Source organism: Sus scrofa, chromosome 16 (genome assembly GCF_000003025.6).
Source record: "Sus scrofa isolate TJ Tabasco breed Duroc chromosome 16, Sscrofa11.1, whole genome shotgun sequence".
Classification (NCBI taxonomy): Eukaryota; Metazoa; Chordata; class Mammalia; order Artiodactyla; family Suidae; genus Sus; species Sus scrofa.
Window position 1 is genome coordinate 79,100,506 of NC_010458.4, and position 134,770 is coordinate 79,235,275.

A 134,770-nucleotide genomic window follows, 5' to 3' on the forward strand; every position below is an offset into this window, starting at 1 on the left:
CTCGGAAGAAGGGCAGGTGGCTTAGATCTGTGTGACAGTCTTGTCTAGAAATTCCGTCTTCTGCATTGCAGTGTTTTAGTCAAGAATAGAAAGGAAAACTGCTCACTGGATCTCAGCCCGAAGGCGCTGGGACGGGGGGGTCTGTAAACCACTCTGCCGGGGGAGCCCCCAGGGAAGGTCCCTGCACAGCTGGCAGGCGTCCTGTCGCAGGCGGGGGGACCTGGTCAGCTCAAGGGCCAGGGCCCGGGGTCAGGGGCGGCCCAGCCCTGCCGCCACCACGGGTCAGGTGCGCCCCCTCCTCTGCTCTGCGCACACCTGCTGGCCTGGCCTGCCTCCCACTGGTCAAGACCCCCACGAAGCTCATGCGTGAACTCCTGGCATGGAGGCGGGTCTGGGGTCTGGACGCTGTGGGGCAGAACTGACCCAGGGGCAGGGGCAGGGGCCTGGGGTCAGGCCAGCAGGAGGCCCCAGCTTCCTGGTGTCACAGGAGCTGTGGGGGCAGGGGGTTCCCGGTGACAGGCTGATGGGCTGGGCGTCACCCCAGTCCCAGGCTCAGAGACAGGCAAACGGAAGAGCCTCTGGGGTCACTCCCTGGAGACAAGTGGCCCCTGCAGAGACCCAGGGGATGGGGGCGGGTGAGGCGGGTGCCCGCCTGGGGACCAGGGGGCTGTGGCGAGGGGCCCACCACAGCCTTCTTCCATCTTCGTTCCTCGTTCTACAATGAAGGTGCTTGATTTGTGCCGTGAAAAGCGTCCAGACCCACGGGTTTTCCGACCTCACTGCCCCACGAGGCCCGGGGGAGAGGGGGGCCTGTCTCCACCCCGCCTGATCTGTCCGGGCTTTGCCTGGGGTAGTGGGAGGGGCTCCCTGGCTGGGAGGCTGGGCGGTGCTCTCTCTAAATTACTGGAGACAGCAGTCGGCCTGTGGCCACCTCTGACTCACACCTGCAGCCGAGTCCACGCTGTCCTGACGGGTTAGTGTCACAGGCCGGGGGCACAGCGGGTTGATGGGATCAGAGCAGCAGGCCCACGTCGAGGAGGAAAAGGCCGAAAGGGGGAGAGTGAAAAAGCCCGGAGGAGAGCAAAGGAGTTGGAGAGCGAGGCCACCCACCCAGGAGCCGCAGCCGCCCAGGAGCTCGGAGGCCCTGGCTCCTAGGCAAGCTTGAGCCCAAGGGCAGGCCAGGTGGGGCGGTGGGCGGGTGGGGCCCGCCTCCGGGAGCAGGACTACGAAGCGGGGCTCCGGCAGCTTTCTCTCTGGTGGCATCAGCTCTCGACATCACCATTGCTGCTCAGAGGAGCAGGACACTGACTCACACAGCCACTCAGCCCCATCGGCCACATCAGGTCACCTGCTGGGGCCCACCTCCCCGGCTGACTGTGGGCTCGGGTGTGGAGGGTTCGGCGGCCGAGCTTGGACCCACGTCCGGCAGACTCTGCGCCAAGGCTGAGGCCTGGCATCTTCCCACAAAGCTCCATGACAGCAGCCCCTGAGACCACTCTTCCACCTCAGATCTGCACCCCGAGGTTTGTCAGAAGAGCCTGGAGCCCTTCAGGGGCTTCTGGGATTTTAGCGACTCTGCCTCAGGATGCACGGGGGTCCCGGGGTGGAAGCCTTGCCAGAAAGCCTTGCGGGGTGTAAGCCCCAGGTGGGGGTGAGAGGGGAGGCCTGGGGGAACGGGGGGGGGGTGGTTTTCCTGGAAATCTAGGCAGATTCCCGTTCAAGAGCCAGGACCTCCCCGGACAGGCTCTGCGCCCCCAGCCCCCGCGGCTCCCATGGTAACAGGTCAGCCAAGTCCTGAAAGAATCCGAAACAGCAAAAACCAGACTGCTGTGCCCTAACTCAGCCCTGGGTTGTCTGCTCCCTCCTTTGTTCTGGGGCCATTTGACAACCGTGTGACTGGGGCACGCTGACGGGAGCGTGGGTGAGCTCAGCGGCAGAGACGCCCAGAGATGCGCCTGCGAAGCGGCACCCGGTGCCTGCCCTCTGGTCCCAGCCCGGCTTTGCGGTTTTGATGAACTGATTGCGACTTCCCAGGTGGACTCCTCCCTTGAACCAGTTGTTAACACCTTATTGCTTCTCTGACACTTGCACTTTTTAACGTGTCCTTCAGTCCACACCGTCCTGGACAAACGAGGGCCCCGAGCAGGGCCGGGGTCACTGAAGGGCTCAGTGGGGTGAACCGGGGGGAGGGGGGCGACCCAGTGCAGAGCCCGCCTTCCACGACTGGCCTGGGAGCCACACCTGTGCCCACCCAGCAGCCCCCCTCCCCCCCAGGGGGCCGGGGGCCCCCCAGCAGAGAGCAGGGAGACACCCCCAGGTGACCTGTCCTGGCCCCTGGAGGGAGGACCCGGTTCCCCTCCTCCTGAGCCTGGAGAAAGTTCCCGCCAGACTCAGCCAGCCTCGGGCTGGGAGGAGGGGCCCCTAGGGTGGTGGGGGCTTCTGTAGGTGGGGGCTGAGACCCGGCAGTGGGCGGAGAGGGGGCGGCACCAGAGCCTAGTGGGCGGGGCCAGGCTCCATAAAGCAGAGAGAGGGGCTGTGAGGTGGGCCTGCAGGCAGGCCGGCTCCAAGCGGCTCCATGGAACCCCCAGCGATGGTCTCGCCCTGGAGGCCGCCTTCTCTGGGCGGGCAGGCGAGTGCCAGAGGATGGAGGCGGCAGGGAGTCCACGTGGGTTTGCCTCGGAGGCCGGCTTGGGGCGCCTTGGCCTCACCAGCTCCTGCGGGGACCACACCTATGTGGTGACACAGCCCCACGTGCTTCCCAGAGGTGGATGCTATGCAGCCGCTGCCTGTCCCCTGGCTTAATGACAAAAGCCTGAACCTGCTTCCCTGACAGGCAGAGGCCTCAGGAGCCCGGCCAGCTGACCCCTCCATCAGCGGAGCCGGTCAGGCACACTCCCTTTGTCCCCAAGGAGTGATAGCCGCTCCGGGGTCAGGCTTGACTCCCTGGCCTCCTGCCAGATGGAAGGGGCACGTGCACACTTCTGGCTCCTGACCCCCCAGGGAGCGGAGGAGAGGACCGCGCCTGTTGAGGCTCCTGCACCCCCCGCCCCGTTCCAGCCCCTCTTCCCAGCAGAGTCCCCAGAACCCCCATCACGCGCAGGAAACCCGCCCCCCTTGGAGGCAGACTTGGGCTTGGTCGTCACCACAGTCACTCAGACACACCCTTGAGGAGCCACCTGCCGTCGTGAACCCCACTCTGATCTCTAATGGAATCGCCGAATATCCAGGTGGGACGGCGGGGGCCCAGGCGGAAATGCCTGCCGCCTCAGGCGCTCGGCTTCTTGCTCCCAAAGAACGAAGAACGTGGGCTCTTAGGGCGCAGTCTTAGGCCTGTGAGCTGGAGCTGGGCACGTGCCAGCTGCATCGACAGGGACTGACGCCTGAGCCCCTGCGGCTGCCGCCCCTCAGCGCTGCTGAGAGGAGCTCCGGGCGAAGAGCAGGAGGGAGGAGGCCGTGCTCTGGGGAGACTGGCGGGACGGGGCTTCAGGCAGTTCAATGTTTGCAGGTTTTATGAGCCCAGTTCTTGCCTCCCCTCGTGTCTAGAAAAGCACTGGCATCCTTCATGGTGACGTCTGCTCCCGTGACTGGCAGTGACCTTCGCGAGACCAGCAGCGACCTCCTGTAATCGTGTGCCTGGCTGCGTGGACCTGCCCCTTCCCCAGAGTCCCGTCTACACGGACCCCCCGCTGCTTTAGAGCCGTTTCCCGGAGCCTCGGAAACGCGGCCTCCCAGGCCCTAGTCCTCGCTTTGCCCCAAATAAAACTTAACTCGCAACTTTTAGACTGTGCTTTTTTCTTTTGTTTTTTGTTTTTTGTTTTTTTTTTGGTTTTAGGGCCACACCCAAGGCGTATGGAGGTTCCCAGACTAGAAGCTGAACTGGAGCTGTAGCCGCCGGCCTACACCACAGACACAGCCACACGGGATCTGAGCCACATCTGCAGCCTACACCACAGCTCATGGCAACCCCAGATCCTTAACCCACTGAGCAAGGCCAGGGATCGAACCTGCATCCTTGTGGATCCTAGTCGGCTGCGTTAACCACCGAGCCACGACGGGAACTCCCTGTGCATATTTTTTTCAAGTCGACAGACAGTTCGTTGGGGTTGCCGTCACAAAACACCACAGGCTTTTATTTCTCCCGATTCTGGGGCTGCAAGGCTGAGACTGAGTGCCAGCCTGGCTGGGGGCGCTTCCGGGTGGAGGGCTCCCCCTGCGTCCTCACCAGCAGAAGGACCGAGAGGGCTCTGCGACGGCTCCTTTGTAAAGACACCACTGACTGATCCCATCACACCCCCAACCTGGGACCTGATCACTTCCCAAAGGTGCCACCTTCAGACACCATCACCCTGGCAGTCAGGGTCCATAATATGCCTTTGAGGGGACAGAAGCTTTCGGCCCAGAGCAATCATTCGAGTGAGAGTAAGGACAGGCCTCGGAGGACGCAGGGCTCCCCTGACGCTTCGCCGTCCTGCCAGAGGGCCAGGGCCCCTGACCCCTGGGGGAGCCCTCGCGGCACAGGGGTCGGGGCGCGGCAGAGACGGGGAGTCCTCGCTGAGCAGGGAGGTCAGATGCGGCCGTTTCTCTCTGTCTTCTCAGAGCGCGTCTCCGTCCTCGCTCCTGCAACTTCCAGGACCCCGGCAGCCCCCAGACTCTCCGGGTCACTTTCTTGTCCCTCCTGTGTTTCTGTGAGTCCTGCATGTCTCCCGGCCTGATTTCCAGTTCAGCAAAATCCTTTTCTCAGCTGTGTCTAAACAATTGCTAAAACCTTTCCCTTCGTTTTTAAGTCTTGCTTCTTGTAATTTTTTTTTTTTTAGTTCTGGGATTTTCCTGTTTTATATTTCTGATTCTCCACTGAGATTCCTGATCTAGACTTTTGGACGTGGTTACCCTGGAAAGGTGCCACAAACGCCGTTTAGAAATCTCCCTCCGAGCGGCTCTGGGTCCAGACCTCTCGCATCGGTGTTTGGTAGCTGGTGTTTCCCCCACTGGCGTCCACCCTGCCACCCCTCCGTCTGTGCCTGCCTATTTCTTTACGTTTTGCCTGACATTCCGTCTGCAGGATTTTCAAAGGAAAATCTGAGGCCAGAACAATGTCAAGCTCCTCCGGAGAAAACGTGACGTGAGTGTCCGGCAGCCTTGAAACACCGAGCCGCCCGCCGGGCGTCTGATGGGATTTGTACTGACGTCCTCTGCACACACCACCTTCACCGAGACACCACATCACGGCTACGAGTTCTCAGAGGCTGCGGGCTTCTCTTTGACAGTTTAATACAGCGCACTGTGCAGACGGTGCAAACATCAAATCCACAGCAGCATCTCCGGGGCGCAGGCATCGCGTGGGGAGACACGTCTGGGCCCCGACCGGTAGAACGTTTAGCCGTGTCTCGCACCTGGTGTGCTGGGGTCACACGTGCTCAGGCCACTGTCCGTGGATGGAGGAGCCTGGGGGAGGTGGGTGTCACATTCTTAGGAGGAGATTTTACGGGTCCCCTTCTTGCATCTCCTCAAATCTGGAGCCACTGCACTCCTCCACGGTGACGTCCGCTCCTTGCGACGGGCAGTGGCCTGCACGAGACCAGCCTCGAGCTTCTGCGTGTGAGCTGCGGGCCCCTCCCCTCCACTTTATCACATCCCATAGTCCCCCCTTTCCCCCTGGGGGGTCTCTCAGCCCAGTGGTCGGTCCGTAGTCGGGAGGAAGAACGTCACAGCCCCCTCGCGTGCAGCCACCGCCCCCGCGGGTGGAAGCTGAGTCCCGCGGGCTGTGACCGCTCAGGGTCCCGGCCCTGATGGCAGAGGTGCAGCTCAGAGGCGTGGTTTCCGGAGCCCAGGCCTCTTCGTTCCTGCCCCCAGCCCTTTGTCGCAAAAACCCCATATATCCCAGCTGCCCCTCGCCTCCTGGGAGCGGTTTCTCAGGGTCCCCGAGATGCTGTCTCCCGGGCTTAAGTCCTCATTTTGCGCCAAAGAAAACTGAACTCTCAGCTTTCGGGTTGTGCATTTTCTTACGTCGACAGTAATGATTAAATGACTGCACGTAATTAAGAAAAGGGTCAGGCGATTCCGAAATGAATTTCCTGGCTTTTATATCAATTTGCCCTAAACGGCAGCGTTTCTCCTCCGTCTTCTGAGAAGCGTCCTGTCGCGCAGGCTCTCAGAGGCCAGGGAAGCAGGGAAGCCCCGTGGGGTGTCCTGGCCTGTCCCCACCCACCCCGTTGCCTCTGCCAGGGCCCCCTCGCCCCTGCCACCCTCACCGAGGACAAGCGACCTCTCGCTGACCCCGAGAGGCCTGAGGCCCAAGTCGCACAGCGCCCAGCTGCTGCCCAGCTCCCTCCGGGGCCCCCACCCAGGCGCTGCTTCCGCCCCATCAGGACCCATGCACTGACCCTACGACAGTCCAATCTCCTTTCCAGGCTGGGAAGGCTCCGTGGGGCCTCTTGGTTCCAGGGTCGGGGGGCCAGAGCTCCTGCTGCGGGATGGCGCCCGTGCGGGGGCAGGGACGCGGGCTGCGAGGGTCAGACGCCAAGACCCCGCCGCGGAGGCTGCGGGCAGGACCCTCTGCTCCATCCCCGGGGACCCGACACGGGGTGAGACGAACCTCTGTGATGACAGAAGCGCGACTTCCGAGAGGGCTGGGACCCATATCCTGGGCTGGGGGACCGCACAGGGCCACAGACATGCAGGAGAGCCCAGCTGAACACCCACCACCCGGCGCTTGACCGACGGTGAGTGAGTTACAGTTCCGCGCAGCGGCACAGCTAGAGCCTGCGGCCGGCAGACACCGCAAGGCAGACCCAGGACCGGGCACCGGGAAGGACGCCCAGGCTGGCCCAGGCCTTTGCGGGGAGACCATACTCCATGTGAGCTCAGCCGCCTCTCAGCAGGTGGCCAGGGGTGGGTGGGGAGGCCCTGAGAGCCCCTGAGAGGCCGGCCGGCCCCCACTGCTCCCCAAGGCCCCCCACCTTCCAGCTTAGCCGACGCCGGACCCCACCCCAGACCCTGAGCCGAACCATGGAGAACCTTCCGGATGCCAGACCCAGACTCCGAAAGGGCGGTGACTGGCGTTAAAGCCCCAAGTCTGGGGCTGGACCCGTCCTCCTGGCACCTCCTCCTCCTGACGCCGCTGGTTGGGTCCCAGGTATGTGTGCAGGCTTTACTGTCGCGAGAATCTGGCAAGGCTGCTGGTGACACGGAGGAGGACACGCACACCTGCCAGACACTGTGTCGGAGACAGCCGCCTCACCGTGAGGGACAGAGGGCCAGGTGCACAGGAGCTGGCCAGCTGCCGCCGAGTCCCCCGTCACTTACCCACCTCGCCCCACATCCACGTGCTCCAGGGCAGGTCCTGGTCCCCTGGCCTGAGCAGGGACACTAGGGGCAGGTGAAGCCGAGGATGGGGACCTGAGCTCACACCAAGCACAGGAATAGGATGCAGGATGAGAGGGAGGTGGTCCGGTCAGGGGAGAAGCGTCTCCTGAGCCAAGAGCAGGCATCAGAGGAGGCTGGGACAGCGTGGCCCACGGGGTGCAGCGGGGCTGCAGTTTCCTGCCCTTGTGGTTCCGAGGAGCCCAGCGCGTTCCCCCCCACCCCCGCCGCCAACACCCGTGTGTAACTGCAGGTGCAGGACTCCAGGCCAGCAGAGAGCAGGATCAGGGCTCACTCTGCCCACAGGAGGCAGCCAGCGTCCTACACGGTCCCTCCCGTGTGGGGCAGGCCCCCCAGGTGAGGGTCTGAGTGTCCAGGGTGGCCACACAGCGAACGCCCACACACGGGGGCTCCAGCGGCAGCCCAGTTCTGGAGGTGGGAGTGGACCTGCAGGCAGCCTCCTCCCGCCTCCTCCAGCCAGGCCGCCAGGCCTGCCTCGTCTTCACGTGGCCCCACCCTGGGTGTCGCTAACGCCCTCGGCCTCTCCTGGGGCCACTGGAATCTCGCCCTTGTTTTCCAATCTGTAACTTGGTCACATCTGCCGAATCACACTTCTCCCAGTGAAGAAAGGTCACATTCCAGCTGCTGGGGACCAGGAGGTGGACGTGGCAGGGCTCGTGCTTGCAAAGAACCCTGCCTGACTTCACTCCCCAGCCACTGGGAGGACCCGGGGGCCCTCCGACTCTCCAGGGGGGGTCAGGACATGAGCACCAAGGAAGCGGGAGGCCCGAATCCAGCAGAGGAGCCAGCAGCTTGGACAGAGGTCCCGCCTCGGACGCTGGACCCTGGCCACCCTCCCTGGCAAGGATTCTGCTCTGCACATAATTCTCAGGGTGGGGTGGGCTGAGGGCCTGCTGCCCGGGAAGCCCAGGGCCATGTGGCCCCTTGGTGATGGGAGGCCCGTGGGGGTCCCTGGCCATGTGCATGTGGAATCTTCCCTCCACCAGCCTTCCTGTCTGCTGACCAGTGGTGATCAGCAGGAGGGGGTCCCGAGTGGTGGGTCCCAGAGCCTCAGGGCCCCCAGGCTATGCCGTCCTGGGTTCTGAGGGGCACGCCTGTGCTATGAGTCCCCAGGGCCAGGCTCCCTAGATGCAGGAAGGGGTCAGAGGCCAGAGAGCCAAGCTGACAGCACTGTCCCTGTTCTGCCTCCAGGCTCCTGTGAGACAAGAGGAGACCCACAAACAACAGTTCACCTTGAAATGACGTGTGCTCAGGAGTTCCGCTGTGGCTCAGCAGAAACGAATCCGATTAGTATCCAAGAGGACGTGGGTTGGATCCCCGGCCTCGCTCAGTGGGTCAGGGATCTGGCATTGCTGTGGCTGTGGCGAAGGCGGACAGCTGTGGCTCCGAGTTGACCCCTAGCCTGGGAACTTCCCTATGCCGTGGGTGCGGCCGCCCCAAAGCAGAATAATTAATTAATTAATTAAACGCATGTTCTCACCCTCAGTCCCTGTGTCATTTCTAGGGTCAGGTTTGCTTTACATGAGCAAACACACACATTCTTCCCCCGCCCCCCGCCTCCAGGCATTGCCACCCGGGGCCTTGTGACAAGGGTGAGTCAGGAACCTGAGACCTGGGCAGCCCCAAGTCACCGGGCACAAGGGAATGTGACAGCCTTACGGGCACCCGTGACGGTCCTTCTCGGAAGGAAGCGGTCGTTAGGTCCCATCTTCCGGCGAATTCGCCTCCCCTCCACTTGTAAAACGTGAGCTGCTCTTTAAGCTCAGGTCCCACGCCTCCTAATTAGGGAAACACGGCAGGAGGATGAAGTTCCGGAACAAGACGACTGAACCGACTGGAAAGCTATACCATGTCCATGAACGGAAACACGCAGTCGTGTAACGGGCCAATTCAATACGTCCATTGTAATTTGTAGAATTTATAGAAACTTAAATCAAAATTCCAACAGTCAGGCCTCTGACATTCCCATGGAGGAGTAAACTACAGAAATAACCAAGAAATATTTGACAAAAGGAAGATGGGAGGATGAGGAGCGCGTCCCAAGGAAGAAGGGACGTCAGGGAACTGCAGTGTCGGCACAGACGTGACCAAATCCATCCAGGGAGCAGAGCCGCGCACGCAGGAGAGCATGGGGCAGCCACAGCATGTCGTGGAGAAAAATGGAAAATCGGAGCTTTCCGAGCGCCCGTGGCTCTGCAGGTGCCTGGTGGGGGCGGGTGGCTCCACTCGTAACATGGGGGAGGGGGGCCGTCCTGTTGCTTCAAGGGGGGGGTCAGACCCAGGAGCGGCCAAATAAGTAAGGCCAGCGTTTTCTCCTCTTTAGGAATTCGTGTCATCAGCTGGAGGAAACGGTCCTTTGTCACGAACCTTCACCGTTTCCAGTGAAGTAGCGCTGGTTCTCCGAGACCCAGACACGGAGCGAGCGAGTCCCGAGCCTCTGCTCCTGGGGACACAGGCTGGGCTCCCTGGGCCTCGGGCCACGTCTCCCTCATCCTGTCCATCCCTAGCCGTGTCTCATGCGTGTTTCTGCTGAAGGAACCTTCCCGAATGTATAACGGTGGTGCACTGACACAGACCCTCAGCCAAGAGCACGTCACTCCTGGGTCTGACCTTCCCCCTCAAAGCGACAGGAGCTCCCGTGGCCCTGCCAGGACGAAAGCAGGGGACGTGGAGCCCGGGACCTAGTGTATCACCGTCTGGCAGCAGGGCCACCAGAAATGGGTGCCGATGGTGCCGTGAGCTCATCCCCGCCAGCAGCAGAGCTGGGATGCATCCGCCCTGTGGATGCGGGGGAAAGCCATGCCTGAAACCCACCTTCAGAATCACACTGTCTCACAGCAAAAGCCAGAGAGGTTCAAACAGGGCCTGGTCGGGAAGGCCCCCCGCAGCCTGGGGGTCCTGCCCGCAGAGGAGACCCCCTTTTTCCTTAAGGACGGCGACTGCCAGACCTTCTGAGGGACATCCAGCCGTGATCGTTTTCCGGGGAATCTTCTTCTTCCGCAGAACTTTTAACCTTAACTTGTTAGAGGTTTTGTCCCGGCGTCTTAGCGCTGCCGTCCACAGGCTCTGGGGGATTAAGACAAGACTTTCCACATTCTACTCTCTTTTGAGGAATTTCTTCAAAGGCGTAGGAGTTCCAAACACTATTTTGATTGTGTAATTTACCTTATGGGGAGATTGGCTTAAGGAATATTCTGAAATAAACAAACAGAACAGGAGGTGGGCCCGACCACAGCCTCCTCTGAGCACCGTGTGGTGCTCCCCGAACCCCAGCTCCAGGGCGATGAGTCCTCAGCCCCTGTGAGTCAAGGCCCCTCACCTGTGAACAGGTGACAACCCCCCACCCCCACCGCCAGGACTCCAACAAGGTAACGAGCGCACCACTTTGCGAATTCTGACGCTGTTCGTTACCACAGCTACGGTTACTATGTCACAGATATGGAGGACAATTTGTCAGTCCATCTAAGAAAGAAGTGGAAAATTTTATTTGAGCCAAATTGAGGGTCACAACCCAGGAACAGCCTCTCAGAAAGTTTTGAGAACTGTCCCTCCCACTAGAGGTCCAGGCAGAGCCGTGTAGGTTTCTGTGGCGGAGGCTGTACCATAAATGACACGGACCATCTGCCCAACCCCCACCTGCAAGTTCAAGGTGCTGGGTCATCATGACCTTGAAAGGAAGGAAGGTTACCTTTCAGGAGCCGTCCCGTCGGTACTGGTGCCGGAGAAGCTGAGCAGGTGTTCCTGCTGCTGGGGGAGGTCTGGCCGATGCGTAAATGCAGACGCACAGTCCCAGTGGGGGGCAGGCAGGGGGCCAACGGGCAGAGACAAATGCTATGTTGGAATTTTTTCTTCTCGTCTTGCCAGAAAATACAAATTTTATTTCACGTAGCTGAAGCTCCTGGTTAAAATAACAAGGAAAGCGAGGTACCACTCGGGTTTCACGTGGAGGACAAAGTGCTGGTTAAGGATCTGGTGTTACCACTGCCGTGGCTCGGCCTCAATCCCTGGCCTGGAAACTTCCGACTGCTCCAAGCTCTGCGGCCCCTGTCCCAGAGGTTTCAAGGGGTGGCAGGATGGGGCTGCACTGAGCGGGGCTTTGGGTGAACCAGGTGGGCCCTGAGCTGCCGTCTGGGGCCCTGCGTAAATGGTCCAGTCAAGGAAGACAGAAGCTCGGGAGCCAACAGCAGAAAGATCCGTGGTCCAGATTCTCTTGAAGTCTGGGGGTAGACCATCCCCCTTACGGGGTTGGAAGGGGGTGTCGCAGGCAGGTCTTGGGGGCTCCCTTAGCACCGGCCCACTCCCTCCACCCCCACTGGCAGGGCCCCCAGACAGCAGCTCAGGGCCCACCCAAGTCCTCCAAAGCCCCACTCAGTGCAGCCCCATCCCGAAGCCCAGGGTCTTGGAGAGGTTCTTGAAGCAGGCAGGACCGCCTGGGTCTGGGCAGGGCTCCCGGGGCCCTCGGACACGGAGGGGGGCGCTGCCTGCCAAGAGAAACGGGTCCAGCAGCTGAAGGTGCAGTGTCCCTGCAGGGGCAGGTCTGGAGTGGGGAGGGCACGAGGCCACGAGCCCCAGCCGCCCTCCGCAGTGTGGCCACGCCCACATCCTGGCCCTGGTCAGCAGCGCGTGGCCCGAGCTGCTTGTTCCCAGGAGTCAGCTGACGCTGTGAACAAGAACTTCCCGTTTGCTGCTCAAGGGGAAGGGATGGCGCCACATCCCCTCCCCCAAGCCCCACTGACCCCACCGACCCTCCGGGGCTGAGCTGACTCATCACACTGCCCCCCTCCCCGACCACCACCAGGAAAGGAGCTATGAAGCTCTGATTCTGGAGACTTCGTCCAGGAACGACCAACCCCAGTAGAGAGCTTGGCGCTGCCTCCCAGCTCCAAGAGGACAGGTGCCCTGGCAGGGTCCCAGGAGATGGGGGCCTTGCTCGAGGTGGATGGGGGCGCAGAGGCTCCATGGCTGCATGCAGTCTGGCTGTGGACACACGTGGTCTGGGTGTCACAGAGCTGTAGCACCGAGGGCTGTCCCCGCCTGCACCCGCTCTCACCCGGACGCTCCCTCTCCTGTTCAAGAGCCCCGTGTCCTCCCTCTGGGCCATCTCTGGGGGGTCAGCCACCTGCTACTAGCCAGGACCCAGCTTGTCCCCCGTGGTCCCCAGCCGAGGCCACAGAGTCCTGTACAGGGCTGGCCCCCCCCGAGCTGTGGGGCTTGCAAGCCCGCCGTCTCTGCCGCGTCTACCCTTCCTGACACGTAGGGGGACAGAGGTCCGAGTCCCTCAGACCTGGACTGTCTCCTTGCAGCGATGCGACCCTGAGGCTCATGGCACTGAGACACGGAGCGAGGGGGCAGCTGCGCCTGGACCCGCTGACCATGGGCTGACCACGGCCCCACCTTTGCCACCCCGTCGTTCGCAGTAACACAGGCCTGCCAGGTCTCTACCGGCAGCTCGTCCTTCTGCTCCGATCGGCTCCGGCCTCCCTCCCACAGTAAGAAGCCCTGGGCTCTCGCAAGCACAGTCTCAAACTGGCAACTGTGGGAAGGCCAACAAGAAGGGCTGGCAAGTCACTTTGGGAGCAGGCGACCCCTGTGAACACCAAAGCCTGACGTGTGTACGGGGGCAGCGGGGGGGCAAGGGCCCGGCTCACACATTTTTCCGCAGGGAGACACCACAGAGCTGCTTCCAGGAGGAACCTCGGGTCCCGCCTCAGTAAATATTAGCTCAGCACACAGCACCCTGAGCGGCCGGATCGGGAAAGACTCGGAGCCAAATCCAGCAGAGGTGGAGCTGGACACCTGGAGGACGGGGCACTGCCATGGCCTTCCAGGCCCTCCACCCAGCCCGGCGGACACGTCCACTCTGGCGGCCAGAGGAGGGATGCTGCTGGGGTCCCGAGACGCTGCCGGCCACTCCCTCCTGCAGCGTGTGGACAAGACCGTCGGAGACTGTTCAAAAGGCAGAGAGCGGGCGACAGCGTGCTCCCGGCACAGCGGTCCAGACACGCTTAGCCCATGACACCAGCAGGCGGTTTAAAAAGCTCGGCGGCCTGAGCTGCATGGGGTTCTGACCAGGCCCTGGGGGTCGTCCCCGGGGGGAGCTCGGATGAACGTGTTGCCTGCAGCCTTGAAAATCTGGGTTAAAATTGGCAAAGGTTAAAATTGGTCGGGGAGGGGGACCAGGCTGGTCTCTCCACAGGAGAGGATGCGGGGAGGCGAGCGCCCGGCCTCCGTCCGCTGAGGACACGCAGGGACCCACCTGTCCACACCTGCACCCCCGCGCTGGGTGCGCAGAACTTGGGTTTGGCCGTGGAAGGTGCGACTGTCACCTCCTCCGCGGCCTCCATCCTCCTCCCCCACCCACCTGACCCCACAAGGCTACGTTCAAAATGCACCCTCCTGCCTCCAGAACACCCGCCTGGCGTTTGCGCTCAGTTAGGAACCTCTGAAAACCACGCAGGCGCAGGCGCCAAAGAGCCTCAGAGAGGCGGGAAAGTGTAAAGGGAACAACGTGAAACCTGAGATGGAGTCGGGGGGTGGGGGGACACTCGGGACGCGACCCAGGACAGAAGCAGGAAGCGCAGGCTTCTCTTTCTGAAAACGGCCCAGAGCTTCCACCCCTGAGAGGCAGCCCTGTCACCTCCCGGGAACCATGCTGCTTGGACTGAAAGCCAAGACAGCTTAGAAAAATGGCACGATGGCTGGCAAGACCGCCAAGAACCAGCCGCCGCCCAGCCAGCCTCAGGTGCCTGCCAGGCAGGTTGTCCAAACAAGACCACCGCATGCCCCTGTGGCCCTGCGTGGAGGGGTGTTCCTGTGACTGCGTCCTGCTGCCGTCTCACCTGGGGGAGGGGAAGAGTGGCCCCGGGCCCCCTGGCTGTGTCGTCTACCTCCCGGGCGCACCCTGGGCACGCTCGCCCCCCAGAGTCAGGGAACCCTCTTCTTCCTTCCAGGCACCGTCCCAACAGCTCGGGCTTCAAAACCAAAAAAAGAAGAGGATTGAGAGCCAAATACAACAATCCCACAAAGTCCGCAGGAACGGAGGGCTCCCCCAAACCGAGCTCCCGGTCCTGAGTCACGGGGAGCCCCTCAGCCTCTCAGCACCGCTCGCGCTGACACGCGCCGACGCCCTGCCCTGAAAACTCAGCCTGGGCCCCAGGCTGCTGGACGTGAAGGGAGGGTCTCGTGAACTTGAAGCCGCTGGAGAAAGTCCTGGGACGGCCTCCTCCGCCCGTTCACCCACTGAACCCGCATGGGGTGCCCTCTGCCCCCCACGGGCTGACCTAATTAAAGGGCTGGCTCTCCAGGCACGTCTTCGAGGCGGCCACCGCGGTGGGGCAGGGCCGGGACCCTCTGCGTGAAGCCCGGCGCAAGGCGAACAGAGGCTTTTTGTTGCGCTGAGGTTCCAGGGCTGAGCTGGCTTCACGCACTGAGTGATTCTCCCCCACAGACAAAGGCCGCCTGGCCAGTGTCCAGCGGGCGACAGAGGGATCTGTGTGTCGCGTTGGGTCAACAGCACAGCACAGTCTGGGCGGGAAAGTGGGGCGGCTGTTCCTCAAACTCCGGCTTCGGGGGAACGTGGTTTTCTTCCCAACGTCACCAAAATGCCGGTGCTGAAAGCTCCCTGCCTGCCAGGGTCCCTGCGGTTCGACCCGAAATAAAAACACGGTGGAGCCAGAATCTGGGGTCAATTCTGCTTTCTCACGCGCCTTCGACAAAGCTGAAGGGAGTAACGGAGATCAAAACCTGCCCTTCACACTCGCATTTGGCTGCCAACCACCCGCGCCAAGGGCCAGCCAGAAAGAATCCCTTTGCTGACACCGTACACCCCGCGGAAGAGGGGAACCACAGCGGTGCTGACGCCGCCAGAAGCCCAGCAGGACAACGGAGACGCGCGCTCTCTCCAGTTCAACTCTGAAAGCGAAAGCGCTTGAACACCCACCAAGCTGCATCTAAAACTAAACTCGCGTAAACACCAGGAGCAGTAAAATAACTTATTGGTAGGATCATGTTACTCTCCAACATGAAATAAAATTCAAAGACTGAGATTTAAATTAAAAATATAAAAAGCTGGAGTTCCCATTGTGGCGCAGGGGTAACAAACCCGACTAGTATCTTTGAGGCTGTGGGTTCAATCCCTGGCCTCGCTCAGTGGGCTAAGGATCCAGTGTGGCCATGAGCTGGGGCATAGGGCGCAGAAGCAGCTTGGATCTCATGTGGCTGTGGCTGTGGCTGTGGTGTGGGTCGGCAGCTGCAGCTCTGATTCAGCCCCTAGCCTGGGAACTTCCAAATGCTGCAAGTGCAGAAAAAAAAAAAGACAAAAAAACCAACAAAACTCTTCCCTATCCCAGAGTGGTTGAGAAAACCTCCAGTCTGTTCCCTTTAAGGTCACACTTTGCACATTCGTTCGTGGTAAATATATATACACGAGGAAATTTGCCCTTTTAGCCGCGGCAGGTGAACAGTTCAGACGCTGGGCTGCGTTCACGGGTCTCTGCTCGCCCTCAACACACCCATTCTTTTCCTGATCCGTTTACTCAGGACCGCCTCCGAAGGGTGGGTGGAGGCAGGGAACCGCCAGTGAATGAAAGGAACAAACTCTGCCCCCCACTTCGTGGGGGCGGGGGTGCTGAACCTGAGGACACAGAGCGGTGCTGAGAAGCATAAGCTGGAGCCAGGAGGACCAGGACCACTTTCATCAGGGCCCAGATGTGTCCCCTCCAACCTGAGAGGTGCCCTGCGGGGCCGCCACGCCAGCCTCATCAGAAGCCCCAGTGCCAACACGCTGCTGCTCCCCCCCCCCCCCGAGAGTAGCTGGTTAGAGCACCTGGCGGTGGCAGCAGCAGTACGGGGTGCTGGGGGGGGGTGCGCCCTGAGGCCGCGCTGTCCCCGGCTTCCTGGCGCAGAGACAGGACCCGGTGAGCCGGTGAGGAGCAACTGCCACCAAGCCACACCAGGAACACAGAGCTGGGCACCCAGAGCGAGCAGCAGGGCTGGGCTGGTGGGAGAGCAGCTTTCAGGGTGTGGGCGGCGTCCCTGGTCGGGAAGGGGGGCCAGGGACCAGGGGGTGACTCCCGGACAGCCCCGTCCTGAGGGTTCCAGGAGGTCGGGGCTGAGGGGCAAGGGGGCCTTGGCGGACGCCGGGGGCAGCCCCACCATGTGCAGCTGGCAGGGCCATGGTGGGGCCACAGCTCCCCGGGTTTGTTGATGGCTCGGTCTCCTTGGCCCAGGCCTGGGCGCTGTGACCTGCAGGTAGAGACCGTCAGCCCGTGGGGAGGCCGCCCCGCTCGGAACGCGACCTGGACACATGACCAGGGCCCGGCCGGCTGCGGGCAACAGGCGGTGCCCTCATCCACACTGGCGGAGCCGAGAGAGGAGAGGCTCAGGGCCAGCGCCCGCCCAGGCTGTGACTCTCACACCGTCCCCTGTCCACACCTGGCCTTGACCTGGCTGGCTCGTGCCACTCCAGCCGCTCACACACCACCATTTTAACACTTCTCCATGGGACCTTGGTGACAAAGCCACCAGGGGGACGTCCCCAGAGCGGCGGCTGAGGCAGGCGGGTTCCCGTGGGCCTCGCTCGGCCCATCCCACTGGGAGAAGCCATCGGGTTTCCAGGGCCCTCCCACGCACACGGCTCTCGGATCTGGGGGAGGTGGCTGTTCCACGGCTCGTGGGGCCTGGAACTTGCAGCTCCTTTCTTTAAGGAAAAAGCATAAACTTACAACAGACTACGTATGACCTTAGCATTTGTTTAGAATAAGAAAAGAAATGGCAACACGTTGCAAACCTGCTAAGGCTGCAGGGCAAAGTCCAAACTGGGACCGTGGCTCCCTGCCCTGGGCTGCACCCCCCAGGCCGGTCCACACCCCGGAAGCAGGCAGGGGCCCAGCCCCGCCCCGTCCCTTTCAGATCCTCAAAGCCAGGTAGTTTTCTGACTGGCAAGCGTGCGAGGGGTGCCCGGGTGTCTGGCGTGGCTCAGGGACACAGGAGTGAGGCAGAGCCAAGGCGGTGTTGCGGAGACGCAGCCCCAGAGAGAAGCTTGAGGAGAGACCATGGGGACAGGGTCACCCCGCAGCAGGCAGCCCCCGGGCCAAGAGGTCGCTCCCTGGGAGCCAAGGGTGAGGGCATCCACCGTCCCCGAGGTCCCCTAGAATAGAGGGGGCTGAGCGCAGAGCCCCGAGGCCCCGCGCCTCTGCAAGAGGGGACAAACCAGTCCCCTGTTCCCAGGAAAAACCCTCCCCTCCTTCAGCCAGACAAGCCTCTGCCCCTTGTCGGCCCGCTCTCTGCCGTGCCTGTGGTCACAGCGCCCCAGGAGGGGACCGGGCAGCGCTCCCGTCCGTGGGCTGTAAGGAGTGACACCCAGGAACCCCAGGGGCTGTCCCCTCAGGGGTCACGGCCCCTCTTCTGGGCCCTTCCAGATGGTTCTCTGGGATGCGGGAGGAGGCCTGGGGGGCACCCCCTCCCTGGATGAGGTCCTGGCTGTGGCAGGAGCTGCGGGCCTCGGGACCTCCCTACCCCCCCCTCCAGGCCCTGGGGCCTACGTGGACCTCTGTGACCCAAGAGAGCTCTCGCAGGGCGCGCTCTGCTGTCCCTGGGGCTCCCGGGGCCTGGTGAGCGCAGGCTGGGCCGGGTGAGAAGGTCCTGCAGCTGAGGCCAAAGGCCAGGCCCTCCCCCAGGGCTCCCCACCCCAGGGCCAGCAGCCACCAAGCCAGGCAACTCCCCTAAAGATCTAACCCCCAGTCTCGCAAAGACAACCCTGGGTCCTTGACCAGCTGAGCCACAACAGAAACTCCTAGAAACACTCTTTACTACTGAGCTAAAAATACATTTTTTTTCCAAGGATAGAGATAAAAGATTTAAATCGGAGCCTGAGAAACGTGGCACACACAGCTTGAGGAACTCACCAGGAAAGAAAGGGGAGTGGCAGGGTGTTACACGGGTCCACACTGCACTGCGTTTCACAGCTTAAGGTGGAACATGATTCCAAGGAAAGAAACTCCTTCTGGATGACCCTTTGAAAATACTTGACTGCTTCACATGCTCTCAGTATGTCTTCCACTCGGATAAACTAGAGGACGCGCTGTTTGACGGACCCTGTGGCCCTAAGGCCCCCGTCACAGGCAGGGCATCTGACGAGGGATTGCATCTGGGATCCAGTCCAGCGCAGAAAAAGCCCTGGGCCCCAGGCGGCCTGTCCTCGCCTCTCTAAGCGCTGACACCGAACTGATCAGACAGCAAACACCTGCTTTACATCATGGGAATTTAAATCCACCGGGCACCGTTTTGTGCGTGGGGAGAGCCATCCAGTTTCCCAGTGTGGGGGCCTCGGCAAGAAAGCCCACTGTCACATCTCACCCCTGCCGGGTTCATCCGCGGCTGTAGAAATAGCTGGGGGAGCAGAGGCAGGGGCTGCACGGGGTTCCTGCTCTGGAGGATGGGTCTCGTGGCACCACCCCACTCGAGGGGACACTGTAGGAATTCCTCGTGGACATGCAGCAGCAGGGAAAGGACGTCCTTGGCCCCGGGCAGTGCCGTGCCCCTGCCCTGCCCTGCCCCACCCCCGCCCGGGACGACTCCAGGAAGCCAGGGAGGAGGAAGTGGCCCAAACGGTTTATGTGGCATAATTACTGTCCAGAGCAATAAGCCATGTGGCAAACACATCAAAAGTTCTCCTCAAACACCCCGCACGTGGCTCCTCCTCCGCAGGCTTTCTTCCTCCCTTCCTTCCTTCCTTTCTTTCCTTCTCTCTTTTGTCGAGCCCACGGCATCTGGAAGTTCCCAGGTCAGGGACTGAATCTGAGCTGCAACACACCACAGCTGTGGCAACACCAGATCCTTAACCCACAGCTCCACCGAGGGAACTCCCCAGATGTCTTTTCAAAAAGGGAAAAGGCAGCTTCCTCAAATCCTCCTGCCTACTGACATTCAGCTTAACATCAGTCGGTTTTGGAGGCAGGAGGCAGGTCCCTCTGGGCTGTCCTGGCGGCTTCTGACCCCGCCCCACCCCAGGCTCACTTCCTGGGGACGGGACAAGCACGAGGCTGGGCCACGTGCGTGGTGGTTTCCTATGTCAGTCTCCGGGCAGGGGTCGAGGGGGACAGGGTCCGGCGGCAGCCGCTCCCACAGACTCCAGGGAGGGAGGGTGGAATCAGAATTCAAACGAGCCGCCTTCAGCCCTGTCGTCATCCTGACATCTGGGTTGTGAGTTACCCGTATTGAGGAAGAAGTCACAGCACATTTACACATTACAGGAAACCACCTGGGCTTTAAAACAATAATGACACAAAAAGACAGCACAACTCCAGCGCAATTCGTTCCCAAGAGGCTGCAGTGTAGACATGGACGCACAGTCATGAATCCCGAACAGCTCCTGAGCCAGAGACAGGCCCCGATTTTACACCTCAGAGAAGTCCACTCGGGACTGGTAACATTTATTAAGAGCTTTCTGTGGTCCAGAAAGACACGTGTACCCCAGTGTTCACAGCAGCACTGTTCGCAACAGCCAAGACATGAAAGCTGCCGAATTGACCATCAGCAGAGGAATGGATGGAGAAGATGTGATACATATACAGAATGGAATACTACTCAGCCATAAAAAAGAAGTAATGCCATTTGCAGCAACATGGGTGGACCTAGCAATTGGCATACTGAGTGAGTTAAGACAGAGACAGATAAATGTCTTATGATCGCACTTACACGTGGAATCTAATAAAAATGACGCAGTGAGTTCCTGCTGTGGCACAGTGGAAATAAACCCACCTAGTATCCATGAGGACGCAGGTTTGATCCCTGGCCTCGTTCAGTGGGTTAAGGATCCAGCGTTGCCGTGAGCTATGTTATAGTTTGCAGATGTAGCTCGGATCTGGTGTTGCTGTGGCTGTGGTGTAGGTCGGCAGCAACTGCTCCGATTAGACCCCTAGCCTGGGAACCTCCATATGCTTAGGGTACAGCCCTAAAAACAAAACAAAAAAAAATTGTACAAAAGACCTCATACACAAGACAGAAATAGACTCACAGACATAGAAAACAAACTCATATTTACTGAAGAGGCTAGGTTGGGGGAGGAATATATTGGGAGTTTGGGATGAACAGATACACACGGCTTATATGAAACAGATAAACAGCAAGGACCTCCTATACAGCGCAGGGAATCTGCTTGGTATTCTGTAATAATCTACGAGGGAAAAGAATCTGGAAGAAAAGATATATGTACATGTGTAACTGAATCACTGTGCTATACACCTAAAATACAACTCTGCAAGTCAACTACACTTCAATAAAAAGATTTGTTTTTTTTGCTTTTTGCTTGTTAGGGCCACTCCAGAAGCATATGGAGGTTCCCAGGCTAGGGGTCAAATCGGAGCTGTAACTGCTGGCCTACACCACAGCCACAGCAATGCAGGATCCAAGCTGTGTCTGAGACATACAGCACAGCTCACAGCAATGCTGGAACCTTAACCCACTGAGCGAGGCCAGGGATCAAACCTGCATCCTCATGGATGCTAGTCAGATTCATTAACCGCTGAGCCACAAAAAGAGCTTTTTAAAAAAAAAAAAAAAGTTTTTAAACTGAATTTTTTAAAAAAGAGCTTTCTGGAGTTTCTTTTGAGGCTAACAAATCTGACTAAGATCCATGAGGATGCAGGTTCAAACCCTGGCCTTTCTCAGTGGGTTAAGGATCCAGCGTTGCCGTGAGCTGCGGTGTAGGTCGAAGACGTGGCTCGGATCCCACGTCACTGGGGCTGTGGTGTAGGCTGGCAGCTACAGCTCCGATTCAACCCCTAGCCTGGGAACCTCCATATGCCGCAGGTATGGCCCTAAAAAGTCAAAAGATAAAATAAATAAAATAAAAAAGAGCCTTCTGTGAGTCCAGGTTTTGCTGTTTCGACGTGAAGGTGTGTTTGCCATAAGCCTCTCGATGCATCCGCTCCCTACCGCTCTTCACTCATCCAAGCTCCCCCCTTGGCAAATGGTCCCCAAGACTCAGGCCGCCCCGAGGCCAGTGGGCAGCCTGGCTTCCAGTCCCCTTGTGAGTGACTCACTCACACATGCACATCCCGTCCCGTGCACGCCGGCCGGCAGGGTGTGCACAGAGATGGCGAGGGTCAAACGGTAGCAAGCCCACGAGGTGAAAAGGAAGGAGGTGACAATCACTGTCGGAGCAGAGCCAGGCGACTGCACGTGGGCGAGGGGACACCTCTCTTCAGAAGGACGGCGCCATCGCCCATGTCGGAAGACGCCACCTTAGCCCACGAGAACCAGAACTTCCGCGGAGACACGCGAACTGGGCAGCGTTTCCCCCAGGAATCTAGTCAGCGGCGCTAGAAACTAGCCGCAGAAACCGCATCCAGCGTCCCTGCAAAACCCCACCTTGGCCCGGGCTCCAGCTCGCCCAGACCCGGGAGCAGGTCCCTGACCTTTGGGAGACGTCGATGCTGTGTGTTTTCCGGCCACAGCACGACAAACTCCGCCGAGATTTCAGGGAGTCTCTCCCCTGTGCCCTGAGTTCCCGCTTCTTTGTGCAAAGAGCACCAACTCTGGAAGAGGAGCCACGAGAGCGCGAGGGCCTCGGAGCAGCAGCAGCAGAAGGCTCCCTTCCAGGCCCTTCACCTCCGCCTGCTCGGAGCTTCACAACGACCCTGCAGCAGGTTCATCCTCAGCCCATTTCACAGACGGGGCGGGAGAGGGAGGCAGGGAGGGCAGCCTTCCCGCGGTCACGGCCGAACCCACGCTCCCGCCCCCTCCGCTGCCTTCGTGTCCCAAGTGCGACGCACGTGACTAAGAGCCTTGGGACGTGGATCGACTTGCCCCAGCTGTGGGCTCATCGATGGCCACGAGGGGCTCCAGGATCAGCCCCGAATTCTGAGCCTGAAAGAAGGAGGATTGCTGAGCTCCTGGTCGGGAAACACCGCCGCCCACCACAGACACCGGGGCCCTGACGGAGGGGCTGGCCCTTCTCAGCCGTCAGGAAGGGCTCCCTCTTCGCTGCCCAAAGAATTAGGTTCCTTTTGGGTTTGGGGTGTTCACTGCACGTTCCCAATATGGGCCCTTCTAAAAACACACGATGAAGTGGAATCCGGGCTGTGTCAACTCTGCTTGAAGGCCCCGTCCGGGAACCGGGGACTATGCGCCAGGTTCTGCAGGCCCTTCCCTCGCACAAGAGCCACTTTCCGCCCCTCATCGGACGAGGGGCGCCCTCTTCACCGGGTCTTTAATATCAAGTGGCTTATGAAACGACCTCTGATCCAATACGCGTGCTCGGCCTTATCAATCCAAGTGCTGGAAATAGACACACACACCCCGTTGGGACCAGCTCCCCGAAGCGGAGGCTCAGGTGACGCGCTGCTGCGTCTGTTCTCGGAAACCAAGGGCTTCCGCTCAGGCGAGGGCACCCTGTTTGCTGACGCGGGAACCACGTGTGCAGAGCAAACCCTGGGCCCCCAAAGCCGGGCCATCCGTGGGGGTGGGAGGATGTGAGAGCAGGTGTCACAGGGCCAGTTCTGCCTGCAGGTACAGGTGCGCTTGCAGGCGCAGGCTGTGAGCGGCAGGCCCAGGGGCGCCTACGCCCCCCCCGCCCCCGCTGAGCCCCTCACCTGGGAGGAACCCGAGGAGGGAGCTGGTGGGCGCCCACCAACGCCACCGCCCCTGGTACCACGCGCTGCAAACCCTGCTGGCCCTGATCTTCATCAGACAGGAGAGCGGGACGTTCCTACCTCCGCAGTCGCTGCTCTCCGCCCGGGCCTCCTTCCAGAGCCGCTCCAAGGCCCACCCCTCCTCGGAGGCCCCCCGCCCCGCCTCCGGCACCAGTTACTTCTCCCTCAAGCTCTGGACCTTCCCACCCCTTTCCCACACGCACCTGCTGGGCCCACCCGTGACAATGCAGGAGGGGACAGTCCCACATCCTCGCCTCAAGCTCCCCCTCCTGCCAGAGCCTAGGATGAATTAGGGGTTAGTTAGATCATGAATACAAAGGCTACGCCCCTACACCCTTCTAGAAGAAACTCTTCGGTTCTCCAAATGGGTCTATTCTCTTTTCCTTTCAGACAATAGTCTCATGCACACAAGATGCCTCAGGAGTTTAGAGCAAAGGGGGTGCCTTTGAGAAACACGCCCTGATGTCCCACAGCCTCTAGAGATTTGAGGTCCGAGGGATTCGGGCCACCAAGGGCAGGAGGCCCTCCTGAAGGGAGAGCCGTGTGGGCTCCGGGGAGTGAAGTGGCTGGGAAGGGGTGGAGGCGGACAGGCCGAAAAGTCTTATAGAAAATGGGACAAGAACAGAGGGGGGGATGGAAGAGGAAGCAGGAGATAGCCACATCTGGAGGGTTGAAGGGGGCTTCCTAAACCTATTTCAATACACAAAGATTTTGGGGTTTGTTTGTTTGTTTGTTTTTGGCTTTTTTAGGGCTGCACCCGCGGCCAATGGAGCTTCCCAGGTTAAGAGTCTGATCAGAGCTGTAGTTGCCGGCCTACACCACAACTCACGGCAACACCGGATCCTTAACCCCCTGAGTGAGGCCAGGGATCGAACAAGAAACCTCATGGTTCCTAGCCAGATTTGTTTCCACTGCGCCATGACAGAAACTCCATTTTTTCCCAATACACAAAGATTAATACCTAAGTCTAATTTGATACACAAAGAGCAACACTTAAATCTATTTCAACACAACAAGATTGAAAACACATCTCCTTGGGCTTTGCTTGGAAGTTGGATTTTTGGTGTGTTTTGTTGTTTTTTTTTTTTATTTGCTTGGGCTTTTTTCAATCCAAGCATCCCCAGTGGCCTGTATATTCATTAGGATTAAGTTCACTTGCGAGTAACAAAAAGACCCAGAACAATACAACTTAAAGATAGAAGGTTACTTCTTCTCACCATCCTGAAGGCCAGTGGCAGCGACTCGGGGTCGGGAGCGCCCTCCACGTGGTCCTTCTCAGGCTCTTCTCTCTGCTTGCTCTGCTACCATGCCTGCCATTCCCAAATGTTGTTTCATGGCTCAATATGGATGCCGTAGCTCCGGCCATTACATTCACCTTCCAGCCGGTAGGAAGGCACCCTCTCCTTAAGGGCACTTCCCAGAAGTTCCACAAACCTTGTGCTGGGGTTCCATTTGCTGCCAGAACTTGATCATGTGACCACAGCAAACAGGCAGGTGGGCTGAGAAGTGCAGTCTTTATCCTGGGTGGCCGTGCTTCCCTCTGAAACACACCTGTTCTGTCACTAAGGAGGTGAGGCTGGATGTGGCCTGACTTCGGGCCCCCTCCTCAAGGTGAATCTCCTCCTTCTGGAAGACACCCCTCTTCAGAAGAGTGAAGAATCTCTTTGCAACTTTGTGAAAATAATTTGACACAGTATTTCTCAAAGCCAACTGGAAAGAAATACTGTAAGCAATTTTTTTTTCATAAAAGATCACTCCTTTGAGAACATGTTTTCATATTTGTGCTTTTCTTGACATTTTAGGAAGCAAAATTACATGCAAACATTTGTTCTGCAAACCCAAAGTGTGAAGAAGCTGTGCCTGAGTTTCAGAATCTGTTTCGTTTGCACAGAGGCCCATGGAAGAGCCGCGTCTCAGCTTGTGTTCCACACGGAGCATCATCTTCTTCAGGCCAAAGGAAACGGAGCAGGTGACACTGCTAAGGGAGGCCAGACTCGAAATCCCTGTAAACCTGCATCTCCGTCAAAGGGGCTTCCGGCGGCCGGCGGCGTCTCAGCGGGACACCTGAAAACGGAATGACAGTCGACAGTCCCAGGAAAACACAGGACCCTGTCAAGAGTCCGGGTCCTTAGGAAGCGTCTCAAAGGCCGGTATCTTTGAGGAAAGTGGCCTTATCTGGACTCCAGGGCTGTAAAAACAGGACCTCTCTCTGGAAGCCCCTGCAGAGATGGGGACCACAGGGCAGCGCCCATGGCGACACACACGAGCAGGAGGAAAGACACCTGGAAACAGCCTGTGGCCTTCACTGGTCCTGGCTCGGGTCTTGGCCGCCATCAGAGCCTCAGTGTTTCCCTCAGCGAAATGACCCTGCTTGGCCCGAGGGGAGAGGCGGGTGGGGAAGAGAGGCCAGGAGAGGAGAGGGGGCCGGGAGAAGGCGCCGCGGCGGTGGGGGTGTGGGAGCACCTGCCAAGCGGGGGGACGGAGACTCCGGGGCACCTGGGAGGCCGCGGAGGAAGTTGAGCAGCAGAGGGGTCGGCAGGGAGAGGCCCCTGAGTGGCCAGGCGCCGCGGACAGTGGCTGTGCAGAGCAGGAGTGGCTGCGGGAGGCAGAGGGGCACGGGGACACCCACGGGGAGGCTTCCACTGTCCCGCTCACAGCGCTGCCGCCTCCGGATGGTTGGTTCTGGGAACCCTGCCCTCACCCTGGTGCCAGAGGTGCCGAGGGCACCAGACCAACACAGGCGGGGCAGCGATGCCAGTCAGACCCCTCCAGGCAGCCTGGCTCCGGCCGCAGCCCTGGAGGGAGCTGGACGCCTGCAACCGAGACTCCGTGGGTACGTCCCGCGCTAGGCCCGGCCCGGGAAGGGGAGGGCTCGGAAGGGCGTCCAACCGGAAGCCAGCCCTGCCCCACGTGTGCTGGGACCTGTGCACCAGGGAAGCAGCGCGCCCAGCACCCGGGGCCTGCGCAACGCCCAGAGAGCCGTGACTTCCCTAAGGAGCCACCAAGGTAAGGGCCCTGTGTCCTGGACTGTGTTTCTGTCCTGGACTGTGGACCGCGACGCTCAGCTGAGCGCAGGGGCAAGGACTCCTCCCAGCTCACTGGACAAGGCAGGATGTGTGCGAGCCGTCGCGACCGGCCGGCATTTATCAGCCTTGGACTTGGACGGGTTGGATAAGCACAAAGTGGCTTTCGGCGACACTTCACAGCCTAGAAACGCCTTCACCGCCGTCCCCTCTGCCACTTGGGCCGCTGTCCCCCCACTGGGCCCGGGCTGGGGTCCTGGAAGAACCGGCCGGCAGCCCCTGCCCCACGGCTCACCACGAGCATCTCTGCAGAGAACTGGTTCCCGGGCATTTCATGGTGAGAAGCCTACGGCAAACTTCCCTATAACACCAGGCGAATATGAGAAGGAGAGCGGGGAACTTGCCCGCCCAGGCGCAGGGACTCTGGGACCCGAGGGGAGCCTCCCAGCACTGGAGGCGTGGCTTCCTCGCCATCCTTTGGGACCTGGGTTTGTCGGAGCCGCTGCCACGGAGGTGATAACCCCCAGCCCAGCAGGCAGGGAGCCCTGAGCCCTGACCAGGACGGGGTGATGGAGGGGCGGCCAGAGAGGCCACATGGAGGCAACACGGCTGTATCTTACCTTCCGCACCTATTCGTGGATTTTGCCCAAGTTGCCCAGATTAGCTGGCTGCAGTGGGCTGGACTATGTCCCCACAAAAAGACATGTCCAAGTCCCGCCCCCAGGACCTGTGGAAACTGCGTGAACTTACTGGGAAACTGCCTTTGCCGAGGTAATTAAAGTCAGACCTCAAGTGAGTTGTCCTGTATCGAAAGCAGCCTTACATCTCGTGACTCGTGTCCTTCTCAGAGAAAGACGAGGGTGACCGGCACCCGCAGACACGACCCTGGAGACATTAGAGAAAGGACTCTAAGCTGAAAACCCTCCAAGAAGGAGAACGGCATACCCAGATGGCGTCACGAGAAATTCCAGCAGACATTTAAAGAGATGATGCCAGCTCCACGCAAACTCGTGCAGAAATTCCAAGAGAACTGAAGAACCCTTTCTCAAGGCTAACATCCCTCTGATACCAGACAGGGCATCACAGGAAAGGAGCCACATCCTGGGTAATACAGACGCGGATCTCCTGCAAAATGCTTGCAAGTAGATTGTGACCGTGCACAGAAGGATAACGCGTCACGCCTGGGCGGGAAAGGACAGGTCTGCTCGCAGTCAGCACTTCTATTCCAAAGCGTCCTCCGGAGCCCAGCCAGTGAGAAGGGAATGAAAGGCAGCTGAAGGCAGGCTGTCTTTGTTGGCAGAGAATCTGTCTTTCTACCCAGAAATTACAGACCTGATGAGAAAGGCACCAGACTTTGCCAGGGAAGCTAGTCAGTCCAGCACCAGTTCCCGAAATGTGTGTTAGAGATAAACTGTATTCTGGGCGTTCCCTCCGTGGCTCAGCGCTTAACACACCCGACTAGGATCCTTGAGGATGTGGGTTGGATCCCTGGCCTTGCTCAGTGGGTTAAGGATCCGGTGTTGCCGTGAGCTGTGGTGTCGGTCGCAGATGTGGCTCGGATCTAGCATTGTGGTGGCTGTGGTGTAGGCTGGCAGCTGTAGCTCTGATTTGACCCCTAGCCTGGGAATTTTCATATGCTGCGGGTGCGGTCCTAAAAAGCAAAGAAAAAAAAAAGACATTTTCAACAGGGATTTCCTGCATAGCATAGGGAACTATGTCCAATACCTTGTGATAACCTATCGCGGAAAAGAATCGGAGTGTATACACATCTCTGGGTCACTTTGCTGTACACCTGAAACTAACACAATATTGTAAATCGACTACACTTCCATTGTAAACAAGAAAAAATCGACATTGTGAAGTACCATGTACACACAGTACTCACTTAGCGGTAAATCTGACAAAAGATATGCAAGATTTATACCTGGAAAACCACAAAACTTTGCTGAGAGAAATGAAGGAAACCTAAATAAATGGAGAGACACCATGCTGATGGATCGAAAGCTCAGTAACGTGAAGATATTATTTCCTCCGAAATCGATGCGTAACCGCAGCACGACGCCAATCCAGATGCAGAGGGTTTTCCCAGGGAAATTCACACACCGACGCTAAGATTCATGTGCAGAAGGAACTGAGAACGGCTGGAACCACTTTCAAGAAGAACAGCTAAGTTCGGGGCTCAGATCTAACCAATTCCAAGACATGTTCTAAGGCCCCAGGAATCGAGATGGCGCAGAATGGATGGATAACGGGCGGTAGAGCGTCCAGACGTGACAGCGCGTGTATGCAAAGGCACATAACGTCGATTGACCCCTGACGAAGGCGCAGAGGCAATTCCGTGGAGAAGGACAGCCTCTCAGTAAGGTGGCTGGCAACGTGTGCCACAGGAGACATTATACATACATAACTATACACACACTCCTCTCGTCATGTAAAACATCAGCTCACAGCAGCGTCTACACCTAAATGTAAACTGGGAAATTATGAGACTTCTCGAAGGAAAACAGAAGAGGAAGAGGGATGGACGGGGCGTTTGGGGTCCGTAGATGCAAACCATTGCATTTCAGGTAGATAAGCAGTGGGGTCCTGCTGTGCAGCACAGGGAACTCGACCCAGTCACTTGTGATAGAACATGATGGAGGGAATATGAGAAAAAGAATGCACGTCTAAGTATGACCGGGTCACCTTGCCGGACGGCAGAAATTGACAGAAGGTGGTAAATCAACTCTACTTTAATTAAAAAAAAAAAAAAACAACCCAGGAGAGCGTATTTGGGACCCTGGGTTAAGCAAGTCATTTTTAAATATCACACCAAAAAGTGGGATTCCTTTTTTAAAACCCACAGATTGAGAAATAACCATGAAAGACAGAACTAAAAACAGAGACGATGCAGTATGATCCGCAGGGGCCTCATCCAGGAAAACAAGGTCGGGCTGTCCATCCACTGACCCCAACCCAGCAACAGGATCAAGGAGAAAAGCTCCACGGTGGAGCTTTGCCAAACAATAAACACCCTCAGCAAACGGGGCTAGAAGGGAACTTGCTCAGCTTTACTGAAGGATCCTGTGAAAACCCCCAGCTACTCTGGAGCCCGAACACTCCCCCCAGACTGCTAACGCTGACAAGGCGGCGGCACCTCTGCCGAGCATCGTGCTGGACGTGGTGGTCAGAGCACAGAAGGCCCGGGGGCTGGGGAGGAAGAACAACGCCGCCTTCACTCACAGGGAGTGTGACCGCCAGTGGGGAAAATGCTGGGAAAGCACGAAGAGCCTCTCAGAACGCACACGTGGACTGAGCCAGGCCCGAAGCACGTGAGGCAGACACACCGAATTCGGAAGCTAACTCAAAAGACAGGGCCGTTTACCGCAGCATCGAAGCAAACCACCTGGGGACAGAACTGGAAAAACAGAGGTAAGATCTCTATGAGAGGAGCAAACATTACACAGCATTGCCGGGAAAAATCAGACAGCCTAAACCAACCAGAGCTATACCACGTTCAGGGATAGACACCAATGTCACGACGACGCTGATTTTCCCAAACAGAGCAGTAGATTCAACACCATCTCAACAAAAAATCTCGGCAGATTTTTGGGGGATAGGAATGAAGTGATTCTGCAACTTAGATGGGAAAGGACGTAGGTGCCAAGAGAGTTTTGACAAAGAGGAACCAGGTGGGAGGACTTACCTAATTTAAGACTTAGCTCAAAGCTTCAGTGATCATGAACAGTTAGGAAAAGCAATAAAAAACAAGACTCCTTTATTTTACAGCTGCAAAATTATGACAGATACAGGAATTATGCTAATAACATTCGGAATCTTTATGTAAAAAAATGTTTAATGCTATCGAAGAATTAAAAGGAGACCAAACAGGAGTTCCCGTAGTGGCGCAGCAGAAAAGAATCTGACTAGTAAGCATGAGGTTGCAGGTTCCATCCCTGGCCTCACTCAGTGGGTTAAGGTTCTGGCATTGCTGTCAGCTGTGGTGTAGGTCACAGACTTGGCTTGGATCCCACGTTGCTGTGGCTGTGGTGTGGGCTGGCAGCTGCGGCTCTGATTCAACCCCTAGCCTGGGAGCCTCCTTACGCCGCAGGTGCAGCCCTAAAAAGAAAAAAAAAAAAAAGACCAAATAATTGGAGATCAAGTTATGAGGGTGAAAAATAAAGCTTCAAGTGGCAAAGTATCATATATTCTGTATGAATCACGCTTTTTATTTTCTGATGATTTGACGTCTCGTGGTCTTGCTGACCCTGGAGGGACCATAGCTTCGTGTAAACCAGCTAGTGCAGAGCCCGCTTCAAGCCTCTCCTCCGTGTCCCATCACACAGGGCAGGTACCAGACAAGGAAGGACAGTTCCTCCACCCCAGCGCCCACTGGAATTCCACACACCAGGCCGGTCGGAGCCTGCTCGCCTCTTCCCTCCCGTGGATACCTTGAGGAAGGGGCTTGCTCACGTTTCTCCTGGTCCCCTGCCTCCCGGCCAGCCCTGGGGCTTCCCAAGCGCCCCCACGGCACGCACCGACTCCTGTCCCTCAGGGCTGTTGAGCACAGCTCTGCCTCCGTGACCCCCTCTCTGCACCCGGGGGTCAGCACAGCAAAGTAAGACAGGCCCCAGGTGCCCCGTCGCACAGTCTCACCCACGTACTCTACACATCGCCTGAAATTCAAAGGAAGATGGCCAGCGGGAATTTTGAGTGACTGCTCAAGCAGATGCTCCACCCGATTCTATAACTTGGATGGAAAAATTCAGTTCGAGGATTCATTAAGACGATTCTTGAAAAGAAGCACCAACCAGGATCCATCCTGCTGGCTCTTCAGGCACTTTGTTCCAAGAGCGCAGAGGTTAGCAGAGTGTGACCGGCACAGGAGCGAGCATCCCGGGGAATAAAGCAGCGCCCCCGAGACTCCTGCCCAGAGTGGGGCCGCGAGTGGCGAGACGGGCTGATAAGGGGTGTGAGGATAAGGGTCCCTGCGCGGAGAAGGAACACCTGCGATGGGTTAAAACCAGGAAAGGCAGAATGTCATAAATACAAAAAGAAAGAAAATGAAAGCATGTCTCTCCTTCTCCTGGAAATAACTCTAGCACTAGAAAATAAAGAAACCGACCAAGGCCGCCCGTCCCAGGACAGGCAGGCACCCTGGGCTCAGCACGCTGGAAGTGACTCCCTCTAGGTCCACCTTCTCCAAACAGCAGGACAAGAGCAGGGGCTGCAGAGACACAGCTGTGTCCCGAGAGCGTGGCCAAGGGGCCAGGTCAAGGGGCCACCGCCCAGGGGGTTCTTGGAGACCCCAGGGCACCGGCCTTCATAGTTAAAGTAGTTTTTCCAAAACCAAGAAACGAAGACCCAAAGCCGACTGAAGTCTTTCTTTCTCCTTTACTGGAAGGAGCCGCTTAGAGCCGCTTTTGCCCAAGACCAGCTATCCCCAACCAAGCTTCCAGCTCCCTCTGGGGCTCCAGGAACAGGCCGTTATGAAAATCGAAGCCTAAGTGTGAAGGACCACTGTGGGCCGACAAGCTTCCCAGACTGCACCGCCCTCCCCCAACCCCCCCCCACACCCCCGCCCGGCACACTCAGCCCCTAAAGCTGACTCTGCCCCACGCAGAGCTCCCCCCCGCACAGGGACCCTCCTTTCCAGCTGTAGCGGAGAGGGTCCCCACTCTCTCCCACTCTCCCAGCCCTCCCTCCCCATCAACTCTTTGGGACTAAGATGGGACCACGGGGGGGTGGGGGGGTTAGGGCTGGCTTTTTGCTCTGAGACCCCAGCCCTTCCCTGAGGGGACCATCTTGGGTCCTACCCCACCCCATGCTCCTCCATCCTACAGCCTTCTCTCCAGATGGAAGCTCTTGGGGTCCCACACCCCATGCCCCCCAGCTCACCACAGCTGGTTCCTCTCCTAGCACTGAATGGCCATGCTGGTTCCATCCTGGCCGGTGCTGCAAGGGACAATGCCACAGGCGCACCCCTGCCCTCCCGGCCCACTCCCCCACCTGCCTTCCGCCCTCCCCACCACACAGGGCCCACCAGGGCTCTGCTGGCTGTGAACGAGTGACTGTCCCGGCCCTGTCTTTCCTGTCGTCACACACCCCTGCACCGTCCCACCACCCCTCCCAGCAGCCGGAGCGATGGGTGACCAAACATCCAGGAGGCTGGCAGAGGCCAATGGCTTCAGAGTTAAGGGAAACAGAGCCACCTTCACCCTCGGGCTTCCGAGTTGTCACAGCACGGTGGACAGGCAGGCAACGCTCTAGTTGCCCCTTACAGATGTGACAGCCGAGACTCCGAGGAGAGGCCACGTGCCCGGGTTGAGCACAGGCTCCGAAGGGTTTGGACTCGGCCCTGCTCTTTCCCTTCCATATGCCGACATCACGGGCAGGACGCTGGAGGTGACTTCGGCCCTTTTGGTCCCCAGCCCCCTCACCCCCCAACTGCTTTCTCCACCAAAACCCGAAACCTGGAAGGGCCCTGGGCCTGGCGGTGCTTCACCTGCCAACCCCCAAGGGGGTAGCCCTGGCTGTCTTTCGGGAGGCTGGCTCACTCCCTGACCTGCTGCCCAGGCAGAATGCAGAGGGCCCCAGGAGCCCAGAACTTGGGAGAAGGGCAGCCATGCAGCCCCAGAGCAAAGCAGAAAGAGCTGGGGCTCCTTGTTCCAAGGTTTCAGGCATCCATGCGGCCACACGGCCGGTGCATCTGAGCCCTTCCTCACCCACTGCCCACTCAGCCCTCCAGCCCAGCCTGTCTCGGCCACAAGGAGAGCTGAGTGGCTATCACGCTGTTCTCATACAAAAGGTCTGTGGTGAAATTTTTTTGGGCCCTGGCCATGGCACATGGAGGTTCCTGGGCCAGGGATCCAACCCATGCCATGGCAGTGATCTGAAGACAGTGCTGAGTCCTCAACTGCTAGGCCACCAGGGATTCCATGAATTTTTGAAATGTATAAATACTGAACAGGGAGCTATTTTGCCTTTGCTCCAGTCAACACTGTGCCACAAATTAGGGATCCCTGGGTCCCCCTTCACCCACAGGAGTAGCTGCATGAACTAGAGTCTTCAGGAAATGAGAAAGATCAGTTATCTTTCTCAACCACTGGCCCAGCCAAAGCCTGTGCCCACCCTCGGAAGGGACCCTGTGGTCTGAGTGGACCCCGAGCATCTGACATGAGGCCTGCCCTCGGGGGTTCCTGGTGAGCCCACGGCCAGGACTGGCGGGATCAAGCAGCAGCGCAGGTGAGAAGGAAGCAAAGCCCGAGGCTGGGGCTGGGGCAGGACCAGCGGAACCTCTCGCGCGGCCTGGCCAGGCCCTGCTCGGCGGTGTCCCTCGGTTGGGCAGCTGGGTCGGCCTCGCGCCAGGACCGCACGGGGGTTCCGCACCCACAGCCCCGGGCAGCGCGTGCCCGCCCCCTCCTCTGTCTCTGCATCGCTGCCCACTGCCCTCCCCCGCCCGACCGCGCTCCCGTTTGGTGCCCTGAGCAGCGGAAGGGGAGAAAGTGGCGGGCTGCACCGCGCTAGGGACCCGATCTCCCCTTCTCTGGGACCAGGCCCGGCCTCCGAGTCCCTGTAGTCCGGCCACCGCGGGAGGCTCTCCGCCAGGGCCTCGGCGTCCCTCGGGACCGGCCCCCTACGGTCCCGGCGAGCTAAACCCAGCGCAGGGCGGGGAGCGCGCGGCAGCGGGCAGGCGACGGGGCTGCCTCTCCGGGCCGCAGGGGGCGGGGCGCGCACGTAAGCCCCGCCCCGCCGGCGCCCCCGCCCCGCCCCGCCCCGCCCACGTCATGCAGCCACCCCTCCCGCGCCTGCGCGGCCGCGCGCCCGGCCCGCTCCATCCGCCGCGCATCCTCTGCCGGCGCCCCGCGCCCCGCGCCCAGCTTTGCGCCCCGCTCCGCCCCCGGCTCCGCTCCCGGACCGACGCCCCGCTCCCCTCGTGGCGGGCGGCGCGGCCATGAGGCTGCGGGGACGCGATCCCCGCGCCGCCCCCGCCTCCAGCGCGGGGGCCGGCGACGCGCGGCGGCTGGCGCCCCCGGGGCGGAACCCTTTCGTGCACGAGCTGCGCCTGAGCGCCCTGCAGAAGGCCCAGGTGGGTGCCCGCCGAGTACCCGGCCCGCCTTGGGCCAGGGACCGCGCTGGGGGTCGCGGATGCGCGGCCGGGGGGCCCGGGAATAAGCCCTCCGGCGCGGCGCAGCCTCGCGGCCCCCTGAGGCCCGCGACCGCCACACTTCTCTGCGCCGGCAGCCCGCATCCCCGCGGTCCTCGCGCCTTCACCCTGGTTCCCAACGCCCGTGCCCCGATCGTGGCTCCCCAGCCCCTTTTCCTAGGTCCCCGCGCTCGGCGCCATCCCGGTTTTCCATTCTCCCTGGATCCCCGCACTCCTCCTCCCAGGCCTCTGCACCGCGATCTCGGACCCACAGCCTGGTCGGTCCTAGCCCGGCGGTCCCCTGGTCCGGGCGTCCACTCTCGCCGCGTGCAGGCCCCGCGCGATACCGGCGCGGCTCCCCCTGGGTGTGACTTTTTGTGACTTGATGCGCTTCGTGTGCAAGGACTTCGTTGATCACTAGCGGCAGCGGGGCGCGGACTGTCCGGGGTCTCCTGGAGGCTTCCTGCGTCTGAGTTTCGAAGCTATTTCTGGCGGGCTCCCAGGGGCTTAGTCCGAGGCCACAGTCGGTTGCTCACAACCTGATCCGGCCCGGGGACCGGAGCGCGCGGGCGGTCAGCTTCCAGCGCGTTTTACCTGGGGGATGGGCTGGTCCTGGCTGAGGGGTTGGACGCTGCAGAAAGCAGGGGAACCCACACTTTGTCCCCTCCCTTCAAGGCTCCTGACCAGCAGGGATTCCTCTGCGACCGGGTAGGATCTCCCGGATGAGGCCCCAGCTCTGCTTGTGAGTTTGGTTTGCATTTCTGTAAGATTGCTCACATGATGGCCTTTCTTTGACTCCAGAACTATAGGAGATGCAAGACCAAGTTTCAGGTCTGCAGCGGTTGTGGGTTCAGCCAGCTGTGACAACTTTTTGAAAGGTGATTGACATTTTTAAAAATGTGTAAAGTCATTCATTTGAAATGATACTAAAGTGAAAAGTTTTTGAAGTCACTCTAAAGTTTTCATTTCCCCAGACACCGCCTTTTCTCCAAGTGCCACTTTAGTGGGCTTGACGCTGGTCATCGGTAGAGGAATCGGGCAGAGCGCTGGAGAGGGAAGAGATGAGAGAGAGGGCCACCCCTCCTGGTGACATGAAAGGGCAAGACTGCCCCCCCCCCCCGGCTCCTGGGCCTTGTGCCTGCCCAGAGCAGACACCAGCTGCGCCAGACGAGTGGTCCACCTCCCTCTGCCGCCCTCAGTGCTCACACGCACTCATCTCATGCCAGGAGCCCCTTGTGCAGGGCCTCACGTCCAGCCTCGTCGTGTCGTCCCCTGGGCTCCTGCATGGGCCCCCTTCCAGGGCCTTCCTGCCACTGCTCTGCTGCCTGGAACCCTCGGGGACTGCCCCTGGGATGGAGCCCTGACTCCAGGCGGTTCCCAAGGCCCTGCAGCCCTGTCCCAGCTCCAGGCCCTCACCCTGGGCTCCAGCTGCCTCAGGGCTCTCTCTTCCTGCTCCTGTCGCCCCTCTCCCATCACCCCCCTCCTGTCACCCACTCTGGTCCCCCCCCTTTCCTGGTCCTTCTGCCTCTCCCTCAGGTCTTGGGTGAACTATCACCTCCAGTAGGAAGCCCCCCACCTGAAAGGCCTTCTCTGTGTCCCTGTCACATTTGCAGCCTCCCTACTCTGGGTGCACAGGGACTGTGTGCACAGCCCGGGGCGCGGGGGGCGGGCATCTACTGCGGAGACGAAGCTAGTTGTTTAGGGGATAAACCAGCCAAGGAGCAGAGGTCAGAGCTGCCCCCAGCTGCCCTCAGGCAGGGGTCACAGGGTGTGGATCGGGGGTTCAGAACAACGCCTTGCTCGCCCCTCAGCATCTGGATTCTTTCAGGCAAAGGGGAGGTGTCACCTCCCAGAAGGGGGGTGCTTCGTGTGTCCTCCGTTGCGGTCTTCCCAGCAGCAGAGCGAGCTCAGTGTGCTGGAACGGAGTGCTGCTGCTGCTCAGAGGCCTGCGCCCCTGTCAGAGGCCGGCCCCGCGCTCCCCTCCGAGGCGAGGTCTGCGGAGAAACATTCTGCTTTTGAGCAGCACTCCCCGCTTCGCCCTTGGTGATGAAGCGCGTGCGCAGGGCGAGCGGCCTGTCCCAGCAGAGAGCCCCCCTCTGCACATACGCACACACGGCCGCCGCCGAGGCCGGCCCCGCTGATCCGCTCCGTCTGAGTTGCACTAAGCCGGTGACGGTGCCTATATTTACCTGTTGGCATGTGCTGCAGGGCAGGGCCTGCCGCCGTCTGGGGATTAATGACCCGTGGGTCCATCTGTCATGTCACTGCGGATTTAGCGAGGGGCTTAAGCACCTCTTTGGACGTGAGCGCGCAGGTTAAGATCTGGAAACCGTGAAAACGTGACGCGGAGACCCGCAGAGAGTCCTGTGGTCGCTTCTCGCTTTTGGAGCCGCGCAGCAGTTTCTGCCCCGGGTCGTTGGGTACTTCCCTTCCCGTTGGAAGTGGGGGTGGGAGCGCCCCCCTGCAGCTGCGAGGCTTCCCCATTTCTGAGCCCAGGCGGCGGCTGTACTTCCTGGAAAGCAGCCTGCTCTTCCCGGCTCCCTGGAGCTGAGTCCCCTGCGAGGAGGCCGCGTGCCCCTCCCCCAGTCCCCGAGGGTTACCTGGAAGGTGACTCCAGGGACGGAGCCGGGCGGCAGCCTGGGCTGCCTGGAGTGTAAGTACCCGAGGGTGGGCCGCCTTTCCTCTGAGTTCTTGTCCAAACGCCTGGGTTCCGATAGGAGGGTAGCAGCAGGCGCTCCGGGTCTCGGGCGGGGCCCCGGGTCAGGGTGGCTCTTTGCGGCGTGGCCTCCCACCTGGGTGCTCCACGCAGAAGACTCGGCCGCCAGCATCCAGCCCCTGCCGTGCCCCCCGCACTCTGCCCAGGGACGGGGTGTGGCGGGATGGGTGAGTATGGGGCGGCCGGGGCTCCCAGCTTCTTGAGGGCCTGGCGATGGTAGCAACAGGGCCATGGGGTGGAGGCCTCCAGGAGGGCACGTGTCCTGTTGGAGGACATGGCGGCCCCCAGGGGCCTGGAGTCCCAGCCGCTTTCCAAGGACCCGAAGGTACCACTTCTGCTGGCGCATTTGTGGCCAGAGGCCCCGGCTGATCCGGTGTCCATGCGGCTGGTCTCAGCGCGGCCCTGGGAGGCAGGCGGGCCGGGTCCCTGTGTCCAGATGAGGAGGCCGAGGCCCAGCTCCTGGGTGGGCTCAGAGCAGATGTCCCCCCTGGCACTTTCTCTGACTCGCCAGGAGCCTGCTGAAATCCAGTTTGAATTTTCTGGAGGGGTGCACATGTGAAATAAACTGTGGTTCCTGTTGAGGAGTGAGAAGGGGGTTCAAGGCTGCAAGACGGCTTTTGATTTCTCATGCTCCTTTGTCCTGAAACGGGGACACACACGGACACGCGTGTTCTCTCACACCTGCTGCAACTTCTGAGCACCGAGCAAAGCACCGTCTTGTTTCTCATTTTTTAAAATCCGGGTTTCGTCCCTGAAAGTGGGGCCTCCGGAGCCCCCCTGAAGGAGCCTCACCCTCCCGCCTGCCCTGCAGCCGCCGGGATGAGAGCCGCCGTCCCCAGAGGCCGCGTTTTCGGGGTTTGCTGCCTTGCGAGGGTTGGTGTCTCCGTGTCCCACAGCCTTGAGTCTCACTGCAGGTTGTTCGGAGATGAGCCCAGAGAAGAGTGTGTGTCTGGAAATCACATGCCCACATGCGGTGGCAGGCCTGTCTCCCAAAGCCCGCGTCCCGGCTCAGCCGTCCTGCGGCGTCGGCAGCCTCAGCGCTGATCGGCACGTTCCTGGGTGTCTGGGCCCCGTCCAGCCGTGTGAGCTGGGCTGTGGTAGACGCGGCTGGAGGCCCTTCCTCACCTGCGTGGCGGCCGGCCTCTGGCTCTCCCAGTCCTGGCCCTGCCGCCCGGTGCCCCGGGCGGGGACGTGCCCTGGTGCTGGTCGCTCACAAAAGGCCCATTCCCATCGCAGCGCCGCGCAGCCGAGGACTTCTCCCGAGAGGCTCTTTGCCGCTTTAGACCTTCGGAAGCAAGGCCTTTCCTGATTTTCACCTTTCACATCCCGGGACAGGGTCCTGGAGGGGCACCACACACCAGGGGCTGCGGTCGGCTCGTGGGGACCAGTCACCCCCTGGGGCCTGGCTGCCCATTGCGTCCTCAGGGCCGAGACTGGGCGGGTGGACCGGCTGCGTCTGGCGCTGAGCACCCCCCCCCTCCGGGGTCTGATGCAGAGGTCGTCGCATCCCCAGCCCCTAGGCAGCAGCAGGTCTTTATCGCCGCAGGGAGGTGCCATGGTCACTTTGTGCCTCGTGACCCTCTTGGGGTCCCCCAGGGCCTCCAGCCAGATGCCTCGTCCCCACCCTGGCTCCCTTTGGTCCGCTGGTCAGCGTCCTGTGACCACCCGGTGGGGAGGGGTCTTTGGGGGACATGGGAGCCCCCGCCTCCCCCCAGATGGTTGGGGCTGCCTCTGCCCCCAGCGCCCCCCACACCTGCCCTACCCCTGCCCTCCCGCCTCATCCCGGCCTCACCTGTGCCTCTCGTCTAAGGAACAGTCAGGCTGGTCACCCCCATGCATCCCCACTGTGCTCACCTGACTGGGGGCAGACTACCCCAGGCTCCTCTCCACGGACCACCACGGGGCCCAGTGCCAGGCTCGGCCTGCCCCGCAGAGGGACTAACGTGCCTGGCCCGGGGCTGTCTGTGGGGGGCAGGGCCCAGATGTTCTGAGGGCTGCCTGCAGCTGGAAGGGTTCTCCTGCCCTGGGACCCCCGGGACAGGCCAGGGCCCCTGGGGACTCCCGCATGAGAGGGGCTAGGACCCTCTCCCCCCAGGCCCTGCTCTTTCCCGCAGGTATTCGCCAAACACTGGGAGCAGCGGGAAATGCTGCAGCTCTTAAACTTGGGGTCCCTTTATTCAAACCCTGCAGTCAGGCCTGGACATAAGGGGCTTCCTTCACAAGCCAGGGCGGGTCTGATTTCTGGGCTCCGAGCTGCGTGTGGGTCCCAGCCTCTCAGGCCCGGGGGGCAGGGGGCCTTGGTTGTTGGGGCTCTCACAGGATCTTCCAGCCCTGCCTTGGGGGCCACCCCGAGTCCCCTCTTCCTGTGTCACCTGTCCCCGCTGGCCACCCACCAGGCATGGTAGGACAGGCTGGCTTCAGACGGTGGAATCGTGAGAAGAGGTGCTGTTAGGAGCAGGGCACAGGGGCCCTGGGGCAGGACGCAGCCGGGGGCTCAGCCAGCAGGCAGTGCACGTTCTCCCTGGTCCCGGCCAGGCAGGGCGCCCCCTGGCACCCTGTGACCCTGTGTGGTGTCCGTGGCCACGGAGGTCCCCCATGGTTCTCACCCCCTCAGGACCTGCACCCCGTGCTGCCCGCCCCGCCTCGCTCGGTGCCTGAGCCTCCGCGTCATCTGTGAGACCCGCGGCTTCCTGGGTCTGATTCTGCAAGTGGGGCTGGGTGTCTTGAAAGGTGCCTTCCCGCAGATGTGTAATTGCGGGGTGTCCCGGCCCCACGAGCGAGGTGCCCGCCGAAGCGGGTCAGGCGGCTCCGAGCGTCAGAGCTGGCACCTGCTTTTGGAGCTGAGCCTCGTCTCGCGGAATGTCCGGCCCAGAAAGACTGCGCCCCCCCCCGCCAGTCTGTCCCTCCACTTCCCCGCTTCTGGGCACCTGCCGAGAGCCCGGCCATGCTGGCGCTGAGCCCCCGAGGGTGACCGGGCAGCCACAGCAGGGCCTCCACCTGTGTCTAGCTTTCTGTGAATTTCGCATCCAGAGGCTGCCGGCTGACAACGAGACGGAGCTGTGGTCTCCAGCCGAGGGTCCTGGGCACCCAGAGGCAGGATGTTTCAGGAAAGGGGAGGAAGGAGGGGTGCCAGGGAGAGGCAGGCTAGGCCCGGAGGCCAGCCCAGCCTGTGCCAGCAGTCACCCAGAAGCAGGGATGGGCACCAGCCGTGGTGCCCCCCCCGGGGCCCACCTGCCCCTCCTGCGTGTGGGCAGCTCTCCGGCTGCTCCCCCTCTGTCCTTGCTTAAATGCCCCCAGTGATGAGTCCAGACCTTTCTCAGGTGCCCTGGAGACCTGGAGTCTACGTGGCAGGTGGCGCCAGTGTTCCCGGGGTCCACTTCCTGGAGGCCTCGGGCTGCCCCCTGTGCTGACTGCTGACCCCGTGGTTGATTTCCTGCCTCCCTTGCCCATGGACCGTGGGCCCCACTGCCCCAGGCTGCCCGCAGGATCCCGGCCCCGTGAGAGCATCCGTGCTGCGTGCCGTGGCCTGAGCTGGGAAGGCGCTCTGGCACGAAGGCTCCCACCTGCCACCCCTGAGCCCTCAGACCCTGGCTGAGAGGAGACGGGGCCGGCGCCGCGGGGTTCCCTGCGGCCCGAGCTGTTGGGCGTTACGTTTGGGGTGGCCTTGGCACTGGCAGTTCTGCTCCAGCCAAGATGTTTGTCGCTTCCTCCCAAGACCACCCGTCACCTGTGGTGCATTGAAAATGGTGAGTCTATTCGTCTAAGAAATTCCCTCTGTGGGAGTTCCCGTCATGGCGCAGTGGAAACAATCCGACTAGGAACCCGAGGTTGCGGGTTCGATCCCTGGCCTCACTCAGTGGGTTAAGGATCCGGCGTTGCCGTGAGCTGTGGTGCAGGTTGCAGACACAGCTCGGATCCCGCGTTGCTGTGGCTCTGGCGTAGGCTGGTGGCTACAGCTCCAATTAGACCCCTAGCCTGGGAACTTTCATATGCTGGGGGTGCGGCCCTAAAAACCAAACAAAAACAAAAAAAAAGACATTCCTACTGTAAATTCCGGGAATTACTGAAAAACACTCTTATTTTGCAGAAGCCTTCAGATTGGGCAATACACACCAAGATCTGAGTTGAAAGCTCTTGAATAGAGATGATAGGGGTGGTAGGAAGTTGGGCCTGCTTGAGGGTTTGAAGGAAAAAATAGCTCTTTAGAGAAGCTCTATTTAATTTTAGATTCGCGTGGGAGAGCCGGGAAGACGTGGCCATGAGCATGGCTGTGGAAGGGGACTTTTCCCAAGTCGAGGCGCAGCCTCTCCTCGTAGACACAGGTGGGTGGGCGCCTGGGTGCCGCTGCGGAGGCCTGAGCTTGGGGAGACGCTCACGTTAGTAAGAGAAGGACAGATGGAGCCAGGGTGGGTTGGGCACAGGGCTTCCGTGGCCGGGCACGGCTGCCAGAGAAGCCCAGCTGCCCCGTGGACCTCAGCCCGAATCTGGCCCGGGCCGTGGCGGTCCCTCCCTCCCTCCTGACCGCACGGCGTTTTGTCTGAGCATAAAGGGGAGCTTTTTCTTGAGAGCATCTGCGGGTGTGACCAGGTAAAGCTAATGGCGACAGCTCAGAACACCAGGTTTTTCTGTTTCACTTTTGCTTTCAGTATTTTAACTCTTTGCATGAGTTGTGAGCATGACTTCTTATGTCCTGTTTGAATGCAGCATGTGGTTTGGGCCGGAAGGCGTTTTGCGTTTACTAGAGGTGTCTTGCTGGTGGGGGGGCGCAGAGGGACGCTTTCCAGGCGGCTTGGCTGGACCTGCACCTGCCGCATCTGCTCAGGAGCTGCCGATTCCTCTGTCCAGCGGTGAACTCGGGGGGCCTGTGGCTTGGCTGCCAGCTGTGGGGCCCCTTCTAAGTTGTCCTGTCTCTAGAAAGAAAAAGTTAGCTCTCTTTTCTCTCGCCGCCTCCAGCACACTTTCCTGGAGGTTCTGTCCTGCGTCCTGCCTGGGCAAGGCAGAGATGCAGCCCTGGCTACCCAGGGCGTTGGGCGTCTTCTCTGAATAGGGCTTCTCAAAAACAGCTGCCTTTACATTTGTCATAAGTAACAGCAAAAAAACAATCGATCTCCTGGTTTAGTCTCAGGCTCCCTGGAGAGCTTTCTGCAGAATTTTGGAAAAGCACAGCCGGCCCCAGAAGTGGCTGCTCCCTCTGCCCCAGCTGGGCTTGTTCCCAAGGTGAGCCCTGTCCCCTCCCCACCCCCCAGCCCCCAGCTGGCCCGTCTGGGGACGGGCCCTCCGATGTTTGGCGAAGGGTGAGGTGGACACACCCGACTGTTTCCATGACCCCTTGCCCTCGGGGCTCAGCAAGCCCTTCTCCTGGCTGAGGTCACAGGGTTCCAGAGCAAGTCCAGGGATTTGTAGGACCTGCCCGGGGACATGCGGGCCTCGTGGAGGCCAGTGTGTCCAGCAGAGTCTGATGGCGGGACCCAGGGCAGAGGGTGAGCCTCCAGCTACACGAGACTCTGAGCCCTGAGGGCCAGGTCTGGCTGCCGCATGGAGCGGGGGTGGGGGGTGCTGTGCTGCCCCGAGGTGGGGTTGGGCACTCTGGGTTGGTTTTGGAGGTGAGGCCATAGGACTCGGTAAGAAAGGCAGGGTGGGGCCCGAAGACATGGTAAGAAAGGCGGCAGATTTGGCTCCCAGGTGTGTGCCTGGGAGCCAGCAGGCGGCTCAGCCTGGCCACGCGGCCCGTTGATGCCTCTGGGCAGCTGGGCCGTCAGTGGCCTGGGGGTGGGGGGACACCGTCCCATCAGGCCCACATCCGAGGGCAGGAGGGTGTTCTCTCAGGAGGGGTGGGGTCCGGCCTGGGCTCCCCTGCCACTGTTTCACGTCCCAGCTGCTCCTCGAACCCCAGTTGTGCTCTGACCAGTGGCTGACCTTGAGAAGCCGCCCCACCCCCCTGGCGGGCCTGAGTGTCCCGCCTGCCCGAGCCCGAGCATGGGCTGGGGGAAGGGGTCCTCTCTGAGGGTGGCCCACACTGCTGCCCACTGAGATCGTCACTGAGCCCCTTGGCGGCCTGTGGGCAGGGCAGGTGGTGGGCCCTGCCAGCCTGCACCCCCGGCCAGCCTGCACGTGACGCCTGTGCCGTTGGGAGGGTGAACTGACTCGGGGGATCTGTTCTCTGGAACTGTGTCCTTCCGAGAGGCCCCCCGTGCGTGGTGCGTGGCCCGCCTGGCTCCCTCCGCCTGCTCTGGGTTTCAGGCTGGGCACCCTGCAGGGCCTCCCAGCCTCCGACCAGACTGGTCAGCCCAGCGCCTGTGTCCTGAGGGTCTGGGGAGACCCGATGGTCAGGCTGCCTTTTGTGCTTCAGGCCTTGGATCTGAGCGGCCTCGATGCCGGCTCAGGGCGCCCCGGGCCCCGTGAGCCCAGGCGGCCCTGCCCCAGCCCCGCACCGTGAGGGTAGGTCCCGTCTGTGTGCTCACCTGGTCTGCTGTCCTTGGGAAACTCTTCCTTCAAGGTCGTGAAGTCCCCCAGCGGCTTGGAGATGCGACTCCTGTTTTGTTTTTTATCTTTTTACCGACTGTCACCTTGGGATGTGTTTGCTGTGCCCTGTGTAACCGCAGCTTCTCCCTCTGCCTGGCCCCTGGTGTCTGTCACGCAGGTGACCTTCAGCGCACCTGTCCCCTGGTGGCGCCCAGCTTTGCTGCCACCAGCAACACTACACCCAGGTGAGCAGCTCCCCGGGGAAGCCGGCTGGGGCTGCCAGCTGGCCAGGTGCCCACACGGGGCCCCCACTGAGGTCTCACCCGCAGTGCAGGGGCCACAGAGATGTCTTCACTGCCCGGGGACCACTGCCGAGCGGCGTTGTCCCCGAACCTCAGGAGCGCGTGGACTCCGCCAGGACAGCCCCTCGCGGCCGTGGTACGGGGTCTGGACCCCGGTTGTTTCTCGGTTCATCCCTCTCCCCCCGGCCGAGGATGGTTTGTGTGACCGCGGGGGACTGAGTGCCCAGAGTGTGGGGGCAGAGTCTCTGGCGACTTCTATCAGCTCGATTTTCAGAAACTCTCTGAGGAGAGAGGTCACAGCCGAGGCCGTGGCTCGGGGCGGGTTTCTGTGTCCAGCAGGCACGCGTGGTCCCCGCCTTTCCTCTAGTGGCAGGACGGAGAGGGTTCCCTCTGACGGCGTCGGCCCCAGGAACGGTGGCTTGTAGCTCTGGGGAATCACCTCTGTGGCTGGCAGGTCCCTGGCACCCAGGCGTCGCCGTGCCGGGCCCGGCGCCCGGGGCGAGGGCGTGGATCACTCCGGAGATCTTGCCTCGTAAGCGGCGCATTGGCGGTGGTGAAACACAGGCACTTGGCCCAGCTTGCACGTGGGCGATGCCAGCAGCCTTGATGGCCTTGGCAGAGAGCAGTGGCTGCCGGGGGAGAGGGCGGAGCTGTGTGACCGCAGATGCTCAGCGCGTCCACGGCCCGCGGACTCAGTGAATTCCCTGGGACTGGAAAATGGTCTACGTCCCCAGCCAGCGTGGTCCCCTCCACAGCGCTTATCAAGGGATGTTTCAAACACACAGCAGATGTTGTCGCTCAGGGGCTGTGACAAAGCACCGCCTCCAGGGCGGCTCACACACAGGAATTTACCTCCCGGTTGTCCAGGCGGGAAGCGGGAGCCGCATCAGCCCGGCTGCTTCCTCCGGGGGCCTCTCCCGGGCGTGTGGCTGGCGACGTCCCTGTGCCCCAGGGGATCTCGTCTGGCAAGGACACCAGGACGCGGAATGAGGGCCCCCATCGGCCTCTGCACCTTCATCGCCTCTGTAAACACCTGACGGTCGGTCAGGTTTTGAGGGGCCGGGGTTAGGGCTCCAAGGCAGGAATGTTGGGGGCACAGTCCAGCCCCTGGTACCAACGCAGAGAAACTGTAGTGAGTGCCCCCCCCGCCACCCCCGCGGTGATTTGGAGCAGAGCCATTGTTTCACCCCTAAGGCCCCACATGCATCTCAGTGAGGGCTCCCGGCAGCCACCGGGTGTCAGGGACCAGCCCGCCACGTGGCATCCGGGTGGGGGGGAGGTCGGCGAGCAGGTGTCCCCGCCGGCTCTCTGCGGCACCCTCCCGAGCCCGCGTCCCCTCACCTGCTCTGCTCCGGGGTCCCCTTCGGCTCTTTGTGCTGGGTTTTCTCTCCATGTACTGGGGTGTCTGTATTTCCTGCTCTGCCTTTTGCCGGTTGTTCCTGGTCGGCCGTGTTTTCCCGTTGCTGGCAGCTTGATCTAGAGCTGGAGAGGCTCCCTTGCTGTTGGGCTGTCGAGTGGCCGCTGCAGGCCGGCTCGCCTGCTGCTCTGCACCCGGGCAGGACCCCCGTCACGCGGCTGAGCCTGGAGCCTGGGTTCTCTCTGGGCGCGTCTGCCTTGGCCACCTGAGGGACAGTCCCACAGGACTGGGTGAAGCCACTGCTCAGCCGGTGTCACAGCCAGAGTTTTGTTTCATAGGCTCGTTCACAGGCAGCACTGTGGTTGGGGTGTGTGTGTGAGCCTGTGGGCGTGCACCACAGTGGGAACTCCTAATCCCCTTGGCACAGGGACAGAGAGGCGGGCTCTGCAGGGGGCACCCTCTTCTCCCTCTGCAACAAAATGACAAAATAGTCACAAGGATGGGAAAGGGTATAGTTTTTAACCTAAAGTTTATTTTATTTATTTCTTTGTCTTTTTGGAGCCGTATGGAGGTCTCCAGGCTAGGGGTCAGATCAGAGCTGCAGCTACCAGCCTACACCGCAGCCACAGCAACACTGGATCCAAGCTGTGTCCGCAGCCTACCACCATAGCTCACGGCAATACCGGATGCTTAACTCACAGAGCGAGGCCAGGGATCAAACCTGCGTCCTCATGGATGCTAGTCAGATTCATTACCGCCGAGCCACCCCGGGGACTCCTAACCTGAGGTTTAAAGCGAAGGAAAGGCTGACATGCTAACCTCGTGGAGTTGGATGAAAATACTCGGAGAAGACTGGGTTCTCAGTGTGAATTTTGGGAAATACAGTGTTTCTGAAAAGAACGGTCCAGGCTCTTCCTGCAAGAAGTTAAAAAGAACTTGGCATAGACTAGAGAGCCTCTCCTAGGAGCCCAAAGTGACGCGACCCACGGCCGCAGCAGAGGCCAGGGGCGCGGGCAGACGTGGTTCAGCAGACGCCTGGCTCGGGAGGCCCTCTGTGCGTGGACAGCAGTGACAGCGACACCGTAGGGCAGGGCGGGGGTGTGACTTCCTGGGAGCAGCTTCACCTGATTGTCCTGCAAACACACAGTCGGCGGAGGAGGGGACGCCTCCTGTGGACGCCACGAAGTTCCCTGCCTGACAGAAACACAGACGCCAGCCCAAGAAGGATAGGAAATCCAGAGAATCAGTGGAAAAGCATTGGCACGGCCGTCGGAATCTCCGAGGTGTGCTACGTCTGCGTGGCGACCGCGGGTGGCGGCGCCAGGGGCAGAGGCCGGCCCGCCTTCCGGACGCAGACACGTGTTCGCCGACAAACCCTCGAGTCCTGGAAAGAGACATCGTGCTGGGGGCTTCCCAGCCCTGGGACGAGGTTGTGACACCAGGAGAGCCGTGCCTGCCTGCAGTGCATCCGTGGGCAGGACGACAGCTCCTGAGTATCCCGCAGGATGCAGGGAGGGTGTAGGGTGACCTTCAGCCCCATCGTGTTGACCCCAAAGAACACCCTGACAAAACCAGAGGGGGGAGGCATGTTCCCTGACCACCTGGAGGGACCCCGCCCTGTTTAGCAGGAAGCGTGGCCACAGTGGATCTGGTGTCACTGCTCTCCTCCTCCTCGTGCTGAAACCCAGCCCTGAAAGGAGGGGAAGGGAGAGGCCGTGAAAACCACCGTGGTCACCGTGCCGGGGCGCAGAGCACGCAGGGTTTCCTTGACGTGACCGCCGCGGAAGGCCTCCCCGCACTTCTGTGCCCAGCACATGCTGAGCCGATGGCGTTTCCGGTTTGTTGGGTTACACAACCTGCCTGTTGAGATAACCCTGTTCCCTTGTGGTTTTAAACGTGGCTGCTAGAAAAGGTGGAACTGCCCACGTGGCCCCGAGTGTTCCTGTCGGGCGCTGCTGGCCTCGATGGGGAATCTTGGAGCACCCAAGAGTCTGCAGGTGGCAGAGGCGGGGTGGGGGGTGGGGGGCAGCTTGGCCTTGGCACTGAGGACCTGGAGCTCTTGTTGTCTTTTCTGTCTCCTGTGCACCAAACCTACGTAATTCTTTTTTTCTTTGCAGGGCCTCACCCGCAACATACGGAAGGTCCCAGGCTAGGGGTCGAATCGGAGCGGCAGCTACTGGCCTACACTACAGCCACAGCCACACCAGATCCGAGCCGCATCTGTGACCTATACCGAAGCTCCCAGCAACGCCAGATCCTTAACCTACTGAGTGAAGCCAGGGATCGAACCCGCATCCTCATGGATGCTAGTCAGGCTCTTAACCTGCTGAGCCACAACGGGAACTCCCAAACCTACATATTTCTCATGGGTTTTCTTGCAGAGCTTCAAGCTCCTCCTCTGCTGGTCATAAGGCTCTGAGTCTTGCCATCCTTCCGCCGCCCATCTTCTCACTGCCCCCAAAATCAAGTTCATCACAAAGCGCCATTCCTGAGCCTCCCTCGTGGCACACCTGCCTGTCGCTTTGTGCCCAGAAGTTCTGGCCCCTTATGCACAGCTGCCCGTCCACCCGGCCACTCTGCTGAACCCGTCTTTGCAGCCACCCCCCATCTCCACAGGGCCCCCCTCCCCGTGCAGCCCCAGCCCGCCTTCCCCGCGTCCTCCCCGCCCTCCCTGCTGGGCTCTGTCCTGGGACTTCCTGGGGCTGGGAAGTCCCCGAATCCCCACCCCCGTCGTCCTTGTGGTCCAGACCCAGTCCTGCCAGCTCTGTGCCCACCGCCTCACTGCTTCCCGGACTGCAGACAGCAGCCCTGAGCCTAGAAAGCATCGGGGGCGGTGGAGGGGAGCTTCCAGGGCTGCTGAGAGGAGCAGGGCCCGGAGAGGGGGCTCGGGGGCTCGACCGCCGGGAGAGAGCCCCCCATCCCAGGACGTCCCCCAGGGTGTCTGGAGAGGGAGGAGAAGGGGGGCCGCCGTGCTCAGGAGCCCAGAGGCCGGGACCTCCCGTGACCCGCCCTGTCTCCCCAGGTCGCCGTCATGACGCTCACGCTCTTCCCCGCCCGGCTGCTGTTCGCCGCCTTCATGATGCTGCTCGCCTGGCCCCTGGCGCTCGTGGCTTCGCTGGGATCCGCCGAGAGGGAACCGGAGCAGCCCCTGGCCTTGTGGCGGAAGTAAGTCACTTGTCTGCGGGCTCTGAGGGGGGCAGGGGTCCTCAGGCCCATTTCTCCGTGGACCCGTCCCCCTTCCTGCCCCCGGCACAGGGCCGCCCCTCCTGCTGCACCTGCCACCGTCCTGCTTCCAGGGCTCTGCCAGCTCTTGGCCGTGGCCTGAGCACGGAGGTGCCCTCGCTGCCCTGTGCCCAGCGTTGGTCTCTGCAGGGTGCGCGCCCCCTCCCAGCTCAGAGACGAAACATGCTGAGGCTTCTACACAGCGAACGTGGCAAGCCGCCGCCTTGTCAGAGGGACGCATTGTGGACGTATCTTGACTCCAGCAGGACCTCAAAAAGGAATAAATCGCAGCTTTTTCTTGTTTATCTAAATAGCTAGATTAGGTGGGGTTTTTTGTCCTTTTTGAGGGCCACACTCGTGGCCTGTGGAGGTTCCCAGGCTAGGGGTTGAATCAGCTACAGCCGCTGGCCTGCACCACAGCCACAGCAACTCAGGATCTGAGCCGCGTCTGCAACCTACACCACAGCTCACGGCAACGCCGGATCCTTAACTCACTGAGCAAGGCCAGGGATCGAACCCGCAGCCTCATGGTTCCTAGTTGGGTTCATTTCCATTACTAACAGCACTTGGTCTGAGCTAAAGAACTAACTTAGGAACTCCCTTGGTGGCCGACTTAGGACAGAAGCCTCACTAGTGTGGTGAGGGGTCGGCCAGGCCCACAGCCAAAGCTGTGTTTGCAGCTGAGGTGTCACTGGCTGCAGCCCTGTTCACACGGCTGCCTCCCAGGCCGCTCCTGTGCAGAGGCCACAGGCCAGGAGCCTGAACCCCTGCTCCCCAGCCCTTCGAGGGCCCCTCCTCCTGTCCCCCTGTCTGAGCCGCCGGATGTTGATGCCCTGAGACGCTGCAGCAGCAGGCATCTGTCGCGGTCCCAACAGCGGGTACGTGCAGGGCAGGGACGGCCGGTTAAGGTTCAGCGACCACGGCGCAGCCGGGCCTGGGGACCCGCCACCCCTCCTCACGTCCCCCCACGTCCTCAGACTGTCCCCAGTTCCGGAACCGCGGTCTCTCCTCCTGGAAGCCTGGAGGCGTCCCCGTGCCCCAGCACGGAGCCTGGCCCGCGGGCAGGAAAGCCTCTCCCTGGTGAATGAGTGAGCGGGTCAGAGAGGGAGAGAACGGGCAAGGACGGGCCGGAGGCCGGGACCTGCTGCTCCTGGGAATTAAGCTTTGCCTTGAGCGTCTTTTTTATGTTTTAACGGGAAATAGGAATGTGCTGTCAAGAGAGTCAAGCAGAATAAATCCAGACCAATGGGAGTCACAAGTTGTGTTTCTCCAGGTTGAGAAACCCGCAGCTACAAAGCAAAGATGTTGTGGTTTGACAGGTTACGAGGGGTTGGACGAGCGGGTCTTTGCTCCCGGCTCCTCTGCTCCGCCCACCCCCCGCCGCCACCGCAGGTGACCCGGGCCTCTTCCCGCTGCTCCCGTGCGGACTCCCTGGGGCTTTTCTTGTCTGGGACGATGTAATGTTCTCGTCTGCGGATAAATGGGCCTCAGCAAACTTGATTCCCACAGACGCCCCGTGCGTGTGCACGTGTGTGATGCACACACATGACGTGCCCCACGCAGGGAGACGCGGGGTCAGGTTTCCCGGGAGCTCTGGGTGTTCATGTCCACAGGGATTGGGCCTCATTCGGAGTGTGTGTGTGCATGTGTCTTGGTGTCTCGGTGTCTGTGTCTGTGGGCATGCGTGTGTGCATGCGTGTACGTGTCGGGCACCACCAAGGTCTCCGCGTGGCGCTATTGATGGCGAGCTCGGTGCCCAGCCTTGGGCTCCGGGGACACCAGAGCAAACCTGACGCTGGGCTCCTCCAAGCGGTGACAGGAGCCGCTGGCTGGGACTCGGGCTCAGCAGGAAGCAGGTTTGCAGCAGCAGGACTCAGCGCTTCGGGCACTCGTGCCTCGGGCTCACCGTGTCACCAGCTCCGGCGGTGACGTGTCTCGCGCTGCACACAGCTCTGTGGTTCTGAGTAGATTCCTGCTTGATTGGGGAGGATTTTCTGCTGAATGTAGTGAGTGTCATTCAAACTTGCTAAAATAAAATCACAGGCTCTCAGTGGAAGGAAGAATGACTCAATTTCACAAAAGACACTTCATGTTTCAAAACACAGAGTGTTGAAAAACCACAGACTCTTCTTAGAGAGCCCGATCAGCAGGCCGACTCCAGAGCCAGGTGGGTGGGAGACACTGCCTCTGGGCCGCCTCACGGTTTAGGAGGGTCAGCTGGCTGCCTAAATTCTTCCCATTGAGAGGCTGGAGGTGGCAGAGCAGGTTCGGCAGGCGCGGCCTCCGTGAGCATCTGCCTGGCTGCAGGTGCCACAACCTTGAAGGCCAGCACCACCACCCCCCCGCCCCCGTAAAGACACTGTCCAGTGGGATCAGAACCCACCCTGGGTTCTGACACGTCTCTCTAGCTTTCTCCATTAATTCACTGATTTTTCTCTTTCGGCCTCTCCCGGGGCATGTGGAAGTCCCCAGGCCAGGGATCAAATCCGAGCCATAGCTGTGGCAGCGCTGGATCCTTGACGCACTTGCCACAGCTGGAACTCCCATCATGCCACTTTTTTAAAATGCTTGTTCCCCTGCTAGCGGGCAAACCCCAGGAGGGCAGGGCTCTCTGCCGGCTTCTCTGGTTCCCCTCTGCCAATGCCGAGCTGGAAGCGGGCACTGGGTGCACTGGGTGGACGGTAGAGTTTGCTTCTGCTCCTTTCCTTCTCTGGAGTCGAGGTGCACCGGGCACAGCAGGGCGGGCGGCAGCGGGCAGGCCTGCAGCCCCTCTTCCTGTGGCTCCGTGACCCTGTGGAGGGAGCTGCGAGCTCCGGGCCTGTCGTCTGCACACGCCACCATCTCTCTGAGTCCCCAGCACATGCTCCTGCTTTGTGTCTGAATTCTGCTTTTTTTTTCCATGTTACAGAATTCCAGATTTAATTGGCCTGTCAGCCAATGCATGAGGAGCCCTGAGCCGTAGCCTCAAAATTCCCTGCCCCCGGGATCACGTGGCCGCCACCTGGGACTCGGCCTCCCTTGAGGGTCCCGGGGCTGGACCCCCGCGTGGCCGGGTCTGGGCTGCCATCCTCTGCTGCCCTCTGGGGCCCGACCTGCATTTTCCGGGTCTGTTTTCTTTTTCTTTGTGTTTTTTGTGGTTTTGTCCAGGATTTTCTGGAGTGTGAGGTTCTCCTCTCGGGAAGAAGACGTGCAGAAGGAACTCAAACACACTTTGTGTCGGAAAATGCCTTGTTCCCTCGTGCTGGTGGGCAGTTGGGTCTAGAATTGTGGGTTCCGGATCACACGTCCTCAGAGCCTGGCGGGTGCTGTTCTCTGGGCTGCGGCACCTGCCATGTTCACCCTGGAGGCCCGTTGGCTCCTCTCTGGGACATTTTAGAATCTTCTCTGTCTTTGGAGATGCGTCAGATTCTCAGGACATTCTATGAGTCTTTTTTCAAAAATTCGTTCTTTCAATTCAGCACTTCGACGTGGTGCTGAAGGTCTGTCTGGGTCTTCCTTCGACTCTGAGAAGCTGTCGTCCTCACCGCTGATAGTTCTGTCTTTCCCCCGCTTGTTCTGGAAGGTTCCCCCCTCCCCGTTTCCAGCCTTTCTAGGGCACTGGCTTTTCTGCCTGAGACATTCCATTTCCAAGACAGTTTTCTTGGCCTCAGACCCTGGCAGAGCGCCCCACTGTCCCGTGCTGTGCGATCCGACGCAGGTGGGTGTCGACTCCGCTCTTCTGATGCCGGCTCTGGGGTCCCCTCTGCTTCTCCGTCACCCGGCTGCGTCACCCACCGCCCGCGTCAGAGGTGTGCACCTGCGTGGCCCCTGGGGGTGCGCGCCCTGCCCTCGTGCTCACAGATCTGCCCCCCGAGCCCCCCACCCCCGAAAAAGCCCTGGTGCCTCCCATGCCTCCAGTGCCCTCACCGCGGGGAGGGCGGCGCTGAGCAGGGAGCAAGGCCGGCACCCCCCCCCCCCGCCCGAGCGAGGGTGCCCCCCCCCAGGGCAGTTTGGGGCGGAATTCCTCTGAGACCTTCAAGAATTGTCAGATTTGGGTTCTCCGTGCCAGCCCGGGGCTGTCGCTTACACCGCGACCTTTTGGCCAGAGGGTGGTGGCGGGATTTGCCCCTCCTGCAAACCACCTCTCCGGGGCATCACCGCTCCCACTGCAGCCTCCCCGCAGCCTGAATTTTTTCTCCTTGTGCATCAGTGGACATTTTTGTAAATGATTTTACTGGGAAAAATAAGCTGCCTGCAGAGAAGTGTGTTTAAAGTGAGCAGGAGAACAGGTGCAGTCTGTGCCCGCGCCGTTGCCCAGCCCAGGCGAGGCCAGTGTGGCCTCGGCCTGCTGCACAGCCAGACAAGGTGGTGTGAGGGTGGCCCCAGGGGCTCTGCCGTCCAGAGACCAGCGCAGATCCGTGGGGCTCATCCTCAAAGCTCCCCCGCGGGTTCCTAAGCCCCTCGGGAAGTCGGTCCAGTGACGGCTTAGGCTCCTGCTCCCCTGCAGTGAACTTCACACGGGCGGGTCACCCACGCAGCACAGCTGTCCAGCAAGACGGGGCTCCTCCTGAAGGTGGCCCGTCTCCCGTGGACTCTGGCCCGTGGTCTGTGGTTCCTTGCCCACTGGGCATCGCTCACAGTGGTTTCAAGGGACGGGAACATCGATCTGGTTTGTAGGCATCAGAGGGTCCGTGAAAGGGCATGTGTCCGTTGACGTGCTTTAATTCTCGTGCTGAAAAAAATAAATAGGAAGCAAATTCATTTACTTCGGTCTGATTTTTACTTTGTTTTCCAAATGTATTGTCCATCTAATTTCATCCGGAGCAGTTCCCCCTGTGGCACAGGGGGATTGCTGGCCTCTGTGGAGCGCTGGGTCACAGGCTCAAGCCCCCAGCCCGGCACAGTGGGTTAAGGATCTGGCATTGCCGCAGCTGTGGTGTAGGTCGCAGCTGCGGCTCGGATCTGATCCCTGGCCCAGGAACTTGCGTATGCCACAGGGCAGCCAGAGAAGAAAAAAGAAACAATAATTCCAGCCAGAGAAGGTTTGCTTCTAGACCGTCTGCAGCCCGAGGCCGCTTGTAGGGTGTGGGGTTGGGGGCCACGCTCAGCTCAGGCTGAAGGTGTGCGTTTTGGGTGTTACCGATTTTTTTCATTGGAAGCTTCTGTCCGCAGGATGCTGACAGGTCACTTGGTGTGTCTGTGTCTCCAACTTGGCCCCTGGGCCTTGTTCTTTACCTTCGGGGGGCGTGCTGTCCCCTGCAGCCAGTAACGTGGCAGAGGCGGCTTCTGTTTTCTTGGACGACGGTGTGACGCTGCCCTCCTGCCGCACAGTTTTAACAGTCGGAGGAAAGAATGCCCAGCCCCTGGCCCGTCCCTCCTTGTCTCACTGATAGCGGTGGCAGGGCTGGTTGGCCTGGGCTGTGCCCCAGGGGACCGGCATCCCGGGGGCTGTGTTGCCCGTGATGGGGCTGGGGTGGCTGTGTGCCCTCCGGGCCCCGGTCTGACGGCCGCGCTTCTGTCGCAGGGTCGTGGACTTGCTGCTCAAGGCCATCATGCGTGCCATGTGGTTCGCCGGCGGCTTCCACCGAGTGGCCGTGAAGGGGCGGCAGGCCCCGCCCGCTGAGGCCACCATCCTCACGCTGGCGCCGCACTCCTCCTACTTCGACGCCATCCCTGTCACCATGACCATGTCCTCCATCGTGATGAAGGCGGAGAGCAGAGACATCCCGATATGGGGAAGTGAGTGCCCCCATCCTGCTGGGAGTGAGTGCCCCCCGATCCTACTGAGTGTGACCCCCCCCATCCTGCTGGGAGTGACTGATCCCCCCACCCTGGGAGTGAGCGGCCCCCCATCCTGGGAGTGAGTGCCCCCCTTCCTGGGAGTGAGTGCCCCCCCATCCTGCTGGGAGTGAAACCCCCCCCACCCTGGGGAAGTGAGTGCCACCCATCCTGCTGGGAGTGACCCCCCCCATCCTGGGAGTGAGCGGCCCCCCATCCTGGGAGTGAGTGCCCCCCCATCCTGCTGGGAGTGAAACCCCCCCACCCTGGGAGTGAGTGCCCCCCATCCTGGGAGTGAGTGGCCCCCCATCCTACTGAGAGTGACCCCCCCATCCTACTGAGTGTGACCCCCCCATCCTGCTGGGAGTGACTGACCCCCCCATCCTGGGAGTGAGTGCCCCCCATCCTGCTGGGAGTGAAACCCCCCACCCTGAGAGTGAGTGCCCCCCCATCCTGCTGGGAGTGACCCCCCCACCCTGGGAGTGAGTGCCCCCCCATCCTGCTGGGAGTGACCCCCCACCCTGAGAGTGAGTGGCCCCCCATCCTGGGAGTGAGTGCCCCCCCATCCTGCTGGGAGTGACTGATCCCCCCACCCTGGGAGTGAGCGGCCCCCCATCCTGGGAGTGAGTGCCCCCCATCCTGGGAGTGAGTGGCCCCCCATCCTGCTGGGAGTGAAACCCCCCCACCCTGGGAGTGAGTGCCCCTCCATCCTGCTGGGAGTGAAACCCCCACTGTTGGTGCAGGTCACTGTGGCCGCACAGCCCGTGTCCACACCTGTCACGGGCACCCGTATGAAGCAGACACGTGGCCTTGCGTCCCTGCTTCTTTGTGATTTCTTGTGTGATGCTTTTGGGGGGTGTATTTTTATTAGCACCCGAGTGCCCTCAACCAGAAGGTGTGGAAGTGCTTTTTCAAACCCCCTGCAGCAATGCACTGCTTGGTCCATCACACAGAGGTTCTGGAAGTTGGGAAGAGCTCCTACCTGTCCCGGTGCCTTAGTTACTGTGCCATAAACCCGGTGTCTGTGTGTCCCGGGGCCACATGTCAGATCACCAACGCCGGGGGCGTGAAACCACAGGAAATCACCCTCTCACCGCACAGGGTCCGCCACCGGGGCGTCCCAGGGCCACCCTCCCTCTGGGGGCTCCCGGGGAGGGTGCCGCCTGCTCCTCCGGCTGCCACGGCCCCGGGGGTCCTGGGCTCCTGGCCGCGTCTCCTCCGTCTCTGCCTCCATCCCCATGTGGCTTCCTCCACGCGTGCCCATCTCTCCTCTGCATCTTTTGTAAGGACACCTGTCCTTGGATGCATGTCTGTCTCTTTGCTGTGTCTTGTAAGGACACGTGTCACTGGACAGTTCAGGGCGAGCTCATCTTCTAAATCCTTAAGTGAATCCATCTGGGAAGACCCTGTATTTCAAATAAGGTCCTGGCTTAGGATGTGGACACACCTGGGGTCCAGCAGGGCCCCCTGCGCCTTTGCTGTGGGGTCGGTAAGAGTCCTGGGCCCGCTCGCTCTGCAGGTGAAAATGCCATCCAGGGCCCAGCGGCCAGCCCTAGTGGGCACCCTTCAGCCGGCCGTGGTGGGCGCCCTTTGGGCCCTGCCGTGCCGCCCACCCCAGCCTCTCCACCTTCTAAAGCAGAGGGGTGTTGGAACCCGTGGGTCACGCTGGGCAGAGGCGGACGTGCTCCCTGCTGTCCGCGAGCCCGGGCCGCCTGCTGTGGAACCCTGACCCGAGGACGGAGCCCCCCGGTGGGCCCAGCCCTCCCCTGTGGTCCCTGGTGTCCATAAATCGTGACCCTTTTGGGTCCTTGGAAAGCCCCGGCTTTGAGAGGAGACAAATGTTGAAAATATTCAGGGGATTTTCATGTTGAGGTTTGGAGGTGCCGGCGAGTGACCAGCTGGGTAACTGGTTCCATTTTTGCATCACCTAGCTCTTCCGGTTTTTTGTACAGACCCCTGTGTGTTTACAAATGGCTTCAAATGGCTCGACAACAGGGCCGCCAAGCGGCCGCTCAGCAGAGCAGGCGTCGGGCTCTTGCTGCGCTCACAGCTCGAGGGGCAGAGGCCGAGCTTCCTGTCTGTCCTCACAAGCGTGGGGTTCCCCAAGGCGGGAATCGGGCGGGGTTCCCCAGAGACGTGCCGCCTGGGCGCCGCCTCGTCCCGCCTGCAGAGAGCCCTCGCTTTCCCCGCCTTTGGCCTCCAGTGCGTCCAGGAACCCTGAAAGCCTCCCCACCAGCTTGCCTCTCCTTGCCGTGTAGACAGAGGAGGGAAGCTTCCAGCTCTGAGCGGGAAACCCACCCCCTGCCAGGGGTGCAGCTTCCTTCCTCCGCACCCTCAGGGGGCTGGGGAGAGGGTGGCAACATACACCCGGGGTGAAGCCGCCGCCAGGAGCCCGAGAGACTTCGTTCTCTGTCGCCTGGTCCTTCTGGGCGATTCCACCAAACCTCCCTCCCTCCCCGTGGTCGTTTCAGCAGCATTAGGAGTGATCACTGAGGAAGGATGAAAGATTTGCAATTTGGTGAAAAAGCACAGTGTTTGGAGACACAGGCAAGCCTATCCGAGATCCACGCAGATTTTACCACTGCCGTGGACTCAACTAGATAGAATTTTATTCGTTTTTAATGTGTTTTCTCTTTGCTCTTTGGAAAACCTCCAGGAAATAAAAGTCGTGAAGTACGACTCCTCACAAGTAGCAAAAATGCTCAGCAAAGAAGCTGGAAGCTCGTCTCGGGCCCAGGGAGGAGTGGCCCCAGGCAGAGCGGTGGGGACACAGCCTCACGGGCCGGGGGGTGACTGGCTGCCGAGGTCTCTGCCTGCCTTTGGCTCGGTTTCCCAAGAAGTGTCTTCCCACCTTTAAATCCGTGTTCGGAGGACAGGCGTGCTGGTCGTCGCTGCCCCGGCCCTGACCGCCGCTGCTGCGGGAGGGCTGTGTGTGCCATGCTGAGAGTGGGCTCTGAGTGTCCTGGGGCGGCTGTGACAAAGCACCGCAGACCAGGCAGCTGAAAACAGTAGAATCGTGTATTTTCTCACCGTCCCGGGGGCCAGGAGCCCCAAATCAAGGTGTCGGCAGGAGGGTCCACCCCGGCCCCCCCGTGCTCCGTGGTCCCGGCTCTCCTTCGCGGCCCCTGTGGCTGCGGCCACATCCCTCTGTCCTCGCCTCTGTCATCACGTGGCCAGCTCTCCTGCCGTCCTTACAAGGATGCCAGCCACCGATCAGGGCCACCCCGTGCCGTGCAACGTCATCTTACCCTGGCGGCGCCCGCAGTTCTCCCTGTGGCACAGCCCTCGGGGCACCTGTGGGGCCGACCTCCCACCGGGCACCATGGCAACCCCCCATCGGCCCTTCCCCAAACGAGTGCACCCCCTCTCTTCCAGCGCTGATAAAGTACATCCGGCCAGTGTTCGTGTCCCGGTCCGACCAGGATTCCCGAAGGAAGACGGTGGAGGAGATCAAGAGACGGGCGCAGGCTGGCGGGAGGTGGCCTCAGGTACGCGCCCCGCCTGCGTCTCGAGCAGATTATTCCAAATGACGTGAATTCCGGGATGGGAAGGGAAAAGAAACACGAGGACCAGGAATTCACACTGTGACTCAGCAACAGGAATTCACACTGTGGCTCAGCAACAGCAAACCCCGCTAGTCTCCATGAGGATGCGGGTTCGATCCCTGGCCTTGCTCGGTGGGTGAAGGATCCAGTGTTGCCCTGAGCTGTGATGTAGGTCACAGATGTGGCTCAGATCTGGCATTTCGGTGGCTGTGGCATAGGCTGGCAGCTGCAGCTCCAATTCGACCCCTAGCTGGGAACTTCCATGTGCCCTGGGTGCAGCCCTAAATAGCAAAGGGGGAAGCAAAAGAATCGTGTGAGTCTGCAGGCTGCACCACCCGCTCCTGAAAGTCCTAGGCTGAGCTTGCTTGCCCAGCTCGTGTCCAGCTCCCTCGGGACCTCAGGAAGGCTGTCGCGGGCTGTGACGCTGGGGCCCCGGCCCGTGTCAGCTGTGGTGCGTCTGACCCAGGCTGAATCTTTTCTCCGTTCGATGGAGCCAACATTGAGAAGCTGGACATCCCACAGGACTCCCTGGGTTCTGGCTGCTCAGAAAGCACTGAAGCCCTGGTTGTGGTACCCAGGCCAGCGGGTGGGCTGCCCTCGGGGGTGGGGAGCTGCGGCTTCCGGGGTCCCCAGGCGGCTGCTCGCACGAGAGTGGGTAACCGCCACTCCATGCTTGTGGGGCAGGCGCCACGGCCACCTGTCCCCAAGTCCAAAAGGCACCTGCTATCGGTGTCCCCGTGTTGCTTCCAGAACTTAGTCAAACCAGAAGTTAGGAAATTAATGACTGCTGCCACATGCATCGGAAGTCCCTCAGCTGAATGGGGTGGAGCTGCGCCCGGGAGCGCGGCACCGCGTCCCTTTGATGCTGATCTTTTTTTTTCTTTTCACTTTAAGATAATGATTTTTCCAGAAGGCACGTGTACCAACAGGACCTGCCTCATCACCTTCAAGCCTGGTATGTACTTTCCTCAGTGATTTCTTCTCGAGAAAGTCGGGGAGACCCGCCCTCCCTGCCCAGGGCCCCCGCCGGGAGACGCTCTCCTCCGTTTGCTGCCACCCTGGAGCGGCCGTGGCTGGCACAGGTTGAGGGGACCTTCCCGCACCGAATGACAGTGACCAGGAAGGCCTGGCGGAGCCCACTCTACCCTGAGAGCCACCCCCGCAGCGCGGGCAGCGGACTCGCGGCCGCGGAAGTGAGACAGTGACCTTCCTTCCCAGGCGCCTTTATCCCGGGAGTGCCCGTGCAGCCCGTGGTTCTGCGGTACCCGAACTCGCTGGTGAGTGCGCTCCTGGGCGTGGTGTCCAGGCCAGTGACCCAGGAGTCACAGCCCCACTGGGCGCCCGTGCACCGGTCTCCAACAACCCCGTGTTCCAGAACGTTCCTTAGTCCTGCTTTCATGGGTCCCAAGGGTGGCCCTTCCTTGATCCTGACGTGTTGACCTGAGACACCCCCCCCCCCACTGTGTCCTCAGCCTCTCGCTGCCCAGGTCACACTCCAGCCCATTTTTTTTTAAATCGGTGACTTTTTTCGGCCACGCCCATGGCACAGGGAGGTTTTCAAATCCAAGCTGCAGCTGCCACCCGAGCCACTGCAGAGACAACGGCAGAGCCTTAACCCGCTGTGCTTGGCGGCAACTCCTCCTGGGCATTTTAGAGCCAAGCATCTTTCTACGTCTCAAAGGATGGAGGCAGCGGGGGGTGGGGGTTACCCCCCCACCTCCCTTGACCCCACCCGTGTGCAGGAGCGCATGTGGGCTGACGCTCGGCTCACAGGCAGTGGGGCCTGGACGGGGCCTCGGAAGGCTCTGGGCCCCGTGGGGCTGTGACCGGGCCGCCGTGTCTGTGATCCCCTCCGGTGGGCGTCTTCCACCTTGAAGGGTGCCTGGCCTCGGCCGAGGGAGGCCCACGGGCTCGGGTCCAGCCCTGCCTGGGTGCAGGTGTGTGAGCATCCCTCGGTGGCGCCCCGAGGCCGACGCGTTCACACGGAGCCCCCCGCCCGCCACATCCTGATGTTGGCCTGTGAGAAACGCCCGGTCACGGCCCGGGGTCTGGAGTTGCTGGTACAGTCATGGCAAGATTGCTGCGACATCGTGGGCATAAGGGGCTTTGGGCCCGCCCACTTCCGGGCCAGGCCCGAGGGGTCCAGGGGGGCACAGTGACTTTGTGCCCCTGTAAGTTCCTCCACTGATGTGCAAAGCAGGGCCCCAGACTCTTCTGGGAGCGTGTCACCCAGTTGTCAGGGAAACCGGGCTCCTGCCCATGCCCACAGTTTGTGTCACATGTCCTCTGGCGGCATGGACAGGTGGCTGTGCCGGGGGCTGCGTGCCAGAGGCCCGCTGGCAGGTGGGTTTCCAGGAGCCAGGAGGGGTGCGGGTAGGTGTCAGGCCTGCAGGAGAAGGGCGCCCTGGCCGGGGACCCGTTTCTCAATAGAAGCAGGACCTGTGTCACCCTGGGACGTGTCCTCAGCTAGGTGGCTGGAGCGGGGCTGAGGCTGGGGCGTGTCTGCAGTGCCCCCATGGGGCTCTGGTCACGCATGGGCAGGGGAGACACAGCCCCGCAGCTCTTTGTCCTGCCGCCCCCGCCCAGGACTGGACTGGCCCCCGGAGCCTGTCTCTGACCCAGAGTCCACACACGGACCTTTGCGGACACAGGGGTGTGAGGTCGGAAGGAGGCGCCTGCACAGCCTCACCGCCCGTGGGGACAGGCGGGACAAGGCCGAGGGCGCGTCTGGGAGCAAGGATGCGCCGAGGGGTCCGAGTGCGGACTGCAGTTGTCCCAGGCACCTGCAGGAGGGAGAGGGGCGGGACTGGACTCTAAGGGGGGACACTGGAATTGCTGACCTCGGAGCTGTGGGAGGAGAGGGGAGCGTGTCTGGGGGACCCGGGAGCCGTGAGCTGCCCCTTCTCCCTGGAGGGGACGTGGACGGCAGGAACACAGCATCTCCGGGGGCCCTGCGTGGGGGGGGGGGCATCCAGCGGACTCTTGGCCCCTTTGTCGCCCCCAGGACACCATCACGTGGACCTGGCAAGGACCCGGAGCGTAAGTCGGACCCCGTGCCCCTTGACGTCCTGTCCTCTGGGAGGGTGCGGCCCCGCCGTGTCGGCCGCGCCGACTGCAGCAAACGGGCCGGGGCGCGGCCGCTGCTGCAGGACCACAGCTGGGGTCAGCCCCGCGCGCCGGCCTTTCCCCCCCGGGGAGTCCGGGCCTCAGGTGGATTGTCTTTAGCCGCAGCAGGGAGGTAACACCACTCCTCTCCCTGCCCGTGTCTGCCGGCTCAGGGCCAGTGTCACACCGCCGACCCTGGGCAAGGAGGGGGGCCCGCCTCTGGCTCGGCTGCAGGGCACACGTGGGAGCTGGTGCTTGGAGGCGGGGGGTGGGTGTGAGGCCACGCAGAGCCACCCCCCCAGGGCCCCGGCGTGTCCGCGTGGCAGGGGTGACGTTGCCGGGCTGGCGGGTGAGGGCGGGGGGCGAGGAGCCAGGTGGAAGCTGCAGAAGGCCTGGGAAGGGGGTCCTTCGGGGTCCCGGTGGCCTGGGCTTGGCAGGGACGTGGTGGCAGTGGGGGCCCTACAGAGCATTGAGGCCAGGCGTGGGCACAGCATGACGCGGGGCCTGTCCAGTCTGCACTGCGGGGACAGGTCTCCGGGAAACGAGGTTTCCTGAGCTGGAGGACACATGGAGCGGTGGCTTTCGGGCCAGCCAGGCGGGTGTTCCATAAGCTGGTGAGGAAAGCAGCCTCGTCCTGCTTTGCCGTTTCCAGGCTCAGATCCAGCAGGTCCCTCCCGGAGGCGAAGTACCTGCTCAGTAGTGCCCTCTGCTGGGGAGCGGGATCTGGGCTCTTCACCCCAGAGCTGGAAGTCCTTGAACTGAAAGGAGCTGCGAATCTTTAACCAGTGCTGTACATCTGTTCGTTTTTAAGGTTGAAGATCCTGTGGCTCACGCTGTGTCAGTTTCACAATCAAGTGGAAATTGAGGTTGGTTTGAGCTCACACAGATGCGACGTCGCGTTGTCCGTGTTGTGAGGGTGTCACGTGTGGGTCCCCAGCTCGTGCTGCGCGCTGTTCTCCTGGCGTCTGTGCAAGCGTGTTACACGGACGCGGGGCTACGTGCGTCTCTGGGTGTGATGTCGCGTGTGTACGACGTCATCCTGGAATCCGCACAAAGTCCTGTGTCATCTCGCTTCCTGCCCACTCTTTCTGCTGCTTCCCAATGGTTTTGCCTCCATCAGACTGTGTCTCGTGTGACTCTATCCACTCGTATAGGACTTTTTTAAATCAACGGGAAGCTAAGCCCATCATTCTTTTATTACGGCGAGCATAGCTTGAGGGAGTATAAGGCTGCACCCAGACGCTGAATGACCCTTCGGCCTGGACTGGACCTGGTCCCGCGCTGCTGGATCACACGGCTGCGTGTATCATACTGGCATCTTCTGCTTGCCATCAGGAGATGGTCAGACCAGGCAGACGGCCTCCCAGCTTCCAGCCCATCTCCTGAGTCACAGCGCCCACCCTCTCTGCTCAAATAAGTGTGCTCCCGGTCCTGCAGCCCCATCAGTTTAACTCCAGAGCCACGGAGTTTATTTTCTAAACGAGGGAGGCAGCCTGCCTCCCCACACCTGACAAGGAAAGATGAGTTTTAGGCAACTTAAAGCATTTCATTTGCCACCTTCCAGTAAATCCTGCAGAGGGAAACTGAATTGAGGAATGAGCCCGGCTCCCGGCCAGGTTTTGCCCTTCCGCAGAACATAAGCCACCTAATTATGAAGCCCTGCGCTGAAAGGGCCGTGGCCCAGCCCGAGAGTGGCAGGCGTGAGCCCGGGGAGATCTCAGGTGGCTCGTCTGCTGGGGGCCGGGAGGGCGAGCCTCTATTTCCGACCTGGTTTCCAACTGGAAGGGTGGAAGAAGCTGCGTGGCTTGATGACACCCCTCTTGGTGCTCTCCTCGTGTCACCCCCGCAAGATGCCGGCGCTAACGTGGGGACTGGCGCCGTTTGCCTTGTTTTTCAAGGCGGCGGTAGGAAGAGGCTGGAGTTAAGCAGAGGATCGACGGGGTTTGGGGTCGTGAACGTCTGGCTGGAAGGGCGAGGCCCGAGTGGCGGGTCTTTTGCATTTTCTGTGAGGGGGGCTCGCCGGGAGGGTGGGACTTGCTGAAAACACTGCCAGGCGCACAGACACACATTCCCGGGACCGTGTCCCTGTGACCTGCGTGTGGCATAGATGCCAAGAGCTGACAGCAGCCGTCTGCGTGGAGTAACGTGACATCCACAGCACGGACGTGGCCTCTCCGACGGACGCGCACGCGTGACTGTTTCGCGTCTCAAGACTAAGCCCCCGCGTAAAGTTGTGAGCGCGGTGCTCTGGCTCGGGGGCGGGTCGTGGGCTGTCACATGTGTGCACGTATGAGCCCGGGTGACAACTCCAACGACGGTTCAAATGGAAGGGGCTGAGACACCTTGACCGGGGCTCACAGTGGTCACCGCAGGGGCGATGGTGGGGCCGCGCCTGTGGTGCTCGCGCAGGTGACATGGCTTCTCTGTGTGCAGTTCCTGCCTGTGTACCACCCGTCGGAGGAGGAGAAGAAGGACCCCGCCCTGTACGCCAGCAACGTGCGGCGGGTGATGGCACAGTGAGTGAGCGCCCTTCCCGGTGCCCCTGGCTTCCCGAGCTTCTTGTCCCCAATGCTGCGGTGCTGCTGGAAGGAGCCACGTGGCAGAGAGACGGGCCGAGCACCGGCCAGTGTGCCTGGCTGCACGCTCTGTCTCCTCATTTTGTTAGAGGACCTTCCAGCTTGTTCAGCATTTGGAAGAGGGCTAATTGCCATTTAAGTCTACGAATGGCAAGCGGCCCTGTTGGCACCGGTCCCTGCCGGGGCTGTGCCCCCTGGCACCCCAGGGAGCTGGGCAGCAGGTCTGCACACACTGTAGGCTCTGGGCTGGCGCATCCTCAGCGCCTGCCGTCGACCTGCGTGGGCCGCCGTGGTCCTTAATTCCGTCCTGCTGATCGTGGTGTTTGTGCCACAGGGAGCCCGTGTCGCTTACGTGACAGCATGCGTGCAGCTAGACATACCCTCACCTCCCTCTTCACACACTCACGGCTCGTTCCAGGTCGCGGCAGCCTCAGCACCCCACCCCACCCCGGCCGCCTTCACCCCTCCGCGCCCATCCTCCACCACCCCCAGGCGGGGCCCAGGAGGGGTGCTTGGACGGCGTCACCGTGGCGGGGGCGGGGGGTGCACGCAGCTGCAGGGGGCTGGCGGGGGCTGCTGCACTGGCATGACAGCTTCCCGCGGAAGCTCCGTTCCCTCTCTGCACACACAGCCTGCCCCGCTTTCCTGCTTCTCCACAACACCAAGCAAGATCCTGCGTTTAACCTCAGCGCCCGGCCTGACTTAGCCAGGTGTTCCGTCTGCCCACAAGCCCCCGGAGGGTTAGGCGGGGGGAGTCCCCGCAGCACACCCCCCTCGTGCTCCCCACTCGGGACTCCGTCTCCCTTCTCCGAATCGCACAGGACACTGAGCAGCCAGGATCTGGGAGGCACTTGACGCTCAGCTTTTGGGAAGTCGGGGCGCACACAACACCCTTGAGCAACCTCATGATAAATACCCACGCATCACGGGTGACAGGGTAGGGGCAGGTTTTTTTAGTTCATATCCAAGTAAAGTTGTAAACGCCCTGAGGACACCCTCAGGACATCACAGTCTGTTCAGGGGAAAAGGTCGGGTGACCCGTTGGGCGCCCCTTGAATTCCAGAAACGTGGGGGTGGGTCGTCACCTCTCTGGTCCTTGGTGCCACCCAGGAGTGTGCCTGGAGGGGCTGGGCCCCCTGTGGGATGGTCTGAGCCTCCTGGTGCACGTCTGCCCCTGTCCCCTCGTGGCCTGTCCTGAGCGCTTAGGCCGAAGGCAGCCTTTTCCCGGCTCCCTGACTGCGGGCAGCGTTGCCATGGCGACAGGGCACCCACGGGGCAGTTCCAGGACCCCCGGAGACCAGAATCCCGGGCGCTCCGGTCCCTTCTGTGAAATGGTCCCCGGGTCAAGGAAGCGAGGGTGCGAAGAGCCGACTGTACATGGAGATGAGAGGAGCCCTGCGGTGACGGGGCAGTTTTCTGCGCACAACGCGTCTCCCCCGTGCGTCAGGAGGGTCTCTTTCCCATGGGCTCTGATGCAGTCGGGTGGCTGGGCTCTGACCTGCTGACGGCACGGCCCGGCTCCCTGCAGAGACGCGCGGAGCTGAATGAAGGGGATGGACGGGGCTGTGTCACCTTTAAGGCACCCGAAGCCTGCTGGTTTCCTGGGGCAGAGGCCACCGTGGTACCCGGCTGACTGCCAGGCTGGGATGCCCCGGGTTCCCAGTCATTGAAATTCGGGGTCAGCTCTCCGGCCTTTACGTTTAGCGCCCAGGGTGGTCTTTAAACGCCGCCCTCGGGTGCACCCCTGTGTGCAGAGCAGGGCCGCCCCGTGGCTCCTATTAGAGGCTCTTGGGTTGGGGGCTGTGCTTGGGGGTTCACAGGGGGACTCGCCGCACAGGTCCCGGGCCGGGGGAGACCAGGGTGAGAGTGAGGGTCCGGGGTTCACATCTCCTGCGCACGGCCGCTCCTCCCCCTCCGGGCCCTGCTCAGCGCCACCGGACCCGCCTTCTCAGAGACACAGACAGGAGGCCCCTCCGGCAAGGGTGGGAGGGGGCTGCCCGGCCGCTCCTGCTCCCTCCGGACATTGGCTGCTCTGCCACTCACCGGCGTGAGCAGCTCAGGGAAACCACCCCCGCCTCCCGTTGCAGCATCTTTAGCCCCGGAGTTTGGAAGCGGGTTTCTGCCCGTGTTCTCAGCACGTTCCTGCGTCCAGCCCGGCCGGGTTCCCCCACGGGAGGCCGTGCCCTTCTCCCGGGCCTGGCGCTGGCGCTGTGGAAGCCGCCGGCTGGAGGGGGCGGGGGGTGGGGGAGGCGGCTGGATGTCCGGCCCGAGAGCTGGCGGCCGGCCCCCCGCGAGCCGGGGCGCTCTGGTCAGCTGTGGACCTGGTTCCTTGCGGCTGTGGGCTCCCCCTCGCGGCCGCGTGCTGGCAGGGGCCCAGCCCTGAGGGCACCAGGGCTCCCCTCCCCCCACCCCCCGCGTCTCGAGGGGTGGTTCCTGCTCTTGGGAAGCTGCCCCTTCTGCGTGGCTTTCGCCTCCACCCTGGACACCGCCTTGTCCTCATCATTTCTCTTAGTGTTTAACGAGCGTGGGTTTTGCTGGGCGTCACGGTCAAAGCCTTGACTCCTAAGCGGGAGCTGCTGACGACGCAGACAGGTGACGCGGGCCCCACGGCGGGCGGCGTCTCCTTACGAACATGCCCGCATTTTGGCGGACAGACCAGCCCCCAGCGTGGATGGCTTGCGGGCCCAGAGGTGGGATGTGGGGCGGCAGTGGGCCGGGCTGTGGGGATTTCTGCCGTCACGGTGGCCCTGGAGCGAGCTCGAGGGACACTCCGGGCAGGGCCTCTGCCTGACGCCCCGGCCGCCCCTCGCCCCGGGCATCCCCCTGGGTCCGCTGCTGCGAGGGGCCGTGGGGCAGCTGACCCGCGCCCTCCTCTCTTGCAGGGCCCTGGGCATCTCCGTGACCGACTACACTTTTGAGGACTGCCAGCTGGCCCTGGCGGAAGGCCAGCTCCGTCTCCCCGCGGACACCTGCCTGCTGGAGTTTGCGCGGCTGGTGAGGGGCCTGGGGTGAGTCCTGGCCCTTCCCCTGGACGCTCGGGGGAGACGCAGTTCCCTCCAGGCTGGGCCCTGGGCGCAGGCAGGTGTCGTGCTGGGCGGAGGGGAGAGGCATTGTACCAGCGGACCCTTCCACCAGGCCCTCATGGGGTCTCCCCCCGCCGGGCACCTGGTGACCGAGCTGGAGGTAATTGTGCTTTTTCTGAGGTTTGGGGTTTTCCTTTTCTCCAGTAACAGCTTCATTCACGCAGCATCAGCGTCCTAAACCCTCCGTGGCCGCACGGCCGTCTGTATGGACACCCCTCCTGCACCTGAGGGCGAGGGGCGCAGGGCCCGCTCACGCCTCCATGTTCCTAGCAGCGCCCTCGTCTTGAGCACTGGCTGCTGCTCAGGCTGTGAACACTTGTATAGCGTTTCACTGAGTCTTCAGACAGACCAGAACAGCTCCCGTCCTCAGCACCTTGTAATTTAGTGAAAATCTTTCCCTCTTTTATTTTTTTTTTTTGTCTTTTGACGGCCGTACCCGCAGCATATGGAAGTTCCCAGGGTACGGGTCAAATCGGAGGTACAGCTGCCTGCCTGCACCACAGCTCACAGCAATGCAGAATCCGAGCCGCATCTGCGACCTACACCACAGCTCTCGGCAATGCCAGATCCTTAACCCACTGAGCGAGGCCAGGGATCGAACCCAAGTCCTCATGGATCCTAGTTGGGTTTGTTACTGCCGAGCCACGACGAGAACGCGCTCCCTCGTTTTTTGTTTAGTCTAAAACCAGAAAAGCTCGAGCAAGGTCTGGACAGACACGCAGAAAGCGCTCGGAGGAAGCCCCGCGGAAGGGTGTCCCTCCCGGAGTTTGCGGCACAGCTGGAGGTCCCCCAGTCGGAGGCGCTGCAGGACCTGTTCTCCCTGTTTGATGAGGTAGGGTCACCACCGATCCGGGGCTGGGGAGGGCATCGCCGTCCCTCTCTGAGCAGTATGTTCTTCAGAAGATTCTGGAAGCAGAGCAGGGAAACCATTGTCCTCCTCCCCGCCTCCCTGTCCCCCAGCGCCCCCCACAGTTAAAGCACAGGTCAGCTTTTGCTGGTAAACACGCCTGGAGTTTGGGGTGTTTTGAAGCTGAAAGGCCTGGGACATCACGGCCACTCGTGCACTCGGGAGGTGGCAGGGCTGTCACCTGAAAGCCTCTCTCCCCAGAGCGGCAGCGGCGAGATGGACCTGCGGGAATTCGTGGTCGCCTTGTCCGTCGTGTGCCGGCCCTCCCGGACCCTGGACACCGTCCAGCTGGCATTCAAGGCAAGTGTGGCGTTTACGTGACTTTAGCTCGTGGGGACGTGAGACACAGGTCAGGTCAGGCCGCGGTGCACCTCACAGTCCCTTGTCACGTCCGTGAGCTCATCGGCCCGCTAGTCTCACGTGTCTGTCTGGCTGTTGTTTGTGAAAATGCCCACAAGTCTCCTCTGAGTGGCTTCTGCCTGGAATTAGGGCTCCACGCTCAGAAGGGCCTGGAGTGGGGGCTTTGGGGGTTCTGGGCACCTGAGCGAGACGGGGGTACCACACGCCACCACACACAGCCCGCGTCTCATCAGCCTCCCCACACGGCCTCCCCGTCAGCCTGTGACCAGAGGAGAGTAGGGCCTATGGACGGAGGAGCTGCCTGCCCCAGTGTAGCCCAGAGCCAGGCCCTTCACCTGCAGTGCAGTGAGTCTGGGATTCTGGGGAAGGCCCGTGATGGGGCCCCCGCCTACCTGCAGATTCACCTGGCTGCACTCAGGGCTGGCCTAGCCCGCTCAGTCACCCAGGATGAAGCTGGGCAGGCTTTGCCCACCTAGAGATGTGATTCTCAGGGTCTCCTTGTGGATGCATCTCACAGGTGCAACTCAAATTAGCCAGACTCACAAGAACCTGATGTATAGCTCAGGAAGCCCTGTGCTCACTTCTGACCCCGGCGCAGCGGGAGATTCCCCCACGATGCAGGGTGGCTTCTGCAGATTACGCAGGGGCGTTAACTGGGTGGTGACCTCTAGGAAAGCCTGTGCCTTTCCTCCAGCCTGGGCAGGTGCCTCCCAGGGCTGCCCGTGGGCTCAACCCCCATGCTGGCCCTGCCTTCACCACACACCCCCAGGGGCCCCGCTGGCAGCTTCTCTGACGTCACCCAGTAGAATCTGCTATGACATCCGTGGCTGGAGGGGAGGTCGCCTTGTTTCTTAGTGAAAGCGCTGAGCCGGGCTTGACTGTTTTGGGTGGTGCTGAAAGGGCTCCGCCTGAGGGGCAGGTGTAGGGGCTGCTGGGGGCGAGGGGTCCCGGTGCTTCTCCACAGCGACTTGCCCTCACGGCAGCCGACACCAAGGTTAACAGACACAAGGTCCCTGCAGTGACCGCCTCAGTAACTCGCTGAGAAGTTGCCTCTCATGGGCCCTGGGGTGGCAGGCGGCCCCCTGGCCAGACACCGCCCCACCAGTGGTGCTGGCCTGTCCTGCTCATGAGGGCGTCCCCACAAGTCCCACCTGAGGTCGGAAGGCTCACAGTCCTTGGCTCCCGCATGGCTGGCAGGTGCTGGACAGGCAGCCCCTCGACCTGGTGGGAGAGGGGACAGGCTGTCCAGAGGCACACGTGCCTGTGTGACCCAGGTCCCCCCGGGCTGGCGGTTCCGATGCAGCGTTTTAGTGATGGTGACCCTTGGACTCCCCGGCACACCTGCTGGCCGCAGTCTCCGCAGTAGCGCCTGCAGGCGTCCTGTTGCCTCCCCGTGCTGAGGATGTATGTAAAACCAGAAGCTACGGGCACGGTGCAAATCCCCCAGCGCAGGTGGAGAGGGTGCCCCGGGGCTAGGTCCTTCCGTCAGGAGCCCAGCCCTCCAGGAGCCCAGCCCTCCCGGCAGCTTCGCACACGGAAGCCTCGGAGCCCCTCTCTGGGGTAGAAGCAGCAGTCCTCTCAGCGTTACAGCCCAGCCTCTGGGCCGGCACCTGCTCATCCCACACGCCGGCCTGGGGGAGGCTGAGGACGCCTGGGTCTGGCCGCGCCTGACGGGCCCCCGAAGCTCCGGGGGTTAGTCTGCAGATGTTTGGCCGAGTGGAAAGGGAGGTGCATGGAGAGGACTCGGGAACTGCCAGGCCTCAGGCTGACCTGCACCAAGGGGGGCCGGGCCCCGGGGAAGGGCACCGTTGGCGGGTCTGCCACCCCCGAAGGTGGATGTGGTGGCAGGTCCGTGTCGTGTTGCTGGGCTCAGCACCACCAGGGGACAGCCGCCCCACCCTGCGCGAGCCCACCTCTGGGTGGGAGGGCAGAGTGTGCGCTCCAGAGAGCTGGGGGTTGGCGCAGGCTGGTGGGGCCCCAGGTCACAGAGACGGGAGGAGAGCCCCTCAGCGCACAGCTCTCCTGCAGCCCCTCCTCGACTCCGAGGAGGCAGGGCCTCTGCCCCCAGAGCTGGGCAGGAGGAGGGGTCAGGGTAAGGCTGCGGGATGTGAGGGCTGGGCTGCTGGCCTCAGCTGGTCCACAACCAGTGCTGCGCTGGGCCCGGGGTTCTTCCTGTGACTGCGAGACGCCCGCAGCAGCAAACTCCAGGGCGCTCCGAAAAGAGGCTCGTTGCTCCCAGGTCCTAGAAGGTACACGGCACGCCGGGCACAGCGAGGTCACAGGCCGCGGGGGAGAGTGTGGATCTGGGGCTCTGCCTTTATGGGGTGAGGGGGGGGCCTGGGGGGGTCACGATTATTGGCGAATGTAAAGCATTGGAGTGGGAATTAGGGGGCAGGAAGGGAGACGCAGGGTCACTGGAGCGGCCGTCATGGGTCCCCCAGGGCTTTCTGAAGGGGGGTGCAGCCTGGCTCCTCACCTGCTGGGTTTGCTGGTGATGGCGCGTCACAGCCCAGTGTGTGTATCCAGGTGGGCGTCTGAGTGGACGCCTCCCAACCCAAAGCTGGATGTAACCTAGGTTACAGCGTATGAACCACTCTCTCTTGGTCGATTGAAAACAGAAGAGCAGGGTATTGAAACTCCCGGCTGCCGCCCTGCCCCAGGCGCCCAGCACTCCCGGGGCGGGTGGAGGAACTGAGTTCCAGCCATTCTGAGCCCAGGAGCTGGGGACGCCATGCAGAGAGGCGGCCACCCTGGACAGCAGGGGCTGGCGGGGACCGCGGGTGCCACCGGCCTCTGCCTTGCAGATGTACGGGTCCCAGGAGGGTGGCAGCATAGACGAGGACACCCTGTCCAGCATCCTCAAGACCGCCTTGGGGGTGGCCGAACTGACGGTGACCGGCCTCTTCCGGGCAATCGACCAGGAGGAGAAGGGCAGGATCACGTTCGGTGAGTGGCCGGGAGCGGGGACGTCGCCTGTGCAGGGTGGGGGGCGCACACGCTCCCCTCGGGCACGGAGATGCTGGGACCTGGCAGGGCTGAGCGCTGGCCTCGGTCCCTGGGGAGGGGCTGCGGGGCGGGACAGGGCCACGCCCGCCCGTGGGGACTCCTTCCTGCTGAGTCTCCTCTCCGCACAGAGCAGGCCGCCGAGGTCCTTGGGGGTTGGGACCTGAACCCTCTGGGGACCCAGGCCTCGTGAAGGCGGCCGCTGTGCGCGCCGGCCGTTGGCGGTTCAAGATGAACGCGTAATCTCCCTAAGATGAGAGGAGACGTTTGCTCAGGAAAGGTCACCGTTCACGTCTTGTTTGGATGTGTTTTTAAACTGCATCCAAATGTCAGGCACGGGCTGCGCTGTCTGCGCTGGAGGCGGGCGGTGCAGTGAGCGCCGGCTCGGCGCAGACTCTCCCGGGACGCGGCCCCATCCCCTGCTCTCCTGCAGGGCCCCACGCCGAGGCCGCTGGGCGTCACCAAGCCCTCGGTGCACCCCACCCGACACCGGGCCCAGGCCAGCGGGGACACACGGCGCAGAGCCTCGCAGGCCCTCAGGGGCCCTCAGGGCGAACCACCCTCGTGTGCACCGTGGCCCAGCACGTCCCCACCCATCCACGCGCCTGCCTTGGGGTGCCAGGCGTGTCCCCAGGATGGAAGATCCCCCCCCCCCGCCCCCGGCTCGGCACCGACGCCCATCCCAGACACCGTCCTTTAGCTTCCCCGAAACCCAAGTGGCCGAAAGGACGTGGCGGTGACCGGGGCGCCGCCGAGACCCCTGAAGCGCGGTCCTTCCTGCGGCCTCCTGGGCGCCCCCATGCGCCACGACGCCCTGGAGTGTGAGGGGGGCCCGGGAGAGCCCCCAGCGCCACCCCGCGGCCGTAACCCAGGCGCCTCTCTCTTTCCAGACGACTTCAAGAGGTTCGCGGAGGCGAACCCCAACTTTGCGGAGGAACACCTGTACCCCGAGCAGACGCGCCCCCCGAGCTGCGTGCACCCGCTCCCGGCCCCCACCCCCAACGGCTTCTGCGCCGACTTCAGCCCCGAACCCTCGGCCGCTGGAATGGAGCCTTTTCGTAAGAAACTGGACTAGGATGGAAGGTTCTGGAGAGACCAGCCTCCCCCCGGCTGCCGCCGCCCTGCCTGTGTGACGACACCTGGGGCTCGCCCTCCCCCACGCTGTCCCTTTCCTGCCCCTGGGCCCAGGCCTCGGGGACGCGGGGTCGTTTCGTCGGGGAGCCAGCGGGGCACACAGCCCGGCCTCGAGATCAGGGGGCAGCTCCGGCCCGGCGCCACTTTGTGGTCCCCCCGCCCCAGCCACCACCCGCCCCCGGTTCTGTTCCCACCCACCGTGGGGCCCGGGCGGCGCCGGCCCGCACCTCCCCACACACACACACACACACACACACACACACACACACACACGAGCGGCCGTGTCCCCAGCTCCAGCACAAAGACTGCCCCCCCGCCGCCGAGTCTGGGCAGAGCCGCCGTCTGATTTTTAAATGTTTCTATATTTGCAGGAGCTCATGAGTATTTTATAAACTTCATTTAGATACTACAGGAAACATGCAGCATTTTTTTTATAAAAAGAAAATTGTTTTTCTACTTCATTTTCCTTTGAGGGTCGGAGGAGATTTATTTACAGGCCCTATTTTGATAGAACCAGAGGCTGGGGGCTTTGAGTTCGCTTCCTGCCTCCCTGGGCCAGGTGACCCCCCCTGTTGGGCGCCGCCCTCTGCTGGCGCCGCCCTTCCCAGACCCCTATAGACCAGCTTGGGGTTTCTGTTTCAGTGGGAGCGCGTCTACTTCACCCGAGTGGGAGCCTGACCTGGCGCCACGGGCTGTGAGCTGAGCGGGAGCCTCCCGGGCCAGGTGTCCCCCGGCCGGTGGCTCTGCCCCCCTCCCCCTCCCCGTTCCACCCGGGGTTCCTCTGGGCATCCTCCGGAGTCAGGGGAGGGGGCCAGGTGCTGCCTTTGTCCCCTTGATAGTTTTTTCGGGGACTGGAAGCCTATCCTCAAAGCACAATGACGACCACAGGCCGAGTTCTTTCCCTGAAGCAAAGCCCCTGGCTTTGTTGTTTGGGAAATGGTTTTTGAATTCCTAAGAGGACTGGCTTTTCTCTTGGGGGCAAATCCATAGCAAGTGACCACCGGGCGGAAGTGCAGGGAAGACGCTACTGGCTTCCTGGGGGCGGAGATGAGCCTGTCACTTCCTTCATTCCAACGCCCCTCCCGCCAGCAGGTGGGGGGGACCTGACATCATTCCAGGGCCTTCGGCCCACTGGACACAGGATTTCCAAAGCAGCCTTGGGAGCGAGAGGCGCTTTCGCGACCGTAGGATGCGTGAAGATTCCTTTTTAAAAGAGAAAAACCCACACCCGCCATGAAGGAGGGAACGACCTGAGATGTTCGGAGAAGGGGCTCGGCCCCGCGTCTGCGCATGAAGGGTTTTTGGAATGAAATGCCTCTGCGTTTTCAGGAAAAAATCTCTGATCAGCAGACCTCGAATGGATGTCCGTTCCTCCGGATTCTCTTTTCTCTTTTGTGATCACGAGCCTTCAGAACTGTGAATGTACAGAGCTTGGACTTGAACCCTTTGTGGGTCGAGGAGCCGAGGGGGGGGGGGGCATCGCCTGCAGGGCCCTGGGGGGGCGCCTCGAAAGGAGCCTTGTCTTCTCGATGGAATGAATAAAACGTGGAGTCTCATGTACTTGAGGGTGTGTTTTGTTACACGTGTTTTTTATTAAAAAGACCACAGACGTGACCTCAGCGGTGGGAGAGCTGATCTAGCTGAGGTTTCTCCGTGCTTCCTCGTGTTTGGGAAAAACAGTGAGATTCTGAAGAAAGAGCTCTCTGGGTGGCGGGGGGGTGGTCTGCATGGACAGTGGCTGGCGTTTCACAGAATTCAGCCTCGCAGACCTTTTGCCAGCCTGGTGAGTTGGCTTCTAGAATCTCCCCGGGAAACACGCACTTCGCGGAGCAGAGCGTCCAGGCCTGTTACGTCCGTGAGGATTTAGGAAAAGTGTCCGAAGGCTGCCGTCGCTCCACAGCGGCGCGGGAGAAAACGGGCGCGTGGCCTCGGCTTCAGCCTCAGCCCCTGAGGATGCTGTCGCAGGGGTAAGTCGGGGAGGCCGGGGCAGGGCGTGTGGTCCCCCTCCAGGTGGGAGGAGGAGATGGGCCAGAGCAGCGGCCCTGCGCCAAAGGGCTCGGGGCTGCCAGGCTGCCCTTAACCACCAGGTGGCGGTGCTGGCAGAGAGGGCACCTCCATACCTGTATTCAGATGAGGACCAGCACGCCCCCCTGGGGTGGGGGCTGCGTCGCAAGCCAACGCCCAGGGCCGGAGCCAAGTCCTGGGCCCACGCCTGCTCTGGGCCGCTCAGCTCTGGGTGAGGGACCCGGTCCGCCCCAGGCCCCCTCCCCGAGCCGCTCACACGCTGGGTGGTCTGGGAGAGAGGCAGGCCCACGCCCGCCCACCCGAGATACACGCGAGGGAGAAGACGTGGCAGCCAGGAGTGGCGGCATGTGGGCTCAGGGAGCACAGACCAAAGGAAAGCTGAGCGAGAGACACAAGTGACGCAGAGGTGACTGGAGTCCCAGGAAAGGGACGCAGGGACAGGACGTTCCGGTTGTGGCAACGGAAGTGAATCCGACCAGAAACCATGAGGCTGCAGGTTCAATCCCTGGCCCCGCTCAGTGGTTGAGGATCCCACGTGGCCGTGAGCTGTGGTGTAGGTCGAAGACGGCTCGGATCCCGTGTTGCGGTGGCTGCGGTGCAGGCCGGCAGCTGCTGCTCCGATTCGATGCCTGGCCTAGGAACTTGCATATGCCACTATTGTGGCCCTAATCAGACATATTAAATAAATAAGTAAAAATTTTAAAACATACAACAAATTCTGGAAGCCTCTGGTAAGAGAATATCCTCAAAGCTTCCGGAGAAAAATCGTTACCGTGGACCAAAGAGAAACGTCTGGCCCCGCAGGGAGCATGAGCGCTGTTTGAAGGGAGACAGGGAAAAAATTTAAACATGTAAACGTCCCAGAGGAAACAAGATAAAAACAGGCTCGTAAGCCACAGGTAGAAATAAAAGGGGGTATTTTAAAATGATAACTTCACTCAAGCTAAGCAGGAAAGTGAAAACCAACACCAAAGGACGGATAAATAACACGAGCGGAACACAGCAAACGGCAGGTTAAGTCCCCGCCCTAGCGACTGCCTCACAGACTAAAGGCCCCGCGACATGTGCTGGACCCATTTTTTTTGCCCGAGCCCAAGGCACACAGAAGTTCCCAGCTAAGGGATCGAACCCAAGCCACGGGAGTGACGATGCCAGATCCTTAACCCTCTGAGCCACTGGGGAAATCCTGGACCAAATTTAAGACAAAGAAAAACCCCACCATGTGTGCTGTGTAAGCAGATGCTGAAGTTAAAACACACAACAAAACGGGAACTATAGGAACATGCAAACGTCACCCTGAGACCGTGGACGGAGCGAGATTAATTTCACAGCAAGTGACCTTTAGGATGGGCCGGCCGCGAACGCAGCGTCAAAGGCAAACAGTGCGCGGCGGGGCGGGGTTCAGTGCGGCTGGAGGACAGTCGTCCTGAAGCCGCCCGGCCCAGTGACGTAGCTTAAAATGTATTAAGCAAACACTGGCAGAATGAAAAGAGGAATTAAATGCATCCGCGACGCTAGCTGGAGATTTAGCGCGGCTCCCTCGGGGATCCACAGACCCACCGGGGAGAGAGATGCAATTATGCAGGCATTTGCAACAACCCCGTTTTCCAGATTGATTTAATTGCCTTTAAAATGCACGAGAAGCAGGTGACAAATGGGCTCGAGGCTTGGCCAGAGAGTAAATCTCAATAAATCTCAAAATATTTAACTCATCCAGGGTCTATTTCTTCATCCAAAGGAAGACACCCGTGTCCCGGGACAGAACCCAGCCTGCAGCCCCCAGCCGCCGGGAGCCTGGCGGGGTCTGTGAGGGGCCTGACTCGGCCTGCAATTGTCAGGAGCTGCTCAGGCTCCAAGTCATTCTTTTTTTGGTTTGTTTGTTTTTTCTCTGCTTTTTAGGGCCACACCCACGGCACACGGAGGTTCCCAGGCTAGGGCCGAATCGGAGCTACAGTTGCCAGCCTACACCACAGCCACAGCAACGCGGGATCCTTGACCACTGAGCGAGGCCAGGGATCGAACCTGCATCCTCTCGGCGACTACGTTCTTAAGCTGCTGAGCCGCGACAGGAACTCCTCCACTCCTTCTTTTAAACTAAAGGAAAGTGAACGTCTCCACAGCTTTACTCCGGCCACGGTGGGGGAGCAGATGGTCCCCCTCCATCCCGAACGTCGGCGGCGGGTGGGTTTTGCCTGAATCGTGGCGATTGCAGCCCTCGGGCAGTCCCGCCAAAGCCTAAACGCAAGGCCTGCAAGGCTGACCAAGCTCTTTGGAACCTCCCTGCAGCCCGCAGTTGCAGAACACGCAGCGTGTGCAGCGATCCAGCACCCAAAGGTGACCTTCAAGTGCCTGCATCCAATCGGAGGTCACCTCGATGCTGAAAGACAGGAGAGACCCCCTAACATCAAGAGCAACAGACAGCGGTGGCCGATGACAGACAGCAGGGGCACCGCTGACCCTGACACAGTATCACCGGGTCCTCGTTCCGAAGCCAGCTGGGAGCAAGACGCGCCCCGGTTAGTCAAGGCAGGAAAGATGTCCTTTAAAGGACACAGACCTAGGGGCCGCTGTCATGGCTCAGCAGAAACGAATCTGACCAGGGTCCCTGAGGATGCAGGTTCAATCCCTGGCCCCACTCAGTGGGTTAAGGATCCAGCGTTGCTGTGAGCTGTGGTGGAGGTTGCAGATGTGGCTCGGATTCCACGTGGCTGTGGCTGTAGTGTAGACCAGCAGCGACAGCTCAGATTCGACCCCAAGCCTAGAAACCTCCATATGCCATGGTACGACCCTAAAAAAAAAAAAAAGAAAGAAAAAGAAAAAAAATAAAGGGCGCAAGTCTAAAGTCTCCAGGTAGGAAGAGATGTTTGGGATGTGAGAGCCCTTGGTTGGGTTTGGGGCGGCTTGGACGTTGCAGAAGAGAGCGCCAGTGAACCCGAGGAGCAGCAGTACAAACTGCTCAGAATGACAGAGAAAAGAGACGGAAACGGAGCTGAGCGCAGGTGAGGAGTGGGCTTCTCGTCACCTGACGTCCAAGCCGCCGAGTCCCCAGGAAAAGGGCAAACAGAAGCGTTTGAAGAAAGAAATACTTTTCCCAGGAGTTCCCGTCGGGGCTCAATGGTTAACGAATCCAACTAGGAACCATGAGGTTGCAGGTTCGATTCCTGGCCTTGCTCAGTGGGTTAAGGATCCGGCGTTGCCGTGAGCTGTGGTGTAGGTTGCAGACATGGCTTGGATCCTGCGTTGCTGTGGCTGTGGTGCAGGCCGGCAGCTACAGCTCCGATTCGACCCCGCCTGGGAACCTCCATATGCTGCTGGAGCGACCCAAGAAAATGGCAAAAAGACAAAAAAAAAAAAAAAAAAAAGAAAAGAAAAAAAGAAATGCTTTTCCCAAATTTGATATCAACTCTAAGCCCAGGGATTCAAGGAGCTCAGTGAAGAGCGAGCCCCAGAGTCGGAGGAAACGCAGCAGGTGTATCGTGACCCAATGCTGAAATCGACAGCGACAGAGAAAGTCGGGCGGAGGGAAGCCGCCTCCACGCAGGCAGCAGATGTCCTGCCAGAAAAGACAGAAGCCAGTGCGGCAGCATCTGTAAAATCTGCAAAGGAAAAGAATCTAGAATTCCTCACTCAGTGAAGCATCTTTCATGAAAGAGCATTAAAAATGTTTTAAAACACGAAACCTGAAAAAATGTCATCACTGGCCAGCAGACCTCACTACACAGAGTGAAAGGAAGTCCTTAGAGCAGAAGGAAAGTGATTCATGTTGAAATCTGGACCCACACAGCGGCCTGAGGACGCTCAGAAGCCGTCATCATACATGTAAACATAGGTGCTTTTTTCTCATTATTTCCGTCTCCGTCGAGGATGGCTGATTATCCACAGCAAGACCGACGGCGCAGCTGGGGTCCAGGACACGTGGCGGTGGGTGCTGGACAACGATGACCCAGAGGTGGGAGGTGTGACCAGGCGTGCCCCCATGCGTCCTAACCGTGTGTGCAGGGGCGTGAAGCCATCGAGGGTGACACGGAGCCACAGGAGGCACCTGGAGGCACCATGTGGGCCTTCAGACCAAGACCGCTGCGTCTGAGGGCAGCGGACAAGGCGGCGCAGGGACAGGACACAGCAGAGCAGGTGCTGGGTTCGACCCGACCATGTCAGCGCCACTCAAGGGCTCTAACGCCCCCAACAAGTGGCACCATCGTCAGACTGGATGTAAAAGCGAGACCCGGTCATGATGCCTGGAAGAAACACACTTCGGCCGCGAGGAAGAGGGCGCCCACTCCATCGGGGGCAGGGGTGCCGGCCGATGCGGAGAGGAAGCTTAGCGGGTCTAAGCAAGGCCGCGGGGGGAGGAGGCGTCCGCTCGGGGCTGTGACAGCCCTGACACCTGCACCCGACAAGACAGCCTCAAGGAGAAGGACGGGAAGACGCCACACAGACTGAGACCGTCCCCACTCTGCTCCCCGTGACCCGCAGGGAGGGCGCGAGACTGATCTGTGCCCGACACCGTGTTATTCAAAACGAGTTTATGTGCCAACAGCTCCATTTAGAAAGGGCAGCGCACGGACTCGATCCACTCGCCCAGGAGGGACAGGATGGAAAAGAATATTTTTAAAAAGAATATATAATTGCATGACCGGGTCACTCTGCTGCACAGCACAGACTGGCACAGCATTGTCCAACAAAAAAATTTAAAAACAAAATAAAACGGACCACATACATAGAGGTACAACCTAAAATTTTCAAACTCTTAGAGGAAAATTCAGGAGAAACTTTGTGTGATCTTGGGTTGAGTAAAAATTTCTCGAATACAGCACTAAATGCAAGACTCATAAAAGAAAAAAATTGGTAAATTGGGCTTCATCGCAATTAACACCTTCTGATCTTCCAAAGACTCTGTCTATTAAGAGAATGAGAAGACAGCCCAAGATGGGAGGGAACGTTTGCAAAGCGCCTGTCTGATAAAGGACTTGGATCCGGAATACACGAAGAACTCCCCAAACTCAATCACGGCATAGCCACGCGATATACTAAACAAACAACCACGTGTGCAAAAGACTTGAACAGCCACTTGGCCCGAGCGCAGGAACACACGCGGGGACCGCTCAGCTCTTCTGTCCGCAGCGAAGTGCGGAATCGCACCAGCACGCGAGCTCCTCCCGCTCGGCTGGCGGAAGGGCTGACCCGGGGAAGAGCCCTGGCCGTCCCAAGGGCAGACGCCGGGCGTGGGGGTGCCGGGTGGGTGCAGCACTTTACAGAACAACGTGGCAGCTTTTAAAAGCAGTTAAACACACACCAGCCCAATGCCCCAGCTGTCCGCCAGCTCGGCACTGACTCAGGAGGGATGGAAGCAGAGACCTATGCTCGAATGTCTCCGTGGCTTTATCTCGGAATACGCTTAGCAAGGAGAAAGCGCTCACTGGCGCTCCCATCGTCGGGGTGCAGCGGACGCGAATCCAACTAGGAAGCATGAGGCTGCAGGTTCGATCCCTGGTCTCGCTCAGTGGGTTGAGGATCCGGCGTTGCCGTGAGCTGTGGTGTAGGTCGCAGATGCGGCTCGGATCCTGCACAGCTGCAGCTGTGGTGTAGGCCGGCAGCGGTAGCTCCGATTCAACACCTAGCCTGAGATCCCCACACAGGCTGCGGGTGTGGCCCTAAAAAGAAAAAAAGGAAGAGCTCACGGACTCCTGCCACGAGCGAGTCGTCTCGAATGTGCTGAGTAGCAGGAGGGGATCCCGGGAGCACTTCCCGGAGGGCTCCCTGTCTGTCGAATCCAGGTCAGCGTATGGCGGCGGCCTGGCGGGGTGGGTACAGATGGACACACAGGGCATGAGGACTTTGTCCCCACAGTGCCCGCGGCTACATGGTCAGCCTCACAAGCTGCGCCCTTGCTGTGTGTCAGTTACGGCAGAGGGCACAGGGGCAGGATAGGGACAGAAAATAAGGCACGTCGCCCGCCGACGCGGGATTACAAACGTTTCCTTGGTCCTCCGGTCTTGTTCTGTTTCAGCATCGTCGTTTTGGCTACTCTGGGTCCCTGTACATTTTAGAACCAACGGGTGGAGCTCTTCAAAAGAGCCAGTTAGAATTTTGGTTGGGATTCGGTGGAATCTGTGGTCCGTCTGAGCAGAATTAACATCTTGGCGCCCGTGGGCCTTTGGGTCTTGGGCGTGGTGCTCTGGCCTCTCCCTCCAGCGGGGAGTCTGGGGGTCGACCTTGGCATCTGGCATGTTATGCCTAAGCAGTTTGTCCGGGACACTCCTGTAAATGAAATTACCTTACCCTTTACTGCACGGTTCTTTGCTGCTGCTGCTGCATAGAAACACAGTCCATTCCCATGTATCCTGCGATCGTCTCCATTCACCTGTTAGCTCAGCGGTTGTTTCGTAGATTCATTAAGATCTTCCACACATGTGATTATGTAACCAGTTCTTGTCATCAATTTCCCAATTTTCTTGAGGTCTCTTACGACACAAACGGTAGCTGAAGCGTGAGCGTCTCCCCTCCTGGGCTAAGGAGCGGCCCCTGTGCTGAGCACATGCCCCCAGGAAGACCCTCCCCTGAGAGTGGCCGTCAGCCGTCCCGTTCCCAGTGGGGTCGGGACACGGTGGGGTCCAGCGTCCGCAGCCATGGCCGTAAGAGATGCCTGTGCCGCCCAGGCATGGGTTCTGGGAACACCTGTTCCGGCAGCTTGGATGTGTCCCCAGCACCTGCTCAGCCTGTGAGAGCACATGTGGCCTCCAGATGATGACAAGGAATCATTTGCATCCAGCTTTCCGGGGTGGTGGGTTCATGTTCGAGGGACAGCTCAGCTTATGTGCCAACGGGAGTTCTGTGAGTTTCTGCAATGGTTCCGCTTATACTTATTCTAAAGGAGAAGAAGGATTTTCAGAAGAATGTTGGCTCTTCTCCAAAACTCCCAGTGTCGGCACTGAGCCCCTGAAGGGCATCCGGAGGCTCCACCCAGCAATCTTCCAGAATCTTCCACACCCCATGGGTCCTGCCCAGTCAGTGATTCTCAGCGTGGCCCCTGAGCCAGCAGCAGCATCAGGGTAGCTTTTAGGAATGCAGGTGCCCAGGCCCCACCCCAGACCTGCTCCCAGACCCACGCTCTGGGTGATGCGTTGGCCCATGCAGGTGCTTTGGGGACCCATGGTACCTCCTGGCAGGGCCTCTTGCTCTGGGCCTCCCTCCAAACAGAACTCTACGAATGATTGGGGAACAGGGGCCGAGAGGCTGCTCCAGTTGTGTTTTCTGAGCCTCAAAAGCTCAAGGCGGTGCTGGCCAGGTGGGAAACTGATCAGGGTGGGACCCAGGACGCAGCCCCTGGCCTTTCGCTCTGTCCGTGGGTCGTGATGGCCCCAGACCAGCAGACCCGGAGAAGCGTCACCCAGAGGGCCGGCTTCAGAGCTTCCGAACGGCCCTTTGCGGATCTTCAGCGGGCCTGGGCCTCGGCGAGGCAGCTCCGTGTTCGTTTCCTGCTCACGGGTTGATTCAAGCGGTGCCGTTGCTTTAGGGGCCAAGGCGGAATGCTGTGGAGTGGCCCTGCGACTGAAGGTGACTGTCCTGCGGAGTGGCTGTCCTGCAGACAGGAGGACGGAGCCCAGTCACGGTGTGCTGCTGTCCCTGCCTCATCTAAGGAAACAGTCTCCTATGTTTTTTGCCAAGTAGTGGGGGAGCGGGGTGACTGCAGCGCAGACCGGGGCCTGTGTCTGTTTCTCCAGGCAGAGATCAGCGGCAGAATGGGGGCTGAGTGTCACCAGCAAGTGCCCCGGGCAGAGCAGGTGCCCCTGAAGAGACTGAGCGCGTCCCACGCCTGCCTCTGCGGCTCAGCTGGAGGAGACCCGCCCCCTTCCCCTTCCAGCATCCTTGTCGCTCGTGACAGCCGCTCTCCGGCGAAGTCTGGCCTGGGACCAGCAGGGAGGGCTCTGGGAGGCAGATCCTGGCTTCTCCCTCATGGTGCCGAGAGCAGCAGTGATGCCAAGATAACAAAACACACCGCAGATGACATGGGGCCGGACAGGAAAGCTCAGAGAGACTCCAGAAATGCCAGGACAGCCTGGGGGCAGCAGGGCTGGCTGGAGGGCCAGCGGTCCACATGGGCACGAGGAGGCAGGAGGCCCCAGATGATAGTAGCAACGACGAGACCGTGAGCGCTGGCAGGTGCCTCCTGTGGTGCAGGGTACGGGGAGTGGGTCCCACCTGTTACAGGGTTTGGAGATGAACTCATGGCAGGAACGTGGAAAATTAACCAGTGAAAAGGCAGGCAGTTATTGACTCAAGGGAGAAGCAAACAGTTCCGAGAAAGATAATGATATCCTAACATTTAGCTCAGATCAAATTCCCCCGTCTGGAACTGTCCCTTCCCGCAGACTGAACGCCCTGGGCTGAAGGCCGATCCCCCAGAGGGTGCATCAGGAGGTGGGACCTTGGCAGGTGACTGGGTCACGAGGGTGGGGCCCCAGGATGGCACGGGTGCCCTCATAAGCAGAGACCAGAGAGTGTGCTCACTCTGGACTCCACCACCCCTGCTGACGCCAGCGCCCTGACCCTGGACGTCCGGCCCCGGACCGAGAGGAGCAAGACTCTGCAGTGTGAGCGGCCGAGTCTGCGGGGTTCTGCTAGAGCAGCCCCAGGGCACCAGGCAGAACACCAGCCACTGCGGGCGAGCTACACACAGAGCAAACTCCTGCTGAGAACGAGAACTCGGGGTGGGGCGGGAGGGGGCCGCCCCAGCGCTGAGGCGCAGCCCTGGGCCTGACCGAGCTGTGTGGGGGGCGGTCTTGGGCTCCCAGCCGTGGGCAGTGAGGAGCTCGGGGTTGCAGTGCGAGCAACCTTAGGAACGTCGCAGCACAGAACACACGAAATGCAGTGGCGGCAGCTCTTCCCGGAGAGAAAAGCTGGCGGCTTTTCTTTCCTCTGCTCGCCTCCTTGAAGCCCTGGCCTGGCAGAGAACCGCATGCTGCCCCGAGGGTCGCTGCCTGAAGCGAGGGTTATGCCGGTCCTGCCCACACTGGGAGAGGGCGATCAGCAAGCAGACAGGAGGACGGAGCCCAGGCCACCGCCTGATCATCCTGTGACCTGCCCCCCTGAGGTCAGGCCTGGTCCGGCCACTCGCTACCTGGCAGCCTATCTTCCCTCGAGGCTACGGCTGAAGGAGGTGGAACAGAGCTGAGGGTGAGGGAGCTGCTACACAGATGTCCCCGCGGGCTCCGGGCCCAGTGCCCCACCAGGGACCAGGTGCCACGGGTCTGCTTGTCCACTTCAGTCTAAAGCACAGCCGGAGGGAGCGAGGCCTGTGCTGTCCCCACGTGCCCTGCAGCGTCCTGGGAGGGGCGTCCTCTCCCAGCCTCCTCAGCACTACCCGAGGGCCCCCTCCCGCTAAAAGCACCAGGACCCCAGAAGCCGGTGCTCCCAAACCATCTCTGTCCCTGTCCCAGTCTTTGTGCGTCCAGATCAGACAGGGCTGGGCTGCCATGACCTCGTGTCCTAAGCTGCTCCTCTTCCTCTGGGTTGTGGGTTCACCTGAGTCCCCAGAGAGAGGTGCTGAAATTCGCAGCCAGGTCCCCAGAATGTGGCTTCACTGGAGCCGAGGTTTTCACAGAGGGAACCAGCTAAATAGAGGCGTCAGGGCGGGGCCTGTTCCCAGATCACACACACATGTGCACAAGCACCTGCGTGCACACACGCACGCATATGTGCACACTCACATGCATGCCAGCCACCTAATCAGCTCTTAACCCCTGGTTCTGCCCATGCAGGTGCCAAGGGGAGGACCCTGGCAGGAGAGGCAGGCGCCAGGAGCTGGCAGCTCACGGCTGCTCACGGTTGCTGTCTTCTGTGCCAGGCTACGGGCCAGCTCCCGAGGTCATTCTGTTTGCGAACAGCCAGGGCTCCATCCTAGGTCGCTGTTAGGAGTGGGGGTTGTGCGGGGGGGGCGGATCCTGGAGGCAGGTCAGATGAGCGTGGTCACCCCGTGGCCACATGGGAGCCGCCACTGTGACGGGTCACTCCCGCCTGTGTCTGCAGAGGATGCTGCCCCCACAGGGTCCGCTCCCCAGGCAGGTGTGTGCGCTTCCAATGCGCACATCCGAGCTCCGAACTCACTGGCTCTGCCCGTGGGCCGTGACCGCAGGCGAGTCCTTTTCCCTGACAGGGAGCATCTGCGGGGAGAGACGGCTGCTGCGACATGATGGGTGCACGTCCCCATCTCCTGAAATCCCATCACCTCCTCGCAGGTACAGGACAGACTGCATCCCCAAATTCGTGTTGAGACCCTAACCGTGCGATGGTCCCAAGAAGTGGGCCTCTGGGGGGTGAGAGGTCACAGGGCTGAGCCTCGCGAATGGCACCAGGGCTCTTACGAAAGACTCCAGGGCGCTTCCGTGTCCCTCTGTGGGGACCTGACTTCCAGCCTCCAAGCTGTGACCCTCATGTGCAGGCCCAGCAGCTGCCCACCCCGGGCACTTTGCTGTGGCAGCCAGAGGGGCCTGGGTCCCGGGCCCTGCTGTCAGGCCTCAGTCCAGTTGAGAGCCGGCACAGCCCTGTTGAGGGCACCAGCCCCTGACCAGGAGGCTGTGGGAGGCAGTGGGGCATGGTCTCCAGGGTGAGGCGGGGCTGATGGGCGCTCTGCGCGCCCAACAGAGGGCCACGGCTTGGGTGACTCTGCAGAGCAGGGACAGGTGGCCCAGATAGGGTGCAGAGTCGGCCTGTGTGGAGCTTACCCTAGATGGGCGGGGGACAAGCAGCTGGGCTTGGGTCAACGGGGCCTGCAAGGTGCAGAGCCAGGGTGGCCGCCTACCTTGATGCCATCCAGCACCGCAGGTCCTGGGCCTGCCCGGTGGCCTGGGGACTCCATTCCTCCGGATGGTGAGTGAACAGCCCTGCTGGGGCATCTCGGCTGGAGCTGTATCGACCGCTGTAGCTTTCCAGCCGGTCCGTCGGGGAAATCGTTTTCCAATGCGAGAGAGATTCGACCCCTTGCGCTCGATAAGGGCAACGTGCACGGAGGCTCCGCTCCTTGCGGACTCGATCGGCTCCTGCGCTCCTGCGCGGGAGCGGCTCCCAGGGACGCAGAAGGACCCGCGTCTCGGCAGCCCGGATCCAGGCGGCAATCAAGTACCTCGCGGCCCTGAGGCAGTACGCGGGCCAGAGCAGAGAAGGCTGAGACCCCAGGCGCGGCGTGAGTCTGCTCGTCAGGGGCGGGCAGGGGTCACCAGGCGCTAGGGACGGGGGCAGGACCCAGTGTAGGATCCCCGCCCGCTCCGCCCCAGCTCCCAGTGGGATCGGGCCGGTCCAGGGTGTCCTCAGGGCACGGGACCTCGGGAGGGGTGGCCGCAGGGGGAGAAGACAACGGACATCTGGGTAGAAGGGTCTGGGCAGACGCAGGGGGAAGAGAAGCATAGGCAAGACCAGCTCGGCGCCCTGGACCCCGTGCTGTGCCCGCGCGTCCCGCCCAGCTCCCTCCCCACCACCGACTGCTCCGCCGGGCTCCACTGGGGCTCAGCGGAGGCTGGGCTGTGGGAGCCCCCCAAGGCAGATGCTGGTGCGTGCCGCAGCCACAGGGGCTGCAGTTTAGGGTGAGAGGAAGACAGAAAGCCACCTGTCTCCGTCCTAAGAGGCCTGGGACCCGGCGGTGTCCCCTCTCCCAGGCGCCCCAGGCCCCAGACGTGCAAGGCCTGGGGCAGAGCGCGCTGCTGCGGACAGCAGACTGGCGCCCTCGCTGAGACCCAGCGGTCGGGTCCCGAGGGCGGGGTGCAGGGGCGTGGCCAGGCTCGTCCTCCGCCCACCTGGGGCGGTACAGAGGCGGAGCCAGGGAGGGCGGGCGCCCCGGTTGGCCAGCGGGGCCGGCAGGGCGGCAGGATAAGAGCCCAGAGCGCAGCGAGACCGGAGCGGAGCTTTCGCGGACACTTGGCAGCAGGACCAGTGGGACCACCTACGGAGCCGAGGCCGGGCGCGCAGGTGAGGCCGGGCCACCCGTGGGCCACCCTCCCCACCAGACGTCCCCCTGGGGATCCTCCGCTCCTTTCTCGGACCCCGCGGCTGCAAAGGGCCGGCGGGCACCATCGGGGCGGGGGCCTCCGTGTCCTGAAGGCAGCGGTCTTTCCAGAAGTCACCCACGGCTGGGGTGCACAGCGCACTGCGGCCATGCCATGGGCGGTCTAAAGGCGAACAGTGCCCGAGGGGTGCGTGCGCTAGAGGGCGCGGGCGATGTTCTCCACCCCGGGCTCTGTGATTCGGGCAGGGGGCCGCCCACAACCCCAGCTTCCCTGCAGCGCTGGCCCCCGGCCCTTGGCTGTTTGTGACTGATTCCTTCCCGTTGAACCAGACCTGGGAGGGGTGAGGCAGACGCGAGCCAGGGCTCCCCTGTCCCAAGGGGTGGTCTTCTCAGCCAGCGCTTCTCCTCACAGCTTGGCCTTGGCTTTTCCAGATGGGGGAGGGGCGCGGGGTTGTGGGGCTCTGAGGGCCCAGGCCGAGTGCAAGCACAGACCAGAGCTCTGCTTGCCAAGTGCCTGGTTCGCTTTCTGTACCCAAACCTGGCCTCTGAGGTCGGGGCCTCAGGAACGCGGTGGGCTCCCCTCAAATGCCCAGCCTCGTTTTCCCTGGCAGGTGGGCCCCGATGCACCTGCAAGTGCTGCTGTCAGAGCAAAAAGGCTGGGACCTGCCGCCTGTACCAGCCCAGCGCCCCCCACGGGACCCCGGCCAGGCCAGGCCCTCGTGCCCCTCCCACGAAAGCCCTTGCCCTGGGTTTCGTTCGTCTCAGGAAGGTGCTGAGGGTCTGTCACTGAGACGAGCTGCGTAAATGACTGATGGGCGTTTCTGTTCAAACGTGGATGCGGAGGAAAACGTCCCCATTCCTGCTGCCGTCCTGCCACCTTCTGCTTCCGGGGGGGTGTGCGTGTGTTTGTGCGTGTGTGCCTGTGCATGAGCACACTCGCGGGTGCCGCTGAAACGTCCAAATGCCAGGAGGCATGTTGGACGCTGCCCCTGGCCTCGGGCGCCCGCCTTGCTCTTGCTGTGACAGGTTTGCTCTGTTCTCCTTGGTTGTGTTTCCCAGTCCCACGAGCTAACTGGGAAAAAGCTGCTGGTAAAAGCTGCTGCCTCAGGAGCCAGTCCCGCACACCCAGGAGATCCTGCCGCAGGTTCGGCCCCTGCCGGGCCCTTCCAGGTGCGGCCACAGGTGGGTGTGGCTGCAGCCATTCCTCGGAGGAGACGCGTCATCTTAAACTCGGAATTCCTGTGGCTGCCTTGGGTTTTAAGTTGTGCTCTTTACTTTGGCCACTGAGTAGAAACTACGTGTGTGCGCTGTCGTGAAGACTTAGGTGGGACACTATCTGAAGATGGTCCACTGACTCCCCGGAGTGGGGGAGGCTGCAGGGGACGTCTTGCACTATAACTCAAAGCGAATGGGAGATGACACAGCACCATCCTTTGACAGGAGGGGAGAGGGGACCCGGGGGTGGGGGGCAGAGCGGAGGTCTGTCCTGAGGCCCCGCCCCCCGCCTGCCTCCTGCCCTCGCCCTGGCTGGGTCCTCCATCCAGGGGGCCTGGAATGTGTTCATTCTGCCCCAGGAAAACGGCCGGAAGCGCCTCGATCTGCTCGTGCCCCCGCCACGCTGTTGTTCTGGCTGCTCAACCCTTGCTCTCCTGTGTGTGCTTCTTTTTCATGCCGGCTGAAGACCCAGAGGGAAGATCTGCTCGGGGCTCCTGCTCCCCGGATGCCATGAGGCACAGCAGGTGCTCCGTGGCCCTGGTGTCTTCCGCGGTGGCGCCAGCCAAGGAGGCCAACGCCACGGGCCCCAAGGCGGTGGAGCTGGTCCTGGTCAAGGAGCAAAATGGGGTGCAGCTCACGAACTCCACCCTCCTCAGCCCCCCGCAGAGCTGCGCCGAGGCCCCAGATCGGGAGACCTGGAGCAAGAAGGCCGACTTCCTCCTCTCGGTGATTGGCTTCGCCGTGGACCTGGCCAACGTCTGGCGGTTTCCTTACCTGTGCTACAAAAATGGTGGGGGTGAGTGCTGTCCCCCACCCCACGCCCTCCTGCCAGGGGCCAGGGCCAGGGGCAGGGCTCTGGGGAGTGAGGGCCACCCTCCTCACCCTCCCACCGTGGCCAGGGCCAGGGGGTGCTGGGGCAGGGCTCTGGGGAGTGGAGCCATCGCACGGCACAGCCTCCCGGGACAGACATGGTGCTCAGAGCCGCCCCATCCCCTGACCGCCTCCCCAGCTGAGCCCAGAAAGCAGAAGCCAGGGTTTGGAGCTGGAGGGGCCACGGCCCTGCCTGCTGGTTCCGAAGGTGGTTTCACTTTGGCCGACTTAACCAGCTGACACGTGTGCAGAGGCCCTTGAACTTGGAGGAGCCGAAGTTGTCCCAGGGACAGGCCCGTCTCCTCCCCTCCCCACCTCACCCCTGCACGGCCGGGCCTGGAATTGCCAGATCTGGCCTCCAGGTAGAAAACTAGGAAACAGGCCAGGGCTGCTCAGAAATTCAGGCTGAGACATTAGGCTGGTGCTCGTTCCTGTGAGAGGCCTCAATGCGGCCGGGGGTCAGTCCCTGAGGGGCTTCCAGAGCCCCCGGTGGGCAGATTCCCTGGCCCCCTTTGAGGCCTAAGTGGGTACAGAAGTTGCCCCAAGACAGGCAGCTCTGTGGGTGTCCCTGCACCCCTCCCAGAAAGAGAGCCCCCCATTTGAGGCAGTGTGACCTCAGGAGGGTCTCAGGAGGCTGAGCCCAGGGGCCCTGGACTTCGTGCTCAGAGTGCAGTGTGGCTTTGAGAGGAACTGGGTGCCGGGGTGGGGGGGAACCCCAGCCCCAGGGCAGCGCCCACCAGCAGAGAGACAGCTCAAATGCAGAGGCCCAGGTAGGGTCAGACCCCGAAGGACTCAAGAGAAGAGGGGACGGAGGGCAGGACCTGCCGGCAGTGCCAGGAACAGAGCCGCGATGCGGGCAGCGGCCTCATGGGCTCTGCTCTGGGGCTGCCTCTGCAGGTGGGGAGGAGCGGGACCCACGGCAGGACACGTCCAGGCCCTGGTGATGTGGGGCCAGGTGTGGAGGCAGGAAGCCCACCACCCTTGGAAGGGTGGTCACACAGGGGCTTCAGGGAGAAACAGGGACGGGAACCCTGGGTGGAAATGCTTGGGCCCAAGACACGCGTGGTCGGCTGGGCCCTTCCCCTGTGGCCCAGGTGACCGTGCTGTTCTGCCCCCAGGTGCCTTCCTGGTCCCCTACCTGTTCTTCATGGTCATTGCCGGGATGCCGCTTTTCTACATGGAGCTGGCCCTTGGGCAGTTCAACAGGGAGGGGGCTGCTGGCGTCTGGAAGATCTGCCCCATCCTGAAAGGTAACAGCGGGGCACCACCTCGCACCTGGCGTGGCGGGGACCAGGGCGCGGCTGGAGCGATTTCAAAGCCAGTCACCCCGGCTTGGGCATTCGGTCCCTCTTGGCATCTATGCCTGTGGACACGTCGTTTTAATTTTGGCCCCTGCTTTAAAGGGTCCCCTTGGTCCCAGGCGAGGCCAGCCTGCCGTTCACGCATGGTGGTGTTATGTCAAAGTGCTAAAACGGCGGAAAAGATAAAAATCCGCCCAATTGATCTGTCCTCTATCCATCATCCATCCACCCATCTACCCGTTGTCTATCCATCTATCTACCCACCCATCCATCCATCCATCTCTCCAACTGTATTAGTTTTCTAAGGCTGCCGTACAAAGTGCCACAGACTGAGTGGCTTAAATAATAGATGTTTGATGTCTCCAAGTCCTGGAGGCTCGAGTCCAAACCCACGGGCCTGGGGCAGCTGACTCCATCTGCGGGCTGGGGGCGTCCATGGGCTGGGGACGGCCGTCTTCTCCCTGTGTCTTCACGTCGCCCTGCGCGAGTGTCTCTATCTGAACTGCTCGTCTAGGTTCACATCGTGTTGGGCTCGTTCTGAGATACTGGGGGGTGGAAACGACCTGCCTGCCAGCCATGTGTCCATCCAGCAGTCTGGCCACCGCCTACCCATGTGCCATCCTCGTAGCCACCCTGTACCTGTTACCTGCAGCCCTCGCTCTGATGGCATCCATGTTCCTACGCTCTATCCCTCTGCACCTGTCCTCCCTCTAGCTACCCATCCATCTGCCATCTATCCACCGTCTCTTGTTCACTGAGCCCTCCAGGCGCTGGCATGATGCCACAGCACGGTCACACAGCCCAGCCCATGCTGAGCACAGGTGGCCAGCCTGGTGGTGACGCTTTGTGAGAGCCTGGCCCCTCCGGGAGCCCTGGAGGTGCTCTGTGTGCCGTCTGTTCTGTGTTTGGAGACGCAGGTGCTGGGTTCGGGGCTGGGGGGACCGGCCGCTCCGGTCAAGACCAGGGTGGGCTCCACCCCAAACCCGTGTGTCTCCCCCCCAGTCCAGCCCCCAGTCACGCCCGCCCACTGGGCCAACCGCACAGGAGCCCGTGGTCAGGAGAGGGTGCGGGCGTTTCCTCAGACACCAGGCCGGTGCCGGCTTCAGATGCTGGCTTCGCTGAGATGGTTAAACGATCCGTCTTCGGGTCTTCTTAGAAGGTCTTGAAAAGTTAGGGCCTCTGGAAAACAGAAGCCCCGCGGGTCCCCAGGGCGCCCCGCGGGTGTGTTCGTGGGTTTGTGCAGGAGGGCAACTGCCGCGGCCTGAGGAGCGGGGACACCTCACAGGTGTGGGCTGTCCCTCCAGGAGAAAATCGCCCTCACGGCAGTGGAAGCGCTGGGCCCTGCCCGGCATGACGGCTCCTCCCGGGCGCTGGCGTCCCTCCTTCCTGCTGGCCGCCGGGTGAATCTCCAGGCACGAGCAGTTTCCTCACAGGCTAAGTGACAGGCGGCCCAGTGATGGAGCTGCAGGGAGGTCAGGCGTCCTCGGCGGGAGGGGCGGCTCCGGGTCAGGTGCCTGCGCGGGGTTTGCGCGCAGAGGTCAAAGCTGAAGTCAGGCCTGGGACAGCCGCCGGTGCCCTCGGTGGTCCCAAGGGGGGGACGTGCAGGAGGCTGAGACCCGGGCGCCTCTTCAGAGCCAGGCAGGTGGGGGGAGGTTGTCTTCACGGGCGAGGCCGATACCGTCGGGGCAGTGCGTCCACGTGGACACCACTGACACGTCGGGGCGCGTGAGTTCGTCCCGTCCTCCCGACCTGAGGGCAGCTGGCGTGTCACGGCCGGCGCGCGTCGGCTGCCCTGCGGTCCGACTTCACCCAGCGCGATGTGCCTCCAGGGACCGGCTGCAGCTCTGGATGTCCAAGACCCCCCTCGAATCTGAAGCGAATCGAGAGCTTCTGATGTGACAGGACCCTGTGCCCCCCACCCCCAGGGAGTCCAGAGATGAATCAGAGGGTCCGGCGAGGGGGGGCTTGGACAAGAGACTCGAGCAGGAAAAGGGCGCCGACCCGGGGCCGCGGGCCAGCAGACGGAAGCGCCTTTCCCACTGGACGTCCTACCGCAGGAAGGGTCTTCCCCAAAGCAGCCGAAGCGAACCTTCCTCCGTCTGCCCCCCGACACCCCGCACTGCCCTCGCCTTGCTCTCGTGCTCACGCGCACTGACCACCGCGACTCTCGGAGGGGAGGCGGTTGCCCCCCAGGGCCCAAGCCCCCCAGCTGCCCGGCATTCGGGCCTGACCGTCTGTCTGTCTGTCTGTGACTCCCTCTTCATCCGGAAGCTCTGGGGCTCCGGCGTGACTGTCTGTTGGGGTGCAGAAGGGGGGCTGTTGTGCCCTCCTGAGACCCAAGGAGGCTCGTTTCATGTTTGCTTAAACAAGTCAAGCCCACTGCGTGTTCAGTGTGGAAACACCACCACCCAATTTCACAGACCGCAGAAGAGAATTTCCACATTTTGGGGTCAATAATATTTTAGTGCGAACTACCAAACACTCCCTCTTTCTAAAAAGGCTATTCCGTGGCCTAAAATAAATTGCACCCGAGGTTAATATTTAAAATACCGAAAGGAATTGAAAATTAGGAAAATTGCCATTCAGGCTGTGACTGAAATTCGCTTCTGGCCTTGAGCTTCCTGGAGTCAGAGACAAGAGGAACCATCAGAGGGCACTGAGTCTGTGGCCTCCTTGGGAAGGAAGTTCCTCTGCCAAAAGCTGATGGAAGCAGGTCCCTAGCACTTTATTCAGAGGCTGTGACGCAAGAACACCCATAAAGGAACACGCCTGAGCCCGCAGGACAGTGAGCCTCATGACTCACAGGAGGACTTGAAGGCGGCGGCATCGAGGGGTCGCCCTTCGGGGGCCCAGGGCCAGGGCTTCCTGAGGCTCCGCGGTCCCGGAGGACAGAGCGACTGGCGGAGCCTTGCAGCCGTCTTCCTAAGAACCGTCCTTCACCCGGGCCTTTGGGGCAGCCGGACGGCAGCTCAGCAGAAGCAGCGCCCTTGGGTGGGAGAGCCTCTGGGCTGATGGCCGGGCCACATGCTCCAGGGCCACATCAGCCCCACTGTGACAGTGGAGCAAGCTGGCCTGCCTGGGTGGTAGGGGGGTTGTCTCCACAGCAGTGGATTTAGAAGGACCCAGGGCAAAGGCAGGCCTCCTCCGACACCAGATCTGCATCTGCTCTGGTGTTTGAGCAAAGGCTCCTTTCAGCTCCGAAAGTTCCAGCTGAGGATTCGGAGTCCCCAGTTTTCACCTGCAAGGATTTCCACCCACGGCCGGCTCACCGCCAGGGAGAGCCTTTCGTGATGTGCTTCACGCCAGCAGGGCTTCCTGCCCGCACGGCTGCCTGGGCGAGTCCAGAGAGCAGAATTGCCGTGCGGAGCTGTTTCCGGCTGACACGCTCCCCCCGGAGGACCTTCGAAAGGCACGTCGGGTTTTGCCTTTGCTGCTGCTGAGCATGATTTCACGAGGGATCGCGTAGCAGGGCCACTGGCTTTTGCATCAATCACGCCTGATCCTGGCTGTGTTCAATATCTACACCTGAAAGAATTGCAGTGCCTCTCTTTTTGCTTTCAGGGTAGGGAGGGAATTTTAATGGAGACTCCTGAGCATGAAAATATCTTCTCCTAAGGGTTAGACCCATAAGAAACGAGCTGAGCTGCTCCTGCGAAGGTTGCCTGAAAGTCAAGCTCCTCCCTGGCCACAGGCGGGCGTGGCACCCAACCGGGCTCCTGTCCAGTCAAGTCAGTTTTGGTCTAAGCCAGCCCTGGCCCAGAGAAGTAAAAGAACTCCGCCTGGAGCTCCATGCAGCGAACCGCTGCAGCAGGAGGCACCCGTGCCTGTCCAGCCTTGAGCAGGGAGAGCCCTGGCTAACAAAAGGAGGCCAGGCCGTCTGTCCACCTGGGTCAGCCTGATGCCGCTCCAAGGACGGCTCACCCTCTGTTCTCCTCCAGGACTCTCCCAAACTCTGGGTGCTGTGGTCCTGAACGTGTCTCCAAAAGGCCTCAGGTGGCCCAGGAAGCCCCACGTGGTCACCCATGGCCATGGAAGACCCCCCCGGGTGGTGATGTGTGATCCTGGGGGGTTGGGCGGCTCTGTAGCTTCTGAGCAGCCTGTTTGCCTGGAGTGGCCCAGAGGGTGCATGGTCAGCTGTGGGGCCACGAGTGGCCCTGGATGGCCTGGGCCGTCTTGCCCCTGATGGTCCTGGCTGAGCCTGGGAGGCTGAGGATGGCCACAAATGCCCCCAGTTGTCCTATAGTGACCGTCGATGGCCCTGGATGGCTCTGGGACTTTGGGGGTTCCTTGGTGGCCCCGGATGGCTCTAAGTGATGCTGAATGGTTTGGAATGGCCTGTGTTGACTCTTGGTGGCTTGTATCCTTGGTGTTCCTAGATGGCCCGGGTGACCCTGAATGATTCTGATGGTTCAGGACGGCCCGTGGCCCTGGACTGCCCCGGGTGAACCAGAGTGGCCGTGACCTTACGTGACCTTACGTGACCCTGGATGACCCTGATGGGTAGTGCATGGCCCTGGATGGCCCTTCGGTACCCTGTTTGTCTGTGGGTGACCAGGCTGTACCAGGCTGCCCCAGCACATCTGGGTGGACAGAGGCGGCCGTGGACAACTGGAAGGGTCGGCCCCGCCTCCGTGGTGGCAGGGGTGCTGCAGGTGTCGGGACAGCCCGGTGGAGCTGTGTCCTGGTTGGGGGGGGGTGCTGACCTTGCTGACCCCCCCCTCCGGCAGGCGTGGGCTACTCTGTCATCCTTATCTCGCTCTACATCGGCTTCTTCTACAACGTCATCATCGCCTGGGCCCTGCACTACCTCTTCTCCTCCCTGACGGCCGAGCTGCCCTGGACCCACTGCAACAACACCTGGAACAGCCCCCACTGCTCCGACGCCCGCGCCGCCAACTCCAGCGCCAACGACACCAGGACCACGCCTGCCGCCGAGTACTTCGAGTGAGTGGGGCTCCGGGCCGACGCCCTGCGCGCTGCCTCTGCCCAGGGGGAGGGAGAGGGGAAGCAGCCAGGCGGGTCCCGGAGGGGGCCGGGCTCACCCCCCAGCCCTGCGCTGCCCCCCAAGGCTCTACGGAGGCCCCCCTCCCGACCTGGCCTGGCCTGTGCCCATTCTGTCCCTTGGACACCTGTGGGGCTTATTTCTGGCCCTACCTCTGGCAGCTCAGGAAGGGACTGTCCCTCTCCCGGCCCTGTCGAGACAGGTGAGCCCTCGGGTGTGCAGGAGAGAAAATCTGAGCCTTCGGGCCCCAGCAGAAGCTGCCATGTGGGTGTGTGAGCGACTCGGCCAGAAGGGCTGCCCGGTTCAGGGACCTGGGGTGTTTAGGTTGGAAGCGCATGTTTCAGACACTCGGAGTCTAAGCACTTGCTCCAGAGCCACGGGACACGTCTCCAGGACTGGCCGCTGTGGACAGTGGCCGGGGTGGTAGGGAGTGGAGTGAGGTGGGGCTGCGGCTCTGCAGGGGCCGTGGGAGGGGTTGGGTGCCCTTCTTCCAGGAAGCGCGAGCTGAGGCAGGACGAGGGCTGTGGGTGGTGGGACTTGTTTAATTTTTTGGAAGGTGGTTTTGGCACTTTGGGATGGAGAGTGAGGGCGTCTGGGAGGCCGGGGACGGGAGCGGGCGTGGGCGCTGAGAGCCCGCCTGCCTGGCGAGGGAGAGTCCAAAGCTGGGGGTGAGGCCGGGGTCTCCGGGAGCTCTCGGGAGGGGCAGCAGGTTGTCAGAGGCTGGACCAGAGGCAAGAGTCCGCCTGCTATCCGTCCCGTTAGATTTGCCTAAAAGACACCAGGGTGGGTGTCCCCTCGAGAAAGGGAACCCCAGGCTGTTACCCGAGTGTGTCCTAGGATGGGCAGACAAGAAACGCTAGATCTGTCCAAGGAAAGCTAGCAGAGCATGCATCCACAGCAGTCTTGCAGAGCTCAGCATCTTGCCGCCGGCCTGTTCCTTACGCATGTCCCAAACTTAATGGCAGCGTCTCAGGACCAGGTCAAGGCCAGCTCTCAGGGCCAGTGTGTAGAAGGGACCAGTGGTGGCAGGGGCAGGGCTCTGCATCAGAAAGCTGAGACGCCAGCATGGCTGCCTGTCCTCCTGTCCACTGCTAAAGGACATCCAGAGACAGCTCTCTCTAGGCTGGGTTCACCAATCATTTCACCAACAAGTCTTCAAGCTAGTGTGTCTTTTACAGTGTTAAGATGGATTTTGGTGCAATTTAGAGCATTTAGGAAAGCTTTCAGAGATGCCAAACGTGCCGAGAAATGTCACTTGGAGATGCCTATCTTTGTTTGGGAAGTGTGGAGAGAGAGGGTTTATCTAAGAGATTTTCAGACAAGAAAAATATAGGTAAAAAACTGATTAGTCAATGATCCATTATTAAGAATATGCTAGGAGGAAAGCACATATGTTATAAGTAGATTTTAAAAAAAGAAAAACTGACTAGTCAGTGTCTCGGAAGTTCCCCGTCTGGAAAAGAAAGGTTCAGATGGAAAGCTGCCCAGAGCCTCCACGTGAGGGGCTATTAGCATGAGCAGGTGTCCAACCGTAGTTGGAGGTGACCCTGGGACAAAGGCGGGAGCTTTGAAGGTTTGCACGGAAGTCTTGGATCAATAAAGACACAGTGAATTATTAACGGCATCAGGGACTCCCCAGGTGATCTCACTATTGGTGGTGACAACTCAGGTGTCCCTGAGACGGCGCAGTAACCGTCAGGTCTGCAAGGGTTTTCTGGAATTTAAACACACTGTGTAGGGCAGATCATTGTGAAAAGGATTACCTGTTCCTGATCCCACCATGAAATGACTGAAAGGCCAGGATAACTATAATCACTGAAGTCGTAAAGCTCTGAGTCCTACAAAGTACGTGTGGGCTCTGGAAACCCCAAAATAGGCCCATCTAAACCCAACCAGTTTTAAATTCCCCTCAGTTCCATAAACACTTATCAAAACCAGGCTTGCCTACTTCCTACTACAAATTAGAAAGCTATGTATTTAAAGCTACACATTTTCCTCTAAGAGACGGCTTTAGCTGCCTCCTGCCTCTCTGATATGTTGTGTTTTCATTTTCATTCATTTAAAGTATTCCCCAATCTGCCTTGTGATTTCTTCTTTGACTCAGGGGAGATTATTGCTTGATTTTTAAATATTTGGAGGCTTTCTAGATGTATTTCTGTTATTGATTTCTAATTTAATTCTGACTGACCTGATGAGATAATATGTTTATAAAACTTCGTCATTTCAAAATACACCAAGACTTGTCTTATGGCCCCGTACATGGTGTGTCCTGTGCACTTAAAAAGAAGGTGTGCCTGCTGGTAGACGGGTCAGTAAGTCAGGTCAGCCCAGGCTGCTGGTCAGGTTTTCTGCATCCTTGTCTACCTGTTCTACCAGTTACCGTAACGGGCTGTTGGAATCTTAACTGTAATTGTGGACTGGTCAATTTCTCTTCACAGTGATGTCAACTTTTGCTCCATCCATGTTCTGAAGTACATGCATGTCTGTGAACATCGAGTCTTTTAATGGACCCCTTTTCCTTTATGAAACATCCTCTGGGTAATATTCCTTATGCTGACATCAGCATTCTCTGCTATTAATATGAGTATTCCAGCTTTCCTATGAATAATGGTTAATGGGATGTCTTTCCAATTCTTATCTTTTTAACTCACATGTGTCATCTTTAAAGTGGGTTTCATGCAGACAGAAGAGTTGATTCTTACTTTTTCTTTTCCTTTTTTTTTTTTTTTTTTTAATGAAGATGTGGCATAGTCAAACCATGGTTAGACCAGTTCTGGAAGGGCTATAGGAAATGGGAAAACTATAGGAAAGGATGCTTTTTTTGGGGGGGGGTCTTTTCCTGTTATTTTAGGGCCCCACCCACAGCATATGGAGGCTCCTTGGCTAGGGGTCCAGTTGGATGGCAGCCACACTGGCCTACATTACAGCCACAGCAACGTGGGATCCTTAATCCACTGGTCGAGGCCAGAGATTGAACCCCCATCCTCATGAATGCCAGTCAGGTTCGTTCACCAGTGAGCCAAGATGGGAACTCTGATTCTTGCTTTTTTATTCACCTCGACAATCTCCGCCTTTTAGTTAGAGTTGCCAATCAACAGGTGTCCACATGTCTGGGCAGAGTCTTTCGTGTCACCACTGACTGGCCTATTTGTCCCCTCTCTTCATTGCTGATTTCTTCCTTGGAATTAACTAATCTTTAGGCTTCCATTTCATCTACACCATTTGCTGACAAGCTCCAGCTCTCCGTCTCAGTTTTTCAGTGGACAATAGAGGGTTCACAGTGCAGATCTGAGCTGGCACAGTCTTCCTTCCAAGGGCATCTCACCACTTCACATGTCACACGGGCGCCCCTTCCACCTCCCTTCATGGCCTTTGTGCAGTTGCTGTCCCAGACTTGGTTTCCACCGTTTGTTAGTAACTCCACAGCACAGTGTTACTACGTTTGCTTTAAGCAATTACATGTTAAATAACGTCAAGCAAAAGGCACCTTTCTCTCTCCCGCATGCCCTGCACCCGAGCTCTCCCTCTCTGCACGTGGGTCCAGGTGTCCACTGGGACGGCTTCTTGCCTCTGAAGATTTCCCTTGACGTTTCCAAAGTGTAGACTTACTGGCAGTGACCGCTCTTAGCCTTAGTTTTTCCGAAAAGTGTGTTGCCTTCTTTTGGGGAGGTTTAAAAATGGTGGTAACATTCAAAACATGAAATTTGCCATTTTAACCCTTTTCAAATGTACAGCTCAGGGGCGCTAAGCATCTTCACATTGCTGTGCAAGCATCTCCCCATCCATCTCCAGAACGTCTCCCGCCACCTGAGCTGGGGTTCTACCCATCAGGTGCCAACGCCTGGCCTCCCATCCTCCACCCTGGCACCTGCATTAGACCTTCTGTCTCTGCTTTCCGTTCTTTTGAGATATACCCAGAAGTGGAATGGCTGGATCATATGATAATTCTATGTTTTGTGTTTTTGTTCCCACAGCAGCTGTGCATTTTATGCTCCCACTGGCAATGCACGAGTTCTAATGCGTCCACCTCCTGGACGATGCTTGTTTTCTGCGTTGCCTTTTTTTTCACTAATACCATTCTAATGGGTATGAAGTTGTATCTCATGACTTTGATCTCTTTTTCCACGATGACTAGTGGTGTTGAGCATCGCGTCTGTGTTTGCTGACCGGCTATATACCTTCTTCAGAGAGGCATTTATCCAAGTCCTTTGCCCATTTTTAAATTGAGTTGTTTGGGGTTCGCTGTTGTTGCATTTGGGGGTTCTTTATATATTCCAGATCTTAATCTTTTATCAGCTATATTCTCCCATTCTGTCGTTTTGCCTTTTTACTCTGCTAATAGCATCCTTCGATGCACAGAAGTTTTTGATCTTAAAGTTCGTTTGTTTATTTTTTCTTTTGCTGCTTGTGCTTTTGGTGTCATAGCAAAAAAAAAAAAAAAAAAAAAAAAAAAAAAAAAATCCATTGTCAAGCCCAAAGTCTTGAAGATTCTCCTCTCTGTTTTCTTCTAAGGGTTTTGTGCTTTATGCGCCCACAGATGGCCTTTTGCCTGTGTCTTCCGTAGTTTTGTATTTGGCGAGAAGGAGCTCCTGGCTCTACGGCCCATTTTCTTGCTTCTCATTGTGTCATAATTTTTTTTTTACTATGTGCTAGACTTGGGGAGTTTTGCATTGGTGAATATTAGAATTCATTGTCTTCCTTTAAAGAACGTTAGATTTGCTCTGGCAGGAAGTTAAGTTGCTCCCTGTGCAGTGTCATCCTTTTGAAGCGGTTTTTCCAGCTCCTTGAAGTTGCTCTGGGGCAGCCCCTTCCAGGGCCCCCACTGGACCCCAGGCAATGTTCTAGTCCCCCTGCTGACTGGGGCAGGGGACTCAGTGACCCTCAGCCTGGCAGGAGCTCGCGGACCACCCAGCCAGCCCCCTGCCTGCCCTGCCGGCTCCCCCATAGCTGAGGTGGGGACTCCTTTGCTCACGAGGCTAGAGGCCTGAGCAAACCTGGCCATGTCGGTCTCCCATGGAATCCTCCAGAAGCAGCTGGACTGTGGGCGCCTGTTGGCAGCCCCCACCCTTGGAGAACGGCACGGTCCCCGCATGTCCTGCCTTATTCCTCCGAGCACAGGGCCCTGGACCGTCCGTGGGCAGCGGGATGCTGCGTCACCGAGCAGCCTCCTCCGGCCTCTGGCGCCTCTTTCCTTCAAAGCCCGGGTGCCCTTTCCCTCCCCCAACTTCGAAGAGCACGGGTGGTGAGGGCGAGGGGCAGGGCAGGGTTCTGCGGGCTCCCAGCGTGCCCCCGCCCACCTCCTCCGCGCCTCCATGGCAGACCTACCCCGGGCTGCCGCTCGGGCCTGGGGGCCAGCGTTTCTGGGGCAGTGGGGGTCCCCAGGGGCACCTGCGGGCGCTGGTTCCAGTTCTGGGTGGGGAGGCTGCATCCCTGGGACCCCTTCTCCCTGCTCCCCAGGCGCGGCGTGCTGCACCTCCACGAGAGCCGCGGCATCGACGACCTGGGCCCGCCCCGGTGGCAGCTCACGTCCTGTCTGGTGCTGGTCATCATCCTGCTCTACTTCAGCCTGTGGAAGGGAGTGAGGACCTCGGGCAAGGTGGGGCTGCGGCCGCGGTGTGGGCGGGGGCGGGGGGGGATGGGGGCGTGGCCGGGGGGCAGGGCTGGGGGCGTGGCCGGGGCCCGGGGCTGGGGCGTGGCCGGGGCCCGGGGCTGGGGCGTGGTGTCAGCAGAGTGCATTCAGATGAACACAATATAATTGTTTTTTTCCAATGGGGTGTTTTGGGTATTCCCCGGGCACAAAGCAACATTGACTGGAATGTGTCACTTGACCTGCTACTCATGCAGCCCCCAAACTCAGGAGCCTCTCATAATGCCAGGAGGGCCCCCCTCCCCCCACTTCTTCCCCCCCCCACTTCTCCCCCCCCCCCCCCCCCGCAAGGGTCCATCTCTCACACGTGATCCAGATGCACATCTGCAGGATCCGCGCACACCCCTCACGGGGCGCTCATCAGAAATCCCGCCCCTGCCTCCGGCCGCAGCCCGAATGCAGAACAGAAATGTTCCTTCTTTGCCAGGAGCTTCGTTCCATTTTAACCCCAGGAACCGTGTAGAGACAGAGGGCCCTAGGCAGCCTCGCTCCAGGGAGCATTTGCTGCGCCGGCGTCCTGTGGCTGTTTGGGATGCTGGGCTTCCCCGTCCAAGGCCACCTCTCTCAGCACACACCGTGGGGTGGCCCTGTGCCCACCCGTGCAGCCAGGTGACGCCGTCCCTCCCCAGGTCGTGTGGATCACGGCCACCATGCCCTACGTGGTCCTGCTGGCACTGCTCCTGCGAGGCATCACGCTCCCCGGGGCCCTGGACGGCATCCGCGCTTACCTGAGCGTGGACTTCCACCGGCTCTGCGAGGCCTCGGTGAGTACGTCTGCCACCCAGGCCGCGGGGCCCCGTGTCCCAGAGGCAGAGGCCCGGCTGGAACACATCGCTCGCCCCGCTGTGTGCTGGGCTCTACAGGATGGCCTGGCCCACCGGGCAGAGTTCGCCCTGTGGCCGAGAAGGGGACACGTGGCACAGCCGGATGCTGAATGGACCTGAATGAGGAGTGGGGGGGCACCTGGGTCCCCGCGCTGCCACAAGGCCTCTTCCGCTCGGCCCCCTCTCCCTGGGGAGCACTGCTGGGCCCTCGGACAAGCACCTGGGGCTGCCTGGCCTGTGCCCGAGGCTGCTGCCACCCGCCAGTCAGGCTGATGGTGGGGGAGGGGACAGGTGAGGCAGCAGACGGCAGGTGGGTGATGCAGGAGTAACAGACAGACGGCATGGTGGCGGTGGGATGCGGGCTCAGGCCCGAGCAGCCCGTCACTGCTGTCATCAGACATGTCTGCTCCGGCCGGACGGAACAGTGGCCAGACCGGGAGGCCCAACCACACGGTCCCCAGAGGGCAGGTCCCACCGAGCCCAGTGCAGGGGGCAGAGCCGCCCTGGCCCCTGTGGGTCCTGCTGACTTTGCACAGCTCCCCCGGGCGGCGGAAGGGACTGGGCCTCACCAGGCTGAGGGCAGCCTCCCTCAGAGACAGCCACCCTGGTGCCCTTCCCCTGGGGCTTGGCAGTATGGGGCAGGTGCCCCAGGTGCCCCCGGGGACAGACTTGGGAGCTGGCCCAGATTGGGACACGAGCCCCCCAGTACCGTCCCCTGGGGGTTCGAGGGTGTGGCTCAGTCCCCAGGGGCCTGACGGAACCCACAGTGGCGGGAGGCGGGCCAACATCCTCACTGTCCAGGCCCCGCTGGAAGCAAAGTTCCCACAAAGGAGCCAGCAGCCGGACAGGACAGAAGGGGCCGCGTGCCACATCCGTGCTCGTGTCCACAGCACCGTGGCCCCGCAGCTCTGATGTGGAGACCGCCTGCCTCCGGGCCCATTTCTAGATGCCCAGGTGGACTCGGGGGCCTCCTTTGGGGTCAACATCCCCGTCCTCGGTGGCTCAGACCCTCGCTCATCCGTCTGAAGTTCTCAGTGGAGCTGCTCCTCTGGGAAGGCAGGGTCCAGGCTGGGACAGACGAGTGCTGTCCCGGGAGGCCGCGTGCCAGCAGGACAGGCGAGGCCAGCCATTGAAGGAGGGAAGGGCAGGTCAAAGTCACCCTGAGAGGCTGCCCAGCTGGGTCCCCAGGGGCGGGGGGAGTGCTGGGTTCAGAGCTGGGTCTGGGGGCTGCAGTGAGCAAAGGCCTGGACAGAAGGCCGGGAGCACGTCCTCGTGGGTGGGCTGCACGTGCCAAGGCTCTGGGGTGGATACTGACCACCGCCCAGACCGGCAGGAGCTCCCAGGGACCCCAGCCCTGTCTGCAGCCTCCTGCTCCCGACAAGCTGGCCCGTGGCCACGAGGAGGCCTCTTGGCCCACTGCCGCCTAGGTCCCTCTCACCATCTGGAAACATGCTGTCCCCAGTTCTGAGGCGACCCCGAGATGCCAGGTGTGCCCTCCAAAGGACCAAGGCCCTCCTGGTGCTGGCCATCGTGTCCCGGCCCTCGCTCAGTCACCCGCGGGCAGCTGCCCTGTGGCCCCGCATGAGGAACCTGAAGGTCCGGGCCCCAGGCCTGTATGGGGCCTGCAGGGACATGCAGGGACAACCCAGGATCTGCCAGCCCCCAAACCCTTCACGCAGCAGGTCCAGCCGGTCCTCCAGGGCGACTCTCGGTGGCGGTGGGGGGGGGGGTCCGCTGTCCTCCATCCCCCACCCCCATCGCCCCAGGCCGTGCAGGGCCGAGGTGGGCACCGGTGTCCCTGGGTGGTCTCACGTCACCCTGACTGGAGCAGGTCGTGTCTGACATTTCACACACCCTGGGCCAGTCCTGACCACAGGCCCTCACTCCGCCTGGGTGTCCCCCGAGCAGCCTCCAGCGGGCGCACCGAGGCGGGAGCCAATGTTAGCTCCACAGGCCTTTCTGCGTGTGCCACCATGTGCCACGTGTGCCACCGTGTGTACATTTCATGTGTTTCCATGGGAGGAAAGGAAGCAGTGCGAGTGGCACGATCTGACCCAGGCACCACCGACTCGGCGTCTTCTGCCGTTACAGGGTCGTGGGCCAGACCGACTCCCGTGCTGGGGAGGAACAGGGAAGCGGGGTCCCGCCCCGGACACAGCCCCGGGAAGGGTTTGTCCCCGGTCACGTGGCCCAGGCCATTTGCCTGTCCAGAATGACGCTGCGTTGAAGTTCTGATCCTCGCAGCTGGGGGCGCGGTCCTCGGTGGGTGGCCCTGGGACCGCCCCTCGCCCCCCCCCCCGGGGGGGGACCTCTCAGCCCGTCTCTCTTCCGCAGGTCTGGATAGACGCCGCCATCCAGATATGCTTCTCGCTGGGGGTCGGCCTGGGGGTGCTCATCGCCTTCTCCAGCTACAACAAGTTCACCAACAACTGCTACAGGTGCACCCGCAGCCCCTGGGGCTCTGCAGACTCGGGCGGGGGCGGGCGTGCTTCGCTGACCGGGGGCGGCACTGACTCTAGGAAATGCTGTGTCCCGGATGAAGGGAGGGCAAGACAAGCTGGCTTTTTTTCCTTTTTCCCCTTTGAGGCCGCCCCGAGGCATATGGAAATCAAACAGGGAGGCTGTGGCTCCGTGGGTTTGGGATCCGGTGTTGCAGCGGCAGCTGGGGTTTGATCCCTGGCCTGGGAGCATCCGTGGGGGTGGGGGGATGAACAGGAGCAGAGCAGACGCTTGCTTTACGGGCGGCTCTGAAGCCATGAAGACCGATGCTCAGCGCCTCCCTGGGAGGGACCCACCCTGAGGCCCCTTCCTCTCCCCCTCCCCCAGCCTACCAGTCCCCCCAGTGCTGCTCGGGGTCAGGCGCCTCCCAGACGTGACCCCACGAGGAAGGTCCTGCGTGTCCCCACCCGGCCTGCTCTGCGGGGGGCCTGGGCCCTGGACGGTGTCCCCATGCCGGGGCACCAGGATAGGCAGGAAAGGGGTAGCACCAGGTGCCCGCAGCCCGACGGCTCCTCTGCGGGAACCACGCGGCCTGGGATGGCCCGAGGGACCTGCGGCCACATGCTAGACCCGAAATCCTTCCGAGAACAGAAGGAGTTTCATGTGGGACTGCTTTCTTTGATTTTCACGAGCCATGTTCGTTTCCTTTCTATGGCAAAACGGCCCTACCGACGGCCGCCCAGTCCTCACAGAGGTGGTCAGGGTGGCGGCTCCCACAGCCCGTGCCAAACCCTCCCTGTGCCCACCTGGGTCTGGGCACTCTGCCAATGTCCTTCCACTCGGGTGCCCAGAAGGGCTGACCCCCCCCCAAAGTCTCATCCCCCAGAATGGGGTCCCCAGGCAGACAGCACTGGACCCCCCAGGAGCACACGGGAAGCACAGCATCTGGGGTCCACCCCCCACCACCCGGCAGAACCTGCCCTGAACCAGCTCCCCAGAGGCGTCAGAAGCCCTGCCTGGCAGCCTGTGGGCAGGTGGGCAGATCCCCCTGGTCGTCAGCTCTGCCCACTCAGACCCCAGCTTTGCCTTCAGAGCCTCTAGGTCCCCAGGCCGACAGGGACGATGGGTCTCCCCAGGACCTGCTCTGGCCAAAGTCTGGTCAGAACCCAGAGCCACCCAGCGGGGGACCTGGGTGGGAGGTCGCGTCCCTGTCACCCGTCACTGGACACCAGCCCCACAGGACGGCCCGGGCAGGCTCTGGGCGGCAGGAGAGCCTGCCTGGGCTCCCTGGGACAGCGCCGTCCGGAGCCCCCCTGCCCAGACGCGGTGAGTTGCCGGTAATGACTGGAAATTGCACGGCCCGGGCCGGGCGCTGGAGCAGCGTGTCTTGTTCCCACAGAGACGCCATCATCACCACCTCTGTCAACTCCCTGACCAGCTTCTCCTCCGGCTTCGTGGTCTTCTCCTTCCTGGGCTACATGGCCCAGAAGCACAGCGTGCCCATCGGGGACGTGGCCAAGGACGGTGAGAGCCCGCGGGCACCCCTCCCCCAGGGCTCAGGGCGTCCGGGTCTCCAAGAGGGCTGTCCCCGCAAACCAGAGGCGCCCGGGGCCCCTCCCCGCGGGCAGCCCCCACCTCCGTCTCTGTGTCCCCCGCGGGGGGACTGCAGAGCCACCCAAGCTGCACAGACAGCTGGCCACACAGCCGGGCTCCGGACCTCCGTGTGGTCAGCCGGGAAGAAGCGGGGCCCTTTCGGATGTGAGCAGTTAATCTGTTTCACAGCTTTTTTCCTCCAAACACTGGGGGCCGTGACACACTCAGAAGGGATTCCGTGACAGCGGAGAGTCCCCTGATGTCTCAGACCCAGGGAGACGCATGCCCCCAAGCTGCTCACCCAGGGCCCCACCCGCAGTGTCTGCAGGCTGGGAAGTCATGGGGGGCACAGGTGACACAGCAGGTAGCTCAACCCCAACAGCACATGTGCCCACGAGAGATGGGGGGGCCTGGCACAGAGCGGAGCTGATGGGGGGGCTCTGATTGCTGCGGCCCCTGGGCACTGGGTCGGGGGCAGTCCGCTGGTTCTAGATCCTGGGTGGACAGTCATGGCTCAGGTAGCCTGAAGCTGGGGCCATCCAGGGCTCCAGGGCCACCCCCCACCAGCCTCAAGCCTTAGGAGCCACCCCCGGAGACCATCCCTGCTCAGGGCGGCCCCTCCTCTCCTGAAGGCTGGGGTGTCACTAACGGATCTCCCCGGAGAGCCTGGGGAGCAGAGGGCCACCCCCTGAGCCCTGCCGTCCCACCCCGCTCCCTCTCAGGAAGCTGAACATTGAGAGCCTCACTTTGAAAGGGGACTGACCCCTCGAGACCTGAGCACGAAAGGCTTTCGCTGCTGTTTCCAAATCCGTACTCTTTCCTCGAGAAAAACCCAATAAAGGCAGGAGAAACGGAACGCAAATAAATACGAGCTAAATGCGGAGCGGTGAGATTTACTCACCGTTGCGTTTATGCATTTTCCCCGTTCTTTTGCCCTTTATTAGGATAAAGAGCAATAGCTTGCAAGGACCTCCATTAACCCTGGAAGTAAGCTGACCGCTCACTTGCTATGCATTTCCTGACGAGCAAAGTAAATGTCGTATATATACGGCGCTAATTCTCCAGAAAACAGGGTGAAAAGTTAACTCAGCTGAGGGTATTGGCCTTAAATTCAGCCAAGCTGATGGGTGTCTTCCTGGGTTTGTGGCTTGTAGCATTTAGACTGTACAGCGGTTCAAACCAGCCACCCTTCATCCTGCGTCAGAAACCGTGTCCCTTCCACGAGGTGTTGGGAATGGCAGAGCCCCTGACACCAGGGCCCCTAACACACCTGGGCAGGTGGGCCCTGGCTCTGGCCTGTTTGAGTCCCTAGAAGGGTCCGCAAGTGCCCCGACCCCGGCCGGGGCCTGACACAGACCCCGCCGAGGACAGGGCGGGTGGGACGGGGTGGGGGGAACGGGGGAGAACCGGAAAATAAACTCAGCACGAGGCCGTATTAAAGTTACAATTAACCATGCAATAGACCAGTAGCACTTTGCTGTGGGATCCTTTGCGTCTTGCTCGGGTCCTGTACCTCCCCCTGGTCCCCCGCTGGGAGGTTCCGGGTGTGCCTGCCCCGAGCCAGCGCTCCCGCTCCCAGGAGCGGATCGGAGGAGGCAGCAACACGTGGCTTTGTGCGGTGTCTCTGTCAGGTCACGTGTAGAGTGGCACCTTGGCCCAGGGAGGTCTCTGTAACACCCTCTGCCTTCCCCCCGCCGTGGGCCCAGCCCCCTCGTTCTCTGGGGACCCCACAGCCTGGTGCAGACAAGGAGGAGCTGGGGGCGGGTGGGGGCGGACCCCCTCCCCCTCATCATCCGGTGTCCCCAGAGCCGCGGGCCCTGAATTCAAGGACTTTGGGCCCTGAATTCAAGGACTTTCGCAGTGGAGCGTCGGCCCCGGGGCGGTGGGGGGCGCGGAGCGACGGCTCAGACAACCGGGGGCTGCTTCCAGGGCCCGGGCTGATATTCACCATCTACCCCGAGGCGCTCGCCACGCTCCCGCTGTCCTCCGTCTGGGCCGTGGTTTTCTTCGTCATGCTGCTCACCCTGGGGATCGACAGCGCCGTGAGTGACCTCAGCGCCCCGCGAGCCGGGGCCCCGGGGTGGCGGCTGGCTCCCCCCTCTCAGGCCAGGCCAGCCCGAACCTGCCCGGCGCCCCGCGTGGGGGAGGGAGCGGTCCCACCACTCCTGGGGAGGGAGTCGGACCAACCCGCCCTCCTCCTTCCCCGGGGCCGCCAGCCGTCCTCTGCCCCCGCCACCGCCCCCCCTGCCCCCTCACAGGGCAGAGTGGGGAAGTGAGGCCATGGGCGACAGGCCACCGGGCCCTTCCTGCCCCGCGCTCCCCTGCCCCTGAGCAGCCAGCGGCGCCCTTGCAGGGTCCAGCCTGATGCACCGAATGCCCTGTGTGTGCCCAGGGGCTCGGGAGGGGACGAGGGGACTTGGGCTCCTCCTGCCCGTGGCTGGAGGGGACCAACAGCTGAGACACAGGCCCCCATGCTCGCCGAGCCCCCTGGGCAGTGCAGAGTGGTCAGGCCCAGCCAGCCCTGTCTCCCACCCACCGAGTGGACGCTGCCCTTAGGCCGCACCTCTGGGGAGGCTGCATCCTGAGAACGGCAGGAGGAGGTGGTCCCGACAGAGCAGGGCAGAGAGGCTCCCCAGGGAGCGGGCTTCCTGGGCGACACCCCATCGTGACCATGCTTCATTGGCGAGGGCGTAACCAGCAGCCAGTGGCCAGGCCCAGTCCTCCTTGGGACCAAAGCTAAGCCGTGCCTGTGGGACAGGCGTTTGCTTAGAAGAGCCCAGCAGGGAGTTGAGGTTAAGGATTCTTGGCGCTGTCACCGCTGTGGCACAGGGTCAGTCCCAGGCCTGCAGATGCCATCCCCAAATTAGAGAAAAGCAAAGCCCAGCCAAGCTGAGCCTCTGCGGTGATGCAGGGACGATGTCACCAGCACGAGGGACAGCAGAGGGGCTGCGCCAGTCCCCACGGAGGGCAGGGCCACCCCAGGTCCACCAGGAGGGCAGCCCTTCCGGGGGTGCGTCCTGCACCCCAGACACCGTGCAGCCCCTACTCTGCCCATAAAGGGCCCAGCCTGGCGCGGGGCGCCGCCCGCCGCGCCCGCAGCGCCCCCGCTCTGTCGGCTGCAGATGGGCGGGATGGAGTCGGTCATCACCGGCCTCATCGACGAGTTCCAGCTGCTGCACAGGCACCGGAAGCTCTTCACCCTCTTCGTGGTGCTGACCACCTTCTTCCTCTCCCTCTTCTGCGTCACCAACGTACGTAGCGCCCCGCCGCCTGCCGGGGTCCCTTAGCATCGGGGCAGGACCGCGCGGCGGGTGCTATCAGGCCAGACAGACGCGGGTCTCCCGAGCTGCGTCCCCCTGAACCACCACGACCTGTGCTGTTGGCGGGAGGCCGCCGTCACAGCCGGTGGCCTTGGGCACGGGCAGGTAGCCGCAGTCATGGGGAGTCCCTGGTCTCGCAGAGCCCCGGGCGCCTCTGCACTTGGTCCTGAGAATTCCAGCCCCCGGACGCCTCCCTGGGAAGCACCTGGGTTTGCGGGGCTGGAGGGTGAGGGGGCCCACCCGTGCCTGCGACACAGGGCCTGGTCCTCCTGCTCACAGAGGCTCTGGCACGTTTGGAGTTTCTGGCTTTCATCGCTGATGGTGCCTGGAGCCCTGGGAAAGCGGGGGAGAGGGTTTTGTGCGGTTTTGTTTTGTGCGTGTCGCGTGAGTTGCAGGGACTCAAAGGGCAACTCCCTAGGAGGAAACGGAGGAGTCTGTCAGCTGAAACCGCAGGCCAGGCGTCTGTTTTGGGAAGAGCGCGTTTGTGTGTGAGGCTGCGACGTCGGGGCTCCTCCCGCCCCATCTCAGCTGGCACTCCCCTCTCTCCCAGGGCGGCATCTACGTCTTCACGCTGCTGGACCACTTCGCGGCCGGCACGTCCATCCTCTTCGGGGTGCTCCTGGAGGTCATTGGGGTGGCCTGGTTCTACGGTAAGGGCGGGCCTGCCCTGGCGGGGTGCGCTCCAGCCCTGAGGACCCAGCCCTTGTGCCGTCCTAGCGACTGGCCTCGGCTTTGGCCCTGGGCCGCTTCCCTTCTGGCAAAGCTGCCCCGCGCTGTGGTCACCTCAGCATCACAGGAGCCGCCACCTCAGCAGCCGGCTCTTCAGTTAGAGCGACGAAGGCAATTAGCCTGGACGGCACCCCGAAGTCCTCACTGTCATCGGGGCGCTCGGCGTGGCCACGTAGTCGTGCTGCGCTGACATCCTGCATGTACTTGAGTGAGAAGGGTTGGCTAGGACTTTGGGGCACCGGCTGCTGGGGAAGGTGGGGTGCCTGCTTTCGCTGACCAGAGTGGACCAGCACCTAGGTGGCAGGGGACAGGGCCAGTGAGCTCCTCGCTTGGGCGGGGTGGGTATCAATAAGGCCCTTGCCAAGGGGAGGGACGGGGGGTGTCCCGTGCTCAGGGTCAGGTCAGAACTCCTGCCCTGGCTTGGCGCCGCCGCCACTCAGATTCCAGACCCCAGACCCCACCCCGGGTCCGGGGCTCATTCATTGGGACCAGAAGCCCCACAAGGTCGGGGACCTGCTGGTCGGCAGGTGGCCTCCGGACAAGGCTCGGCCCAGCCTGCAGCCGTGCTCCCTGCCCCTCCTGGGCGCCCACTGTGTTTCCCGGGACGTGCTGGGGCAGGTTTGATAGCACCAGAAAGCCTGCGCTGCAGACACCGCGCCCCCTCCAGTGCGGTGCCCGGGCCACCTCGCCTCCTGCCCGTTCCTCTCCCTCGTGGGGACGTGGGGACGTGGGTCATGGCCCCCCTCGGTTCACCTGCCCAGGTGTCTGGGGCAGTTCGGGGGAAAGCTCAAAGCCGAGGCCTGTCATGGGCAAAACCCACTGTTTCAAAGCAGCTCTGGAGTCCCCTGAGGGGGTCGGTGTCTCTGCTTCAGCCCCGGAATTACGACCCCAAAACACGCCAGCGCTGGCAGGTTTAAGCTGACAGGTCCTGTTCCAAGCACATTTCCCCAATTAAATATCAAACTCTCTGTACTTTCAATTCTTAGCCCAGCACTTCATTTATTTTCCTCTTTTGGCTGCACCCACGGCACGTGGAAGTTCCTGGGCCAGAAATCGCACACGCCAGGGCAGCGACCCGAGCCACAGCAGTAACTTGCTGGATCCTTAACCCGCTGCCACCAGGGAGCTCCCCTTAGCCTGTTACTTTAAACTGTAATCTCCCGCCCAGAACAAAAGCTCGGAGAAAGAGAGGAAGGGCCTCCGTCGTATCCTGTATCCTGCAGCCAGGAACGCGCACTCGCGGCGGGACAGGGAAGCCGGCCCGAAGCCGCTGAAGGCGGGGAGGGCGCTGTCTCTCCCGACGGCCGTGCACGCACTGCCCTCTGCCAGCCTTGGGGTGCAGCCCTGTCCCCACTTCTCCGGGCTGCCCCGCATCTGATGCTGGCGTTGGATGTGAAGAGGGCGTTCAGCGTGGAGGCGTCTCTCCAATGTGTCCCCACATGTGGCAGGACTCACCCAGGACTCTGCAGACCAGCTGGGTCGCAGCACCAGGGGCAGGCCAGCCCCCGGCAGGAGAAACTTCTGGAAGAGCCAGAGAAAGTGGGCCCTGGCGGAGTGGGAGTAGCTTCGCTAGAAACGGTGGTTGCCCACAGATCCCGGAGCAGTACCCAGGAAGAAGGCGTTCCGACGCAGGCTGGCACATGCCGAAGCCTGAGGAGCTCAGGAAGACAAGCCAGACACAGAAGGGCAGACCCTGGAGGTTCCCGGGGGCCTGGAGGGTCAGGGCCCCAGAGGCAGCACAGGATGGAGGAGGGCACAGTGTCAGTTTGGGATGACGAGAAGGTTCTGGAAAGGATGGTTGCGCAACAGTGTAAATGCGTTTAAGGCCTCTGGGCTGTGCACTAAAAATGGTTAGAAGGGTAAATTTTATGAGTATTTTACTACAATTTTTTTTTTTCTTTTTAGGGCTGTACCTGCGGCACATGGAAGGTCCCAGGCTAGGGGTCCAGCCAGAGCTGTAGCTGCAGGTCTACACCACAGCCACAGCCACACGGGATCTGAGCTGCATCTGCAACCTACACCACAGCTCACAGCAATGCCCAGATCCTTAACCCACTGAGCGAGGCCAGGGATCGAACCCACGTTCTCATGGATACCAGTCAGCTTCTCTGCTGAGCCATGACGGGAACTCCCTTATCACGAATTTTGTTAGTGGAACAGAAAAGATTGCAGAGGGGAGGCAGCGCCGGCTGTGGGCCACAAGCAGCCCTGAGGTGGGAGGAGGGGGCGGCCACACAGGCCTCCCCTAGGGGTCATCAGTGGTCCCGGTGTCACTCACTGTGGGGACATGCACAGGGACCCCTGGTCGGCAACGCCACTGGGCGGCCTGGGCACCGGCCCGCAGCCCGAGCTCAAGGTGCCCGGGGAGGTGGCCCGGGGGTCGGCGAGGACCCGTGAGAGCCGGTGTCTGGCGCCTGTGCTGTGCTGACCACCCTGTGTGGCCGCTACCCGCAGGCGTGTGGCAGTTCAGCGACGACATCAAGCAGATGACTGGGCAGCGTCCCAGCCTCTACTGGCGGCTGTGCTGGAAGTTCATCAGCCCCTGCTTCCTCCTGGTAAGGTCCCTGCTCTGCCCAGCCCCCCAGCCCCCACCCATCCCACCTGGTCTCTCCTCTGTGCAGCCCCCTTGCCCCTGAGCACAGCCATGCCGGAGGCCGGGGCAGGACTCAGCCAGGAGGGCAGCCCGGCGCACAGGTCCTCTGGTCTCCTGAGGGCCCCCCCCCGGGCCCCCCAAGAAAGCTCACGTGGATGCAGTGCGGTCCTCCAACTGAGACCGGAGGTTCTGCGCTTGGCCGCACCTCTGCCCAGAGGGGAGGCCGAGACCACGAGGCGGTCAGCTGACCTCTGCCTGGAGGACCTAGAGAAGTTAGAGCTGGGCAGGGATGGGGCGACGGTGCTCAGACCCCCCCACCCCTGCAACCACCCGCTTGGCACAGGCACCACGGCACATGCGGTAGCTGCTGCGGTCTGGCCGGGCTCTGCAAGCTCAGGCCCACACTGAGTCCACCTTGGGCACGGCCAGGCCAGAGCAGCCGCACGTCCATGGAGGCCCCTCCGGCTCGGCCACAGAGCTGGTGGTGGCGACTCAGCCACGATGGCTCACAAGCCTGAACTGTCTGCCCGGTCTGGTGGCCCCAGATGGCCGCTCCGGGGCCGAGCAGCTGAGCACAGAGCCGGGAGGCTGAGCCCTCCCTCCCCCGGCCCCTCCTGCCAGGCCCGTGGGCCGGTGAGAGAGGAGGTGCGTGGAAGGGGGTTCCTGGCCCGAGCCTCGCTGCTCCCCGAGCCACGGCCCCAAACCCGCAGAGGCTGCTCATCTCCCACCTCCCCCCGGCAGCCTGGGCCTTTCCAACCTGCTCAGCCCCGGGGCCTGGGGGCCAGACCGCAAACTCCAGACCCGTGTGGTCACGTGTGGGGTTTGCAAAGGACGGTGAGTGAGTTCCCGCCCTCAGACCCGAGGCTGAGGGCCCCTCCTGCAGCAGCGCCGTCGGCAGAGCCCACGCAGCGCCCGGGGCCTCTGGCTGCAGGGCCGGGGCTCCCAGAGCCGCGGAGCAGGGACCCTCCTCCAGAGCGGCCCTTGACCCTGGGCCTCGGTTTCAGTTCGTGGTCGTGGTCAGCATCGCGACCTTCAGGCCCCCGCACTACGGCGCCTACGTCTTCCCCGAGTGGGCCAACGCGCTGGGCTGGGCCATCGCCGCGTCCTCCATGTCCGTGGCGCCCGTCTACGCCGCCTACAAGTTCTGCAGCCTGCCCGGGTCCCTGAGGGAGGTAGGTGTGCGCGGCCCTCGCCCACCCTGCCCCCCACGGCAAGGCCACCGATGCGGTCAGGCTGCTGTCCTTGTCCCTGGCCTGCCCCCTGTTCGTCTCTGACCAGCAGGAGGGGGCGCCTACCATGCCAGACACGTGGGCTGGTGTGGGAGGAAGGGGGCTGTGCCTGTGTGTGTGTGTCTCTGTGTGTCTCTGCATGTCTGTCTGTCTGTGTGTATGTCTGTGCGTCTGCATGTACTTGCCTGTGTGTCTGTGCATGTGTGTTTATGTGTGTGTGTCTGTGTGTGTCTACGTGTGTGTCTGTGCGCACACTTGCCTGTGTGTCTGTGCACCCGCACACGTGCCCTCCGCTGCCCAGTGCAGGTGGGAAGGGCACTGGTCTGAGGGTAGGGGTGGATGCAGGCCAGCTTCTCTCCCGGGGCCAAGCCGCAGCCGTGGTGTGGGCAGGCGCTGCTCTGGGCCTCTGGGTCAGGCAGGCCCCGGGTCAGCTGAGAAGGAGGGCAGGAGAGCTAGTCACAGGGGTCCCTCCGCTCACATCCGGGCACCGGGATGCCCGGAAGAGGCAGACGACACAGCCTGCTTGGAAGAGGCCCCCCGCCCTCCTGCCCACCGGCCAGCCCAGGGCCACCAGGAGCCCTTGGACACTGCCCTGTGCCCATGTTCCACACTCGCCCTGAGGACCGGTGGCAGTGAGGCCCCGTGGCTGTACCCGGCTGGTCCAAGCATTTCCCCCGGGCTGCGCGGCAGCCCTTGGGTTTGGAAGCCAAGGCAAGTGCCCCTCATGGGCTGGTCCCTGCCGGGCCCACAGCGTCAGCAGGCACAGCACAGGCAGGTGACCACCCCTCCTTCTGGGCCTCGAGGTTCCTGCAAAGCTGGGTGGGTCGTGTGGTGCAGACCCCACTGCCACCTCCCTCGCTGGCCTTCAGAGACCAGCCATCCCCGTGGGAGACCCCTCTGTGTCAGCTGGGGACGGAGGGTCTGACCCCCTCGCCGGCCAAACCCTGAGCATAAGCCACATGGCGTCTCAGTGCTGAGACTGGGGCTGTGGGAGCACCCAGGGCTGCAATGCCAGGAGGGGGAGCAGGGCCCCAAAGAGCCCTAGAGTGCCACCCACTGAGAGACAGCGTGGAGAGACAGCAGCTTGGGCGGGTGGCAGAGGGAAGGCCAGCTTCCTGAGCTGAATGTGATGAAGAGCAGGCTCCTCCCCCCCCACCCCCTGGGAGCCCCAGGTACCGCTGGGAGAGTGCGAGGTCCACCTGGGCTTGGGGCCAACCAGAGCTGGCATGGAGATGAGTCCTCCCCAGGTAGCAGCTGCTCCAGGATGCAGGGAGGCCCGGGCAGTCAGCTGCCACTGCTGAGCGCGTGGACCATTCGCCTGAGGTTCTCTGAGCTGGGCGGGCTCCCACGGTGGCTCCTTCTCTTCTAGAAACTGGCCTACGCCATCACGCCAGAGAAGGAGCACGAGCAGCTGGACAGGGGGGAGGTGCGCCAGTTCACGGTGAGTGCTGCTGTCCCTGTGGGTCCCCAAGGCGGGGGGCAAGCTGGGTGGGGCCCCCTCCTCCACCCACAGGTGAGGGGCTGGGCAGGGCACCAGCATCAGGACACGGTGACTCAAAAACCGAGGGAGGAGCCCAACTCTAGGCAGGGGTGGAGGAAGGCCTGTTGGGCCGGGAACTTCCTCTTCTGCAGGTTGATGGGCCACCAGCCAACCTGATGCAGGACTCTGGTCACGCTTTGCTCTCTGTCTCACTCATTTCAGCTCATGTCTTTATTAATTCCCACTTCTATTTTCACTGGGTCTACTCTACCACACCTTTACAACCTTCTTAGTTTAGATCTTGGCTTATTAATTTTCAACCTTTCTTCTCTTCTTTTTTTTTTTTTTTTTTTTTTTTTTTTCTTTTTGCCATTTCTAGGGCCGCACCTGCGGCATATGGAGGTTCCCAGGCTAGGGGTCTAATCGGAGCTGTAGCTGCCAGCCTACACCAGAGCCACAGCAACACAGGATCCGAGCCACATCTGTGACCTATACCACAGCGCACGGCAACAGCAGATCCTTAACCCACTGAGCAAGGACAGGGATCGAACCCGCAACCTCATGGTTCCTAGTCAGATTCGTTAACCACTGTGCCATGATGGGAACTCCCTCTTCTCTTCTAACATAAGCATTCAAGGCTAAGAATTTCCCTCAAAATACCCTGTTGACTGCATTCCGTACCTTTAACATAGCATTTTGTTTATGATTTGGTTCTACGCATATTTTAATTTCATTGAGATTTCTTCAATCCATGAGTTGCCTGGAAGTCTGCCTTTAAATTTCCAAATGTATGGGGATGTTTTGTTTATCTTTCTGTTATTAATTTCTAAGTTAATCGCATTGTGCTCAGATACCTTTTTCCCCATTCTTTGAAGTGTATTGATACTTTGTGGCCAGATACTTCATCAACTTCTATAAATGTTACATGAATCTTTAGCTGTGGTGTGTTCTCCAACTGTTGGCATATGATTCTCCTGTCCATCAGGTTAGGCTTTCACCACATGGTTCAAATCTTCTTCAGCGTCACCCGGGTAGTGTAGAACTCTGTGTAACCACTGATAATCAGAAGACACCTGTGGGATTTCCCACCTTGAACGCGTCCTTGCCCAACTTCCCCCTGCAGTTCTGCCAGGTTTAGCTGCATCTATTCTGAGCCTGCTCTGGGACGGACGTGTGGTCACAGTTACCACAGCTGCCTGGGGCCTCGCCCATCCTCTCTCCCTCGTGATGCCTTCCCTCCTAGTGATGTTTTTGTCTGAGGCCACCGCAGCAGCAGCCGTGTTCTTTTGAGTGTTTACCTGAAACGCCTTTTGTAATCTTTTTAACTTTCAACTTTGTAGTCGTCGTAAAATCTAGGCGTCTTTTGCAAACCTCAGATGCACTGGAATGTTTTACTCTGACGCTTGGGCAGCTTAATCCATTTGCGCTGGTTGAGATTCTTGATATAGTCGGGCTTGCTTCTGCTTTCTTTCTGACTCTGTTCCATGTTTTAATGTTTATTTTTCCCCTTTATTGCTTTTTATGATTTATTTGGGGGCTTTTTTTTCCTTATTCAGCTCTTTCCTCTCTATTTCATTGGAGCTTACATGTTTTATTCTAACAATTTATGGTTGTTTTGAAATCGTACCACACATATTTTACCCCATTATCCGAACCCCTGTCCTGACTATTATGAGGACTTAAATTTTCCTCCAACTGCTTGATATGCTGTTATTGTTCATTATTGCATTTATGTCTTTCAAACCACAAATGAATCACTGTCATTATTCTCGTTATTTTGCACAGAAAACTTGTTGTTTAGGTCTAGTGTTTGTTTGTTTTTCTTTTTCTCTTTCTGACTGTCCTGCAGCACATGGAGTTCCCAGGCCCGGGATCTGATCCGAGCCGCAGGTGCAACCCATGCTGCGGCTGTGGCAATGCCGGATCCTTTAACCCACGGCGCTGGGTGGGGATGGAACCCGCATCCTGGTGCTGCGGAGATGCCGCTGACCGTATCGTGCCACAGCCGGCACCCCCTGGCCAGGGTTTATTTGTCCACCGCGCTTTTGGGCACATACGTCTTTCCTCTGAGGATCATCTTCTTGTCTTTGGAAAAAGCATCCTTCAGACATTCCTTTAGGAGGAAGTCGTAGAAAACTGGTGTGTGTGTGTGTGTGTGTGTGTGTGGATGGTTTTATTTGGCCCTCCTCCGTGGCCGGGTCCCGAGGGCCTGCGTCTCCCTGTTGAGTTACAATCGTTCAGCATCTCGAAGACCTTGGCGCCCTGCCTGCAGCCCCGTGGTTGTGCTGAGACGTGTGGTCCTTTGCATCTGCTGCTGCAGTTTCCCTGTCATGTGTCTGGGAACAGAGTTATTTTTATTTATATTATTATGAAACTGTGATAAGTGGTTTTATTAATTTATCCCTCCTGGATATCTCATGTATCCAGGGTCTCTAAATTCGCGTCTCCTGTGAGTTCTGTGAACGTGGCGGCTTTCCTTTTAACATCGCCAGTGGGCCTCTTTCCCTCCGAGGCTCTTGTGCGAGGATCCCCTCGGTCCCGGCATCTCAGGCTCTGTCAGGTGTCTTTCTAAGTTCCGTGCCCAGGTGCACAGTTGACCAGCAGTCCACACGTGGCGGCTTTTCATTTATTTGACCCCGTAACAAAATAAACCCGGTGAACCACAGCCCAAACACCTGCCTGCCTGGCTGCCTTCGTTCTGCCCCTCGAGTCCACACGACCTCGGTCTTGCTGGATACGCCCCGGGCCTTTTCTGCTGTGTCGTTTTGCTGCACCTGTACGTGTTGCTATGTTCCTGAAAGACAGCTTGAGGGGTTTCAGTGGTCGTTACCTCATGGGCTGGGTGTCAGGCAGCCTGGGTCCGTTTCTCCCCTACGTGGAGCTGCAGCCCCAAAGCTCGTGCTTCTCGTGCCCGCGGGCCACTGAGCCTCTGGGAACTGTGGGCGCATGGTTTGCAGCAAGTTTGAAAACAGCTGTCATTGCTTCCGTCTCTTTCTGCCCCACCCCTTCAAGGGCTCCAGTCGCACATGTATCGGGCCGCTTTCATTCTCTCTCCTCTGCAAAGTCTAACCTGCAGATAACTCCGTGCAGCAGAGCTGTCACCTCACATAGTGCAGTTTCATTTTTAAGAAACATCCAGTGTGTGTCATTTTGTCTACGTCCTTCCTGCCTCTACTCACCTTTTCGGTGCCTGGAGCGCAGTTAGGACCCCTGCGTGAGGTCCTTATCTGCCAGTGTCACAAGCGGGTCTGTTTTGAGTCCGTTTCAGTTGACTTTTCTCACGAGGGGCTGAACTTTGCTGCTGCTTTGCATGTCTTAATGTTTCATTGGACTCCGGGTATTAGGGGTTTTACGTTGTTAGAGGCTGGATAGTGCTGCCTTCCTTTAAGGAGCCGTGAGCTTTGTTCTGGGTCATCACTTAGTTACCGGGAGACAGTTTGATCTTTGGGGGACTTGCTCTTTCAGGCTTGTTAGGTGGGACCAGAGTGGCATTTAGTGAGTGGCTGACTGTTCCCGGCTGGAGCCAGACCTTCCTGGACATTCTGCCCAGCCCCCGACACCCACCAGCTGCTCCCTCCTGGCTGCGAGGCAGGCACAGCTCCCGGCGTTCCCAGATCCTGCCGGGTGGGGCTCTCGGCCTCAGGTGCCCTGAGTGCTCGGCCACATCCCTGCCACTGGGTCCCTGTGCAGCCGCCCAGGCTCTGGTGCCGGCTCACCCCTCAGACTCCGTCCTGAGGACACCAGCCTCTGGGGCTCCCAACGCTCACCCCCCCAAGTCAGCCACCTGCCCTTCCCGCCCCACACGGCCACCCGGAGAGTCCCTGGGGGCCATGAACAGACAACTGGACGGCTCGCCACCCGCCCACCTCCGTCTTCCCTGAAAAGCCGTTTTAGGTGTATTTTGTCCGTTGTTAGCTGTTGCGGATGGTGGAGCGTATCAGTCCCTGTTACTCCACCTGGACCAGAAAGAGCCTTATCTGCTGCTCCAGCCATCGGCTCCGGCCCCGCCCAGTGGCCCCTACTGCGCCCCCCCACCGCACACCCCTTACTGTTCTCTCCCCACCACACACACCCTCACTGCGCCCCCCTGCACACCCGTTACCGCGCGCCCTTCACCCGGTTGCCATGCTCACTCGCCTCAGAAGCTGCATGGGGCCTCGACAACCTGCATCCCTGTCTATGGAACGTCCCTCCCCCAGCAGCCCCGCAGTTGAAGGTCCCGGCTTCTCGGGTCCGTGGGGCCTGGGCTGGGCTTTCTGGCTCCCGCTGACCTGCTCAGGCCAGGCGGCTGCTCCCTGTGCTCTGGCCTCCTGGTCATGATCTCACGGCTGGACCTTCACCCGTGGGGCTTCTGACCTCGCGAGAAGGTCGCCACTGGCTCATCCACAGCCAGGATGGAGGACCGCTTCGCCCTGGGCGTCAGGTCTCAGCTTGGGTCCCAGGGGTGCCCCACCACCACCACCTCCACACGGGTCTGGAGTCAGCACAGAGCCACTGCTCAGGCCACCGTGCCTGCTGCCGTGTCCCCAGAGAAGGCTCCGGCCTCCGGCTGCCTTTGTGGGCAGTGTGGGTACTGCAGGCAGGCCTCCCGGAGGGCGACAGAGCCCTGGGGTGGGCTCAGCATCTCCCTGTCCTCAGGTGGCTGTCGTGTTTGGAAACGTTTTAAAAACTCAGCTCTTGCCATTTAGTGCAATCGAACGGCTTGTGCACAGAACCAGGCTGAGCGAACAGCTGCATAATCACAGGCGATGACATTTGCGACGGCTAATAGGGGCTCCTGTCAATCTCATCTGTCCCCGAGCTGTGAACAAGGCCTCACGCCACGCCCGCAGGGGTCGCACAGAAAGCCAGCACCACGGGGAGCAGGGCCTCACTGGGATGGGAGCAGAGGCCCCAGGACAGTGGCCGCAGGGCCGGGGTTGTCCTGAGGCACGTGCCACCACCGGGGATGCGCTCAGACTAGCCCGGGTTTGCTGACTGCTGTGTCTGCCAGCAGCTGATGGCACGCTGCCCAGGCGCAGAGGCCGCCCGAGGCGTCTCCCGGTGCAGCCACGACTTCTGTCATGAGGTTAAAGGGCCTCAGGCCCAGGTGCCCCCACAGTAGCGCTGGTCCCCAGGCTGGCCACTCTGCCGAGCTGCCTTCGAGCAGGTGGCTCCTCACTTGGTGTCTAAATAAACCCTCTTTTCTTTGCAGCTCCGCCACTGGCTGGTGGTGTAGACGGGAGCAGGGAGGAAAACTCGCTGGACACCGTCCGCGGCAGGACAGACGCAAACGGAGAAGGAAAATGCGCTTCCGGAAGGACCGGCCGCGCCCGCTCTGTACCTCCTGCTTCGCTTTCCCTCGGATGCTCACGGCCTCCTGCCCGGGGGCGACCTGACCCGCCGTCGTCCGTGTCGTTGTGTAACTTTCGTGGTCTGTGCCTGTCCCGCAGGCAGAAACATCCCAGTCGCGTTCCGTGCATATAGAGCCGGCTGCCCCCTCCCCGCGTCCCCCCAGCGGCCCCCGCAGCCGTCCCCTCGCTGCCGTCAAGGGGTGCACGCGAGAAGGCCGGTAACTGCGCATCGCGGGCTCTCAGCCGAGAACCCAGCGCTCACAGAGCTTCCCGGGCCCTTTGTTTGCTCGTGTGAAAAGAGCCAAGTGTCATGTTTTGCCTAATTGTGCAGAGGTGACGTGGAGGAGCAGACAAAGGTGACAGTGCAGGACCAGTGTCCTTCCCAGGGGCGCTGAGCGCCCGCGCAGAAAGCCCACGTTGTCGTGTCCGCGTGTCTCCACAGCGGCCTCTGTGTGGTTGTCACCAACAATAAAGAACCTGACGGGAAAAGAGCCGTGGCTGCGTGGCCTCCTTCCTGACTGATGGAATTTTGTCCCCACGGCCCAGCTGGGCCCCCAGCTCCCCCTCCATCAAGAGCCCACCTTGACCCCTCCTCCCCAACCCACAGGGGGCACAGCCCAGGGCCCCCCAGGTCAGCTGGGCTTAACCTGGACCCACGCCAGGGACCCTGCTGGCTCCCACAAAAACCCCTCCGCCCCCCCGACCTCTCTACCCTGACCCCTGACCCTCTACCCTCCCCCACCTCTCTATCCTGCCCTCCCCCGCACAGCCTCTCTCTCCTTTGAGACCTCACCTGCCTGGTCAGCTCCCCTGCGGGCTCCCCAGGTGTCCAGCCCCCAGCCCTGCAGTCTGCCCAGCGCCGCTGCCCAGCCCAAGCTGCTCTTCTGGGGACACGACACCAGCGAGCTAAGTGACTCCCGGCCCCTGGTCCTGAGGACCTCATGTCCACTCTGTGGCCAAAGGAGTCCTTCTAGACCGCAGTCAGCCTGACCACAGCCCAGAGCAGACCCCAGCACTTAGTCATTTACTTGGACTAAGTGCCAGTGTCCCCCCTGTGATCCAAGGGGTCGGGCAGCTGTTCACTCCCAGGCGGCTGTGACCCTCCTGCCAGGCCCCCAGCCCTGCCCCCAGCCAGGGGACCCTGTGGGCACAGCCAACTCAGGGCCTTTGTACCCCCATTCTGAGTGACCGTTCTTGCCCCCCATCCCCCAAAGCTCATTCTCACACTCTCTCATTGCTCCCTGGCCCTGGGCACAGCTCACGGGACATGCCCCTGGCAGCTCCTCCCCACCAGCCACAGGTGGCTGAGCCCCGCCTAACTCTGGCCTCGGCTCTTCCTGTGCTGCTGCCCAGGGCCCTCCCGTCCCGGGTCCACAGGCCTCTCCTCCCACGCCACCCTGCAGGTGTTGGAGGTCACAGCAGATCCCGGGCTGGAGCTGCCCAAGGGAGCGAAGGCACTGACCTCAGTGCCACCGAGCCCCCTCTGCTCCCAGCCACCAAGGTCCAAGAGACTCACGGTCCAGGGCCTCCCCGTGCATGGCAGGACCCTGGCCTGGCCTGTCCCTGCTGTGCCCTGGCCCCAGGGCAGCCTGGGCACCCGTGGGTCCTTGGCAGAAATTGGTGGATCGAAGCCTGATCATAGCCGCGCCAGGGCGGGGAGAGCTGTGAAACCAGAGGCCAGGGGCCAGGCAGTCCTTCCTCCACGTTCGCCCGCAACGGGCCACGTGCATGCACGCCCCACACCTGCTGCACGTGTCACATACACAGAGGACACACCCACGCCTTCCTGCACCGAGCGCCTACTCGCACACGCACGCACAAGCACCGCAGGCAGGCCGCACCCACGCAAGGATCCACTCGCACACACAGCCGGGGTGACCGGGCCTCTCTGGACAGTCCCAGGGCCACCCCAGAACTGCAGCCACAGCCCCTGCATCAAAACAGGAGTGTCCCTGGTGTCCAGGCCCCGAGCATCTGGGCCGGGGTCCCACCTGGGACTACACGGTGCCCAGAGCTGGGCCACCTCAGGATGTGACGAAGGCCTTGACAGAACTCCTCTGAATCAATGAGAAAGGGGGACAGCTACGACTCTGAATCCAAGGCCAGTGTAGGGGAGCCTTTCCCAGGCTCACAGCCACTCTCGGACCCTGGCAGACCGTCCTACAGCTCAATCCCCACGCCGCCTGGGTGGAGGCAGCGTCAGACCCTGCAGGTTAAGGGCTCGGTTCAAGGCGGCCCCCACTTTGGACGCCGTCACCTGCGCCTCCACAGGTGGCCAGAGGCAGAGGCTCAGCACCCTCCTCAGACTCGGTTGGTCTGCCCCGGGCTGGGAACCATAGTCCTCACCGCAGGACGCATCCAGGGCAAGGGGCATCCCAGGGCAGGCCTCACGGCTGAAGAGAAGCAAGGGGCGGCCGGGGCCCTGCCCGGGGGAGTGGAAGCCTCGGCTTCGCTGGACCCGGAAGCTCTCGGAACAGCCTCCGTTTAGGCTTCTTGTTACACAGGCGTGTGGGTGAGGTCTTGGCCCCTGGAACCGGGTCCACCTCCAGGCCCCTCCCTCCCCGGAGGGGGAGGGATGGCTTGTTGCCCTGGCAACCGGCCCCGCCTTTAACTGCTGCCCAAATCTCATTAACATAAACCCAGCTGTGGTGGAGAGGGGCTCCTTACAAAGGATAAAACCCCGTTCACCGGCAGGGCCCTTGGTGCTCCCACGGCTGTTATCGCTCAGGAAATTCCCAGGTTTGGGGAGCCGTGAGCCAGGAACCTTGAACCGTGGATGGAAGATGGCACTGCTGATTCCTAATTTTACACTTACGCACAATATCGCAACACGCCAACCAGAAAGTGGGCGGGAATCTCAAACGGGTACGAGGCAGAGGGGGCACGTCCAGGTGGTCCACGGACCCAAGCTCGTCAGCCGTCAACAGAGGCAGCCTGACAAGATGCCACCACCCACCTGCCCCTCCAGGGGGGCTTGAAGGCTGCCGTCCTCCTGGTGAGCAGGGCCACGGGATCTAACATGTCAGGCAGGAGAGAAGTTCCGTGGTGACCTGCGGAAGTGCTGGCATTGTCCACCGAGTCGAGCAGACAGTGGCAGACTCACCAGGCACCCCCGCCCCTCTCCACAGACCATATGGCATTTCTTCCACCGGCACCTGCTTCAGGTGCAGCTCTGACACTCACCCCTGGAACCACCCAGGGACCGCCTTGGGTGACAGACTGTCACTGACTGATCCGACCCCCAGAGCCCCCTCCAGATCTGCTCTGTGCTGGGGGAGTGCTCTGGGCTCCCCGTGGTCAGCCCGGCCCGGCTTCACCTGGCCCGCCCCCTCCACCCCTCGTTCCTCCTGAGCGCCCCACCTTGAATCAGGGGAACCGCATCTCAGGCTCTTCTCAGGAGTTCCAGCCTGCAAGGAGGCACGTCGCCAAAGGCAATTCCCGCCCTGTCCCTTGCCCTGCAGAGCCCGCGCCTGGCTGCCAGGACACAGGTGCAAGAGCGTCCAGGGACACACAGCCAGCAAGAGCGGAGGCACGGGGACAACGCGGGGACAGCACATTCGGTCAGCGAGGAAGGACTGGGTGTGGCCCTCAGCCCCTGGGCAGCGTGTAAGTTAGGTCCGCAGAAGGTGACCCAATAGCAAACGTGTCATTGGGTCCTTGTGTGGAGCAGCATGAGGGGCGTTAGCATCCCCGTCTCCCCAGACTCACCAACAAGAGCTGTCGTCTCGTGGTAGCTGTGCGGCCAGATGAAGTGCCATCCGCACGGGAAATGCCTGCGAGGGGACATTGGCGAAGGCAAGGCCACTGGGGCGAAGGCCTGTGATGACCACCGCAGAGGCTGGAGTGACGCCCGTGGTCACTGGTCACTGGAAGCTGGGAGAGGGGCTGGAGGCCTCGCCCTCTCCGGCCCCCACAGGAGGAAGCAGCCCTGCCCACACGCTGTGTTCACGCTCTGAGAGACCACGCTCCCGGCTGCCACCCGCCAGCCCCCTCCCGACTGCTCTCCTGTCCTGGGCCTCCTACTTGGTCCTCACCTGGAACAACCTCCGCTCCACCCCTCCCCCACTTTCCAACCTCGGACTCCCGATGCGACGCCATTGCAGCTTCTCGAAGTCTGCTCAGACCCCTGCTCCGGAGTTCTGCCCGGGCAGGGCTCCCTGAAGCCCCCGTCTCCCCAGGTCTGCCCAGCAGGGGTTCCAGGACAGGCAGGTGCTCGCTGTCTCCCCTGGGAGCAAGGGCCGAGCTGGTCTCATTCACTCGTCCAGTGTCTTTTTTTTTTTTTTTTTTTTTTTTTTTTTGTCTTTTTTTGCTATTTCTTGGGCCGCTCCTGCAGCATGTGGAGATTCCCAGGCTAGGGGTCTAACCGAAGCTGTAGCCACTGGCCTACGCCAGAGCCACAGCAACGCGGGATCCGAGCCGCGTCTGCAACCTACACCACAGCTCACGGCAACGCCGGATCGTTAACCCACTGAGCAAGGGCAGGGACCGAACCTGCAACCTCATGGTTCCTAGTTGGGTTCGTTAACCACTGCGCCACGACGGGGACTCCACTCGTCCAGTGTCTTAAATAGTCCTGGTACACTGTAGACAGCAGCCCAATTTACAGCGACAGATGAGTGAGTTAATGGTGGGTTTAGCTGGATGGGTAAGTGGGTGGATGGATGGTTGGATTGACGGGTGGGTGGAAGGAGGGAAAGGAGAAAGGTGGGAGGGCAGAGGGGCGAGGGGTGTGTGGGTGGATGATAAACGGACAGCTGATGGAGAGATGAATGGAGGGCTGAGGGGCAAGTGGTTAGGGTGATAGATGGACGAGGGATGGATGGATGGCGGATGGGTAGATGGGTGGACAGATGGATGGGTCGATGGAGATGGACTTGGGTGGGTGCATGGAGGGGTGGATGATGGATGGATGAGCAGGTGGACGGGTGGATGGATGATGGACGGCAGAGGATGGATGGGTGGCTGGTGGGTGGATAGATGGAGATGTGTTTGGGCGGTTGGACAGGTAGGTGGATGGCAGAAGCTCCCACATTTCATCTCAAAGTCTGTCCTTCTGGTCCACTCTCACGCCCCAGCGGACAAGCCATGTGAATTCAGTGCTTGACCCCTGTTCTCCAGGGAGAGGTCAGGCCCCTTAACACAAGTGAAACGGGTTCATTTCCAAACACCTGAAGAAGTGTTCTCCCCACACTAACCGGGGAGGGAGGAGGCTCCTGTGCCCTTTATCCTGTGGCCTGGAGGCTCATCCAGCCTGCACTTTGCATCAAACTGAGGCTCTTCACAGTGACCTTTAGGCGCAAGATCTGGGCGTCAAGGCCCAGAAAAGCCAGGAAATTTTTCCTTTGAGAGAGGCATTTTAATAAAGGTTTACAGATTCCTCCACGGTACCCAGAGATGGCGGCGCTGTGCTGTCCCGCTTCCCTTGCGGAGGCCTCCCAAGCTCCAGTGTGCAGCCACACCCTGCTCTCTGCAGCGGGAACCCAGGGCCCCGCGAGGGCCAGGTCACAGGCCACGGGCTCCAGCGCAGGCCGCGGGCACCTGCACAGGCCAGCCAGGTGTGGACAGGCAAGGAAAATGAGAGCGGGTGGAGCCGCTGATTTTGGAGGCCTGCTAATAATTCACACAGCTCCAGGCCCAGCGCTGGCCAGACATCCGACTTTTTTTTTTATGTTTTATTTAAGCAATCCCGTACAATCAGGAGGCCTAGGAGGCCACCCTTGGGGGCAGCTCTGCACCCTGTTGAGACAGCACACAGCAGAGGAGACAGGCGGCCCCCCGGCCCTGGCGCCCCTGCTCAGGGGAGGCTGGCGGGCCATGGGGCAGGATTGTCCCCTGATGGCCCTCGGTCCGATGCCCCCTCGGCAGACAGCCTCCCAATCCTGAGATGCCGGGACGCGCTCTCCGCACCGCCCCCCTCCTTACAGTCTCGGGGGCTTGGGGTCCGTGCAGGGAACCCCCGCTGGGGGCTGCCTGCCCTCTGAGCCTGGCAGCCTCAAGGGTCCACGGGAGCCTCCCAGCAAATGTGCGGCATGGAGGAAAATGCCAGAAATGTAGTTTGCTTGGAAAACTCACTCTTCCCAGACCGAATGCGAGAGGTTTAATAGCGGAACTTTAAAACCGAGTCAGTATTGACTTGGCACTGAACATATTTATCTAGAATTTAAATAATTTTACTTATTCCAGGAACTAAGTTTCTCTTTCCTTAGTTATTTGCTGCGTGGCCTCAGGGTTGTGTCAGACAGGACCTCCTCCGAGTTGAACCCGCCCGATAAGCGTGTTTGCCCAGCCGCGTCCGCCCGCCGCCCTCCCGTGGGTCCTCACCGCCTGCCCTCCCCCGTCGGGATCCAAGGCTAATATTCGGAGCAGCTTTTAACAAACGTATGCAAAGACGGTGTTAGGACCTTCCGCTGTTAGATGCTCTGATCTCCTTTAAGCCTTTTTCACACAGAGAAACTAAATCTGAATTTCTCAACGCTGTATTTCACTAAAAATGATCATTTTGAAAGCTCAGAAGGGGGGCTCAGGGCGCCTCTCCTGGGATGGCGCGGCAGGCTCCCCGTCCACTCCAACCCCGGGGAGACTGGGCTCTGGAGGACGCAGGGGGGTCGCGGGGAGGAGCTGGCCCTGCCGCCGTCCAGGCCACCGGCTGCCCGCCTGCGGGAGGTGTCCCGGGGCCCAGCTGGGCGGCTGTGGAGAGGGTCAAAGTGGGACCATGTGGCAAAGGGCTGGGAAGTCCTGGGAGTGGGTATAGCCTGTGGCTATAACTGCCCATCGGTTCTTGGCAGTATTTCTGTGAGTGAGATGACACTTTCAAACACACTTCCTGGTTATTGTTGGCATGTAGAAAAGTGGGTTTTAATCCAATTCATACTCTGTTTCCAAGGCTCTGTCTGACTTTAGAAATGTAAATTTATCTGAGCCCACAAACTGCCTGTGTTTCCGTCTCCGACCTCAACACGGCTGTCTGGTGGTCTGCGGCAGGACCGCGGTCACACCAACACGCCCCCCGCTGGCATCGTGGCTCTCCAGCGGCCAGGCTTTGGGGATGTGGGCGCAGCCTTGGCCAGGGCCAGGGAGGAGGTGCCTCTTGGGGGGCATAGCACCAGTGAGGCTGGGTGCTCAGCATCCCAGCACACAGGCCCCTGCTCCCGAGAGCAGCGCTGAGAACCGCGGGCAGGTTGGGCTCAGCCCCTCCTCCAGACCCTGCCCCGTGCACCAGGAGTGAGGGTCGGTGAAGCCCACCTGACGTGACGCCAGGCGAGACGGGAGGGTCTCCAGGTCCGAGATGCCCTGAGGGTTGTTGGGTCAAGAGTAGATGTTTGCGTCCTGCCCTGCTCCCTGTTGTGCTGAAGCTCTTGGGCTGGGCACACTCTCAGCTCTCACTCTCTGGGGCAAGGATGCACCCCTGAGTGTGGGCTCAAATTGGGACACTCCTTTGTTTTAGCAAAACAACAGAATTTTTACCCACCCCAAAAAAGGGGTTTCAAATGAATACTGCACAAGATGTGCCTCTCAAAGAGCGTGTGTGTGCGCGCGAGTGTGTGCGTTTGTGTGCACGTGCATGTGTGTGCATGTGTGCGTGTGTGCGTGTGTGTGTGTGTGTGCGTGTGCGTGTGCGTGTGTGTGTGTGTGTGTGTGTGTGTGTGTGAGACTGGGTCACTTTGCTGTACAACAGAAACTGGGAGAACACCATAAAGCAACTATACTTTAAAAATTACAGAAAAAAAATTAAAATGAAAAAAAGAGATGTGATTCTCCGAGAAAGGCAGGACTAGGAGGCTCCAGGGGCCCCGGGAACACAGCCAGGAGGAAGGGACCCGGAAGCCCCTCCAAGACCCTGCTTGGCTCTGCGCGTCCGACCACTGGCCAGCGTCCTGGGTCCCGTCCTCCCCACGTCCTCGTGTCACCCAGAAGGCGATGGGTGTGCGCTGGCCCCGCTGGAGGGTCCTCCGCCGTCCCCGGTGAGGGTGTGGCTCAAGGACACCTCACATGGCAGAGGGAAGAGGCCAACCCCCCGTCCCCTCCCCTCCCCCACGCTGCTGGCTCTGAGGGCTCCGGCCGCCCCAAGATGCTCAGCACAGCTCTCAGAGCCTCGCAGGACCAACCAGCAGCTCAGGCCTGTGGTTCTGGACTTCCTGCCCCCAAACCCGGCCACAGCGCCGCTCCAAGTGCAGCGACACACGGGGGCGCCCAGACGCATGCCCCAGCCGCCTTGGCAGGGCCCATGGTGCTGGACCGCTTGTGCAGCTCAGAGATACGGGGGTGCAGGACGGTAACGGGTCGGAAGGCAGAAGGCACTCTGGACACACGCGCGCTGAGAAAAGAGCTGCACACCCGGCCGGCCGGCCAGACTCAGAGCCAACCCCCCACTGGCCGTGACCGGGCACCACCCCAGCTCAGGTTCAGGGAGACCTGACTTGCTCGGCGGCGGCAGTCGTGACCGGCTCCCCGGGAGAGGCCCACCCCCACCTCCCGCCGAGGGGCCCCCCGCAGCTCCCCTCTGACCAGCAGGACAGGGTAAAAGGAAGGACCGGGCTGCCGCCCCTTTGCTGGTGCCCCTCCGAGGGGGGGAGGCCGCAGGCCACAGGTCACAGTGCTGAGCCCGGGCGGCGAGGACGACCTGGGAGCTGAGGTTCTCCTTCCCCCGGGCCCAGGCCCTCGGCCCCAGACGCCGACGGGGGGCCCAGCGCAGCCCCCACTCTCCTGGCCCAGAAGCCGAGGTGGCCTGGCCTCGGCCCTGCGTCCTTTCCACTTGGACGCTGTGGGCTGCGGGCTTCTGGCGGGTTCCTGGCCCAGAACACACGCACGTCCTGTTGCCAGAACGCGGGCTGAAAGAATGAAACGGGCCACGGACATCAGGTGGGAAAGGAGGCGAGGTGTGTAGAAATAAATACCTGCTGCGTGTAATAAACACGTATGTTTGTGCTCTTCCCCCGGGAGCCTCCTCGCTGGGGTGTGAGCAGGACCAGGGCCGTGGCCGTGCCCGCGCCGGCCTCTCCCGCCCGCAGCAGGGAGGACTTGCTCGCAGCGACTCCCAGGAGCAGCGCGGGGCCTGGGGAGGAACGCAGCCCATCCCGTCCTGATGCGGCGAAGCTGATGACGCCGAGTCGGCCCCAGCGCCTTTCACCGCGGGCTCGGCAGGGCTCGGGAGCGACACTGCCATCCTCCTCCTGAGCGGCCACCGCAGCCCAGACCCTGGGGACGGACGCCTCAGGCGCTGTCGGAGTGCCTACGTGCGTCCTAGCTGGCAGCCCACCTCTCACCGTGCCCAGGCACCAAGGGCCAGCTGCCGCCCACCCTGGAGAGCCTGGGGTTTCCAGCAGTGTCACCGGTGTCGTGGTCTGGGAAGCAGACCCCAGGTGAGTGGTGCAGGAGTGCTCATGCCAGTGCAAGGGTGTGTGCACGCGTGTGAGGTGTGTGCGAGGCTCACCCACTTGTGCCGCTGTGCCGGGCTAGGGTGGAAAGTGTCAGCTCTCCTCCCCCAACTGGACGCGGAGCAGAAGCCAGGGAGGAGCCACAGGACCCACAGCCCGGACGGTGAAATCTGGAGGAAGCAGGAGACGGTGGAAGGCGAGGGCGCCAGCCAGCCCTCCGGGCAGTCAGGACGGCCAAGGAGCCGAGCGCAGGGTGCACCAGAGGCGTGGGCCTCTGCTCCCGCCTGAGCCCCGCACAGTCTGGATGCAGGGGCTTCATCCGCCGGCGCCCGCCCGAGGCCGCGTGTGGACAGTGCCCTGAGCCTCCCTTTCTGCCGGCGCCCCTCTGGTGCCCCAGTGAGTCCTACACCCTGCCGGGACCAGGACATCTGCAGGAGCAGTCACGTGCTCGTGGGCTCTGCGAAGAAGGCGTGTCAGGATGGCAATGCGCTCCGAGATGTGAGTCCACACGGATGCACGCGCGAGGAAGCCTCAGGCACACGGCGCCTCGGCCACGACAGGGCACAAGCATCTCTGCAGAGCCACCCGTGAGCGCTGGCCGGTCAGATGGTCACTTTTGACCCCTGGCAAGGCTGCTGTCCACTTACCCACGTAGGAGGAGCAGCTCTGCCCTTGGGTGCTGCCCTGACCTCTGGCCTCTGGCTCTCATGCAAGGGATACGAAGCCACTGCCTCACGCGTGAGGTTAGTTTAGTTAAAAGAGAATGGCCTGGGTGACCAGGGGCAGGCGCGGTACAGCACACACGCCGGGCGGCCTGCAGCCCAGCTCCCGCCCCGTCCAGCCAGATGGGGCAGTTGGCCTCTCTCGTGTCCGAGCCCCACCGTGCCCTCCTTCCCCAGCCCCTCCCTGCCAGGCCGGCCAACCACCCCCAGGCCCCAGCCCGGCCTGGGTCTCTGGAAGTCGGACCGTTGGCCAAGAGCCGTGAGACGCAGAGCTGCGCCCCAGTTAGGATGTTTGTTTTGCACCAAGATGAGTTAGCAACCCTGAAATTGCTCTGATTTTATTCGAGAATTGAGCAAACAGGCAAACATGTGGGGCCGGAGTGACTGTGTAATTGGTAGGTTCTGTACAAAATGAGGACATGGGGCCCTTGTTCAAAACTCATTTAGAATTTCAGGACGAGACAGCCGGTCCTTGACCGAGCCCCTCCGGGCCCCAGGCCCTGGACCAGGAGCCTCAGGGAAGGGGGAGGGGCGCTGCTGCTGCCCTGCGTTGCGGGGCCACCTTCGGGGTCTTTATAGACACCTACACCGACAGCCTCGGATGGAGGACTGGGCACAGGGCGCGGGAGCGAGGTCTGAGCTCTGCCTTGAGCCCACCCCGTGCCCAGCCCCCGCCCTCGGGGTTTCAGGGCCCCGGAGAAACCCAGGTGATGCCGACGCCAGGGAGGTGCCTGGGCCACAGACGGAGGCCAGGACACACGGCAAGGACAGAGGCACCCGAAGGGCTCTGGAAGGCCCACCCGGGACAAGCTGAGACCAAACGACCCCACCCGGGCCCCCACTACACCAGCTAGGCTAAACCCAACCACGGCCAGGCCCCGCCTCCTGACACATCCATTGGGCCAGGGCATCAGCAGCCAGGTTTGGGGGCACGCGGACATGCAGCACACAACCAGCCAGTAAACCAGTGCCCAGAGATAAGGAAACAGGCCGAGAAGCTGAAGGCGCGTCCTGTCGGTGGAATCCGGCTCATAACTGCGGAAGGGCTGGCGGACAGAATGGCCCTTTGGCAAATGCCACGGCGACCACCGTTCCGCGAGAAGCATCAGAGGATGGCAAAACTGGCGGGTAAATTACGACGAGACAGTCACCTAGTCTGTCTAGGAGACAGTTAAAGGGAACAGCAGTAACTTCGCAGACAGGCCGCCTCCACGCAATCTGGAGACCCACCCACACTGGACACAGGACCAGGGGCCCCAAAGGGCCTGGAGCCACCTCTGCAGGTCCCGCCCGTGGGCACGTCCTCCGGGGGGCCCAGAGGCAACAGCAGAGAAGCTGCAGCTGAGAGGCTTAGCGGGGCCAGTGTCTCCAAAGGTGCCAAGAAGGAGCTGCCCCCCGGAGGGGGAGTTCGTTGGGACTGCCGAACGCAGCATGTGTCCTGCCCAGAAAAAGCCGTTTGGGTGTGGCTGTACCACCCCGGGGTCAGTGGTGCCATGCTGTCAACTTTCGGCCCTCAACAGTGCACTGGGGTCTGCACGACGCCAGCTCAGAGGCACAGGCTGCAGCACAAGCTAGCATCCATGAGGACACAGGTTCGCTCCCTGGCCTTGCTCAGAGGTTAAGGATCCAGCATGCCCTGAGCTTCAGTGTAGGTTGCAGACGAGGCTTGGATCCGGTGTTGCTGTGGCTGCGGGGTAGGCCAGGAGGCACAGCTCCGATTCAGCCCCAGCCCAGAAACATCCATGTTCCGCAGGTGCGGCCCTTACAAAAAAAAGAGGTTGTTTCCTGGGTGTCTGTGGGTCCCAACCTCGCCGACCTTGGTGCCCTGCCTTTTACAGCAAAACGAAATGAAACTCAGGGTCAGTGTCGCCTACTCGCACACACCACGTCAGAAAAATCAGTGGTCGCAAGGGAGCAGAGGGTGCTTAGGTCTGCCCGTGCAAATGCACTTTGACACCTGAATGCACAGACGCCTCCACTGGAAGGCGAGGGGTCGGAACGAGAGTCCCCACCACCGACCGAGGCTGTGGCCACAGCAAGTGCAGATGACACCTGAGCCTCACCTGAGCCGTTTCACCACGACTGGGACCTGGCCTTTCTCAACAAAGCCAGGTGCCATCCGGCCTCAATCGCCTTATTAGCAAGTCTTTGAAATATCAGCCTGTTACAATCATGCAAAAATGATGTGAATTTATATGTAAATAATTAGAATCTAGGCTCAAGCGTTTCATCGTGGCCTGGCAAGTCCTTCCACACCTCTCCCGCAGGCCAAGGGCATCCTGACTGGCCAGGCGTGGGGCCGCCAGCCCGAGGCCCACAGATGGCCAGGGCAGCACTCGGGTCTGCTCCCTCCCGGGAGGGCCGCAGGGCCGGAGGTGAAGGCAGGGGGAGGATGATGAGAAGGCGTGGTGGATCCGACTGAACAGGAGCCAGGGCCCACGGCCGAGCAGAGCCCTGTCCAGCAGCTGCCTGGGCAGCAGCCAGCTTGCCCCTCCTCACCTCTCGTCCACCCACGGAGCGCTGGCCTTGCAGTCCCAACACCGGCTTTGATGCTGGGACAGGGACGGAAACAGCAGACGTGCGGATGCTCCCCGCGAAAGTTGGGGTGACACACTGAAGGGGAATGAACGGAACTCGCTTTCTCCGGTGCACACAGCCCCAGCCACTCCCCGACCCCCACCCGCTGCCCATGGGGACCTCTGGGACCCGCGACTTCAGCCGTGGGAAAGGCCCTTCCCGTGCCCTCGAGGGCCGTGGGCAGACTGGGAGGGCCCATGAGAGGACCCAGGGCCTCAACCGCTCCGTGGACGCCTCCTTCTGCCACCTTCCTCAGGCAGAAGGGGGAGCATGACGGCCCAGGGCCACGGGGAGCAGGTGGGCTGCTGCAGGTGGTCAGGGGCCCGGACTCCAGCCCCAGATGCTTCCTGCTCCACTTCTTCATCTGCAAATCGCTTTGTCTGGGTAGTCGTGGGCGCCGAGCTGGACTGCATATGTCCGGGGCCCAGGACAGCGCCAGCAACACATTCGTGCTATTTAAATCACAGGACTCGGTCCTGCTCAGTGCCTCGGGGCTGGCCCTGTGCTGGAGCAGCTGCTGGACTCGGAGCCCACCGTGCCCCCTCCTGGGGGGATCTGCACCCTTGCAGTTGAGTTTCCATGTGGAAGACCCAGCTGTCGGCACTGGTCTCAGTCAAGGGGGCAGTTATAGCAACGATCAGGGCCCAGGCCTGCAGCTCAGACAAGTGGAGCCGGACAGGACGCCAGACACGGCCACCTCCGGCTGGCCTCTTCCTGCCACGAAGAGCGACTTCCTGAAGCTTTTCGGCCTCCCCATGTGTTCCAGAGAAGAGAATCTATTATTTGCTCAAAAATAGGTTTCCAATATTGACACGAAGCCCTATTAGAAGCTCTGTAGGAAGGCTAGTCCAGCTTTTCAGAGGATAATAACAGGGCTGTGTGCTCCAAGGCTGAAACCTGTAATCTCATTGATTTTCCTTCTGGGAAGTCAGGCCGGGGAGACAGCCAGCACCTCGCTGCAGGCAGAGGGATCGAGGGCCCACTGCCCAAACCCCAGATCGGGCAGGGACCGTAATGCTGCCCAGGGCGGGAAACGGCCCGGACCGGTGCGGGTCAGGGTCAGAGAAGCGGAGGCGACAAATTTCCACGCGGGTGAGAGCTTTTGGCCCCCTCCTTTCCCGACCCCGTGCTCCTCCCCCCACCTGCTCTAAGCCTCCCAACCGCAGATTTCAGCGACACCCTGGGGAGGGGGAGGGATTCGCGGAGGAGGAGGGGCCGTCACGGGATGAACTGTTCCCTCCAAACGTGCGTGTTGCCGCCTAACCCTAACCCTCAGGGCCGCAGACTGTGGCTGATTTGGACATAAGGTCATTCAAGAGGAAGTCACCAGGAAGGTGGCTTCGTCCAATCTGAGTGGCGTCACTGTAAGGAGATGGGGACACAGGGGCAAAGGCTGACATGTGAGGACGCAGTGACAAGATGGCCTGGAGGCCTTCATCTTGGGCTCCCAGCCTCCAAAGGAACGGCTGACGTCGAAGCTGCCACGGGAACCCACGGGGACCCACCCCCTCACTCCTCCCTCCAGCCAGCCACCACCTCACAAGACAGCCGTCCAGCAAATGACGGTCGGCAGGCCAGGACCACCCGGCTGCTCCCTCGTGGTGGGCGCTGGCTGCGAGTTTCCAACCACCCACTCTTCCCGACCGCTCCACTGGTGGGCGAGTTATCCTGCATTCACAAGGGCAGTGCTAGGAGAGGGCGCACGTGTCACTTGAAAGCCAGCGTCCAGTTGTTTCCAAAACAACTTCATTCCTTCGTGACGATGCCTGGGAACAGCAGACCTGCTCCCCGGGAAGAAGAGGCACAGAGGCCAGCGCCCACCCCGTCCCTCTGACACGTCTCTGCCGTCCCTCGTGTGTGCTCTTGGCACCTGCTCCAGCTTATCTTCACAGGGTTTTGTTTTGCTGACTGCAGAGAGCGTCTCCGATTTGCCGAGACGAGCGTGTGGGGGATGGGCACTCCCCCAGCTCAGGCAACACCCACAGGCAGCACAGAACGGGCCGGAACAAGCACCGCTCTGACCCAGTGAGGCCACTGCCTCCTCACTGAAGAGGCACCTCAGCTACCAGACTGTGTGACACCGGACCCTGAAGCAGAGCCCAGAAGAGCAGGTGCACTCTCAACTCGTGGTCAGACCAGGAGCCCTGGTCGTGGGAGGGAAGAAATCCTGCCCCTTCATCATCCTCCTCAACGAGACCAACCCTCCGGATCCCTCTCAAACACACAGCCACAAACACGGGCACGCGTCACAGCCCAAGCTGTGCGGTGGTAACAGCCAAAGGCTGGAAACAACCCAACTGTCTGCCGATACAGAGGTTGTGAAGAAACCACGTTACATCCACAAAACAGGGAATGTGTGGCTGCAAAGAGAGAGAAGGCGCATAAATAGAAGCCTATTTACTATGGGGCACTTTCTCCAGGATAAAAAGAATAAGAGACTCAATAGAACTTTTAGAGATGAAAAATATAGTATCTAAAATGAAAAATTCACAGGATGACTTTAACAGCAGTTTGAAAACTACCAGGAGCTTGAATATATACTTTAGAAAGTATTCAAATCTAAGCAAGAGAGGATAAAAAGAAGATGAAAACAAAAACGAGACAGAGCCTCACTGAGGTTGGGGCAATAAGCTTGTCCAATACATGTGCCTAGTACACGTCCTTCAAAGAGGAGGCAGGCAAAAATGTTTGAAGAAAGCTTGGCGGCAGTGTGTAAAAATGGGATGAAGCTTACAAACGAAGTTCAATAAGCCTCAAGCAGGACAAACAGGGGAAACTACTGCAAAAAG

General features: G+C 61.0%; 2 protein-coding genes and 1 long non-coding RNA gene across 13 annotated transcripts; 2 read left to right on the forward strand and 1 right to left on the reverse strand.

The window, feature by feature from the left end:
- LOC106506585 lies at positions 9,259-15,458 on the reverse strand. 4 transcript variants are annotated; one of them, XR_002339666.1, is made up of 3 exons: positions 14,661-15,458; positions 11,069-14,351; positions 9,259-10,842 (listed from the first exon to the last, which is right to left on the reverse strand). It is a non-coding gene; the product is annotated as an uncharacterized LOC106506585 (long non-coding RNA). The 4 variants fall into 4 exon arrangements; XR_001301984.2 differs by having other exon boundaries at positions 9,259-10,446; positions 11,069-15,458; XR_002339665.1 differs by having other exon boundaries at positions 9,259-10,574; positions 11,069-15,458.
- On the forward strand, positions 33,891-73,270 carry LPCAT1 (lysophosphatidylcholine acyltransferase 1). Of its 8 annotated transcripts, XM_021076660.1 has the most exons (16): positions 39,875-40,643; positions 41,125-41,219; positions 42,017-42,114; positions 48,041-48,183; positions 53,744-53,982; positions 57,373-57,485; positions 58,437-58,497; positions 58,761-58,819; positions 60,547-60,581; positions 61,459-61,513; positions 63,081-63,163; positions 66,106-66,231; positions 66,985-67,138; positions 67,415-67,513; positions 70,378-70,519; positions 71,467-73,270. In XM_021076660.1, exons 2-16 carry the CDS (start codon positions 41,156-41,158, stop codon positions 71,649-71,651), a joined length of 1,656 nt encoding a protein of 551 aa, XP_020932319.1. In that variant the 5' UTR covers positions 39,875-40,643; positions 41,125-41,155; the 3' UTR covers positions 71,652-73,270. The 8 variants fall into 8 exon arrangements, with proteins under 8 accessions (XP_005672681.1, XP_003134216.1, XP_020932322.1 ...); XM_021076659.1 differs by lacking the exon at positions 39,875-40,643 and having other exon boundaries at positions 40,914-41,219; XM_021076661.1 differs by lacking the exon at positions 39,875-40,643 and having other exon boundaries at positions 40,918-41,219; positions 53,744-53,958.
- Positions 85,609-119,797, forward strand: SLC6A3 (solute carrier family 6 member 3). Its single transcript, XM_021076839.1, has 15 exons — positions 85,609-85,696; positions 87,415-87,744; positions 88,937-89,068; positions 93,847-94,063; positions 99,579-99,717; positions 100,398-100,532; positions 102,927-103,030; positions 104,431-104,555; positions 106,554-106,666; positions 107,747-107,875; positions 108,495-108,594; positions 111,128-111,228; positions 112,271-112,438; positions 113,865-113,936; positions 119,170-119,797. The coding sequence occupies exons 2-15, from the start codon at positions 87,459-87,461 to the stop codon at positions 119,191-119,193; spliced, it is 1,845 nt and encodes a 614-aa protein (XP_020932498.1). The 5' UTR covers positions 85,609-85,696; positions 87,415-87,458; the 3' UTR covers positions 119,194-119,797.

Bases quoted from the DNA above. Each gene is read 5' to 3' on its own strand.
- SLC6A3 (XM_021076839.1), top strand. From the start codon at position 87,459: ATGAGGCACAGCAGGTGCTCCGTGGCCCTGGTGTCTTCCGCGGTGGCG. The intron at 89,069-93,846 runs GTAACAGCGGGG...CCCCTCCGGCAG, and splicing joins GATCTGCCCCATCCTGAAAG to GCGTGGGCTACTCTGTCATC. The intron at 113,937-119,169 runs GTGAGTGCTGCT...TTTTCTTTGCAG, and splicing joins GGGAGGTGCGCCAGTTCACG to CTCCGCCACTGGCTGGTGGT.
- LPCAT1 (XM_021076660.1), top strand. From the start codon at position 41,156: ATGAGCATGGCTGTGGAAGGGGACTTTTCCCAAGTCGAGGCGCAGCCT. The intron at 67,139-67,414 runs GTAGGGTCACCA...CTCTCTCCCCAG, and splicing joins TGTTCTCCCTGTTTGATGAG to AGCGGCAGCGGCGAGATGGA. The intron at 70,520-71,466 runs GTGAGTGGCCGG...CTCTCTTTCCAG, and splicing joins GAAGGGCAGGATCACGTTCG to ACGACTTCAAGAGGTTCGCG.